The 144,179-nt window shown below is 33.3% G+C and overlaps 1 protein-coding gene and 1 long non-coding RNA gene across 2 annotated transcripts; one reads left to right on the forward strand and one right to left on the reverse strand.

Moving 5' to 3' along the window:
• The first annotated feature begins 607 nt into the window (after positions 1-607).
• Positions 608-79,227, forward strand: LOC142983593 (putative G-protein coupled receptor No18). The gene is made up of 5 exons (XM_076130555.1): positions 608-732; positions 51,155-51,605; positions 64,904-65,132; positions 73,444-73,627; positions 78,579-79,227. Exons 2-5 carry the CDS (start codon positions 51,197-51,199, stop codon positions 79,140-79,142), a joined length of 1,386 nt encoding a protein of 461 aa, XP_075986670.1. The 5' UTR covers positions 608-732; positions 51,155-51,196; the 3' UTR covers positions 79,143-79,227.
• Positions 19,120-20,328, reverse strand: LOC142983649 (uncharacterized). The gene is made up of 2 exons (XR_012960104.1): positions 20,197-20,328; positions 19,120-19,942 (listed from the first exon to the last, which is right to left on the reverse strand). It is a non-coding gene; the product is annotated as an uncharacterized LOC142983649 (long non-coding RNA).
• Positions 79,228-144,179: the final 64,952 nt, after the last annotated feature.

The raw sequence follows: 144,179 nt of genomic DNA on the forward strand, positions 1-144,179 counted from the left end.
ATATTAAATGTAATAAATATGAAGTAATAGAAAGCGTTGAAATAATTTCCTTATTATTTGCAAAACATACACATACATACATCATATAGTTGATTTTCAACCTAGTGTCACAGTATTTCAAGCCACCCGTGGCTTAACAACTGTTATCGTAATAGACAACAACTGGGACAGACTTTGCACGTGCTCTTACAGATACGATCAGTTCAAATACCACTATGCGGACATCCATCTATGGAATGTCCTCGCTAAGGTTGGCTAACCCACTAGTCGTTTACCTATCAGTGAGCGCTACTAGCTATGAGCAATTGAGCTTTACACAAGACTTATATTTACTTAAATATCAAACAACATACTCAACAAAAAAATAGCCACTAGTTTTCATTTATTACTGCACTACAATATACAAAATATAAGAATGAAACTACTAAAAGGTGAACGACAATACTCTTCGAACTTTACCCACATGAAACTTGCTGAAACGCCTCCAAATTTCAGTAGCGATTCAGCTTTACCACTGAACAGGCGTCACGCGCTAAACCGCCCCGCCGTACGCCACGAAAACTTAAGTGTTTTTGAAATAAAAATAAAATTAAAACTTTGAAATACAGTGTAAAAAAAGTGTTTTAGAAATTACAATTTTGAAAATAAGTGTTTCATTTCAGTGGTGAATTTCAGTGAATAAAAACTTTGGTGAAAAGTTAAGTGTTAAAATCAAGTTTAGTTTGTTTTGGGGTAAGTAATTTTGATTGATAGAGATTTCAGAATGGCCAATTAGTTTCATAATTTTAATTGGAGTTGTTGAACATTTGATGAGGGTTCAAATTGTTTTTGAATTTAAATTTCATTGTTGGCTTGGGAGTAGGAAATTATATTGATAGTCTGAGATTTTTGTAAAGTGATTTATTATTCTGTTTTGAGAAATTATCGTGTGAATAAAGGTTATTTTACTAAATTCGCCTTGATTTTAAAATTAACTAGATGCGAAAAATACATTAACGGGTTCCTATAGTTCAGTAAATGAACACAATTAAATTTCTTCTTCGAATGAATAATTGAAATAATTTAAATGAATAATAATATAATTTATCATTCAAAATAAAGAGAAAACTATTAATATAATATTCTTGAAAATAGTTTAGGCTTTGGAGCGCAATACGGCAAATTAAATTTTATATTAAAGTAAAATTTTTGTTCGGACATCGGAAAACCCATTGTTTTTCGCACGTTCCTGACACAATAGCCTGAATATTAAACCAAAATTAAATAATTTGAAAAAAGTGAATAACAACAAAACAAAAAATGTATACACATATTTTCATTAACATTACTAAACTCTATTTTCATCTACAAACATAATATTTTCAAAGTTCAAAGTCATTAAACGAAACATATTCTTCACACCACACCGTGACGTCATAACATACTAAAAGTGAAATGATTCCTATATTCTAGATCTGGAGATGTTCCAAATGCAAAGACCGTGACCAAGAACACAACATACTTACGTAGGGAGATTGTAAACTAAACTGCTATTTTTACTTGATGTTTATCCACAATGTTTTATTGCGTTTTAGTTTTATTTTATTAACGTACATAAATCTTGTCAATCATTGAACATCTTTATTTATAAATTTTAAAGAGCATAGCTCCGTTCGGTTTAGCGAACTGTGGATTAAGCAACCTTAAATCTGAATAAATATGAATAGTCGCGGAATAGTATTTTAGCTGTGTGCCAGCGAGGACGCGGAAATATGTCAGTCCTGGTTGTTATCAATTAAGTTAACAGTCGCCAAGTCACGACAAAGATCTTTCTGTGGCTTGAATCAGTTTGACTCATTTTTGACCACTAACCATACAATGATAGGAAGAACGCTAATATTATTAAAACTCGTATCTGCTTCAATAAGAAGAGAAGAATTTGAAGAAGTTTGGTTCCAAGATGAATGATTTCTTTCACTTATACGTCATTGTATAATGCGTCTATACATTATTCGCCATATCCATAAAATATATGAAGTTATGAAAGGCTCATGAAGAGTTTTGTTTCTTACGCTCCTTAGTGAAATGAAAAAGAGAAAACATATTGTAGTAGATTTTTTACTAAAATAGGCCTATAGTTTGTGAATAAGTGAGTATGTATCTTCAAGCCTTATACATCTTAATACTACTTTAATGTTCCATCTGCATTTGGCCCAAGAATCAGAATCAGCGTTTCCCTCATATCTAAAGGAGATCCTTGACCAATAATGGGTAATTTTAATTTTACTATTTTCTTTGTGACTGTTGTTCCATCCGTCACATCAACCATTCGTTTTTTCGTATTGGAAAAACAAATATGTTTGTGACTCCGTAATAACTAAAGTTTGAATACCTGGAAACGGCTTGAACAATTCTAACACGACTACAAATCAGTAAAAAATTACATGATAAAAAAAAATTTCGCTCACAATACAAATCACATGCTTAGGTACTTTCTTACCATATCACATTTCATACAATCCATCAATCTTTGTATAAGAGATCAATATAACCGAATAAACACCCTCTAAGCACCCAAAGCACTTATAGTTAAGCACTTTTATTGTAAAAGTACTACCGAACCCATTCACAGTTCATTCTTAGCCGTAAACGCCATTTAGTAACACTTAGCACGATTGCAATTTGCTTCTACAAGCTTGAATAGTAAGTACTATTCGTAAGTACGTGTTCTCGGAAATTTACGGTTTTGGTGTAAAAACTGTTTATGAGTATTTTATTTTCTTTCATTTTAGTAAGCAGTAGGTATTATATGACATTTAACATTAACCTGGTGGATCTTTTACATCACCTCGGAAAGCAAGTAGTTTAACATTGCGTAATTCATTCTCGCGCGTCAAAAGTATAGAATAATTCTTGTAGTAACACTTAAACATGCGTTTTAAAAAACATAGTAATAGTGAGAAATTGATATTTTGAAAGAACAGACTGCCTCCGTGGCGCAGTGGTTTAGGTCACCACGCCGCAACCATTACGTCGGGAGATCGTGGGTTCGATTCCCACACGGGAAAATTATTTGTGCGATCCACAAATAATTGTTTCGGGTCTGGTTGTGCTTTGTTTCCGTTGCTAGTATGTTTGTAAAAGTCCCCGCGACACAAGAGCAAGTCTTAGTGCGCGAGTTGTACGAAAAAAAGAAAAAAAAAAGATCTTAAGAATTTGCGATAGCTTAAGTGCTGTATCGAGTAGGTACATGATAATTGAAACTTTTTTACATAGCCTAGTTCAATGTCCCACTGCTGGGCATCAATCGACTTTTCCCGTTGACTTCCATGCCCCCCCATATCACTTGTTGTTTCTAGCCAAGATTGCATACAAATCATCCCATCATCAGGACACTTGTTTTAAAAGCTTCCTGATACGATTTATTTTCCAAACGCAATTTCAGATAGCTACTTCCATATTTTAACTCTATTACCGTAAGAATTCCTACTACTAATGTATTTTATCGCAAACATTTTTTACCCCTAAGTACAAAAGCTATATAATCGTTTAAAAGCAGACAAAATCACGGCGTGGTATTATCTGATAGCATCTAAAGGAAACCTGCATGCCTGAGAGCACTCTAAAACGGTTGGAAGAGTGCCAACGTGTACATGGTCAGCGTTAGATTAAAGCCTTATTTTAACAGATTATTCTCACTGAATATTAATGCTTGGAGGTATCTTATGTGTTGAATAAAGTCTGGATATTGGTGAGAGAAACAGGATTACTTTTATTGATGCTTTCTAAATTAAATGACTTAAATCGACGTGGATTCTTCATAGGAAATTAAGATAATAATATAACTTGGCAATAATTGGTCTTCCGGCTTACGGGTCAACTTTTGGTATCTGCCTATCCCAATTAAAAAATGAAAATAAAGTAATATTTATTTTTATGTTTCTATGGTTTAAATTTTCCGTAATCGCATATCTTTATTCAGTTAATAATTTCGATCTTGCTGGCAGAATTTCCCTAGTTAGTCTGGTTTAGGATTTATGTCATTACGTTATTCGTCAAAGACGTAAAATTACTTAGAAAATGATAGAAAAGATCCTGTGTAAGGTATACGTAAATATATACGTACTTTGAAAATATTTCGAAAACAATAGATAATAACAAAAAATTGTATTGCTACAGATATTTTAGTTTTAGAAATAAAAATATACGATGCACTTTATCACAAAGACTAGTATAGACACTTTACAAATTGTTTCTAAAAGTTTCATAGACGTATCTATTGTATAAAGCGCTATACATTACTTGCTGAACTTGGAGTTCATAGTTTATCGCTGCACTCGCGGAGTAATGGATATGAAACCTTGAACAGTGTTGCTATAAAAGCACTTGTATTTTTCAATCACCGTCAAAGTTTTAGTTTTATGTTTTGAATGGATTCTTTGCAATAATAGTTCTATTTGAGCATTGAGTTATATGTACGTAGTATAATATCACTCAGTGATCTTAAGTGATAAGTTTTTATAGATGTCGTGAAATATTATAGTTTTAATAAGACAAATGTAATTCAGATATATTTATTTTTTACTATAAAATTTATATTTTATTAAGATTGAATCTAACGCGAAATAAGGCAGACAAAAATAATGACCTTGTTATTTTCCCTCCTATGTTTAGTAAAACATTGCAGTTGCAAAGCATACTTACATATACATACATATACAGCTCCAAACGCGCTAATACATTATTAATACGGTGATTTTTAAATGTCCCTAAATTTTCTGATACTGAACTCTTAATTTCCATGCTAGATCTTATAAAAACCTGACTTTGACTGCCACATTTACTCACAAAATAATTATGCTTAAAAACAATCGACGGTCCTGTTTGACAAGATGTATGGATGTGAATGAGGCAGGGGAAGTTTGTATGGATCATACCAAATGGCGTACCTTAGTCTCTGCCTAGCCCTATGGGTAAAGGCGTAATTTTATGTAGGTATGATTGCATCTATTATTATGCCTATGCACAAAAACCCTAACATGTATTTAAAGCTATCAATAAACCCAGTAACATAATAAATTCTAAAACCGCCTCAAAATTTCGTTAAAACGCCTCTAACTAAAGCTTAAAGTATACTTAGCGTTATCAAGTGGCCTTTATCTCGCTCATAATAAACTTTGTAATAATTAACGTAGTGTTTGAAAGCGATGCTCAATAAAGCGTGGTGCAGACTTGAGCGCTCAATTTGAGCCAGTAATTAGTTAGTGATTGGTTGTTAAGTCGCTAGTGAGTTGTGGGTATTGCTAATTTAGATTTTGATAAAATGCAGTAGATAACTTACGTGTTTCTAGTAATTTATATAATTTTGAGTGACATAGTGCGATGATGCCAGATTTATCACTTTATAACTATTTTACAAAAACACTTTCCTGGATTGCTATAAAAAAATTAACATATTTTAGCACTCATGAATAAGAGCCATACATAGATTTTATCTAAATTAAAACAACCAATGGAAATGATAAGCAGTGATATAGTATGACGTTGACTTAACAATCGAAATATTGAGACTTAGATATAGTTTTGGAAATGTTTTTGTTTTTGTATTAGGTACTAATGGAATTGTTTTACCATTATGATCACCAAAAGATTGCATAAATGTTAATGTGAAGTTTAGCTTTATTTGATATTTGTTCTTTCACGTGAAAACGATTGAACAGATTAAAAAAAATCTAATACGACAGATTACATCCCTTAAAAGAAAGGCTATAATTTTCGGCGCATCAAGTCTTGGACATAATCTAATAAAAATGCAATTCTTTAAAACAGACACTTTTTGAGCGCCATATTTTGAGCGAGTCAATTGAGTCATCTCGCCGTTGTGTACACAGCTTAAAATTAATTAGCTACTTTATAATCTGTTTCTTGTTTTTTGTTGTTTAACTTCGTCTAACCGTTGTTGTGTTTGAGCTTAAACTTTAATGCGTTTAACATTTTCAAAGGGACGTTTGTTAGAATTCTAAATTAATTGTTTTAATACTGAATTACTTAATGGTTACTTAGTGGAAACAATGAGTTAAATTCTATTTGATGTCGCAAATTTTTATTAGTTTGTAAAAATAATTTCACTTAATTAAAATAACATAGGTGAATATTTAAAATGACATTATATATTGTTATGTCGGGGAAAAAGTCTTTTCGCACTATAGTATGTATGAACTTGTAATAAAATATTTTCTCTACACAAAAAGCTCGATATTTGGGTACCTCACGAGCTCACTGAAAGAAACCTAATGAATCGTGTACTCATTTGTGATTCTTGAAGCCAAACAGATTTTATTATAAGTTCATACAAACTATAATGCGAAAAGACTTTTTCCTCGACCTAATATTTGCACTAAATAAAGATAACATTGGATGATACTTTAAAGACATACATACTCGTACATAACCACACGCCTGTTTTACCAGAAGATATAGGCAGAAGTATATAAAATATATAGCCATGTTTTCCCATTTACCATTTAATCCCATGTAATAGAATTAGACCTATTGCCATATACTGATATGTTCCAAACATTGACATATTCCAATATAAATGGGAAAAACCGTGCATATGAATATAAATAGATGATACTAGATAATCATAGATAATAGGAAATTAATAACGTTTTATCTATTGATACTAACTTTGTTACGCCATAGTCTGCAATCGCTGAAAAGGCTAATTTTAGGCTTTTCCTTATTGTATGTATATTCTAATTTACGACATTATATATTTTATGAGCAATAAAACAAAAAATGGGTATTTGCCCACAGTCAAATCAGCTACTCTTTATGAAATGTCAAAAACACATTTTAGTATAGAAATACGGTGTAGTGACGTCATGTTTTCGTATTTTCATTGGTATCAGAGTGCGTAATAAAATGTTTCAGTCGGTAATGATTACAATTTCAGCATTATTTTCGAAAACAATTACATAGCCGTTTACATAGTTGACAAGTTTTATAATTTTTCGTTAATTATAATTACCAGTTACCTACCCAATTGTAATACTAGAGAACTATACTTCGCTATAAACTGAAACTTAAGCTTCCTAAAACTACCAATAGATGTCGTTACTAGTAAGTATCGAACAACACGAGTCTTTATTATTTTGAAGTATTTATGTAAATATATTTAAAACTTAAGGCTAGCAGCGCGATTCTGTACAGTCGGTACTGTCGAGTATCGAAAATTTGACACTTAGAATGTACTACCAAAATAGTTCCCACGACGCCTTTCAGAGGCACTGATCAGATTTTCATACAAAATTTCTCCTTAACAGGCCGGTGGTCGGTAGTCTATAGTAATAGAGAATCGAATAGTTTTACTGCTCCTGAATAAGTATCAGTTAGTTTTCCAGGTGAAATATTGACAGATTATTTTAATACATTTGCAGTTACCATATCCATCGGATAGGTCATCTATAAGCTGTAAAACTGAACACAAATATATCTATAGCCGATTTCGAGATTACTTTATTAGATCTAGGTTCAGTCTAAGATCTGATCTATTTTCTTAGATAGTGTTTAAATGGGATAGGAAAAGGTTGAAAGAATTCAGGATAACTGTTATTTATTTGACAATAAAATAAAACCTTATAGAGTTCTGTATCCTTATGTTATTTCCGTAAAGCTGTAGTTTTGGGGTAATTCGCATTTAATATCAAGGTTTCGTAGCCAAGGAAGTTGACAGAGAGTAATTGAAGCGCCTTTTAGAGTCCAGACGCAAAATGGGTGCAATTAATAGATAAGCAGCCTAAATATTCTTAACGATCGTTGTTTGTTTAATAATTATATAATTTTTTTTTAATAGCTATATAACCAACATTATTTATTATAGATTTTATTGAAGAGGTCATAAATCTTCATTTTTTACAGCATTTACAATAATAAATCAAGTTATTGCAAAAACTTTCAGAATTTAAAATATTTTTCTAACATTTCAACACCTTCGGGACCTCAAGTAAAAATTTAATAAAAAACTTATCACAAAAAGTGAACGTAAAAATAAAAATATATTGGCAATATAAGCCTTAAATATTCTTTTATAAGGTTCTTATTTTATGAGCCGCTACCCGAACGCGGCCTTTGACATATCACTGGCCCGCAATGACACCCATGAAAAATGTGAATCACCCTGTATAGGAAAAATATACGCTTAATATTCGCTTAGGATATTGTTTTTCTCGTTCATTCTTAAGATGGGGTCATTTTTTAAGCTTCTTAGATCGCCATAGAAAATGTCGTAGCTGTGGCTACGGTGTAGAGGTCTACGGCGTAGATGTGCTACGACATTTACTACAATAAATTATTATTTTGATAGATGTTCAAATAGGACAGTTTTATTGGTTTTTAGTATTTGTTTTTTATGTCGGGTTATGGGTTGACCTTTAGTAAGTTCAAGGTGAAACGTTGAACGGTGATTTCACAGATAACGACAGTATGTGCTTGTAAATATAATCAATTTGATTGAATGATTTCTATCGTATTCTCATTTTGTTTTGGCTTCACTTACTTTCCTGATGAATAGTAATGAGAAGTAAGGTGTTGGTTAGTTTTGTATCGACTTTTGGTATTTTTAGTTATATTTTTTTCTTGTCTTGTAATCTCTAGTTCTTTTTTATTTTAGTAACATACCTTTTATTGTTTTTGACACTATAGTACTGTTTACTTGATATTATACAATGGGATTTTGAAGACTTAGTAAATAAAAATATATATTAGGTAACGGAGTTGAGGACAATAAAGATTCCCATAAGAGATTCAAAATGGAGATTATTGCATAAAAACTCTATGCCAAAATTTGTCTACGTTTTTCTACATTACCAGAGCACTTTTTTCATTGGCTAACTAAACAGACTTTCCCATATCTTATATTTGTATGTGTTACCACTAAAGCAGTTATTTATGAGTGTTTATTTCTCAAATATTGATTGATAGTCAGTACGTGAGCGCAGACGGTGTTCGCTCAAAACACGATTAATCAGTTATGTTATATTGTAGGCTTTCACGGACTTGAGAAATGTCTTGTACTTGTTATATTGAGTTAGGGAGGCGTTCGTGGTTTGCGAAATGTATGTATGTTTAGTGTGGAGAATATTTTGACTTTAATTTTAAAGATAGTACTCATAAGGGCTGTCTTTAATACTGCATGAGACAGTAGGTACTGATAAGTACTGTCTCATGCAGTTTCAATAAGGTTTATGGAACATTTTATTGCTGTAACGTTTTCAGTAGAAGATTCTGATATTTATATCAATATAGTTATGTTTCCCCTTAGGAATCGTTTTTGGGTACTTTATATGGTATATCTCATTTTATATCAACTTACTATAATTTATGCATTAAAGGCGTATTGATTCTTGCTTTTAAAGATCTTTTGCAGATTTTCAAATTGACCAAGATTTGACGTCTTTTTCTTCTTCATGAATTTATTAAGTTTTCATCGACCCAAATAAAATATTTATTAAACAAATAAAAAGATGAAAATCCTTCAATACTTTCCAACCGAGAGTTACACGTACCAAAAAGTAGTTAAGAACAAAACTTATAAACAAACAGAATCCCAAAGATTTTCCATAAACTGTCATATTGATTTATTACAAGGACGGTCACGGGTTAAACCGAGTGATATTTGTCTAGGCCCATCTGTTTCCGGTACGCAAAATGGCCCGGTGGCCAGATGACTTCCGGGTACGCATAACATTGTACATGTATGAAGGGATATTGAAGAATTATGCAGGACTAGTTGATGGCCGCGGTGTTGCTTGTTTTATTGGCTGAATTTTATTGTGATTGATTTTTTTACTGTCATATCTTGTGTGGACAGAGTCAGAACGACGTTTTATAAGGCGTATCCTATTGTTTTTGGTTCGGGTATGTTTTTAAAAATAATAAATTATTTCTTCACTTTGTCCAATGAGACGATTTTTCTATCACTGTCAACCATTGACAACCGACTAATTTATCGCAGCCCTACTAACTGTTCCGACAGAACAAGTTTTTTGTAGTAGTTATATATTACATACCTTCCAAACGCTCCCTCAGTGCTAGGTTTATGATTTCTTAGAACCGCTTGAAACAGTCATGGTCTCAATATAAAACAACCTTAGCTTTGTACCTCTTAAGAAGTCCGTTTCTTATATACTCCTACCATATCATTATCACGTTTTGCTCTTATGAGAGCAAACAGAAACATTTTATACGACGTTAGAAATACTACTACTTATTATTGCTACTATCTTCGCTCTACACGATTCTGTATCACAAAATATATTCTCCTTTCTTATACATATAATATTCCGGTACTAAACAAAAGTGTCGCAAGTAAACTTTGTTATTAATACGTGACTCCAATCATTATTAGTTGTGGACGATATTACATACAGTTCGCAAGTAATATGTGTTGTTGATAAACAAGACGTTTTCATTGTAAGGTAACGTGTGAGGAAAGTTACTGAATGTTTTGTATGATAATCGTATAAAATTGTTTGTGCAGTGTTTTTAGTGTGAGCTTTGGCTGCAAGGTAATTTGATGGTTAAATAGATGTTCATAAAGAAAACAAAAATTATAAGATCTATTACCGTAAGTCAAAGTCAAAGTCAAATTTTCTTTATTTCATAAACTTTAACAAGTATTTGAAATCGTCAAAATATTTTTTTATCTATCACCGTTTGGAAAAAGCTGTTGCTCGTGAGAAGAAACGGCAAGAAACTCACGGCTTGCTTTTTTTAAATGTCAATATTTCCAAATAAATAACAATGTCATAATAACACCGTAACACGAGAAGAAACCATATTTTAAAAGCACTTTTTTGCGTTTGTGTTTACAATTTTGTCATCATAATATTCACTATAGGTTATTATTTCCAAATGGAGTCAAAGATGTCACAAAATTTCGCTTTTCACAAATCTTTATTTTATTTTTTAATACAGTACATCTTATGATGTCGTGCGTTATTTTAGTGCCTTTAATGAAATAATAATCTAACTAACTTAGAGAAAAAATTACAAACTAATGGGGTGTTCTACAAATTTTATGGGGAAAACACACCATAATATTATACTATTATTCAATTCACCATTTCACACATATTTCACAATACCTATGTCAACATATTCCTTCTCGAAGTACGTTAGTCCCACTTGTGATTCCAGTCAGTCGCGCGCGTCAACATGTTTCTTCAACGCACTGACAGCTGTCTATGTAATAATATTATAATCAAGTCTGTGATGTAATCATTGAGATATTTCTGGATGGAACCATTTTTTGCCACAGTTTTTGCTATTCCTAATGTTTGTTACGTATTTATAGATCTCGAAATGTAGGCAGAATGAAGTCTATTTTAGCCTGAAAGAAGCTGTAGTTATTTTTTCACAATCTTTTTGGCCTCTAATCACAAAAATAATTTACTACTTCAAATAATTATTGCACAATATTAATGTGTAAGTAAAGCAAACCACTATAAAAATAGTTTTCTGTATTTTTGTGACTCTTAGATGTTTACTAGCGTGGTTATCAGACTCTGTCCATCAATTTCACAGTTATTTTTTTATAAAAGTCTTAGAAAATTTATTGAATTCCAGGTTCTTAATGACCAATCGTCTAATTTATACCTTCCATCCATAGCTGCAAAGGCTGCAAACCACGTAAAGAAATGAACAACTTTAAAACTTACATCTAAACCATTTGACATTCGTAGAAGAGACTTATGCCTAGTAGTGTTCTAGTAGTCGTCACTAACGAGTAATCAAAAACAAAATAAAGAGGTCATTGATCCCCTATCAATCGTACATACGATACGTTTAACGTTCTAATAACACTTTAAATCAAACAAATGTTTATCTTTCCAATAGATCCACTTTACAAGATTCATACAATCATTCGTAAATAGCGTATTCAGTGGTCTCAACAGATAAAGAATCGGGAACCGTACCCGGTACTTTATGGGCCCATATACATCTTGTTTTATGTGTCAATTCGGCCATAAAGAAAGTATTCGATTACTTCCTATTGCTTTGAGAAGAATGATTATTATTGGTCATGAAATTATAGGGTTTCGGCCAAACGTTTACTGCGTTTTTGAGAATAATTGTGCGTTAGAAATGATTTTATCTTTATATTATTGCCTCACTGCTGCAAGCATAGGTCCGAGCAATAACTGAGGGTTTGATGACAGGGAATCTCTAGAATTACTTTATGTCTAACCCGGGATTCGAATCTGACACCTCTGAGTGAATGTCGCATTCATATTATTGCTTATTGGCTGTTACAAGCAATCAATTTTGATGCTCTTGGTTGAAGTTTAGTAATGCTGTTCGGGCGTTACGTTAACAGCGCGAAAAAAAAAGTATTTTGTAATTAATTTAATACTTAACCTAAAAATGTTTTACCAACATCAATTAACATAGCTTAACCATAAAGTCACGTGTACACAGTAGACGGCAATGTTAAGATAAACATTGGTATGACCTATTCGCTTCAAGTTACTAACTTACTTCAGTGGGAGTAAGTCGCGTATACTCTGCCTAACTTGAGTGGGTATTTAAATTACTTCCTTTTATTGAAGGTTAATTGTAAAAGTAGTAGATAGTGTGTAAATCTAGTGATGTTCCTCATGGGTCGTAGGTTTGATTTTCTTAAAGAAGAAGCATGTTTCGTGATCAATATATTAGGGTATTTATAGCTGTTTCAAGCCAGTTTTTTTTAATGTCTTAATGTTGTTTTTAAGTGAAGGTTATATTTGTTTTAGAGATGAGTTAAGTCTGACTAAAATAACCTCTTTGGTGCAATGGTTAAATTAGCAAATACGATTTGGCTTAGTTTCTATCTTGCTTAGCCTGCAAAAAATAAACAGTAACCAAAAATATAAAAAACTCGTACGCTACTATAATAGTAGAAAAAAGGACAACAATATGTTAAAATACTTTTATTTTATGAAATGATCGGAGAGCTTCTCGAATGGATATAACAAGTTACATTATATACCATGTTTTTTTTTTAAGGGCAATGTCCTTCTTAAAGAATAAATACAATTCCAGTCATGAAAAAAGGACTTCAAAATTCCCAACACGAATACCTAGATTTAACAGATCGTTTCACCCTTACCTGCAACAAAAAGGTTTAAACTGACGCTTTGTCCAATCTCGACTATATTTCAACCCCTACAAGTGGTCATTGACAGCTCTATCGTTCAAGAAGGAAGGCCAAAGATAATCCATTTTATTTATTTTATGGGTTAATATATTTTATTTTTCGGGTATATTTTTCTGTTTGTCAAACATGTGTCCCTTAGGTTTTTTTTATTTTTTCGGCCTTTTCATTAGCCTAGCCTTTCTTTCAAACTATGTTGGAGTCGGCTTCCGTCTCTCCGGATGCAGCTCTTCAGCAGCTCAGATCTTCACAACCTGATACTTATCATAAATTTCCTCACTACTGAGTACCACTTGTGATTTTTTCAACATACAAAATATCATAAATCCTTTTCTATATATACTCGAATGCAGTGTTTTCAACAAACATAGTTATTAAACTACGAATTAATAAAAAAACTGTATTCTCGATTCAGTGTATAAATCCTTCTCTTTATCAAAAAAACCACAACTTCATAGACATTTATGAACAGTTCTCCTAAATGCTCCGGTTATTACTACAAAGGATTACCGTGTCGGATGAGCGGCGTGATTGATAGCGCAGTCAACTGCGATGACGTGACGGGACACGTTCACCTGCTGTCACGTCACTTTTATCGTTGACAACTGTATTTTATTACGAGCGGATTATTTGTACATTTCTAATATCTATGCTAATAGTTTCTGCCTACGATTTTGTTGGCGTGAAAGGATTTCAGGGATAAAAAGTATGTGTTTTTTCAGGTTAGAATCTTTCGTCAATATCCGATGTAATGAATTATGCGATTGATCAGTATTCAATTATTAAGTAAGATCTTCTTCTTATCGTATCGTTAGAGATCAACCTAGTGTCAAAGTTGTTAAAGCCACCTGAAAGACATTTGACGTGGCTTAACGACTGTTATTTTAATTGACAACAACCGGGACCGACTTTTTACGTGCCCTCCGAAGCACAGAGACGCTCAGTTCAAATACTACTATGCGGTCACCCATCTATCGAATGATCGCGCCAAGGTTTGCTTTAACCCAGATCGATTACTGATCGGTGAACGCAACTGACTATGGGCGCCTTGTATTAAGGCCTCATATAGGCAAAGAGGTTTTTATCCTTATGTCTGGAGTGAGTGCGTCTTCAAATTATAATAATGATCCAGTAGCTATCGTACCAATGTACTGTGCACACACTTAGCCATTTTGTACTACAATCTTCGTTAGTTTTGACATATGTAAGTGGCAATCATAATAAAAAATTGCTCAAAGGGATATTACATGATTCGCCATGCTTTAAAGGAGTATCGATCCAAAAAAAATTACTTTGATCAAGTAATTTTTTCCATACTACAGTTGGGCATTTTAGCGTTGAAAGCTGTTTATTTACCCTAATCTACTGGATATTTTGGCTTCATAAATAAATTGATTGATATTCATACATTCATCATCTACGCCATCAAATGAATATAGCTACAAGTGCCAATTCGCGTGCCAAATGTGGTGATTATGTGTGTCGTTCAATGTTAAGTGCTTGCTTTTATATTCATTTCACTTGGGGTCAAGTCGTTCTGGCACAATAAGACTGTTTGTTTTGATACATTGCAGTGTAATGTAATAATGCAAATATATTGGACACGTGTGTTCCTTGGTCTTATAATTTTTGATGGTATGTTTGGTTAAAAATGCATTTAACAGCTTGTTGTCGAATAACTCCATAACTTGAACGTATTTAGTATAGTCTTTTGGATATTTTTTGTTTTTTAACGATAATCCCAGTACCTAATATTTGGATTTTTAAATCAGATTATGCATTTCCTTCCAAAGGTCACTCATTAGGTTTGAAAGACTTGTGTAGAAAGTAAAGCCTTTCATTAGTCACAAAATATAATATTAAGTATTACATAAATGTCGTGTAAGCACTTATTTCTAATTCATGCGTAGGTTAAAAATTTATTGCAAATAGCAGAACACTGTCTCTAATTCGAGTTCACAAGTAGTTTATTATTAAGATGGTTAATGTTATCATTCGATATTATATCCTTCCTCAATCGCCCACTATCTAAACAAATCACCAATAAAAAAATAACCACAACCAATACATTTATTTCTTGACAAAAAGGAAGCCATTATCTCAACGAAAAAGGGAAACATTTCAGCAATGTATCTGCCATTCTGTCACTCGTAAGCCGGGAAGCCGATTGAAAAATATAAATGTCATGGCAATCCTTATCATACTAATCTATCGTTTAATAAAAGCCGTATCGACACGGGTAGCAAAGTTCGGACCATCCCTAAGGGATTATCTAAGCCGTTTCGGGAATACGGATTAATCATTGTCCAGTTCAACTGCCAATGGAATTTGGACTTTATATGTCAAGAGATAAGGTGTGTTTTTGGTAGGTGGTTACAGAAATATTTCATAGACTGTGTTTGTTTAGGGTGTAGACTCGTGTAAGCCTTTCTGGAGAGATGTAACGTTGCTGAGGAATAAAAATGGACTTTGGATATATGACAGGATTTAGGCTTTAGGTATAATACTTGTGAATTAAATTGGAATATGAATTAATTTTTATTCGTTTTCCAGTTGAGCACATTTTTGATCACAGTGTCATCACATGCTATGTGTATAAATTGTAATTTGGTTTAAGACTGATATACATGTGGATGAATTTGAAATTAATTAAAAAATGGGAACTATAACAAAAAAGACAATAATAAAATTAAACAAACATTTTTTCTAAATATTCAAAATGTTTGTTTTTATAGTATCAATTTTAAACTAAAATAATATTAATTTAAGGACACAACAAAATATTAACCTTAGTTTTTTTCTGTCAGCTATAAGCTTTAAACGAACAAGACAACCGAAAAAATAATTTCATTTGCACATTTTATCATAAAACAAAAAATAATAAAGAAAACATTCTCAATTTTCCCAATTAAAACAATCCATGGCCTATATTATGCCGTAATATATAACATCGGATTAATGAAATAATTTAATTAAGTAATTTAATTGGTATTGTACAAGGGTCTTCGGTTTGTAGCCTCAGGCAATTTTTACCCTACGAAAACCTCTTTGTGGAACCCATAGGCAGCGCAATTATGTTTTATTTGCTTTAGGATAGAGCTAAACTAAGCTGACAGTTTGTGGCTCACTGTAAAGTTCGATGACTAGTGTAGTTATGCTTACAGCATGACTGGAGGTGATTTTCGATTTGGGCAGGAGAAATCAATGATGGTACAATTTTTGGAATACAAAAGTAAGGTCTTTGAATTCATTATTTCTTTTTTCTCATATTAGGAGAGTATGATTTTGCTTGAAAATATAATAGAAGTTTAAAATACATTCAAAATTATTATACTTTTTGTCTCTTTACCAAACTGTTTCATAAAATTAAACCATCCAATAAAACATTAGTATAGCAAACAAAATTAAGCATTGCTGAAATATATTTTGGGGCAAAAAGTGAGCAGCTAATTGTTTGCCCCGTGTATAAAACTCTTTACATTGAAACGGAACCTCATTTTGCTCAGATTTATTTTATTCACAGCCGTGTATAGGAATAATTTGCTTAGTTTCCATTAAATGTGCCATAAAATAGTAATAAATAGTCAGCTAGGGGTTTGTTATGGTATTTTATGGGACCCTAAAGGGTTGTGTATGTGAGAAATTAGTTGCGAAGCAAAATATCTCGGGTTTCGTGCAAATTACACCATATGAACTGTAGTTTTGCTTTTGTAGGCATCTCAATCATTTCGTTGGGCTATTGTTGAAGAGAATTTTATTTTTACGTAATATCTGGTTAGAAATTAGACTTGTATCTATCATCTACCATCGTGCCAAAATTAGTTAAGTTAATTAGTTAATCGTCAATGAAGCTCAATCTAACAAACAAATTCACATTTTTTAATATCTGGTTCTGACCACGAAGCCCTCGAAAGAAGTAGAGAAAGTCTTTCCCAGGTGTAAAGACTAACGCCATTTCAGGTTTTGTTCATATTGATTTAGTAGTTTACACATTTACGAATACTTACAGAACCTACATAATAATATACTATAAAATAATGTGACGTAACAATATTTTTATGACCTCAATATAAAAAAATAAATAAATGATACTTCTAATATGTTCTGTTTCTTCATTTCGTACACGTAACTAACCTCTTTTCTGTTATTCTATTCCCCTATTTCTCCGGAACCCGTGACCTTACTCTTAGACAAACAATTTAACTTATGCCACATTATTTCCTTAGCTCGGCCTAGATAAATGATTATATTTCCACCTGCTTACATCACAAGTTCATTAGTTTTGCCTGTTTTGTGGCTCGTGGAGGGTTTTACATAATAAAGTATGCTACGACCTGATTTTGATGTTTTACAATAACTATGTGATTTATATCTTATTTATGAGAACTCATAGAAACTAAATAATATGAGACGTGAAGAAGCCGGACTAATTACAACTCACAGGCAATAATTGAGTGATGGGTATGGCGCGAGAATCGAACCTGAAACCCTGTGATTAGTATTCAATATGTATTTTATGTAAAAAGTAAGATTAGGTCTAAGTTAATAGGTTGTTAACTTGAAATAGTTATCTAAGTTTTCAAATGTTTTCTTTGCATTCATTTAATGAATAATTTAAAGGACTAATTGACGCGAACATGCATTTAACCTTGTCCTGTCTTCCATAGGACTTGGATATTTTGTACAACCATGGCAGTAAAAATAATCTTTTTAATGTAGTATTTTTTACCATATTTTTAGAGAAAATCAGTGTCTAAAGCCTATAGAAACATACATATTATTCACTTCCATATTCTTATTTTATCTAGGAAAGCGTTATAGCACCGAGATATTACGATAGGAACAGAAATCGTAAAGCAAAACTTAGTTCTGAACATTCATTTTGCCTAAGAGTAGGACTTACGATGTAAATAAATTCATTCTTATGTATTACATAAAGATATTGGCCTAGTCAGTCTGTTGCTAGGTTTGAGAGAATGTCTGGATCTAACGTATAATCTGAGTATATTAGGATTTGTTGGACAAAGTAGTTTAAGGGCTGTTGACCAGTTGAAACATTATAATATGTGTGTGTTCCGTTCAAAAACGGTTGTTTCGGGTCTGGTTGTGCTTTGTTTCCGTTGTGTGTGTGTTTGTAAAAGTTCCCGCAACACAAGAGCAATTCTTAGTCCGGGAGTTAAAAACTATAACCAACGATGTAGGGAGAGGTATATGAAATATCAAGACAGGTAGGTTTGGAAGGAAAGAGGGGAGGCCCTTTCCCAGCAGTGTCCCACTGTCCATAAAGGACTTATAAAAATTAAGTTTCATAAACGAATCTATTTCTATATGTCTTGCAGGTTGCTAAACTTCGGGTTAATATTGCGAAATATTCTAATATAAATCAGAAAATCTCTTTAGCATTTTGCATAACCCGAGACTCAAACCTGAGACCTCTAGATCATTTGCATACATTACAAAACGTAGAAGCAATCATCTAGATGTAATTGTTAAAACCACAGAGAAAGACAATTAAACCAGCACGGAAAAATGGATTTGCTTCCTATTAATTTAATAAAACAGCCTATTTGATATCATAAGCCTTTGGTATAAGGTTTAAATTGCACTGGTTAAAGAAAGATCTGTTTAAGTATAGGATGGATTATTTTTTCGTTGAGGAAATATGAAACGCTTGTAATATCTATCTGCTGTTGGATATGAACGGATTTCATGAGATTTACCCAATTTTTTGTATCAAAAGAAGAATTTTACTGTTTAGGACTGTATTTACTGGTTAATTACTGAATATTTTGAACAACTGGCTCATGTCACATATTATTATTTTGAATAAGTATTAACATGGTACACACATGGGGTGACGGCGACGAACACCTTGACGCAGTAGGTATTTAGGACTTAAAACTGGAAATCGCAGTTTTCGAATGACTTACAAACATACAAAATAAGATAATATGTCTTTTAATTTATGTACAGAGCATTAAAGTCTTATTCCGCAGACGACTGCAAACCGCGAACAGCAGAAAATGATGGTACTTTAGTAATTCGAATTGTATGAAACTTATTCTGATGATAATTGCAACTTAAGTGCGACGAATCCTTTGAATTGTTGTGACGTGAAGAGCCAGGTTCCGTATGCGGTCTGAAGTTTGCAGTTAACTACAGTTTGCAGTCATCTGCGCCTAGCAGTCAACTACAAAAACATTAAAATTATTGTAAACATCAAGGATGATATTCCCGTGGACCTTTAAAAGTATCAATAATCAAATTATTCGTTTTCTGAACCCAAAATGGCGGTTCCTTCTTCACTCTATACTTTTCATAACATTCCACAACCCTATTACTTAAAGAAGAATTACGTTGTTTCTCTACTAAATAGAGCATATGTCTCAAATCATCCATTACTTTGCCCTGTCGGTTAATTCTTTTAGTTTCGTTATATAAGTACTCTGTTGCAATGAATTTTCCTTGCATGAAGTCCATTATAGCTTCCATTCTTTGTAAATGAGCTATTCTTGCATGGAAACCCCACCTTGGGGGTAAAATTGTGGTACCATTGCCCTCTTTCGGGAGTAAATACCGCTGTCTTCGTGTTTCAAAATCAATTTTGGGTTGATTTTCAACAGTTTTGTCGTGTTTTTTGTCTTGTATAATTATGACTAGTTCCTTCTTTTTGTTTAAGTTGTTTTTAAGTAAGATTGTTTTTAAATCTTCCGCGTCGTGTTTCTTTGATATTGCCACATGCTTTAGGTTTTGGAGAAAGAATATCTGCAACGCGAATGAAAGTAAATATTGAGACCCACAATAAAATAATGTATCTATAGTGTAGAAATTAACGCAGTAGCAGTTCGATTGGGAATTGAACTGGATACCTTGCGATTTGCAGCTGCATGAAATACCTTTTAGTCAAAAAATACGGTTTAATTTACATACATACACACATACATACATAACGCTTTTTATCATAGGGGTAGGCAGAGACAGATTAATATAGTATAATGAAATTGTAAAAATGAACTCACACAAAATATTTCAAACAAAAATACACTTCTCATTGTATCCAATGTTGAGTCATGTTGTAATAACTTCGATCGACTGTAAATGAAATGAAAAATTAATTGAATATTGCAAGGTTATTGATAAAGATGAAATTAATTCTGACATATTATTTATAATGCTGACTCTTGAAGTACACTGTTCAATGGAAACGAGTATTTATTTTGTTATTGTATTTTTTTTTTTATGGGCAGTGATAGCCGAGTGGTATAAGTTGACACCTCCCACCTCCGAGGCAACACACCAATGACTTTTCGAAGTTATGTGTGTATTAGAAATAATTATCACATGCTCCAACGGTGAAGGAAAACATTGCGAGGAAACCTTGCATGCCTAAAAGTTGTTTAATACATTTATTGAGGGCATGCAAAGTCCCCAACCCACACTTGGCCAGCGTGGTGGACTCAAGGCCTAACCCCTCCCTCATTACGGGAGGAGACCCGTGCCCAGCAGTGGGACAGTACTTATTGGGTTAAATGTATTATTTAATATTTTTTTTATTCATTTAGATCAAATGTTGACACTTATGATTGTTGGGAAAAGGTTTCCTTGAAACGCCTCCATCGCTCTGGACTCGTCGCCATTTTCTACTAACCATCCAGACAGGTATTCTTATCAGGGCTTTCTCCAGGTTCATTGTGGTTAGTTGAAGTGCATAAAGGTTATTGTAGAACTCCGTAGCATTTGGGGAATGTTATCAAGATAGCAGCGCGCATTTTCAGAATTTTTGTAAAATCGATTGGAAAATATCTGACGCATGGTATTACAAGTTTTCTTTTGCAATTTAATGTCTAACTAAACCGACTTTCTGCTCTTAGATCCGATAGCAAAAATAGGAATATTTTCGATCTATCGAACTGACCACCATAAGGCCGATTGCACCAAAAATAAAGCAAGATGATATCCGATCTAAATTAATTCTTCTTAAAATATGTAATCGTACATTTAACTCTAAAAATATATTCGCGTGAATAACTTATCGACACATTCGATTTAACACTTCAATCGTTCGAATAATCGTGAATATCAGCATGCCCTTTGCCCTAAGGGACCGAGTAGGAAGGGTCATGAATAATCGGGGAAATAAAAAGGGTTTTTCTAAGGAAATATTGATCGTCTTTTTGTTACAGTTCTATTGTTCGAATGTTATATTGTTTCTTTGTTTAATTTTCATGGTAATTTTGTTTTATGCGAGCCTTTTGAGTTGATGTGTCAACGTAAGCAATTATGTCGGATGATAACCGTTTTTTGTTTGGGCGTTTCGGCTTGATGTGTAATGTTTAGTGCTTTGTTTCGTATGTTAGAAGTGGGTGTTCTAAATTCATTATTGTTTCGTTTATCTTTTTACTAGGTTGAGATACGATTTATTTATTTTTTTGTAGTTATTTTTAAGTATTTTTGGCTATGCGAATATCGTAAAGGCATAATTTTTTTAAGACTTTTGTGAGCCATTAGCCATACCACATAGCCATTGCTGGGCAGGGGTCTCCTAATCTCGAACGAGGGATGGGTTAGGATTGGACGTAAGTCCATCATACACATAGGAAAAAAGGTATAATAGTTATTCTAATAATTAGGATGCAGCGAAGGTATACCTATATGTCGTTTCAAACAAGTAAACATAGTTTCGTACGATTGGAAAACCCATTCTACAAACGCCCTTAGTCTATTTATCAAGAACAATTTTTCTCAAGTAAATCTTATCATGTCGATCGCTCGCTGCTCTTTGCTACAGAGTGTAGTAAATCGCACTACAGATTTTAATATAAAAGCAAACAAAATGTGTTATATTTCACTTCGGAATACGTAAATCACTCTTCAGTATTGAAAACATTCCGTTCTTCTCGATACAATGGCAGTGTATAGGCCAAGTGATTGATATTCCTGTAGGGTGCGACATTGCAGTCGAGTCACGGAACTGATTACGAGATATCAATCGAGTTTACGTGCACAGTTGACGTTACATGATGTAAACACGTTGTTTGAAGTTTACTTGGCTGTTTTAGCACTGTATAAAAGGGAAAAAAATTGTTGGTAATAACCCATTTCAAAGAATCTATACTTATCTAATTCTATGATATTGAAAGTACGTCTGTCTGTTTTTTTATTGTCCGATAGTGACGAATTTTGGCAAGTATTATTTCGTATGTTTCCCGAAAATCACAAAAGCTTTTGTTTACGTTGTGACATGTGCTTTCAAAAACGATTGATCCATAGCAATGATTAGGTAAGTATATGAAAGAGCTTGTCATATTTCTTCCTGACACAAATTAAAACAAGACCTGTATATATTGTTGAAAGTATCAATCAGTTTAGCCTTTCAAACTATGTTGGAGTCGGTTTTACCGAATGCACCTGAATACCAGTATTTTACATGGAACAACTGCTATTATTTAATGAGTATTAAATAATTTAATTTGGTTTTCTAATTGTGCGTTTGTCATCGGCAAAATCTCCATACATTTAGCACACATTTGTACGTTGGCAGGCGCATATGTAGTTTGAAAATTGAGTTATCTAATTTAACAATAATGTCGTCTAAATTCAGAACTAGAACACGCGTTGCTCCATTGTTATGTGGTATAATGCGACTATTTTAATCCTATTTAAGTGCAGTTAAATGATATTAGTAGGTAAAAAATATTCATATCGCACTACACAGTATCAAATTCTAGTGTAAATGTCAAATACCTTCTTAGTTTCTCTCTCTCTCTTCCATGCAATGAATCACATATGGCAGTGGGGTCAGCCTTCCTGATCTTTCTCCTGCACTTTGCTCTGTCCTGGACATTGTCTTCAAAATACCTTCTTAGAATGTTACATAAAATATAATATTTTTCACGTAAGCTTTGTTCCTTTGGTGATTGCTAGATGTGTATTTTTTTAAGATATTAGAAAATGATGCTGGCCTTAATAAAAATAGCAGTTGTTAAATCATATAAAAGGTCTTCAGGCTTGAACTACTTTGACACAACGTCTTATAGAATTATGTTTTGTTTTGTTAGGGGACACCCAAATAATTATTTTATTTATCTGAAGAGGTCACCTAAACATGTGAAATAATTATATTATTTGTTTGTTACTTGAAACTGCAAGTAATTTGTATTCCTCATTTGTTTGTAAACAGGTCACGGTTTAGATTACAAAGGTGTGTCTCAGACATAATTTAACAGATGTTCTGCATTTCAAATGATATTTACGAGGGATTTGGTTTTGTAACTTGTATCATTATGCTAGTGTTCTCTGTACATTAGCCGCTTTAGCGTACTTAACTGAAAAATGACTGAAGGTTAAATAAGAAAACAAACAAAACATTACTGTTATAGTTAACATTTTATAACAAAATTTAATTGTTAACTACACCACAATAATTTTAGTCCTAATATATATGCCCGCATATTATTAATAGTTTACTATATATAAAGGTATTATTATTTGGCCCCTGCGATACAAGCCACGAGCTTAGTACAGGGGCCAGGGACTGCTTGCATTTTATAATTAAAAATTTCAAACATTGCATTGTATAATTAGAACAACTTTGAAAATAAATTAATTGAAATTGAATTATATTATTTTAAGGCGGCCATTTTAGTATTATACTGAATAACATTTAAATAATTTGTAATATAAAATATTTTAAATATGTTAAAGATAGTTGTAAGACACTTCAAGGGCTCAAATTTAGATTTGCTAGTGTTATTTCAGGAAAACATTTTTCTATTTCCGTGCTTCTAAAAATAGACAAAAAACATTATAACAAAACAAAAAACACCCTCGAGGCATGTAAAAAGAGACACGTAGAGCCAAAATTGTAGTATATTACAAAAATAGAATAAATACCTCTGTAAGAAAAGATACAAAATAAATTTTGCACGCGTCACGTTTTTCCCGCTTGAGAAATTGCGTGAAGCTCGTTCAATTTTACCGTTTACTATCTGATGCTGTTAAAAGAAAACCTTATTTATATGCCTGTTATTCAGGAAATATAGCATCTTGCTTGTTATTTTCGGAAGGAGTAAGCAGAGGAATAAAATAGTGCATTGTTGTTGAATTCTTTGGAAATGAAATGACATATAAACAAGGTTGTCGTAAATTTTCATATACAAAAGGCGCAAACAATATACATGAAATAATTTACGGAGAAATCGCAAATTATAATAATTGTAAAGTATGTACATTTATCAAGTAATAGATAGAGTAAATACTTGAAGGATTTGAATTTTCAAACACCACTTCAATTAAAAGTATACAATAGTACACATGAGCTTTTATTATGTTTTCAGGCTTTAATAATGTTACAGAAAAACTAATACTAAGATTATAGAAATAATTGGCAATATTAACACAAGATATTAAGCCGTGTGTTTGCGTTACCAGTCAGGAGAATCTGCTACACGTCCTGTTGCCATTGTAATTTTCCAAAAGCCTTATTTTTTAAAGTAATTTTATCAAAAACAGCGTATCCTTTATTATGTTTTATATTTCTTCTGCTTTTGTAAAAAAGTCCTGTAAGTAATTTTCGGACGATCCTGTAGTCAGCCTTACAGATTTGCCAAAATATGTCTGTAATAAACTTCAAACCTTCTGGGAAATGCAAACGCGATATTATGTATTAACTTTTTCTATTAAAATGAATGGCTTTGGAGCGGCAAATAATGTAGGCATAGCTGTTTAAGTAAGTAATGGTTAATGTTGTGAAATAGATTGCAAATGTTATAAGACAAACGGTATTATATATTGTTAATTTTGATTTACTTGACGATTTGGCCAAATGTGTTGGTTGTTTTTAAATTGTATTAAATATTAGAGTAGTATAGTTTTGAATCTTCCTTCTAATTTATTAACACTATTATTAACACGGAACTTTGTGAGGATGGATGCATGTTTGTATTTACTAAATTTGGTATTTAAATGATTCATAACCGGGATAGACACATGACATAGGATGCCCTGATTTTAACGCTGAAAAATCTTGTCACGCATGTGAAGTCGCAGGCACTAGCTAATAAAATACAATCCATAATTTGTAGAAGAAAGCGCATAATTAGGTATGAAACTGAACATTATCATGATTCAAATGGCAGCTAAATTTAAAGTTAAACCCGCTTAATCAGCATTCAGCAGTTGTTAAAGCAAGTTAAAAGCTTCCGCGTGACTGGAATTTGAATAACTTGGACACTAAGTTGACGCACAAAAGGCATTACGAGACAAAACTTAGCTTGAAATCAAAACTTACTGCTATTGTGTTGAATTGTACTTATCTATACTAATATTATAAAGCTGAAGAGTTTGTTTGTTTGTTTGAACGCGCTAATCTCGGGAACTACTGGTCCGATTTGAAAAATTATTTCAGTGTTAGATAGCCCATTTATCGAGGAAGGCTATAGGCTATATATCATCACGCTACGACCAATAAGAGCAGAGTACCAGTACAAAATGTTACAAAAACGGGGAAAATTATGATTCTCTTATGTGACGCAGGCGAAGTTGCGCGGGTCAGCTAGTATTAAATATAAATGCGAAGGTAATTCTGTCTGCGTGTCCTCATGCTTAATTTACGGATTCGATTTGTATGAAAAGCGGTAAAAAGGCAGTTTGAGATCAGAGGAAGGATATAGAATGGTTTTTTTTTTTCGAAAATTCTACCTGAACTAATGCGAATAGTAAGTATAGTCCACGCGGACAAAGTCGCGTGCAAGAGCGAGTGCCTTCTAAATAAAATAGGTAACAGTTGTTTCGATTAGTGGATTCAAAATATCTAATACCTATGTTTTTTCTTAACACTAGCTGACCCGCGCATCTTCGCTTGCGTCACATAAGAGAGAATGGGTGAAATTGTTCCCCGTTTTTGTAGCATTTTTTACTGGTACTCTGCTCCTATTGATCGTAGCGTAATGATATAAAGCCACTGAAAGAATTTTTCAAATCGAACCAGTAGTTCCCGAGATTAGCGCGTTCAAACAAACAAACTCTTCAGCTTTATAATATTAATAATATTATAGTATATAGTATAGATTATAAAAGAAGTTGGAAGTAATGTAGACGTCATAGAGTACCGTTTTTACTAAGGTCTGACGTATTTAATCCCGAGTTCAAATGCCTTCACCTTATGTCGTATTTTTGTACATACTGTTTCTTATAGTGAGTTAAAATATAACTTATTTCAACATTGTCATAGAATACTCGATGTTCAATTGATAGCTAGCTTAACTACGTGAAATTTTCAAACCCAAAATTGTCCTCAAATAAAAACAAAAATCAATGTATCTGCTTACCTTTATAGCCTCGGTTATATACCAATGAAAGAAAATGGTTCCCAAAGCACACATTTCCCCGTAAACGACAAGCAGAATCGAATTGAATTTCAATCGGAATAAAATTTTATAGACCGTGTGCATACCTCTTTAGCGTTTACGTGGTTAATGAACATTTTATAAAATTGCCTCTGAAAATATCATGAAAATATGCTTGTCCATGCATTCGTGATGTTTCAGCAAAAAGTTTCGCTAACTCGACGAGTTTTGCCGGAAAAAACAGCGAGGGTTAAATAAATTGTGTACACCCGTCACATATGGTTATGTGACCAGTTTTGTTAGTAACCTGAACAAGTTTATTGTGTGCGTGTTATTTTGTATTTTACTTACTTATTTGGCTGTCTTTGCAATGGATACAATCTTGCCAAATACATTTACTTTTTTAAATATATTTGTAACTAGATGACTCGCCTACCTCACGCGAACACGATTTCATCTCGAATTATACGAATTATATAAGCATAAGTACAGCTATTTTTGAAAACAATAGACTTATTTTGACATCGGGTGTTTAACTATCACTTTGCAAAATTTTATGTATAAGTACGGCTATTTTTGAAAACAAAAATAGACTTCTTTTGACCTCGGGTGTTCAACTATCACTGTGCAAAATTTCACACATCTCTGCCAGCACCTTCGGGGATAACAGGCGCGATATTATGAAGTGCTAACCAAATCAACAATAATAAAGCTACATTATCATTCGGGAGCCTTTCGAGAATATTATATGTTAAGTAACTCGAGTGGATGGCATCATATTAATTTCTGGACCACACCCTTAGGCATCATCTACCCCGTGTCTACCCCTATCAGTGATAAGAGCATAATTAATCCTTGGCTACTTTCATTCAAATTAATGGAGACAAGTGAATATTGTATATTGTTAAGTAATTACTTAGATACTATAATAAAATGCAGCTTATTGAAAAAATACTCTTCAGTAACCTGTGCTATATTTTTTGCGGCAAATTAATACATAAAAACTCTTTTTTTAAAGCGAATTCTGCCTTAACAATGAATATTTTTAACATATAGAATAATATACACACGACATATTTTCAATATTCGACCAAGAAGACAAACTATAAACATAACTCTCGCTATACGGAGAATTATTATTTTACAAACTAAATTGCTATCTGTATCTATGGAATTAGATAATTAGGGAACTAACACGATTAAAACAAAAACAAAACCTTCGACTGCTAGACATTTCAGCGCAAGTTACGTTTTCTTGGTAGTACGATTGACCGAATCAACTCATGACCATCTTCAGTGTAGTCTGCGCCGAAACGCGTAATGTAGTTACACCTTTACACAGTTAACTCAAGTGACTAAACATAAGAGAGGTCTGTCTTTTGTCTTGAAGACCCTCTGGTCACATTGTCCTCTCACACGAACAAAGCACTATTCATTAGTAATTTAATGGAGTACTTGTTGCGGGCATTATCCTTAGCATGTGGTTAGTTAAAGAGGTAATGTTCGCATGGCAACGAGAAGACCTGAGATTTATTGGTAGGATGTTATGAAACTTATTTATTGACTGCAAAAGATCTAATACATTTATAGCGATCTCCTATAGTCGATAGTTTTCAAGTTCTAGGAATATTATCGAGTAGCGAGAGTTTTCTGTTAAAAGGTGCTTGAAAAAAACTTGAAAACTTTGAAGTTCTTGCGGAAAACGCTAGGGGCGCTGATCAGATTTTCATACAAAATTTGGCATTAGCTACATGGTTAGGGATGATCGATTACAGTAGGAAATTGCTGGAATGTAGTAATTCTGTGTCTGTAAGGGAAAGGTAGGGCATTTTCTAGTGTCGATAGCTGGGTATTGAGTAACCAGTGATAAGCCTTGCATGAAGAGATAATGAGCGTTTTTGGAATTTTAAACAAAAGACTGACATAACGCCATTGTTATTGTATATACCACAAGGTGCAAAGCGAGTAGTACCGAGACACAAACAAAATTAAAACTTGTTTTTTACCATTGATAAACCTATTTAATATTCTCTATGAAAGAAACCAAGAAGTGACTCTACTTTACTCTACACATTTTCTTCAGTAAAAATTTTCACAAATTCAATTGTCAGGGTCAAATCAGTTTTGAATCCCAATTTGATTGGTCTCCCAACAATCAAATACAATTTATTTACATTTCGGCAACGTATTAAGATCCTTTTTATTGATATTTTATGCCAATCCGAATGAATCGGACTGTGATGAAGATCTTTAGAAGAAAATAATTTATTTGCATTTATAAGTAATAAATGTTCAAATGTAATTGATATGAAATACGTAATATTTATTTGAGTAAGTATTTCATTTGGGGAAATGTTCTTGATTGTTTACTTAATATGGCTTGGGACTTTATTGTGTGTGATTAATGAGGTATAAAGTACGTAAATTGGCGTTTCTTTCAAAAGTTTGTTTTGTATACTGAAGTTAGAAACGTATATAAATGAATATTTTAATACACAAAGCAATTTCGAAAACAATTTACTGTCGTCGAAACTGTCAATTACATTTCAATTTACTTAAGTATCAAATATTTACCGTACCGAACCTCGATTCTCTACTACTATCAACTATCGACAACCGGCTAGCTATGGAGAAATTTTACACGAAAATCTACTCAGCGCCTCTACCGGGCTCCGTTAGAACTATTTTGGCAGTACATCTTAATGTCAAACTCTCGATACTCGACAATACAAACTATACAGAATTGTGCTACCGTTGTACGCTTCCTGTTGTTTAAATGGGAAGTTTAGTTTTTATTTGGTTCTAGTAAAAACCGCTTTTACTAATATCATAGACAGTTTGATAAAGCTTCTTAAAAACTATCAAATTAACTATAAACATCATTAGGTATTGTTATCAAACAGCTGTCTTTCGACTATAAAACGCCTCGAAAAATTGACTACGCAGAATAAAAATATAATATTACTTTTAAATGACACTGTCCCCTTGCATGCAGCGGCAACTTGTAAGTAACACAGCACATAGCAATAATTGTAAATCATGTTTGTAAACTGTTTATTGGTGTATTTTTTGTAAGTTGTCCTTAATAAATACATAAATAAACTATAACCGAACGAACTCCCAAACATTCTTGTATACTAACTTCCAAAAAATATTATTCAATACGTCACTTTTCATTGTTCGTCGTACATTTTCTTATTTACATCAAAACAATCTTAGCGTCATTTGATTACCCCCTATACGTCAGTTAAAGCTCCAATAAAAAATTTCAACGCCGATAAATAAGGTGCTTACAAGATTTTCGCGCGAATGAAGCGAGAAATTAAAACGTTCGTGTAGCCCACGCCCTAGTTAGAGCTCTCGAGTATGTCTTGAGGTTTTCCTTATTGGACTTAGAGCTTGTACACACGGGCTACAAGTAAACGCACGGAGAAAAAAATGTGCGATTCAGAAACTGCAAAATCCCATGTCCCATGCGACGTGATTTCCTAGCGTTATTTATTATAATCAATCGAGAAGATTTTTTAATGGCACTAATTACAACGCCCCTAGCGCAAGAACTATTTTCGTTAATAATTTTTTTTGGATTTTATGATGTAAAAGGCTAGTTGATAGTACAGGGTGTAGAAAAACACGCTAATTTATCTATACTAATATTATAAAGCTGAAGAGTTTGTTTGTTTGTTTGAACGCGCTAACAGGAACTACTGGTTCGATTTGAAAAATTATTTCAGTGTTAGCTAGTCCATTTATTGAGGAAGGCTATAGGCTATATAACATCACGCTACGGACGTTAGGAGCGGAGTAGCAACGAAAACTGTTACAAAAACGGGGAAAATTTCAACCATTCTCTCTTATGTGACGCAAGCGAAGTTGCGCGGGTCAGCTATTATTCATATTAACTGATACCAGTTGTGTGCCAGTTTCGCTTGGTTTCTACCTCAAGTGTTCGTTTACAATAAATAATTCTCCGTAATTTCGTATTTGATTCGAGACACCGAAAAAAAGGTTTAATATTTATTCGGAGATTTTTAGTTGCCCGTGTATTAAGAAGTCTTAGATGGTAATAAATTGAGAAATGTGCTTTATGTGTCTCAATTGCAGAGTCTTCTACATTTTATTAAATTCCACTCACTGGTTTCTTGAAGCTGTTTTCCTTTAGTGGTAAAATAATTAATTGATCAATTTAAAGCATACAAATATAAAAAAACCGGCCAATTGCGAGTAGGACTTGCGCAATAAGAGTTCCGTTCCATTATTTAAAAAAACAGCAAAATAAGCAAGTCTTTTGTATGAAGTCCTCCTAAAATATTTATTTTATTCTGGTTTGAAGTATTTGAATCTTTTTATTCGTGTCTGTATGTTTTGCGTGATTTCAGTAATTATATCCATTCAGCTACACTTTTAATAATAAATCCTTTATAATAAATTCCACTCACGTCCCTTATTACCTCGAGAACATTCTTATGACCTAGGTACTAAGTTGAATACTAAGTGCTAACGCTGTTGGATATACATTAGATATCATTTAGAAACCTTAACCTTTGTTTTAAAAGTCGTGAAACTACATGTTGCGTAGAATTCCATTTACTTGATGTTTTGATCAATTAGCGTCAACATGAATAAATCTATACTAGTAACATAAAATACATAATATGCAATCATAACTCAGTCCGTTTCTGTCACAATTATGGCAATACAAGAGGCTGCCCGCGACTTCCTCGGGGACTCCGGGAAAAAAGTAGCCTATGTGTTATTCTGGGTTTTCAGCTACTTATATACCAAATTTCACCGTAATCGGTTTAGTAGTATTTGCGTGAAAGACTAACAAACATCCACACATTCATACATACATTCTCACAAACTTTCGCATTTATAATATTAGTAGGATTATTGAATACTGCTATATTGAGCCGTAATTTGGAAGGAAAATAACGTCGCACATACAATATGCCGCACATGAATTTCCAGCCGTTAAAGAAAACCTATGATTTTGTTATTTCTATTTTTTTATGTAATACAAATTTAAAGGCTTGATTTACCATTGAATTTCTCCCATAACTTAAAAAAATAATCCTATCGATATAATCATTTGACCGAGAGGGCGACGAAAACTTGGATCGTACAGGTTTTTGTTACAATAAATTCTTAAATCGACCTAAATTTTCAAAACTATCTACCCGTCTGTAACACTTAAGAAAATAGAACAAGTTTCTGATAAACACAGTGAAAGTAAATTTATAGCGGTGGTCTTAAATTCGTTACGAGAGATTAATTGTTCTAACAACGGGTCAAGGGCCAGCCTAAGATTAGGGATAAGCTAATTAGATAGAGATTGATTTACTTCGGAATGAATTTTTGATTAACTTTGTTTTCTTTACACATTAACAACTTTTTTAGAAACATCTTTTTTGTACAGACAATGATTCAATTGATTGTAAAGAAGCGTTTTTTTACAGTCATGACTGACTCTCGGTTTCCTCTCCAGGGGGGGGGGGGTTAGGTCTTGAGTCCACCACGCTGACCAAGTTTGTTTGACTTATCGTTCATACTTTTTGACATAGATTGGGAGCCCCAAAGGCAAAGTTGAAAATGTAAAGTACCAATAAAAAAGTGACCAGTGTCGTTTCATTTTCATATTAATAGCTAATAGCTATATACAGACTCCGACTATTGTTTATATAACAAGCAGTATCTTTAGCTGTGTAAATACGTATGAACAACTGCTCACCCATCTTTAAATAGACATTCTTTTAGTTTTATCAACCCGATTATACAAACCTTCTGCGTCACGCGACTCACGGCCCCTAATTCTCGAAAATAAGGGAATAAAGAAAAATAAAGATTATAATTTGAATACAACGCGTTCAAAAAACAGCTTAAGGCCATCTCATGGAAAAATATCGAAGCAGAAAATTGGTTTGTAATGGGTTTTATCAAAAGCTTAGGGATTTTACCACCGTTAAAATTATATTTTTATTACAGACCGCGTAGAATTATTTACGTAGACTGCTAAGCAATTTTGCTTAGAAGATTTTTTTGTCAAATAATAAATGTCTTTGCGTATTAGTGAGAGATTTCTTGCTTCGTTGATATTTTTTGGGGTCATTATTTAGGTTCTATTGATAGTCGCAGAGTGAATGTATGTAACAATTTGGTAAATAAGCACACATGAATGGTGTCAGAAGATAGAGTCTCCAGACACTTTAGCGTAACTTTAGTCACCAAAAATCTTTTTATAAAGACAAATCTCGCACTATGAATTGATCTCTTGCCGCGGAGATATTTTACTAACATACAAACAACAACGGACACAAAGTACAATCAGACCCGAAAAAAATATTAGTGGATCGTACAAATTACTGTCCCGTGAGGGATTCGAACCCACAACCTGCCGACACAATGGCGCGTAGCGGCGTGGCGACTTAAACCACTGCGCCACGGAGGCAGTCAATTAGAAACTGATTATCAACATAACATAATTATCATAGCTCTTGTGTATGCAGCTAATAGCTTACAAACATTTTTATTAAGAAGATAACTACTGCTGCTAGCTAGAAACAAAAATACCAATTAAAGGACATAAAGCACAACTACACACGATACAAGCATTTGGATCCCACGCATGGTGGCATGTGTAACCCACACAATCATAGTTAAGTCGAACCGCTCGAATGCCACATGCATGCACATGTGCACGGGCATATGTGGGTGCCATCTTTAATACCACGCAACATGTGCATAGTTAAAATGTTTTCAAAATTAAATGGGAAAAATATTGTCATAAAATTGAAAGAAGTTTGGAGCATGAATTAAAACTTTTGAATATCTGCTAAGTCAATAGCGATAGTAAGTAGCGATTGTGATTTGTGAATTGAAATGAATTTTCTATTGCATATTTAAAGTTAGATAACATTAATTTCACTTTAACGAAATGATCACTATAACATTACCCACTTATTTCTGTGCTTTCAAAGCATTCTGTTTTTTAAAAGAAGTTAGTTATACTTTTTATAGGAAAATCCATACCCATGGCAAAATTCATGGTATAGTTGATTTAGCCTTAGGATTGATTTTTCCGTCATAAATTTTTATTTTAAGAAATATTCTTGAAGACTTATCTGTCAACAACTAAAATTTGCCCCTCATTCGATAACTCAAACTTATGAGTCGAATTAAGAAAGCAATCATTAATATAAATACCCTAATTTTCATACAAAAGACATTATTTTTTTATATAAATGCTTGGTTTTTGAAAGCAATTACGTATGGTGCGAGTGAAAGAACATTATGAAGCATAATTTGATGGCGACAGGTGTCGTTAACGGCATTTCCTTCTTGCTTCTCTCTTATACGTGCCTTTAAATTGTACGATTCAAATCAGATTTATGTGGAACCATTATTGTATTCATATAATCTTGTGTTCTTGATATGACTTGGTTTATAATCAAGATCGTATTATTTACTCTTAACGGTCAAAATTTAAATAAAGAATTTTACCTTCAAATCGATTATAATAAGTCTACAAACGAAAATAATATTTTACTACTTTATTTGAGATGGGTAAGGAAACCTAATCACATAGCGCATTCCTACCTTATAAGTCTAGCTTAAACTCTAACCATCTTTTTCATAAAAATATAATAATATTAGGTAATGAAAGGCTTATAAGGTGTTTTGTTTCTTTCACTCCTTAGCGAAATGAAAAAGATAAAACATATTATAGTAGCATTTTAACTAAAATAGGTTTATAGTTTGTTTATGAATAACAGGGTAATTTTCTTAAAGGCACCAAAATACATTACTCTTATGTGAACTTTGAAGCAAGTCTAAAACATTTCTTTATTTCTAATCTATCAAACTTACCAAAATACACCCCATAAATACTTCTCACTAAAACATTCACTAACAAATTTTCCTCATAGCACTTTATTACACGAACTCACACCACCATCCTTATTTTTCTCACGTAGACCGTATCATGACCCAGTTGCTGTACCAATTTAGACCAGCTCCCTTAAGACTGTAGCTATTACGACAAAGATTCGATTAGCTGTCAATGTTGTGTCAGATTTCAATAGTTATTGGAAGATGTAAGGCTTGAATTGTAGTGGAAGGCAGGGTCAAGTTGCAAATATTTGAATTTTAAGTGAAAGGTAAGACAAGGTAAGAGCTGCTTAGTTAAGCCTGGTTTCTGAAGTACATTTAACAGTAGTTTATCCTATTCAAACTGTCATGTTTATATGGGCTTAAAGATTATTGTACAGTCGGTACCATCGAGTATCGAAATTTTGACATATAGTTTGTATTGTCAAAATAATTACTGCGACGCACGCCCGTCAGAGGCGCTGATCAGATTTTCCTACAAAATATCTGGATAACAAGCCGGTTGTCGGTAGTCGATAGTAGTAGAGAATGAGCTACAGGCCCAGGAATATTTAGAGAATAAGCATACATTTAATATACCTTTCGTAGTAGATGATCACACTGATAGGTTTAGTAAATAGGCAAGTACCTAATTTATACAAGTTTCAAAGCAAAGCTACAAAAAATGTAATCACACCAAACCATATCAAGAAAACAAACAATTCCACGTATAACAAATGACATCAACCAAATCGTCCTGAAACAGCTGAACACAAGCTCACAGTTTATCAAAGACATTTCAAACAATGCATCCTGTTATCCAACAAGACAAACATTCACATTCCCAACGCGAGAGAAACCGCACGCTGTAACTAGTTTACAAACAATTGACGAACGTGTGTAGATAGACTTTAATTACCTCAAACATTTCACAAAGGAATTTCAACTTTATACTCATACGTATAAAGTACATATTCACTTGTGGAGAGTCTTTGTAGTCTAAGAGATAGTGCACTTGATTGCTTAGCGTGTTCTTTACACACGCTACTGAATATATTTTCTGATTGCAGTAAATAAATTAGAAATACAGGTTGAAATGTGCATTTTTGGTGTAAATCTAGGGTATGTAGATTGTGTTATCTTTAGTTAAGTGGTGCACGAAAGGATTTGTATTGGCTGTACCAGTAACCCAATTTTTCTTTGTTTCTTGTTAAGTTTTTTGTATATATTTCAGCATATATTTTAACAGCTCTTATACTAAGCTCCTGTACGTCAGACTAAAATAAACTCGAATACATTTAAAGAAAACAAAGTATGGTTCTCAATGTCATAACTTAGACACATGCATATTCGAATACAGTGAGTTAATTATTGTTTTTTTGATGTGAGAATAATTATGTACCCCATCTAAAAGTGCTGTATTAGGAAGAAAAAATTAAAATCTGCGTTTGGTATGTTCCTATTCAAAAGGCAAATAAGCATTCACCATCAAACCAAATATAAGGTTTAGAAGTAAACGGAAGTTCAACAATCAATTTTATTCACTTTACTCCGCAATTAACTCTACCTACTAAGGCAAAAAGCTATAGGTGTAATACAAAAGGATTAATTGCGTACAACTGAAAAGGGAAACGTTCACACACATCCAAACTTAGTCATTTACGAAACCAGTAATTAATTAAACCTTTGTACAAATTTCTATTATTCGCATTAAACTTTGACACTAGCTCCTTACCTACACGGAAACTTGATTCATTAAACACCTCCCGTAAGTATACAGGGTGGTTTAATTTGACAACTTTATTGTCGTCTACAGGGTGTTGTTAAGAGGTTAGTTAGTAAACACTTTAGCTATATAGGGTGTTTATAACGTAACGTGTACTCATCTTGATGGTAATAGATTTTAATTTGTTTTAGGGCCTATTGGTACTGATCTATAGTCTAAGTATACTACTGCTGATTACAAAGACTATGTACTACTTTCACGTTTTATCGTTTTTCTAATGTATATTCGAAATAAAACTTGAGGGCTTGAAAAAATCCCAATCCATACTTGGCTAGCGTGGTGGGCTCAAGGCCTTTTCCCCGTTTGGGAGGAAATCCTTGCCCAGCAGTGGAACAGTAATGGATAAAAAATCTATTAAACTAAGATTGTCAACATTAAATTAAAGTTTGGTCACGTGCCTATTACGTTGCTAAAGGCTAGTTTTTAGTCCCATAGGCATAAATGGTGAAACGTGGATGATTTTCTTTCACCTTTGTCTACACCTTCTAGTTCAACTAGCGCGATGTTAGGACTGAGTCCCAGTGGTTAGATCTAACAATATACCTTAGTATAGTTTTATGTCTATTTCATACCCCACTGCCGACACCTTCAAGAACAATCAATCAATTATAAAATTTAAAAAATAGGGCTAGTAGTAAACCCTAACAAAATACCTAAATATATTTGTTTAAGGTCATTGAACTTGCTCGAAATTGAAGCGAGTGTAAGCTTCACACGATTGCAAAATACTTTCTATCGCGTTCGTCGAAATGAAATGTACCTACATATTTGAAATAGATACGGTTTTCAATATGAAACCTGTGTGAATGTCGTGCTAGTTTAAAATGCCATTTGATGTTCTAGGAACTGGTTTTCGTATTGCAAGTGGTTTTTTATTATATTGGTATTTCTTTTTGAGATATAAAAGGACTATTGTGTATGATTTTAGTTTGCAATTGTGTTTTAAAGCAGCCTTATAATATCGGCTTTCTATTGTATGTATATTTCAGCATTCATAAATTAAAACATAATTGGTAAATTAAAAATATAATTCACAAAATATAATATGACATTTACTTGCTATTATAACAATCAATTAAATCTTACTATTACTTATTACCCTAAAATCCTGCCTGGACATTTTACATTTTCCTACATGAACAAAATAACTTCATAGTTTTGGTCTTTTAAAATGACTGCTCATTCCGTAATTAATCAGCAATGAGGGATGAATCTAGTGGAAACTAGGAAACAGAAAAAAACCAATAAGAAACGGACCAATAATCTGTCTTATCTCCAAGATATCCAATACATTTCTCCAGAAACAGCCATAACTTATACCTAAACACCATAAATAAATAGAAGTCTCAAAACCCTTCCCTAATGCCAAGAAATAAATCCTTTTTATCACTTAAGTTTTACGACGGGTAATAAACAACAGGCGGGGAGAAAAATAAAAACAAATTAAACAGTCTCCGTGAGATTAAAAGTGCTAAGTGCTAGAATTATGAGGAAATGGAAATATGGACTAACAATAACTGGGATGCTTTGTTGAGAGTATCTTTAAAGTGTACTGAAATGGTTTTGTTGGGACTCAAAGCTATGTGAAATGAAAATAGCTATTCTTATGCGTTTGAAGTAGAATTGGAGATTTATTGCTACTCTTGTTTATTCTTAAATCGTTCAATTATACATAAAAACCCTGTGTGTACTTTAAACGTAAACATTTTGGTCTCAAATGTTACTTTCAGTTCGGCAATAATCATAAATTTTTACTCACTTGTTCGGCTTGTGCCGATCGGGTTCATCTACAATTTTACACACATTCGCTTTTGCCGCCCGACTAGGAGGAATAATGCCGAAACGATCATGTGTGTAGCAAGTGTAACATAATACTATGAGATAATGAGAAAATGTTTGATATAATTCTCAGCAGTCTACAATCAGTAAGGCAAACAGACGCGACAATTGCAATGAAATGTAGTTTAATATTTATACTTACATTATTTTTGAACTCATAAAACAAAGTAATCGAATAAATTTATCGTCAAAAGTAGCTATATCTTACATTATGTAATAGTGACAATTAGTAAATCTGGGTAATAAATAACTAAAAAGACGGTCTTAAAATTAATCTAAAGACTTTTCACGCCGTCAACTTCAACTCTGTCGGTCAAAATAAAAGAAGAATACCTACCAAGCAAAGGTAATCAAAATTTCCAGAATAACTACGCACAGCTCCCTCTAAACGCTGTCCCAAAAACCACGCGTGTAGGCAATAACAATATTTCCTCAATTATTTCAGCATAGAGCCTTTGGTTGCAGCTGCACATAACACTGAATTAAAACAACTGCATTGCGGCCGCATTCACTAAACAAATGTTTGTTTAACGCCTGCCTTCTGAAATATAGGGAAGTGGGTTTAGATTTTGTATGCTTCAAATTAGTTCTATAGGGTACTTATTTACAACTAACTTGAACTAATTGGGAGTATATTCTTTGATATATTTCTCGGAATTTAAAACTAGGCGGTTTCATGACATGATTTCAGTTTGTGTTGTCTTTTGATCGGCAAAAGTCTACTCCAAATACTCGTTTTTCCGAATGTATCCAAGATCTTACGTAAAGCTTTTTTTTAGCCTAAGCATACATTAGAGATCTTGTTGATGTTTCGATTATTATTATATTTCGATTGATTAATGATTTAGGCAAAACGAGAGCAAGGCCTCTTTTTGAATCTTAATGATCTAATCCGTTTTATACTAAACTAGCTGACCCGCGCAACTTTGCTTGCATCACATAAGAGAGAATGGATCAAAATTTTCCCCGTTTTTGTAACATTTTTAACCATTACTCTGCTCCTATTAGTCGTAGTGTGATGATATATAGTCTATAGCCTTCCTCGACAAATGGGCTATCTAACACTGCAAGATTTTTTCAAATCGGATCAGTAGTTCTTGAGATTACCGCGTTCAAACAAACAAACGAACAAACAATCTCTTCAGCTTTAGAATATTAGTATAGATAAAACTTAACTCGGTAATTTTCTTGCTATACGAAATAAATTATAAATATCTCAGTAGGTTTATAGAGGTTCCCGTCTCCTAGCAAGAAATTAAAAAACTACTCTTAAAAAATAGTAGTCAAACCATTTAAACCAAAAAAATGCAACGTATTCAACAAAATTCTCAACGAAAATTAACATAATACACGCTGATGACGTCACGTGCGCCGTAACGTCGACGTCACGTCAATTAACAAGCAATTACATGCGCCTACGTTGTACAAAATGTACGTAAATATTCTTAAACTTTGTGATTAATGAATGGAACGAAATGAGCCGTTTTTGTGTTGTAGCCCCACAACTTAGTAGAGGACCTTGGCATGCACGATTTATCTAGATTATATACCGCCGACCTGCCACGCCACTACGATTGCGTCGTGTGTTCGATTCCCACACGGTACAATTATTTGTGTGATCCACAAATAGTTGTTTCGGGTCTCAATGTACATTGAGTCCGTTGTTTGTTTGTCTGTAAAAGACCCCGCGTGATTAGAACAAATCTTAGTGCGGGTGTTGTTTTTTTTAATAAGAAAAAATATTGCGAATTCGAACGAAAGTTCACTAATTCCAGCTGACGTCACCTTAATTATAGTACAGGCCAATGATTAATTAATAGCTGTAGCGAACAGTCCACCGTCTGCTGTATAAGTCTTGAAGGCACTGATGTTTTAAATTCTGAATTTTGTATACCATCGTCAGCCGCCTTGAGTGTGTGGTTCTCGACTAAGTTGCCGGACTTTATTGCCGGTTATCAATCTTGTTGAGAATAGATTTGATTTGTTTTGTAGTTGCGATTAGTTTTATTTATCTTTCTACGTTATTCCGTCTGATTGATAGACAGTCATTGTTCGTAAGACGTAAAGCATCTTGAAAAATTGTTTGCTAATTTTGATTGGAGTCTGAGGTAATGAATGGAACTTTTACTATATTGTAAGATACGGTACGTAAGATAAGGTAGGTACATACCTATCTAGTAAATTTACTACAGAGACAACATATTTCTTTTTAATAATTAAACTAATTATTTGTCACCTTAATGTTAAAAATACTTTAACAATTTTATAAATCACTAGGTTTCAGACCGCGGCTTTCCCCGAAAATCATACCATTCCAAAAATCCTCTTTTAATGTTCCTCCTATACTTCTTAAGAAATATTGAAACCAAATTTCAACTTTCTATGCTCAGTAACATCGGCTGTGCGTTGTCCATAAGTCAGTAACAAAAAACTTTTACATGATATTGATTAAACTTCTAAGTAACGGTTGTATTTCCAAAAACAATCTCTGATTGATTTCTAAACTTCGACCCATTTTGTCATGGCGTTCTGAAACACATCAGAAGCTACCTAATCTCATCTATCCGTCTACTACTCACACTAATCTATTCTAGTTCAAAGTACACACGAACAAATATCTTAAGCCATCCTAATCTTAGTTAACCGCAGAGTACCTTACGTAAGTTACCAACTATCTCTAGTTAAATATAGAGACTCTCACCACAATTATCAATATCAACTAGACTAGTAGTTTCTATCGATTGCAACAACATACTCGAAAATGTAAAGGCTAGATCAAGATATATGATTTTGAAAACTTAGCTAAAGTATTCACATTATTTTTTTTAAATGGAATGAAAATATTGTTTAATATAAAAATGTGTAAATGAGATATTCATAAATAAATCTGCTAACAGAGCTTTGATACGCTGTTTCTTTTATCTTTTATTATTCTTCTTACGCTTTTATTATTTAGTAGGTACTAGCTGACCCGCGCAACTTCGCTTGCGTCACATAAGAGAGATTGGGCCATATTTTTCCCCGCTTTTCAAATTTTTCAAATCAGACCAGTAGTTCCTGAGATTAGCGCGTTCAAACAAACAAACAAACAAACTCTTCAGCTTTATAATATTAGTATAGATTTTCTAACACACATCTATACTATATACTATAATATTACAAAGCTGAATAGTTTGTTTGTTTGATTGTTTGTTTGTTTGTTTGATGCATTTGATGTGCTATATGTTTTTTTGGGAAATTGAATATTATTTTTTTACTGCATGCAGTATTTGTGTTTAGAAATCCTAGCAAGGCAATTTTTCGATTGGATCATTTTAATGTTATTTTAAACGTCTTGTAAGCATTGTAACATAAGTACAAATCAAACAAGGCCTCTTTCGCCATTTATTTTAAGATTTTTAAATGTTTTAACCTTAAAGATATATGGTTTTACAATTCAACATGAACAAAGCCTAACAAAATAACCTTGGTAGTTTGAAAGTCGTAACAACACGTGTGTTGAGACGTGTGTCAATATTGTTTAAACTCATAACATTGAACGTTCATATATCAATGTATTTGAAACTGTTTGTTTTTCTTATGTAATGCATGTAGCAACGGAGTTTTATTTATTTTTGTAACAATTTAAAGGTCAAACTGAACTTTATGTTGTAAAATTCTGATCGAAATGTAGACTATACATTTGAAAAGTATGCTATACATTCGTGAAAACAACACCTAACAAGTAATTTTCAACATAAGGCTGAATTAATAATTCCATTAACCGTGTATTAGATTTGCTTTTATTTTTTTGGTTAAACGAAACTTATTTCAAATATCATCATAACCTTTGGAATTATTTTACTACGAATCAAACTTATTTCAAACGTCATCATTGCCTTAAGAATTACTACAGCATGAATCACACTTGTATATCATTATGCTTAAATAGATTTCATATTAAGTAGTACTTTGAGAAGTCTTTCTCAAAGTATAGTAAAGTATGTGTATTATTCTTGATTTCCCAAGTTGTATTGAAGTAATGAAAGCTTGGCTGAGAGACACAGTTATGTACAGACTTTCGCTTTTACAATATTAGTAAAGAGTATTTTGTTAGAAGCCAAGCATTTTTCAAAGACGACCAGCAAGATTAATATTAAAAGAGAAAGTATAGAAAACATTACATATTTATAAAATTGATAAAAATCTATTGGGAAACACGACCCTAAAAAGAAAACCTAACCATGTGACGTAATATTTTTTTCACAAAACAATCAACCAAAACTTTCCCGCCGAACAAACAAATTAGGTCCAAACCGAAATGCCATCAGACAAGACAATAAAACATGTATTAAGGCTAGGCTAGGCTTTGATAAACGACACTAACCTAGATAAGACATAAATAAGTTTCTGATACTATGAATCATCTTTCCATACATATAGAGATATTGTCTGTCTGTATCAAATTCTTGAAAAAAAAAAGTAATATTTGTTCTGCCGTTTATAATTTTTTTAGAAAAACATTAGATGTTTGCGAGCCTTACCCCCGGTTTCTGGGGTACATTTAGAGGTAGTTTATCCATTCAATAGCGTTTTTTTATATGAGTTTAAACTCTATTGAATAGATAAACCACCGCTAAATGGACTGAGAAACCGGGGTTTAGGAATTTGTATCAAGGAGATTGAGGCTTCCGGCGACTGGGACCGCAATTAACTCGGACCGTGGTCCCAGTTGACGGATGAATTTAATCTTAATATTTTTCTTCCGGCGACTGGGACCATCCATATATGAATACTGAAATATATCGTTCAAGCCAAAAATAGTACAGTCAGACGAAAAATTGTTAAAGAAGTAATAAAATAAAAATTCGGTTTAAATTAAAAACATTTACTAGCTGACCCGCGCAACTTCGGTTGCTTCACATAAGAGAGGAGAATGGGTCATATGTTCCCCCGTTTTTATAACATTTTTTACTGGTACTCTGCTGCTGTTATTCGTAGTGTGGTGTTATATAGCCTTCCTCAATAAATAGGACAGTAAACATAAACAGTTTTTTTTTTCAATCCGCACCAGTAGATCCTGAAATTAGCGCGTTAGAACAAACAAACTCTTCGGCTTTATAATATTAGAATAGATTTATTTCATTTTATGTAAAAAACTCCTTTGATTGCAGATCTTGGTATTTAAAATGAACGTATTAGAAACAAATACACATATATCATGATAGCTTAAAAACTGTTAACAGCAAGTAAATAAATAGCCTATTAATATAACAAAATCAGCCTCGTCTAATCTAACAAAATCAATCTAGTTTACTAGATGGACTAAAAAAAACAAAATTAGTCATTATTCCTACTGTGACTATTATGACAGCTACACGCGCCTGTGATTGACAGATACTATGTACTATGTATATACAGAGGTACTATGAGGAATCGGTGGGATTTCATAACGAGTGCTCAAATTTGATGCTCCAATGACATATGCATGAAATAAATTCAAGTTGTTGAATTTACTCCATGCGCTTGCAGGTGTTTCTATTTGAACCGAATAAGTTCGTCTATAATTATTACTTTAAACATTTTTTCGTCTGACTGTACCGTATTTGGCTTGAACGATATATTTCAGTATTCATATATGGATGGTCCCAGTCGCCGGAAGAAAAATATTAATATTAAATTCATCCGTCAACTGGGACCGCGGTCCGAGCTAATTGCGGTCCCAGTCGCCGGAAGCCTCGGAGATTGAGCAATATGAAAATTAAACGAAAGATTTTTTTAACCCAAAATTCAAAAATATATTACTTAAATTATTATGATTGGAAATCGAACTCAACACTGTTTAATGGCACAGTTTAGGTCACTAGTACTGTCCTACAGACGTTGCGTTGATGTTATTATTTGTTTGTAGAAGTAAATAATTCTAAATATTGTTTAGTAACACAGAAACGCTTTTACAAAATCTTACTGAAGATTAATCTAAGCACAAGCGAAGACGTGGGTGTAAAACTAGTTTGATACGAAGCCGGAACTGTCTGTAACCATCAATCATAATATGCCATAGGTGTAGGCAGGGTATTAAACCTTTGTGAAAATTAACTGTATAGGTTATTGCACTTCATAGTCGACCTTATAATGTAGGACATATTTTTTTTGTTCATTTTAACAAATTAGCTTTAAGAGTTGATAGTGTATAAAAAAGAGAAAATGGGTTGTTTTCTTTGTTTTTCCATAGCTTACAATACTTCATATTTTTTTATCTGGCTAGGCTTATCAAAGGTATTCCTACATAATTTGACTACTACTAACTAGCCTAGATCACTAATTCGAGCTTCAGAATGCAAAGAAATAAAAAAAAATAGTTAAAACTTACTCAAATAAATGCAACGCACTCAATCCGTACTTAGCCAGCGTTGTGGACTCAAGATCTAACGCTTATTACAGGAGGACGCTCTTGCCCAGCAGTGGGATCAGGCACAGTAATGGGTTAAATATATATATTTTAATTTTAAACTACTAAAATACAATTGTAACAAAATTATTCCCAATTCGCAAAATACCTGTGACATTTTTGGTCCGACTTAATAAACACTACGAAACCCACATTTTCATTTTGTATTTGTATTTGTATTTGTATTTTTTAAAAAGACAACTCCCGCACTAATAATTGCTCTTGTGTCGCGGGGACTTTTACAAACATACAAACAACGGACACAAAGCACAACCAGACCCGAAGCAATTATTTGTGGATCGCACAAATAATTGCTCTGTGTGGGAATCGAACCCACGACCTCCCGTTGCAGTGGTATCGGCGTGGCGACCTAAACCACTGCGCCACGGAGGCAGTCATTTCATTACATATTTTCATTTTTCAAATACAGTTGCGTGCAAAAAAAGGTATAAAGCAACTCTGTTAATGATTTCTTTACTCTGTTTTTGCTCGACACTGTAACGCCCACTATTTCTTTCATTTTCTTTGTTCAGCTTCTTTTGTAATAGACAAAAAGTTTATAGTGCTGTAAATCCCTTTTATAGATCCTTTGTCGTAATTATTTTTAATTCCAGCGGTCGCTTAAAGCAATTTTATGAAGTGGTAATGAAGTGAAATTGTTTTAAGATTTTGTGTCAGTATCTTTTAATTTTAAGGTCTTCTTTCGCGTAGTTTGTTTTCATAATGTATGTGGCATTTCGGCTTAGTTAATTTACTGTTTCAATTACTTATATGACGCTAGGATTTAATCGGGGTTAAAGAATAAGTTGGGTTTTTAATAGAATATTGTGGTCGCAAGAAAAAATAAACTCTTCGTTTGACCTTTTGGCTTCACGTGATCTGCAGTCGCGCGATATTATATGTGCAATGCTACCATATATTAGATTTTTGCACTATTAAAAAATATATTTTTGATCTAACACTTCAAATCACTTTCAACAGCGCAATCGTCAGCATCTCATGATGACACCAGCAAAAAAATCCTTTTCTTACCACTTCCTAACTAAAACTAAAACTACAATGAAATCCTAAGTCCAAGTTATCGTATCCAAAAATACAAGTAAAACGAGGTTAAACATACATTTGTAAAGATATTGCTTCGTTACAAACAAGATATTTTCGTTATAGAGCACATAATTCAAGTGATGTTGGAGTTCGGTCACGCAACCGCTGAGATAATTTAACGTTGCGTTTTGACCTTTTTTCCTAAGAGTACAGGATGTGGGTCTTATTTTTATACTTATTACTTTTATTTATGTTTGTGTGTATATTTGCGTTCTATTACTAAACTTGAGCTTAGCTGAGAGAAAGAGTAATTTTTTAGACGAAATCAGTAACTAATACGTCCACGACCTACATTTTGATCAAATCTATACTAATATTATTAAGCTGGATAGTTTCTTTGTTTGTTTGTTTGAACGCGTTATTATCAGGAATTTCAAGGTCCGATTTGAAAAATTCTTTCAGTGTTAGATAGCCCATTTATCGAGGAAGGCGACGACCAATAGGAGCAGAGTACCAGTAAAAAATATTACAAAAAAGGGGAAAATTATGACCAAACTGCGGAGTTGCGCGGCTGACCCGCTAGTCCTTATATAAAAAGTATGAAAAAAATTGTTTGCCAGACTTTTTCGAATCAACTTAAAGGTCTTATGTGTGAAATACACTATCACTATGCGTATACATGCAAAGCGAAACCGCACAGGCTAGCCAGTTTCAAATAATTTTAATTGGCAAGACTACAAACACGAAAGCGAAACAACAGTACCAAGGAATTTACCATAGGAAATTGCACTACTGTTTACAAGCTAATTTATTCATGTAATTTAGAAATCAACCTGTATACTAGTAGAGGCTCAGGTATATTTTTAGTTGTTCCACTTAAGTCGTAAGTAAATTGGTGTAATTCATTTAGGTTCTTCTTTCGTGTACTTGATAGTATTATTATTATTTATTTATTATTATTAAAACAGTGTTTCTTACATGAAACTTATACTTATGGTCCACAAAACTGTTTGAACAGTTTGTCTGTGGACACGGTCGAGTCTCATTTAATTATAGCAGTACTTAAGATGTACATATATGTATATATTGTATAAGAGCTTTGATTATATATTATAAGTTTATGTATTATAATGTATTTATATTGTATGTATAAGAGTAATATTATATGGTTCAGTAGCTTGTGTTTTATACATGTATATTTGTATGTATGTTTATAGATATTTATAAACTACTAAGTAAATACTTTTTTAATTTTTTAGAAAACTTATTTTTATTTCTTTCTGTTGCGATGTCCACAGGTAAACTGTTCATTACATATGGTATGCGTTTCGATAAAGTTCTATCACCATAATAATTATTAACTCTAGGCACATTGTATCTACCACTGGTTTTGGTTCTTGTGCCGTGTGTATGCGACACGAGCGACAGGTTATGCTCTTGATTGCCATGTTGGTTGGTTAATAATAGGTACTTATGTTTTAAACTGGCCGGCAGAATATTACATATTTTAAATAATTTTTTATAGTCATTTTTACAACTGTTTTTGGTTTTATTATTTACTAATAATTTTAAGAATCTAATTTGTAGTGTTTCTATTTTATCTATGTAAGTTTTAAAAATACGTCCATAACAATCAAGAGCATAAGACACAATGGATTCGACCAGTGATTTGTACAGGTATTTTAATAAAGAAATTGGTACTCTGAAACTTAAATGATAAAATCTGCCCAGTAGTATCCTCATTTTATCACAAATATAATTAACATGACTAGACCAAGAGAAGCTTTCGTCTATCTTTACACCTAGGTACGTGATACATTTAACTTTTTCTATGGGTTTGCAATTACAATTATTTAATCTATTGTGGTAACATGAGTAACTATGAGAGATCACTGGAGTTTCTGTTCCTGCAGGTGGAAGATATGGAGAGTGAATGATGATGAGTTTGGTTTTGTCAGAGTTTAGTACGATTCCATTGTCGTGTGACCATTTCACAACTGCATTGACATCCTCCTGGACAGAGCGACAAGTCTCCGCTAGGTCAATGCCCGCGCGCAGCGTGCACAAGTCATCTGCAAACATGCGCGCTGAGCAATGACCCAGTGCTCCACGTAGACTGTTCACGTGCATGAGGTAGCACACTGGCCCACAACCGGATCCTTGAGCTACCCCACAACGGACCATTATCTCATCACTGAGTATCTCGCCCACCCTACCTTTGAGGCGCCCGTAGCCAGTTGCGCTCACCGGTCGGTAAACGATCTGTGGGTTAAGCAAACCTTGGCGCGGTCATTCTATAGATGGGTGACCGCATAGTGGTATTTGAGCTGGGCGTCTCCGTGCTTCGGAGGGCACGTAAAAAGTCGGTCCCGGTTGTTGTCTACTAAGATAACAGTCGTTAAGCCATGTCAAAGGCCTTACGGGCGGCTTGAACAACTTTGACACTAGGTTGACCACTAACCATACGATATGAATGAATGAATGAACTTGGTAGGACCTTGAACTAAGGTAGTCATGGAACCAGCTGCTCAATGGCTTGCTCACTCCACACTCATCCATTGCCTTTAGTAACGTATCGGTTTCTAAAGTATCAAACGCCCTTTTATAATCATAAAATGTTGCAATTACAAACTTTTTTTCTGCTAAGTAGGTATTTATCTCATCGGTGAACTGTGATAACAAAGTATTGGTGCTTTTATTGACTTGAAAACCATGCTGACAACTATCTATTATTTTGTTTTTGTGGAGGTAGGTTCCCAGTTGATTAATAATACATTTTTCAATAATTTTATCTACGCTCGATAATATTGCTATAGGCCTGTAGTTTGATAGTGATGTAAGGTCATCCCGTTTGTGTATTGGTCGAACTATTGCTTTTTTCAAAGGATCTGGATACCTGCCTCCAGTAACAGAGAAGTTTACCAAATTAGCAAGTACTGGGCTTAATTTATTAGTCACCATTTTGATATCCGACATACGTATGCGGTCAGCACCCGGAGATTTCTTACTGCTCATGTTTTTAATAACATTCATGACCGTTTTACTGTTGACCGGTTGCCACCTCACACATACGTCGGATTGTTTTACATAGCTACTTCTATCCAGCCATTTCTCGTGACACACGTGCTTAATAAGATCAATGTCATTAGAAAAGGCTGAAGTAAATTTATCACATACCTGTTTAATATCACCCTCTTTAACTATATTATTAATTATTATATCGTCTACAGACTTTTTATTTCTTCCTAGTAACATATTAATTTTATCCCATATCTTCCTTATATTTCCATTACAGTCTTGTATACTCTGCTTATCATATATATATTTACATTTATTTATGGCTTTTGTACATTTATTTCTATATTTTGTGTAATTTAATCGTTTTATCATAGTAGTCTGAGTTGTTCAGGCTGAAAGCTTAATGTTTTGAGTAATCTTGATCTATGTAGTATATAAGTATGTATAACAGTTGTCTAGTCTACCAGTTAGTACGTTAGTATTAGTTATTGAGTATTATATGAGGTGGCTTACCAGTTACGATAGTAGCTCGGCGTAGTTTGGAAGCAGGTGACTGCGTGTGAAATGTCCAATGATATTTTACTCTAATATTGTAGTAATATGAAAACGAGAGAAGACATGTTTATATATTGGGAGGGAGAGAAAGAGAGAGACAGGAGATTAAAGAAAACGGTTTCGAATTAAATTCCAGAAGCGTTTAAATTTTTTTTCTAATCGTTGAAAATTGACATTGGCTTAAGTCCCTTTTTAAAAAACATACTCAGTAGAAGGGCGATTAGCTCAGCTTTGTCATTTTGAACTTCAGGCAGTATAACCTGCGCCGAAACGTCAAACAAACCGTGTTAAAATTTTAAATCAAGCTAATCCCCGCATAAAATTTATTTAAGCCTTGGATATATACTGCAATCGTTATGGCATAGCTAAAGTTATCTCTAAACTTTGACGTAATGCATATGTAGTATTTACGTAACATTTAGGCAACACTTTGATCATATATATCTTGTAACGGGAGCGCAGATTAGAATTCTTCGAAGCAGTTCTAGAGGCAGTGATGTATTGATCTTGAATCTATAAGTGAGATCCACCAACTATTCCCAGTAATGTATTCCGAGTTACATCTAAGATTGGCAGGTAGATTCTGACTAGAGCGCAATTATGTAACTGTATAGCGAATGCAACGGTGCTTGTATAACTTGTCTTACCTACCTATAGTAATACTATTTCAACTGCCTCTGTGGCGCGGTCGGTAGTATATGCGGCTGCCGTGCGAGTGGTCTCGGGTTCGAATCCTGGGACGGGTCAAAAAGTCTTTTCTGAGATTTTCTGTTAAGAATTTCTTAGAGATTGCCCGGCGTTGGGAAGATGAGGTCGAAGACCTCCGTGCCTCGGAAAGCACGTAAAGCCGTCGGTCCTGCGCCGGACCTCTCACTGGTCGTGTCGGTTATCCGTCCCACCAGACTATGAGAGTGATGGAATAGAGAGTGTACCTGTGTATTGTGCACACACTTGGACACTATAAACAAAGTCCTCCACAGATGGCCAGTTTCAATGAAACTGACCGCCGTAGCCGTATATCGGCTAGGAGGACATTAATACTATTTCAAATGTAACATTCATACATAAAATCACGCGTTTCTCCCTATGGGAGAGCTCTCAGCTGAGAACGACACCTACTTGGTTACGATTTTTTTAAACTTTTCTTGCTTCATTCAAATAAATATAAAATCATCGAAATGTAGGTACGATTATTTGAGAACCACTTTTCCAATTATCAAATTGGATATGTTATTAGGTTGAGATTGTAATTGTTGGGTCAAAAAATTTGATTGACAGAATTATGTTTTAGAACATGTATTCTTGATGATGTATTAGTAATGATAAATTATTTATAACAACAATAAACTAAGTTTACACTATAATAAATATGGCTGTTTAAAAACTATTGACTACTCGACTGAAATATCTGAAAAAAGCTGTAAAAGAATAACTGATACTACTATAAAAATTGATAAAGAACTCTGCATGCAAAGTACCAGGCGAGCATAAAAAGTGAAGTGTTATTGATAAATATGATAATACAAGCAATTCTGCGAACTTTATCGCTTTTTGTTTTACTCTTCCTGATGTTTACAACACTTTCCATTTTTACGGTTTATTCACGATTTTTATACGCTATAGATAGTTGATATAATAAAGATATTTTTATGATTTTGTTTCAAACTTTGATAGTTTTGTTTGTAATAAAAATAAAAGACCTGTTTAAAGTTATTGATATGATTGACTAAATAATGCGAATTTTCGTTCTTCATTTGCTAAGAATAACTGTTATAGTCAAATATAGTCGGCAAAATTTATATTTTAGACGCCTCTTCCTGTCATTTCAATACGGATTTTCCTAAGTCGTAGCTATCGACAAGCCAAAAAAGTTCTAGCAAATTTTGCTGGATGCCGTGAACAGTTTTTCATCGATGTTGATAATCACAATGATATAAAAAAGGCCTTAAATGTAAGAATAAAATAAAAAAGTCACGTTTTATAATTATAATTTTATGACCGTTTCGGAAAACCTATTTGCTTTGAGAAGAAACGGCAAGAAACTCACGGCTTACTCACAAAAGTTATAATAACATTATTTTCTTTTGTTACAGAAAATGGCATCAAAATCATCAACGCAAAACCAACGGGCGTAGATGATCTCCCCGCCCGACCAAGACAAAGACCCAAAATGGAACATCACAACCGAAACCACGCAAATAATTATAGAAAACGCCAAAGAAGAAAAATACAATTTCTCAAACAATTTCTACAATGTGATAACGACAGATGAAGTTGATAACGAATGTGGAAACGGAACTTTGAACGCTACTATAGTTCCCAATTGTGGGGAAAAACCATACGATTGTTTTGAAATAAGTGTAGTGATAGTTTTGTGTTTGCTAATAGTGGTAACTGTTATTGGTAATACGTTGATTATTTCGGCTGTGGTGACAACGAAACGGTTGAGAACAGTTACCAACTGTTTTGTGACTAGTCTTGCTGTTGCGGATCTGCTTGTCGGGATATTTGTAATGCCACCGGCGATTGCTGTTCATATAAGTGGTGAGTTAAGTTATAATTATTTATTTAATGTTATGATGGAACGGGTTTTAAGCCGAACAAGAGCATTATTTTTTAATAACGTGCCATTTCGACCGTGTCCAAGACGTGTGTGTCTTGGACACGGTCATGTAGGGTCTTGGTCACGGGCGGACTGACGTGCCTGCTACGCTATATACTCCTGGAGAGCGAGTTGATAGTTTTTCCTTACTTAGTCATCACTATTTTAAATTATTTATAACTTCACACTCATTATCTCAGTAGGTCTAGACAGGAGTGTATTAATTTCATAAATGTTTCGCTGGTTTTCAAAGTATGAAAAAGGGGGCAAAGCAGGTCATATTCCGGCAAGGTGCCAAACAACGGAAAAGAAAATTTCATATGTTAATTAGGAAAACCTTATAGCATTATGTCATACCCTGGGATAGAACTCGAAACCTCGAGATATACACTTCCTTCCAGACAACACTGCTCAGTAGTAGTAGATATTGGCATTTAATTAGTCACTAAAGTAAAAGAAAAATGTAGTTTTTCTTCACAAACCCAAAAGATAAACCATTAAAATGTGCAAAATGACTGTTTTTTCCTTCATAAATTATGCTAAGTTTATTACAAGCGCAATAGAGATTTATTCTTGTTCTATTGTAGATTTATTTTAATTGCTATTACTCATAAAGTTCTCGAATTAATTTCGATACCTCGTTTCATTTTGTCGGAACATTAAAATATACGGTACGGAAACCAGACTTCTCTTGAAATTAAAAGTAGTTAAGTATTTCTGTGAAAACGTTAAGAAGGTCTTAAGGTTTTAAAGTATAACTAAGTAGCTTTTACACTTGACTTTACTTCAATTGAAAGTCTTCCTGATTTTATGCACATATCGATTAATTTCTTAAGACGCTTTAAGAATAAAAAAAGTTTTTTTTTTAAATACTACTCTCGCACTAAAAATTGCTCTCGAGTCGCGGGGACTGTTAAGACATACAAACAACGGACACAAAGTACAACCAGGCCCGATATAGCATAAATAATATAATTGTTCCGTGTGGGGATCGAACCCACGACCTACCGACGCGGTGGTAGCGGCGTGGCGACCTTAATCACTGCGACACGAAGGTAGACAAAAGATTTAGAGGAATTTTTTGATACATAAAAACAATATTTTAGATAAGTACAACTCTTTTTTCTTCAGTAATATTATTATGTGTTAAATCTTTGAAATAAATTATATTTATTTTACTACTAAGGCTAAAATTTAGAGCTGACGGTACATTACAGCGTAACGCCCAAGGAACGAATTACAGTAAAGGATTATCTCCTAACAAACGAGTTATCACGGCAATTCATTATGAGATATGCCGCCAGCTTTCGAGAATGTGGTGATAAAGAATATTATGAGATACTGCTGACCCGCGCAACTTCGCTTGCGTCACATAAGAGAATCATAATTTTCCCCGTTTTTGTATTTTTCACTGGTACTCTGCTCCCATTGGTCGTAGCTATATAGCTTATAGCCTTCCTCGATAAATGGGCTATCTAACACTGAAATAATTTTTCAAATCGGACCAGTAGTTCCTGAAATTAGCGCGTTCAAACAAACAAACAAACAAACAAACATGCAATCAAATAAACAAACTCTTCAGCTTTATAATATTAAGTATAGATGTGTAGAAGTGGCTGTTTGGATCCCGTGTTTGAGATGAAGATGACTTAGTTTGTTTTATGGTTTCTCTTTATGGGACTTTGATTAAGATTTAGAAATTCTAAGAACAGGTTTCAATACTTTTCATAGCGAATAGCTTATTAGGTAGGATACCAACAGTTGTAGTAACATTAGTGGTCACTACACTTACATGACACTTTAAGTGTCGGATAGTTTTTTTTTTTAATTAGCCTGTTTCTATGTCTCATTGCTGAGCAAAGGCCTCTCCCCTGAGTTTCCAGTCCCCTTGGTCGTTGGTTGCGTCTGGCCATTCATCCAGAAACGCATCCAGGTCATCCCGCCATCTCCGTTTAGGCTTTCCTCTTCGCCGCCGACTATCTTGTGGTATCCACTTCGTGACAGTCCTCGGATAGTTTACCTGACACTTATCTATAAGTCGAGTAACCAGTCGTTAAACATTAAACTTAAAAGGCACGTCGACGGTTAAAAATTAAAATTAGTATTTTAAAAGCATATTAAAATCTTTGCTCTGCCAATATGTAATGTGAGTCATGCTGAATTTATTAATATAAATATTTCCATATTGTAAGGGGAGATTGAATAAATTAATGTTTAATTTTTAGCTTTCCCGAAGAATACTTTTAAATAAATAACTTAACGGATATTACAATTTTCAGTCCTGAATTAAATCACAAATATTATACAGTCTTCGTACTAAGTTCTTGCACTAAATCATATTTTTATTAAGACTCTTCTTAAGCGCTGTTGTACCAAAATTTTAAGCGTTACTTTTTGTTAGAAAGTGGAGTTTATATTATGAATATAAGGCTTTATTAAAGCTTATTTTGTAGACAATATTTTCGTACATTTGATTGTATTTACTAACTTTATTTGAGCTGTGTTATTCCATCTCGAACCTTCATTTAGTTTCTTTTTACTGTAGCTAACTACGGTAAAGCAAGTCCCCTATGACAATAACTTACAGGCTGCATTCTAGCAGATTCTAGAATTAATTTCTTTAAAATTGCAATGAAGTAATAATTATTGATTCTTCAAAATCAATTATCTTCTTTTTCAATCTATATACAAAAATGAATTGCTGTTCGTTAGTCTCGCTAAAACTCCAGAACGGCCGGACCGATTTGGCTACTTTTGTTCTTGAATTATTTGTGGAAGTCCAGAGAAGGTGTAAAAGGTGAATAAATTAGAAAATGCGGTATTAAATAAAAACAAGAAAGCGTGAGCGGAGCTGCACGGATAAGTTGGTTCATCATATAAATTATCTTAATGTCCTACACAGTCTAAGTAAAAACAAGAAAAGGAGTAGAATAAAAGGAAGAATAATCATAAAACGTTTACTTCTATTGCTACCTTCAATTTCGATTCACAAAAATCTCATAAAATAAGTACAACAATATCTATTAAACAATTTTACCGAGGCTTTTCACGGCTTTTCAGCACCCTTTTCTCCGATAAGCGTAAAAACTCATATATATAGGGAAATATTAGTCCGCCCAGAGTTTGCGGTGGGAACGGATACATAGATGTTGAAAAAGGCTAGATACCGCAAGCTTGAAGGTAGAGCATACTTCATACTTTGACAGTAAATAATATATTATATTGCGACTGAATTGACTAGGGAAATGTATGATTTTGTAAAATGTATAGTTTAGACCAATTATTCGGTTAGTTAGCCTTTAGCTAAGTAAACGATGAAGACGATGCGACGCTGAAAGGTGAACTATAGTATCAATGTTTTACTTCACTCGTCTCGCTTGTAACATAACGTGTGACGTAACGATACGTACACAGTTTACTACGTCACGTCGCATCGTATTGCGTCGCATAGTGACGCATATTTCACAATAATGCTTACATGACGTCATCGTAAGAGAGATAAATAAAAGTACGCTTGGATTTCATACGACTTATTAAACTAGCCATATCTAGTCTACTCTGTATATCTGTGAACCAAAACGGTATCAGATTTATTCGTTTTTTTGTGAAGATTATTTGGGTACTGCAATAAACGGGTATCATGAGTCAAGGGTTCTTTCAAACCGAACCCTCTTGAAAATGAGAGAGGGTTTATACCCTTGTAGGTATTCCATGGTTTGCTGTTTGAAGATAGTGTCATGTGTGGTGAGAGGTTTAGGAAACTTTTGTGAATGTGCCTTACTGATATGTTGTATTTTGTATATTGGTACATAATTATATAAATTATACTATTAAATAATGTATGCAAAATATCATATTGTTTACAATTTTAATACTGTTACGTGGTTAGCGAATTAATTTTTGAAAATGTTGTGAATAAATTAATTGTGAGATTAGAACTGGCTTTTTCCACAAATACTTTCAAGTTTCTTTGCAAAAACGGTTAATGATTGTACTGAGTGGTTATTAAAGTATTCTTCTTATCAAAAACAACGATCACAATTTCCGATTCACTAGAACGAAAAACAAATGAATTAACCTGAAAAAATAATATATTGAACTTATACCTACTCTCCAAATAAATGCAATAGTTAATAGTAGCATAAGTATCATGGCCGGAAAATCACAATTTTTCATCCACAAAGATGATCCTTCACTCCATAAGAACATACCATAGCAGACTCCCGATAAGTAAATAGATTTTGCATGTAAGTAATCGAGTTTTCATCGAACATGGCCGCCCTACTTCAGTGTATCATACATACATACATACAAACATACATACATGCGACTGAAACGTGTTATTTACTTCACACCTGAGGATTTTTCAATCATTTACGTATTTTCAATACTTCAGTCAATTTTAACGGTTACTTACGTTTAATTTCGCGGTGACGTGATTCGAATATTTTATTTGAGGCAATTTAATGTGTTGTTACAGTTGTTGTTGAAAATATGTAGAATGTTTACAGAAATATAAATATTATTTACAGCTGAGCTGCTATTAATTTCCTCTTAAAACCTTTTCAAGTTTATAATGTTGACTTAAAACAGACATTTAAAGAAACTTATTTTATTAACACTCATATCTTGCATTGTCAAATCTACTATTTCCGCATGGTTATTCGTTACTATGCAGTACCGATGATTGTAAAATTATAACATTTTAACTGTAATTATTTAGGTATACTATAATTGGGTATTTTATATAAGTTTAGATCGATTTAATTTGTCTGTTTTTGATTTATTTGTATATTATACCTGTTACAAGAAATAAACATGAACTGTTAAGTAATAGCATAGGAATGCACACTATTACAATATTAATCTGAAAGCTACAAAATAATACGAAACTAGCCCTGCGCCAGCGATGACCGTAATTAACAACTATGACTGCAGTGTGCCATTAATTGCACGCCTTGGACACATACGATTGATAACTGGCTAGCTATTAAGAAAATTTTGTATGTAAATCTGATCAGCGCCTGTAACTCGTAACGTACGTAACTCTGTCGTAGGAACTATTTTGGTAGTACATTCTAAATGTCAAACTTTCGATACTCGACAGTACCGAACATAGGGAATCGAACTACAGGTCACCTCTGTTCAGTGCAGCCGCCCTAGCGTGGGTTTCACCTTAAGGCTATTATTTTAATTCATTTGTAGAAATATAAATGTTCAATATTCACACCCACACAGTATTACTTTGTAAACCCACACGAATACTTTAAAAAGACATTAAAAAGAAATGAATAACAATTTAATTTTGTTACAAGTTTTCTTTTAATGTTTTACTTTCATTTTCATTATTATTTTTGATAACATCTGTAAAGTTATGAAGACAAATATTCACTTGAATAACACACATTAAATATTTATTATGTTTGCATTTTTAGTACCCCTGAAGGCACTGAAAGATAAAACTAGATAATTTGACAAAAATATAACGCAGTAAAATACGACAACGGTGCCTTAAAATTTTAAGAATCTCATCTAAAATATGTATAGGTATATCCTGTAGCGCAAATACCTCTATCGACTATTAATAACCAACAACTACCGATTTTTTTGTATGAGAAAATCTGATTAGCGCCTCTAGTGGGCGCCTTGGGAACAATTTTGCAGAACATTTGAATGTCACATTCCCAATACGCCATAGTATCCACTATAGAGAATTGCACTACTGTGGACATCAAGCGTTTTGAAATCTGATTTCCGTTCTAACTAACTGTAAATACAGAACCAAATTTCCTAGCCAAATTTTTCGTAATACCTAAAAACATCTTTTCACTACCTAGCTTTTTGAAATCTAAGACCGAAAGTAACTTTATTAAAGCACTAAGTAAACCTGTCATTAACTTAAAAAAATTCTCGAATCTTTACAAATAAATTGACATGGCCAGCTTTTTAAGGTGATTGATTGCTTGAAGGCCATAATTACGCTTTTTTCAAAGTTTCTGAAGGTATTCAAATACCTATTCTTGAAGGGTTTTAAATTCTCTTATTTGAGGTATAAAAGGTTTTTTAGAGATGATTATTTTTTAGTACTAATGTAGTGCAATAGAATTATGAGGCTCTATTCAAATAATGGTCATTGTAGAAGAGATTTGAATGGATCTAGATTTGTTTTTTAAATATGCTTTAGCTGCCTTTAGTAGGTAATCTATAGTTAAAAAGTAAAATTAATATATTTTGACAGTGTGACTAAAAATAATTATAGCGCGTAGCTTAATTTTATTCAATATTTCGAGAAAAGCGGTTTTTTTTTACGTTTCAACAACAACATAAACAATCACACAAACAAATCTTTTACTACTATTCCCGGAAAAAACACGTAAATTTTTAATGCAAACGTTAATAATCAAATATATTAAAACATTTTATTTCAACTTTACATTTTAATTTTGCCTGATAAAGTTAGATTAAGGTAAACCAAGCCAAAAAGCTAAACCTACCTACTAATCACACAAAAAAGTCACATTCAGAATAAAGATATTGGTTCTTTAAAGTAAAACAAACGTAATACTGTACCTTCGAGAATAAAGAAACTTAGTTAAAGTAAAAAGTAACCTTCTTTAGATACGTGAGCTTCCTTTGTGAACAATTCAATCGTACTTTTAAGTAAGTAGTGTTTAGTTAATTTTATTTTGTAATGTAATGTTATTGGAGACTTCAAGCTTTAGCGCAGTACTGTCGAGTATCGAAATTTTGACGTTTAGAATGTACTGCCAAAATGTTTCGTACGACACCCGTCAGAGGCACTGTAGCGCTACCATGAGTTGGTAACTATAGTCTCCCGGAGACACTGTAGTTCTCGTAAAACTTGAACAGCGCCTCTAGCGGATAGTTAAGGTACCAAAATTGCTACCATGGGTCGCCATATTTTATATTAACGTGTAGTTAAATTAAACAACAGTGAATGTAGATTGGCTTTGTCGTTCATTCTTTCCCTATTTGAGCCCACTGTTGTAGTTGCGTTCTCACGTTAACTACTCTAGTTTTTAACTACGCCAACTCATGGTAGGGCTACTGATCAGTACCTCGATTCTCTACTACTATCGACTACCGACAACCGGCTAGCTATCGAAATTTTGACATTTAGAATGTACTGCCAAAATGTTTCCTACGACACCCGTCAGAGGCGCTGATCAGATTTTCATACAATATTTCTCGATGACAGTTCGGTTGTCGGTAGTCGATAGTAGTAGAGAATCGAGGCACAGATTTTCATACAACATTTCTCGATGACAGGTTGGTTGTCGGTAGTAGATAGTAGTACAGAGATTTATACTTAAAATGTACTGCCAAAATAGTTCTTACAAAGCCCGGTAGAGGCGCTTAACTGGTTTTCATGTAAATTTTCTTAATAGCTAGCCGGTTGACGATAGTCGATAGTTAGTAAGTTGGAAAACCGTGTAAAAAAAGTTGTACGCTCGATTTGAGCATCTGTTTTGACTAAAAAATAAAAACAATAAAATTTGTATAATACAATCATGAGTGCCTTTAGTTGTTGAGCAAATGTATAGCGAGCAATTTATGTACATTAGTAAAGAAGACGAAAGTTTATTAATAATTTGATCGCATTAATGTCAGTAATTCAAGTGGCAAGAAGCACGATTTTTTTTCAATTCATTTCTGTCCTACTACTAGGCAAGGGTCTCCTCCCAAACGGGGTAGGGTTAGGTCTTGAGTGACCACTCAGGCCAAGTGCAAGCTGAGGACTTTTGTTGCATATTTATTGCAATGTTGGAAAATTTAATTATATTTGTAGCTATTGGCTTCTTCAGTGTATTATTTAACTTCAGTAAGATTGTTCTTCTTATAGAATAAATCATTTAAATACTAACGGCACTCGTCGTCGAGATTATTTCAAAATGCATCGTAGTTCTTTTGTAGTGGTTTAAGACAGATTTCAAGATACATTTATACTACAGACTGAAGTTAATTTACTCGATTTTAAAGCTAAAAGGATTAAAGAAAATGATGCCGCAAGCTATCAACATGAATGTAGATAAGAGTTCAATATTCGTTGTATCGCAACCGAACGTGATTCTCAACACTTTATATTGGAAAGCACTGGAATACTGCCAAGATGTGAAGCGCAGTGTTATACAAGACTAGCTGAAAGCAATGATAACATTTTAAGGATTCTGTATTCTATCTTCTCAAGAAATACATACAGCGGTTTGTTTTGTCTCTTAAAGTGGACACAATTGTGATGTGACTATCAAGAAAGTTAATTTAATTATTCATTGTATGGATAGTCAACATTAAAGCCACTCGAAGGCCAGTCAAATGGGACCGATGTGTTACTTGTCTTCCAAAGCTTGGAGACACTCAACTCATGTCCACTATGCGACCGTCCATCTAAAGAATATCCGTGTTAAGGTTGCTTAACTCACTAATAATTTACTGACCGATCAGCGCAACTAGCTATGAGCGCTTCTGGAAATGAATCAAAAACTTAATTAAGTCAAGTAATTCTTAACGTCAAATAGTCGATACAAAATGCGTATAGAAAAACGTGCAACGGGTTTCATTAAGATTCTCATTTGCTATACGTTAGTACTTATAAGCTTTGCCCAGATTAATATTCTTTAGTTTCAATGCATAGTTCTGTTTTTTCCTAACCTGAAGCCGCGCACATTCTATCGCAATATTATATTTTATGAAACAAACAATTTTTCTAACATAATAATAAACTTTTTAAAACAAACTCAAGGCGTACACGTGTGCGTATACCAAGTCTACGAAGCTTCAGTTTTGAACTTTATATAAGTACCTACACTTTTTCCCGTAACCAAACTACCTTCAAACCATACTGTGTTATAACATATCTTTGTTACCAACTACTTGAAAGCTACTATGTTGTAAATTGTTTTCTCTCTTAGATTATAGCGACTAACACGTTACGCTAAAGCAGCAATGTATTGAATAGTGACCATCGATTCGACGTATTAGTTGTCAAGTGAGACACGTAGTACGCGTACTGTAGCTCAATTTTCCACTACTATCGAGTATCGACAACCGGCTAGCTATTATTATTTTTTGTTTTCAAATCTGATCAGCGCCTCTAGTGGAAGTCGTAGAAACTATTTCGACAGTACATTTTAAATGTCAAACTCTCGATACTCGATGATTCCGATTGTAGAGGATCGAGCCTTAGGACATTTTTCTCCGAATTCACCTTTCCTAGATTATCAAAGGCCATTACAATACCTTCGAAAACTTTGAAATACTTGCCGTCGAAAAGGTAAAAAGGTACAAAAATGATTGATTCACTTACAGCCTCCGAAAGAACTGAAGATGTCCTCTTTCACCACAAAAGTTGAACATTAACGAAATTTCGACGAAACTCGCGAATATTTTATGCGGAATAATTTTTTATGAATATGAATCAAAATAGTACTCGCAATTTAAAAAGGGGATTAAGTTATTAGAGTATTTTTATTGGATAACAATATTTCCAATACTATTATTTTAGGCAACTAAATGTTATCGAATAGTTAATAGTCTGTTAAGCTTAATGGATTGCATTTTTTTTTAATTTAGGGAGGTTTTCGGGCTTAATTTTAATATGTAGCCAACTCACATAGATATCGACCATGTTGTCAAATTAATTTTCGGTTTCAAACTATATTGTTGGAATTTTGCTGCCACTAAACTAAACATAGGCCACATATTTCATTTACATAATTAAAAAATTGTTAAACGTCTTTTAACATTGCACTTTCCTGCTCTATTTTATTGAAACCTATGGATTCTTGTCGAAATATGTCACGACTCTCGGCCTTAAAAATTGCCTCGAATTTATTTTATTCGAGAGCGCCGCTTCGATATCAATTCTATCTATATTTTGGAGTAAAAATTCTCTGCTTATCTAGAAAATATGTGTTGGTTAGAGCTACGTGATGTTGCGAAATGTTTTGTGTTTGAATAACCCGGTTTTTGGGGTGTAGTTTTTGAAGGTATTTTTTGCATTGTACACATGAGGGGAAGTATTGTATTTCTGCGTGATGTAGCTATAAACAAAGATTTTTGCTGTTCTTTGGACAGTACAGAAAATTCATATTTCAGTACATACTAACATAAAAAAAATGCGAAAATCTGTTTTTTATAAAAAAAGTATCCATTCATGGTTAAGCAGCTGAGCCGATGATTTGATAACAATTTAGAAATAGTTGAAGACTCGGCATTTAACAAAGTCAGTTAATTTAATAACTTTTGTACGTGAACGAAGCCGCATGGCTCAGCAAGTATTAAATAAAATGACATTATTAAAATTTAAAGGCAAATTTGATATTTAAAGAACCAACTCTGACACCCAGGCCGCATTATGATTACTGCTTAATCATAAATCTCCACTTACGTAGTTGTACCAAAAAACTTGTGACACAAAAAATATAAATCTACATTTTTATGCCGAAACTTACATTAGTAAACCATTTTGTTATTAACTTAAGAGAGGAAAGTACAAAAGATATCAACAGTTAGTTAGTTTATCGATATCAGTACTAAGTCTGAATAAAAAATAAATCATCATCATAAGGTCCTCCACATTGCCTATTTTGTACGCACCGACAACGCAAGTAGAACGCCTAGTAAACGGAAAGTCGCAAACGCGTAATAAACGCGCAACGACCTCGTTACGAACGCGTCGTTAGTAGAGCGCGAACCAATTTGAAGTGCAGACTAGTGTATCGGTAAAAACGCACGTATAAAGTGCGTTCCACTTGCGTTTAAAACACATTTTACATGTTTTTATATCATTTCTCTTCTTTTTAAATGGCCAAGTTTTTAAAGTGTCTACACACATATTTTTAATACATACATAGTATATCACGCATTTTCCCTATAGGGGTAGGCAGAGACCAAAGAACGCCACTTGAAACCACACATTGTATTAAATATATATATTTTTAAAACCACTTTGCCCCGGCCAATCTACCGTTTCTTGCTATGTTGATTTAAACAACATATCTATCAATGCATGTGTGTATACTGTACAGTGAACACACATGCATTGATAGATATGTTGTTTGCATGCGAGATGTAAACGCAAAAAAGATTTGTTCATAAAAAAACGCGCGTAGTCGCTGCGTTAATACGCCGTACCTATACTCTGTTAAGTCTAAGGCTTACGCAAAAAAAGTAACAGCTTTTCGATTGAATAGGTCTAGAACAAATAAGGCTTTTGTGAGTATTAGCAAAAAGCTTGGTTCATTTGAATTGTAATTGGTTTCAAGGAATATAGTTCGCTTTTTTGCCTTTAATTCTCTCTCAACTCTGAAGTAACGTTGAAACGGTTACGAGGCTTCGTTAAATGTCGCCTTGTTGTGTAATGTTATGTAATTTGAACAAAAGGCTTTAGATTTTTTGTAATTTCAACAATCGTATTTGTAGTCCTTTTGGTGACACAATTGTAAAGCGTTTTATCGAATTGTATGGATCTATAGATGATTGTAAAAATCTTTTAGCATATTATATGGGTACATACATAATCACACTTTATTTTTATAAGTATCGTTAAAACCAAATAAAGCTACTAAATTTTCTTACATTATATTTTTGGCATTGTTCACATTAATAAAGTGGGTCTATCCCGCTCGTGACATCTTACAAACATACAAACAACGGACACAAAGTACAACGAGACTCAAAACAACAATCCATAGATCGCACTAATATTTATTCCGTGTGATAATCGAACCCACGACCTCTCGACGCACCGGCGACGACTACTAACCTGTATCACTACGCCAAGTTGTCAAAAAAAAAGTTGTAAACATTTCAAGGCTCAAAATATCTGCAAATAAAGTGAATACTTATTCCTTTAGAGTCGTACTTTACTGTCAACCCGAAATAGCTGTTCAGTTTAAATTGTATTCGCCTAGTTTAAGATTATTACAAGCGGAGTAGTTCCAAAAGGCTGTTGTTTTAGCGAACACATTGCGAATACGATTGTAGACAATTTAGTAACTGTGAAACTAGTTAGAACAAAGGATTTTGGTCCTTATGGTATTTAGATTAGTTAATGTAAATAAACAGGATTAATATTACGATTATAAGGCCTATTTTCGGATGGAACTCTAGTTATTGTTTGAGGTGAAATTTGTTATTTCAAATATGTGACCACGCATTTGCGTTCCTTTTTTATTGAACTACTGATGTCACCCAGTACTTATACCTTATTAAGGCATTAAAACAAGTACTTTTTAAGATAAACTAGCTCGTTTTGGTTTTATTTCATACCTCAATCACATTGAAGGCTAAAATAACTTTTAAACTTTTTTTGTCTCCTAATTCATAATATACAGTCTATGTTTTAAGAACGTGTTTGATTATCGTAAAAGGTTTACTTAAAACTCGTTTTTCGTCAATACCAGTATGAATATGGGCTTTAAATTGGTAGCATTCTGACCTAACATGATTCCAAGATTAATATGAAAGCGCCCAAGAATTGCAGCAACGCCATTTACTGATAATAATATATTAACATATTTTTGTATAATACATTCTCTTATCCATCATATTTCCTAGTTTTGACGTCAAAACAATCACAGGCACTTTCAAATCATTAATTTAAATTAGTACTAAGTGCCTAAGTGGTGAACACAATACAATCAGAATACATGACTGAACAAAATTCCGAGTTAATGAACTATAAATAAATAACAAAATCTATGTGTAATCCAAAGGAAAAACGTTTAAAACTTGTATATTTATTTTATTCTTAATGTGCGTTGGTTTTACTTAAAATTGCTTAATCGTCCGTGACGGAATTGTGTAGTGTTTATTTTAAATGTTTTGCGTTTTAGAAAAATATAATTGTACTTCTACTTTTTAAGCTAAACGGCTTTGTATAAACTTGGTGGTAGAGTAAAGCCGTTTAAAATAAAGTACTAAATTAATAGTCATTATCTTTATTCATCGGAATCACCGATTTGTGGATTGTTAAGCATTTTAGTGTTCTTTGCGGTTATTGAGTCCCAAAATATGATAATTTGAAAAGAGACACACCATAGTTGCATCTACATCAACGTGCTTTTTAAATTTTGTTTATTACTGCATGACCTGTGGAAAAATTAAAACAATTATAGATATACCGTCTGAAAACAATATCAAACATAAATCTAAATCCCTGGCAGACTCTCAAAATCGAAACTCTATTGTCATCTCTAACATTTAATCCCTTTCTCAGGTAAATGGGAGCTGGGCTGGATCCTCTGCGACATCTGGATCAGTCTGGACATCTTACTCTGCACAGCTTCCATCCTCTCCCTCTGTGCCATCAGCGTGGACCGCTACCTGGCCGTCACCAGACCGCTGACGTACTCCAGAAGACGAAGGTCTAAGAAACTGGCGCTCACCATGATACTGTTCGTCTGGATTGCTGCTGGAGCCATCACTTGTCCACCAATGTTTGGATGGTAAGTAGAGATCGAAGTCACTTTTCTTAAATAAATCTATACTAATATTATAAAACAGAAGAGTTTGTTTGATTGAACGCGCTTATCTCAGGAACTACCCGTCCGATTAAAAAAATTCTTTCAGTGTTAGATAGCCCATTTATCGAGGAAGATAAATTAACAACCAGGGTCAGAACAAATATTCGTGTTCATTACGCAAAGATTTGTCCCGGGTGGGATTCGAATCCACCACACGCGGCGCTACGGTTATTGCGGCGAGGTGACCACTATAACCACTGCACCAAACGTGCAATTCAGTGTTTGTTTAGTTATGTGTGTGTTACAAGTATTTATTTTCGTACAAAATCAAATAATTACGGCGATACACTGAGATGAAAACAACGTAATGTCGTTTAAACCCATTCCATAACTGAAATGTTTTTTCTCTAAGCCAATTAATATAGTTCTGTGATAAAAGAAATGTGTATATTTTTTTTTAAACAATCTACCTGACGGACAAAATAAATAAAAATAGACGTCATTTTGTATTGCGTTAATCTCTCTACTTTGCTAATTGTTTTATTTGCCACATTCTAGGTCTACTCCAAAAAGACCTAGATAACTTTACTGATTACTGCCGTAACAACAAACTAACATTAAACTTATCTAAATGTAACGTCATCACTTTCACTAAAAACAAGAACTTAATAAACTATACGTACACTCTATGTCATACTTCTCTGTCAAAATTAAACTCGATTCGTGATCTCGGTATTATGTTGGACTCTAAACTTTGCCTAGACCTACACGTTTCGAAAATAGTTAATAAAGCCTATCAAATGTATGGATTTATAATGCGGTCATCAATCGATTTTAAAAGAACTACATCATACCTATGTCTATTTAAATCTTTAGTGTGTTCTCAATTAGAGTACGCAGTGCCGGTGTGGAACCCTTTCTATAATATATACATTGACATGATTGAAAAAGTCCAACATAAATTTTTACGTGCCATGCACTACAGATGCCACAAGACCTACCTACCATACGACCAGTTACTTAGCAAGTACAAGCTACTGCGTCTAAGCGATCGAAGAAAATATCTTGAAGCTGTTACCCTATATAAAATAGTTAGAAACCAATTTAAAGTTTAAACAACTAGTCCACAGCTCTCTGCTGGCGGGAGGCCTCTAGGGCGATGTACATACCCCTATAGGCCACTCGTTAGTGGTTCATAATCATAGTCTCATTTTCCTCTTCATATAATATATCATATTTGTTACATCTATCTAAGTTCGAGTTATATACATCATAGTTAAATGTAATTACCTAATTAACTTTATTTAAAACACGTATCTAAATAAATAGTACTTTTTGTATATTTTCCACAAGCCCCAGCGATTTTTTATTGTTATTTAATATTTTCCGCTAACCCGTGGACAACGTTGTGGGTTACATTATTGTTTATATCGTACTTTATAAATACTAGATGTAAGACCAACTAATGTAACTGTTTGTTGTTCCATTAAATAAATAAATAAATAAATAAATAAATAAATTAACTGTTCACCAGACCAACTGTTAATAATGTTATTATAGTCTTTAAAATATAGCTTGATTAGAATGACAGATGTCAAACTGTTTTGACTAGGGTTGTAGAACTATTGATCAAAATCGATAGCGAAAAAATCGAATCTAAAATAATTATATTCGATTCAATTATTTTTGAATTAGCTTTTTACGAATTGTCGTTGTGAATCTTATTGTTTAAGCAAATTCGTATAGGACGACCAGCCCTACTTTTATCACCGCACGGAGACCTCTCCTAGTTTAGAATTAATTAGGATCAATTAAATAAAACAATGAAAACAGTTAAATAAAATTAATTTATTCAGCTAATGGTGCAATTCTGATGATAGGGATAAGGATGATAGTAATATAGGATGCGCGGTTAATAGTGCGCATCCTAAATCAGTATCATCCTCATCGCTATCATCAGAATTGCTGGAACAATCTTGGAGATTAATTATTAATTCTTGGTCACGAATAGTATCAAAGTGTACTTCGCGATTAACGATTAATCAGATGATTTACTCTTATCTATTGTGTCTCCTCACTAAATTTTTTGCAACATGACGTAGCCTTGTAGAGAGGTTGAAAATTATTAGGTTTATTTTTAAGACTAAAGAAAATAGTACTGATTTTTAGTTTAAAGGCTGATTGTATTGAATTATTCTGATTTCTTATTGAGGATCTGTATTTAAAAAATAGTTATAATGCTAGACAAGACAGATTTTTCGTGTTTCAATTTGTAATACTCGTTAGACGTCACTACAAAGTTGTGTTCTCTGTTTTGCTTAGAACTGTCATTTTAATCAAGCTATATTTTAAAGAGTATAGTCATTAATTTGCGCGCCTACCCTGTTTTAATGTAGGTTTTTATTGTAGAAAGTTTATTTTTAAAATCACATCGTATTTCCCCGATAATACTGGTAGATCATAACTTTGTGTGTTATTATAGAAGAAATAATGTAGCTGGATTCTCTACTAATAACCACTACCGACAACCGACCTGTCATCGATAAATTTTGTATGAAAATCTGATCAGCGCCTCTGACGGGTGTCGTAGGAAATATTTTGGCAGTACATTCTAAATGTCAAGCTTTCGATACTCGACAGTACCGGCTCTACATAAATCCGAAAATATATCCGTATTTTTTTTTAATTAGCATCAATCTTTCAGCGATGGAATTTCGAAAACCTTCAGTTTCTGGTATTCTCTGGCAATCCTTCCATTAACATGTTCAATTCGTTTCACCACTTTCGTAAGATTACAGATATAAAGACGTTTGACCGGAGATCTGTAGTTACACGTTCTAGTCCTCACGTAGAGGCTATTAGACTTGTTCCCAATCGGATCTAGGTACAACTTGTCGATGATAGCTTCAACCCCCAAGGGGATGAAAGCCTTTTACGAATTAAGTTTCTGACCTTATTTAATAAGGTATCCCTTTCTTCCACATTCATGATTTCGAAATCTAGACTTTAAGAAGTATTAATTGGTTGCGAAAAAAATGATTACATAAAAGTAGTAGTTAGAATTTGAAACGTTACATAACCCAAAGATGTAGGCATAGGTGTATGAAATATGCCTTTTAACTCATTTTGATTAGAATTGTATTATTGTAACCGTAATTCACTTCTTAAGAATAGAGTGAGACTAATAGAGAGGTTAGTATTTTAAATACAAAAATGAGGAATAAAAAAAGCAACAAGTACTTGAACACCAGTAAAACTTCCACGCATTTTGCCTTAAAGCTTTTTATAACATCATAATACGGCCATATCTTTAAAGGTTCACCATATAATCTTTTTATTTCATAATCTTTATCTCACATCATTGGTACAGCTCTTGTGTTTATGACGTCATAGCAATAAAACCAATTGTTACGATTCCATAAACGTTATATCTTGGGCAAAATATTTGATATCTGGAGTCAATATTTCTGTAATAAAATCGCTAATAAGATATATTAAGTAATAGATTTCTAGATATTCCGATATAGTATTGGTGAAGTGTATTTGTACTAAAATAATAATCGTACCTTTATATTGTTTCTTTCTTTAATACAAAGCCCCTATATTATGCTACAATGATAAATAAATATATAGCCAAAAAGCGTTTTTCTAATTCTACCTTGCAGTAGTAAAGTTTTTATTTTCATGTGTTTATTTCCGTCAAGTGGAGACAGCTGTTTATTTGCCACATTTTTCTATGTGATTGTTGTTATATTTATTGTGTTAAAAAACATAGCAATAATATGGTATGCTAAATACAAACAACTTATAGATCTTACTTTACTAATATAATAAATTAGTTTAGTTACCCAAATTAACACATAGAATACTATTTATCAGAATAATATTTAACAAGAACATAGTCACGTGTAACAAAAATCAACAAACAAAACGAAACAAGCCCCCATTCTCTTTACACTCCATCTAATAACAAAAGGAATCATATATATTTATAAACATAATAATATCATCACATCCTTTATAAGGGCAGCAAAAAGGGCACTGCAGCCCTTTATCACAACCCTTTACATACCTCATATTTAGGTGAGAAAGGTAAATACAAAAGACCCTCATAAGAACACCTTAGTGCCCTCTATCCGGTTGACGAAGCAACTAATCAACCATGTAAGGGCACGGTAATGTACCCATCAATCTATAGAAAAGTGAAGATTGGGTACCCGATAAAATTTTATTTGGATGGAAAATTGTATGGGGAAATAAAATTCCTGGGTCTGTAGGGAACTTGGTTTAACATTAAAGAAAGGTTCAAGTTTTATTTTCTCTTACATGGTGTGCTATAGTTTTGTAACTCATAAAATTTTGAAATGTTATTGGAAATGAGAACAAAATTAAATGCGAATGACTTTTAAGACTGTACTTAATTAAATTTAAAAAATAAATTAAATAACTCTCAGTGCAAGAAAAGACTAAGGAAAAACAGAAACACTTTCATTATAATTACTACACGTAATTATACACATCATTGCTACACTTATGTTTTCACTGCAATCTCGCCGAAACGTCGAGAAAATCAAAATGAACTAACAATGCATGATCACGTTAATCCTAACCATAAAAAATTAACATTTTATATCGAAGCTCTATTCAATAAAGTTTCAACAAATAGTTTCAAACATTATATTTTATCACAACATTTGCAATATGTTGTGTTTCAGTATGCAGTCCAAACATATTGGTATTTTTATGGGTACCGTGGCACATACGTTTGACATGGGACTCCAATATTGGTAGCCATGTCGGCCTTGAAAAATCCCCGCCAGGCCTCACCATTTTGTTTTATTTTTGTCGCAGTCTATTTTTTGTTTATTTACTATCATTTATTTTCAGATAACAAAAATCCGTAGATTAATACCTCAACTATTATTAAAATATATAACTAGTATCTGAAAACCTAATGTTATGAATATTTCGTACTAATTTATTCGATTCGATCCGCGAGGAATAATAACGTTTTTGTTAAAATAAACTATATGTTAGTCTAGGTCTAGTCTAGGCAAATTTTCAGAACCTACCTTCCCAAACTATGAAATTTATTCTAAATATGAGTAGAATAAACTCATATAAAAAAGATAATACTAAAAAAACGTCTAAACACTGTCAAACAAATACCACTTTATTTTTTATTAATAATAAAAAAATAAGTTTTTCTTCTATACTCACTAGGCGTAATCATAACTTTTGTCCTAATTAATTATTAAAAAACTCAAGACCTTATTGGTCTTATTATACGAATAAAAAAATGTTCCACTTCAAAGGTGATTAAACCAAAAGAAAAATGTCTTACAACACAATCGTCAATCATACCCACTTATTTAATTTCTTTACTCAAATAAATAGCTGAAATTTCTCTAGTAATAAGACTAATTACAGTGTAGTTCTTTGTACCAACATAACAAAAGTAGGCTAAATATTTGCAAGAATTTCAACAACGTCACTTCCGCTGTTGATTGTAGGAACTTAGATATTAGGAATACCAACTTCAAGAACTGAAATCAGGTCACATTCGCCGTTTCAGACCGTTATGCTGACCATGGAATAATAAAATCTTTTCAGGGATATTAAACACTTTCAGATTTCGCGGAGCCTTGATAATATTCTTAGCTTGATATATAATATACATTATTAGGTGACGCCGAATGAGAAGGTGGATTTTGAAAATAAAACCTTTGTAATCTTTAATTTCGTACTTCAAATTTATTTCAATCAAAAAAAATCATTTTAACAAATTTCATTCGTAATTTAACCAAACGTACATACTTTTGCCTTTACATCATTATAAACAAATAAACTACTCTAGATTTTATTAAAGCATTTACTTTACAACTCTATGCTATCTGCCTACCCCTATGATAAAAGGTATTATTAAAGTACATCCTATTTCTCGATTCCGTATATGCATATAATGACATTCTGAAGGTTAATGATTTTTCAATTCCCGAGTTGGGTCGTGATCTTAGCAGCCAGATGTGTGTGAATGGCAATGATGACATTGACCCTCACATATTCCCAAAAAGGGTATCTTTTTCTCATAAAGAGCATTACCAAACTTAAGGAAAAGACAAATATTACGACTACCTATAGATTGACTTTTAAAATGACGTGAAAATATAGTTCTTGCAAAATACGCTAGGGGCGCTGATGGCTATTTTTAAATTTGCCGATAGCTACTCGGTTGTCGATAGTGAAAAGTTTAAGTAACACTTACTAATTTAAAAGCAGAAATATTCAGATAAATATCTATGTCTCTATAGTATAATAAAAATGGCATAATTGCAGTACTAGAATTGTTTTAAAGAGATTCTAAAACGGTTTGGTTTGCAGTTTGCGCTTGTGGTTTGAAGCCCGCCCATCTCGTGTTTAACAGATCTATTGAAATATACGCCCAGGCTGACCTTTTAAAACAAAATAAACGAATAGTTTTAGAAAGAACGTACTGGCTGAAACTGAATAGAAACGATTTAAAACATTGCTAAAACCTAACTTGAACGGTATAACTACATAAATGCGATCACGATTGTTTAGTAATATAGTATGTAAAATAACCACATAACGTGAATATGAAGCTTAGTAGCAGAATGGACACTTAAGACATAAGTACTATTGCATAGTATATATTAGGTCGGGGAAAAAGTCTTTTCGAATTAAGTATAGTATGTATGAACTTGTAACAAAATCTTTTCTCTACACAAAAAAGCTCGATATTTGGGTACCTCACGTGCTCACTGAAAGAAACCTAATGAACCGTGTACTTATTTGTGATTCTTGAAGCCAAAGACATTTTATTACAAGTTCATATTTACTTTAATGCGAAAAGACTTTATCCCCGATCTAATATAAGGTTTGCAGCTGACACAAGTATAGAAAATTGTGAATGTACGATGCTTTGCAGCTGATGGATTGATGTCTATCATCGCCTTTGTTCGTAAAAAAATTTAGGCTAAACTACCGAACCGATTTTACTGAAATATAGCATGGAGATAGTTGAAGACTCGGAATTAACCACAGGCAAAACTTTTCAATAATCAACAATGTAGCATCTGAAATAGCGTATGAAACTTTGTAGGCAAGCAGATCCGGGATAGTGAGCTAGTTACCAGAACACTTCCACACAAATTCACCAGAGAGATCCGGACAGTAATTGATATTCTTGTTAACTCGCCCACCATAACTAAATGTATAACAGCACTCGTAGATTTGCGATCTCAATATTATATTCACTTCTAATTGCTTCTTCATTCATCAAACTTCGAAGACGAATATTTATCTTGCTTGTTGTTGGACCGACTTCTCAATAGTTTCAAGTTCACTATACAGTTTTGGGTTATGAGGCTTTGTTAGTATATATAGTAAGTAAAGATATAGCTATATATCCCTTGTGCTCATACTTATCTTTTCAAACTATTCTAAATACCTATTTCCTTTTACTCCGCAGCCAAAGTTCTTTCTTTGTGTATGTAAAAGTAATGATTTTTAAGAAATAATTTCTTAAAAATCATTACTTTTCTACTACATACGATGAAGGTGGCAGGGCAGCCAGTATCACCGTCCGGGTATACAGGCTGCCAGCGTGCTATGCCGATTACAAGGATAGCTCGCTGCCAAAGTAGTGATGTGTGGTTGTACATCTTACTCTTGAAATGAGGCTTGACAGAGTTGACAGCTTTTTGTCTGCGTTTTGCGGAAGCTGGCGTTCCGTACCACCGGTACCATATGTAACAATAGTAGAGTAGCATGATTCTGTACAGTCGGTACTTTCGTGTATCGAGAGTTTCACATATAAAATTTACTGCCAAAATAGGTTTTACAACACCCGCGAGAGGCGCTGAACCGATTGTCATGCAATTTTTTTCATTAGCTAGCCTGTTGTCGGTAGTCGATAGTGGTAGAGAATCACGGTAAAAATACAAGCCTATCTATCTATCGGATGATAGTGGTCAACCTAGTGTCAAAGTTGTTCAAGCCGCCCGAAAGGCCTTTGACGTGGTTTAACGACTGTTATCTTATTGACAACAACCGGGACCGACGTTTTACGTGTCCTCCGAAGCACAGAGACGCTCAGTTCAAATACCACTATGTGGTCACCCATCTATAGAATGACCGCGCCAATGGTTGCTTAACCCGCAGATCGTTTACCGACCGATGAGCACAACTTTGCTATGAGTGCCTCAAAGTTACAAGCCTGTAAATGTGAGAGTTGAGAAGATAAATAAATACCTTTTCCTTTTGCCTCCAGGTACGAACCGGATCACAACCAAGGTGGAGTCTGTCGGTACAACCAGAACCCTGGGTACGTGGTCTTCTCAGCCATGGGGTCGTTCTTCTTACCCATGGCTGTGATGGTCTACGTGTACGCGAGGATATCCTGCGTGGTTGCCAGAAGACATCAGCAGTTAGCCAGCAGTACTAAATGTAATAAGGTTGGTATTATGGTCTTGTTTCCTTAAAAGGAGAATTTGTTCTTTTTGGGAGATTAACCAAAGAGCAATTTCCTACTAATCATCTACAACAGAGTCACAAATTTTGTTAAAAAAATCTGAAACTGATTCTGATCAGCGCATTTAGCGTGTTCCTTAGAAACTAAATTTTCTGGTGGAAAATGTTTTCAGGACCTACTTGTGCAAAAAACAACACTTAATTTTAATTTATTACATTTAATTACTTCAAGTCTTGACCTAAGAAATCATACCAAATATGGCTTTTGCTTTAATTAATCTTTAATATTAATACAGTCTGAAAAAAGGTATCGTCTTTTATGTAAAAAATCTAGGTACAAAATGTCTCTAAAGAATTAAAAATTCCAATTAGGATTAACAATTCACGGGCAAATTAATACTGAATTGAAACAAAAGATCTTCAGTCGTTGAAAATATCAATTAGCACAAAGTTATAGTACATTCAAGGGAGCTTGTAAAAAGCTCTAAAAAACTGGTCAAGTGCGAGATGGGCTCGAGCACGAAGGGTCCCCGAAGGTTTAGCACCATTATTTATAAAAACAGCAAAAAATACGTTTGTATAAGAGCCCCCTTTAAATATTTGTTTATTCTGCTTTTTTTGTATTGCCTGTTATAGCGCCAACGTTAACTGGCCTAACGATCACGGTTCATGAGATACAACCTGGTGACAGATAGACACTAAAGTCTTAGTAATAGGCCACCGTCCCGTCTTTGCCCTTTGTGTACGGAACCTTAAAAAGAAAAGAAACGTAGGTAGAACATAAATTACTAAATAAATCCACTTTTTATTGAGCTACGAAGCTTTTAGGAGAGATCGAATCGACTAAAACGGATTATTTTATGGGAACAGTCATTGAGTTAGCATTGCGTTTATTTATCTTCTCTTTCTATGTAAATTTGGTACTGTCTTGAGCATAAATACGGAATCATTTTACAGACACTTGGTTTTTAATAAATTAAAAAAAAACAACAATAATGGTCAAAAAATACTGTTATAACCTCAAAAATAATAATAAATTCAAAATATATGTGTAAATCGTATAATGTAACCTAATCCGACTATAATCAATTTAAAGATTTTTTTAATTTCCCTGACAGTAATATCTAGTAATTCTAAGATATTGTTAATGTATCCACTGTTTTTGATATTTTAATTTTTTTTTCATAATAATATACAATTAGTTGAACATACAATTGATAATATACAATTATTTATTGATTGATTGTTGACCAAAATATCGCATATTTTGTATAAATTACAGAAAAAATCAGTTCTTTCAATATTATATAATGCTCATGACTATACATGATTTGACGCTGACTTCCATCGTCTTCGCTTGTAACTTCCTGACAATATTTATTGTAATTTTCAACCGCCGGCAAGTAATATTCGTGATTATTTCTGAATTCTGCGTACGAATTACTTTTTTTGTCTCGTGACATTTCGTTCAATTGTTGAAGAGTTCCGATTGGAATACATTTCGATGAAACTGTTTTGTATAAATAACTGTACAGAACAAAGAATAAGTTAAAAGTGATAGCTTTTAAAAAATATCAAAATTTTGCTTACTGAGGTGGTTTAGCTAGTTGCGCTCAATAATTATGATTATTAATTATTATTTATGGATAACTATCAGATAATTTATCCGATCAGTAAAGGATTAGTGAGTAAAGTAACCTTAGCTTCGACATTTTATTGATGAGTGGCCGCGTAATGGTACTGAAATAAAATGTCTTTGTGTCTCGTCAAATGCCCCCAAAATCTTTGGTTGGTTTTAACAACTTGGACACTAGGCTGACCAAGAACCATACGATGAATGAATAAAGAGCTGGTAATGGTAATCTTATTTAACTAACACGTCTCAACGCTTTAAATACTACCCCTTATTTATAAACACACAATAAACCTATTTTAGTTAAACAACTACTAAAATATGTTTTCTCTCTTTCATTTCGCTAAGGAGTGAAAGAAACAAAACGCTTGATAAGCCTCTCATAAGTTCATATATTTTATGAATAAGAGGGTACTTCTTTTGCCTTTATGTTTTTTTTTACATCCGTAGCTGCCATAGCCCACTGCTGGTCAAGAGTCTCTTTCGAAACGTAGGAAGGATTAGGCCTTGAGTTAATGTTTTTCTTGTAAGTACTTTAATATGTAGGTAATACATAATTGTGTTCATAACAAAAATAGTTCTTAAAGGTCTATAAAAATGGGTTTTATAACAGTCATAAAAGTTACAACTGTATTTAAAAATAAACTATTATTACAAAAAATGTAGGTAAAAGCTATTTATTATATAGCTATTTATGCGAGGATATTTTAATCTAAATAATACACTATGCGGTCCTTTCAGAATACTAATGGACTGTAAATTAATTTCAGTTAAAGGAAGATAGTCATTAATAGTGCTGACAGTTTAATGTTTGTAGGTAAGGTTTGCTATACAATGCTTCTATTTATTATGTCAAGGCTTTTACGGCTTATGTATAACTGTCAGATAATTTATCCCATAGATAAAGTGACTGAAAGATGACAACATATATTCCACCTGATAAACTAAGCGATATTTATTAAACAGTATGTATGACTGCCTCCGTGGCGCAGTGGTTTAGGTCACCACGCCGAAACCACTGCATCAGGAGGTCGTGGGTTCGATTCCCACACGGAGCAATTATTTGTGCGATCCACAAATAATTGTTTCGGGTCTGGTTGTGCTTTGTGTCCGTTGTTTGTATGTTTGTAAAAGTCCCCGCGACACAAGAGCAATTCTTAGTGCGGGAGTTGTCTTTTTTAAGAAGAAGAAGAAGTAGCGATACTGGGTGGTCGTAAGAAACGTGAAGTGACAATTGAAATAAAATTAATTTAGAATATTTGTATAAAAAATAAGACCATACAAAATAAAAGTATCGAACACTTCATATAGAAATCATTTTTTTAGAAATAAATCCTTCTTTGTTGTAATCTATACTAATATTATAAAGCGGAATAGTTTGTTTGTTTGTTTGTTTGAGCGCGCTAATCTCAGGAACTACTGGTCCGATTTGGAAAATTATTTCAGTGTTAGATAGACCATTTATCGAGAAAGGTTATAGGCTGTATATCATCACGGTACGACCAAGAGGAGCAGAGCAGCAATAAAAAATGTTACAAAAACGGGGAAAAATTTGACCCATTCTCTTATGTGACGCAAGCGAAGTTGCGCGGGTCATTTTTAATAACGAGCCAAAAATCCTTTGATATGGTTTAGCGAACATACTGAAGACAAGCCTTACCAAATTTTAAATTAAAGATTAAGTATACTGAAATCTTATATTCGGAAGTTTGTACCAATACAATCATATGAAGTAAGCTAGTTATAATAAAAATCTATATTTAGGTCCGTAGCTACATAATTTACCCAAATGATTACTACCAAAAGGTACCGTAGTACGTAATAAACGAACTCTCTAAAGGCAAACCCAAAACGCAGACATTATTGAGACCGAACTAACATTATAGAAATCGGAAATATTTCTACCAATACTAACCCTTTTAGCCCCAAAACGATTGGGGTCTTAAGCGATTCTAAATATAGGAAGGTTTCTAAAGACGTAACGGCTAATTTCGAAGTTATTGGACCCAGGCAAGGTAAGGTAATTAGGGTACGGGTAATTTGGGGTAAAAATCCATTGAAGGGTCAAATCAATTAGGTAAGATTAAAAGGAATTTGGCTTTATCGGGTCTTTTTATGAAGTATAAGACGTAGGTATGTTGAGGTAATAATTGCGTTACGGAAGAAAGTTGGGGTATTTCAAGCAAGGAATATTATTAATAATGTTCAAAGATTTTAGCAAATACTAGCTGACCCGCGCAACTTCGCTTGCGTCACGTAAGAGAGAATGGGTCATAATTTTCCCCGTTTTTGTAACATTTTTCGTTACTACTCCGCTCCTAATGGTCGCCTATAGCCTTCCTCGATAAATGGGCTATCTAACAGTGAAAGAATTTTTCAAATCGGACCAGTAGTTCCTGAGATTAGCGAGTTCAAACAAACAAACAAACAAACTCTTCAGCTTTATAATATTAGTATAGATTTATGGGATTTTTTTACCTGCTTTTTATAAACTACATATAGATGTTTAAGAAATCGAGTGTACTTCTTTTCATAAAATTGTTACTATTTTTAAACCAAGCCAGTAACTGATTTCTTTACAATTATGTAATCAATTTCTCCGTATTAACTTCATTCTGAAAAGCTCTAGATTGCACATGATTTTATAATTGTACCTAGCTATAAATATACTAAGATTAAATCGATAAAACAGTTACTTCAAGCATACGTTCACTTGTCACGCTCTCTTCCACGTATTCAACCCTACAAACATAAAGTTGCATAAACACAACCCATAATCCCACACTGTAACATTAATTAGAATTATACCTAATGTTTTTCTACTCTACAACAAGCGTTCTCGGGTTATATAAAAATATAACGTTGTAACGACCACTAAATTTGGTTTAACACCATTTTATCAGACTCGGACAAAGGCGGTACACAGACGAGCCAAAATATATCTTTATTAAAACATTCTGGATGTAATAATTACTGTTTTAATTCAATTTGTTTGATGAAAACTGGATTTCTACGAATCTTTTCATATTTTACGGATGCTCTACTTTCTCAGTATTAAGTTAATTATTTTAAAATACAATATTTTAAAATAATGCTAAAAAATAAAGCTGATGATGATGTGTAAAATACGAGAGGTATGAACTGCTCATATGAATTTTCATTATTCATTTAATCCGACAAAATATGCTTACGTTCTGTGGTAGATACCAAAGCGAACAAAAAACCGAACACTTAATAAAGAACCAATGCATTCATAATGAAGTGACTCAGCGTGAATATTCAAAAAATCTCTTTTGTTTCAGAAAGGGAAGCTGTCCTGTATACGCACGGAGTCAGAATCGGGATCAGACAAGCTATCATTACGACAGACAGCTTCCAAACAAACGTCAAAGAACTCCACACAGCAGAGCGACTGCTCATCCCAAGATCACAAATGCCCCTGCTGTTTCAGACCAGAGAAGAAGAAAAAGCACAGAAGCAGTAAAGAAAAAGAATCCAGATTTTACAACGAAGTCACGTTCAAAGCTAATTTCAAGTATAAAAATACAACAAGACGTACACATTCCATGAAAGAACATGTTGAGAATAATAGAGTTTCTTCTTTAAGGAGAGAGACAAAAACTGCTCAAACTTTAAGCCTGGTTGTAGGAGGTTTTGTCGCTTGTTGGCTCCCCTTCTTCCTCTACTATCTTCTCACTCCTTTTATACCAAACGAATACGTGAACCCTGTACTTATGTATATATTAACTTGGTTAGGATGGTTCAACTCAGCCATAAATCCATTCATCTACGCTTTTTATTCCCCAGACTTTAGACTAGCATTCTGGAGACTCACGATCAGAAAGTGTAAGAGAAATAAACGTTAGTTATGTAAGTTACTTTTCAATACGATAAGATATCGTAGTTTAGATTACAAGCAAACGAAAATCACGCCGATGTATAGATACAGAAATTTCCCCGTAAGCTGATAATAGATTTTGTATCTTACGTGTAGGTATTAAAGTTGGGAATCGTTTGTTTTATGAATGTTGTATTTGATGCAATGTGGAATTGTAAATACACGTTTCGTGTACCATGATTTGATCCAATGAGACAGCTATTGACAGATTTTAGCCGGCGAAATTGGGAGAGCGTTATCTTTGCAGTGAGGTCATTCAACTTGTAACATTTCTCATTTGGTTGGGTTATGTCCGGAGTCATGCGGGTAATAAAGGAACGAGATAGTATGTGCACCTCTGATACGGAGTTTTATATGACTGTAAGTTAATGGGCTTTTAGCGGGAGTTTGCAATAGCGTTATTTTGCGAGCTTTCGTAAATCGTTTTATCTTTAACTGCAGGTGATATAGTATTTTGTTTTAAAGATAGCATTGAACAAAAATAAACACCGATCTGTTCTTCATGAGATTATTCTGCTGGATTTAAGAATAAAAAATGGTGACGGCTGAAATTAGTTCGTATTTGGTTTGATTGTTTCGCGGTTTTACAGTTTCACGTCTGTAACTTATAAGGAATACAAATTATTTGTGATTTTAAGTCCTCTGAGATGCAAAACCATTCCAAATAGACTAAATTGACTAAGAATACTGAATTAATTTTGACAATATAATTATATTTTACGTGAACAGTGCAATGTTGTCTACCAACAAGTATATTTCAGATAAAACCATAACAGCAAACCGTCATCAAAGCTCTTAAATAATGAGCTTAAAATTAATGAAAATCAAAATAAAATAACAACAGATAATGATGAACCGCGTGAGTCCGCGTGAAACTATAGTGACTGGTAAACCGCACGACAAATTGGAATGACACAATTTACTGGAACGATGGATTCGTTATTGATGTTTAATATTAATCGCAGTTGTTCTATTTTAAGTATAAAAAATAACGTAACATTTGCAGTGACTTGATTCCATTTTTGTATTATTCATTTTTTTATTTTTATCAACAAATTTCATCAAAATGGGTTCAGCAGTTTTATTGTAAGAGTTGATAAGATTTTACTCGCAATATGGAACAAATATTTAGGCTTTCCAAAAATTTATAGATTTAATGGGTCTTCTATATTTTGTACTAGAGGCCGCCCGCGACTTAGCCCGTATGGAAACCCTTCCCGTGTAAATCCCGATCCCTCGGGAACTCCGGGATAAAAAGTACTACCTACATTCCAAATTTCATCGTAATCGATTCAGTAGTATTTGCGTGAAAGAGTAACAAACATCCATACATACATACTCACAAACTTATGCATCCATAATATTAGTAGGATACTTGAAAATACCATACAGATAAACAAAATGATTTATAATGCATATGGAATGTCGCTTCTTTTCAAATAAATAGAAAATGAAACAATTCTCACTCTCAAAATAATGTTATGTCTTGCTACTTAAAAATATTTAAGTTGACAATTATTTTATTTCACCATTTCTAAATCCACACTAATCTGCTGAAAAGCCTTAAGTAGGTCAAGACTTAGAATGTCTCAAATAAATGGATTTACTTTAAACCCCACCCTTTTAAGTTGGAGACATCTGAGAGATAAATGACATCAATTTGCTAAAGTTGGATCAACACTTTATTTTTAAAAACTATTGGAACTGAGCTAAATACTTTATATTGGAAATTTATAGCAACAGACACTATAAAATATTAGGTCGGGAAAAAGTCTTTTCGCATTATAGTATGTATGAACTTGTAATAAAATCTCTTTGCCTTCAAGAATCACAAATGGGTACACGGTTCATTAGGTTTCTTTCAGTGAGCTTGTGAGGTACCCAAATATTGAACTTTTTTGTGTAGAGAAGATATTTATTTATTTTACAAGTTCATACATACTATAATGCGAAAAGACTTTTTTTCCGATCTAATATTAGACTTCAAAATCCTCTATTTACTATGATTTTTCATAATTTTGCCAATTAATAAAAATATAATATAATTGCTAATCGTCTGAAGTTCCAAATTTTGGAATGTGAAATTGCGTCTAGTACATTGTGATTACTTTCCCGTCTATGGGTAACCATATATTATTAGGTAATATAAGTAAAATAGCAGTGACAAGATACAAAATCTTTGACATAATACATCATAAAGTAAATTAAAACAACACAAATATTTACCTCTTCATACAAAACCCACACATCAGAATATTCCATGAAAAATTAATTCACCAAATGGACGATATACAACCACAAAACAAATTGTATTAATAAATTAACCCGTTATACTTTCACGGAACTGCCATTAATGTCGGGAAGCATTTAATTAGCTTTAAACAATACCTAGGAAGCTTTATAACAGGAAAATATAAAGAATATTTGTAGGAAAAACCGACAAAAACGGTGGAAACGTTATACTAATTATGGTGATTACTGCGGCTGAGTGTCGTTTGTATAAAGCGTTTTTATATTGAGCGTAGTTTTTGCATTATGTCGTACTAGCTTTTGACCGCGACTTCGTCCGCATGGTTTGTGACTTACGACAGATATATCATACAAATTTCCATCCCCTATTTTATCCTCTTCGGGTAGAATTGATCAAAATCCTTACTTAGCGGATGTCTACGTTATAACATCTACCTGCATGCCAAACTTCAGCCCGATCCGTCAAATGGTTTGGGCTATGCGTTGACAGATCACTATGTCAGTAAGTCAGTCACCTTTGAATTACATAATACTCAAACTTTGATGGTGAATGTTCGATTAATTTTTAATAACTTTAAACTATGCTGTGCTGCGTTTTATCAATACCTTTCTTAAATCATGATCATTGATGAGCAAGTGATACATAATTTCTGAAGTGCGTTGTACGCCTGCTGGTCACCGTTTCTGGAAGTTTGCGCTTCTATGTAGGAATGCCGAAGGATCGTATTACTTGCCAATTTCGACAATGAGTACCGGGCGTAATGTATTTAGTATGCAGTAACAGAAAATACGCCCGCTGTGTCAACATGGAATACAGTTAATTGCTGCTATTTCTATGAATATTTCTTGTACTTAGGCATTTACTTGATAAAACTCTATCAGTCATTACGATCTAAATGTCCTAAGACGTTTAACTGAAAACTAATGTCTAGAATTTAACAGGTCTTGGATAATATTGCGCAATAATTTGAAATAGGCGCGGTTATTATTAATTCATTGGTTTGAGCTTTACAAACACTCATTAATCATTATAGTGTAACCTCTTGAAGAATCTTTTGACACTAATGTGGAAGAAAGGCTGATATAATAATTTTGTTTGACTGGTTGTTCTAAGGATAAACACATCCAAACAAACAAATGGTTAAGTTAAGTTACAATTATGAGCTCAAGATACAAGAATACGGGAATTAACGCGAACACGCAATCCGTCCCGTGTTCTATTATACATTAAACATGCAACGCGAGAGTTTAAAAGTTATGATAAGATACAAGAATACCCAAAAATTTAAAATTTTTGACTATAACAGAAAAATGTTAATCCATGTGGTAATCGAACATACAAATATCTAGTAGAAAAAAGTGATGATCCTCATTGCGTCACAACCACTTTCGATGTTCATTTATTTTCTTTGTACAAAATTTCGTGTACACCACAGATTACCTTAAATTTCTTAAATCTAATTAATTCAAATCAAATACTCCCATCTTCTGGTAAAAAGGCTTCCTTCATTAGACTGTCAAATTTGAGCGCTTTGTTATTTTGCAATTACAAGCTGTTACATTATTTTTACGAAATCTTGGTTTTGTATTTTGCGTATTCTTAAGCATTTTGGCTCAGATCTTTTTTGAACTCAATTACACAAATCTAACACTCTGATTGTCATGCTTTCGTGACTAAACAACTGTACAAAATTTGGTAGAGTGGTTAATACCGAACATTTACATGCATAATGCAAGAGTGGCCTGGAGTTTCTTGCCAGCTCTTCTCATTGGCCCTACCTTCCGGGCTGGCGGTAAATTCACTCTTTGTATCATTGACTATCATAAGTGTCAGCATTTGACCTATATGAATAAATGATTTGATTTGATTTGACATTTCTTTGGATACCATAACACCGATACTATTTAATTTAAAGTTCAAGCAATGCAAGGCGGTCCTTAAGTAAAAGTTTCTTATCATCATCTTGTAAACCCAAAAAGTCTTACATTATACCAAGAACAATAATACATTCAAAATTATACAAGCACTAAAACGTCTACTTCATTTTTCCACTTCGGAATAAACTCCAACGTTTATTCATTCAAGCAAGTCATTTATATCACAGAAAAATTGCTTCAACGAAATGTAACTATAGTTTTTCGCTATAATTTGTTAAATGGCTCAGATACATTAATTTTCCCTGACAGCTAGATGATTCGTAGAATAAGAATTGTGATTTACGATTTTTTCTTTGAATCCATATTGTTATAATAGATTTAAGATTAATTCTTGTCTGTCTGTATTTAAAGCTTCTAAACCGATTGGGCTGAAATTTGTTAACGTTAAAGTTGAGTAAGTTTTGTTTATTGTGGCGCCAGTACTGTGTCCTTACACACAGCACAGCACTGGGGCCACCTTTCTCTCTCTAACTTCTTCTCTCATTACGAGAGCATAACCTTTTGTGCTCTCATAATGAGTGAAGAGTTTAGAATCTGCACGCTGCTTAAATACGGGTTGCCGACTTTCCACTTTTACTTTCAAGAGCTTCCAAGTGACCAAGGTTGATGACTTTTTCCTCTACCTTTAAAACTAGTATATTACTTCTATTGAACATCCATAATTTCGAAAAGTGGTTAGTGTATGCCTAGGCTTAGAATCCTCGATCCTTCACGTGGGAATTCAGCACTTATACCACTTGACAATCACTGCTTATTATAATTGTCAAGTAAGGACACTGGACGATGAACATTTTTTTAAAACGTCGCGGTCAAAGCCGAGGCATAAAGCTAGTCTACAATAAACGCTAGTGATGTTATTTATAACGTAAAATGTGTCTGTTCTGTGTCAAAAATAATAGCGAAATCCGCGATAATCGCTTAAGTGAATGACATTAATCAAAGCGAAGCGCTAACGCGAAATAAACTACTGTTTTTTGGTTAAAAAGTGGTTGTTTTTTTGAGTTACACTTCTCTTTATAGGTTTTTTATAGAAATAGAAAGGGTTTCGCGCTGTGGATTATTTTAAAAGTTAATTCTGATATTACTCATTAGGACGCAATAAAAATGAGTAACTTTTGAACGTTCAATAATAATCGTCTTTGCTCCAACTGTGGTGGTAAACATAATAAAAAAAATAAGCATGAAGGTCACCAATTTAAAAATGTTTTCTTTTAGATTAGGATTTAAACACAGAACATATAATAGTATTCAGATTTCTAAAATACCTGTAAAGTTAATAAAGTTTATTAAATAATCTTTCCAAAGTGCATATTTTTAATACTTGTTTGGAAATGTCAAACAAATATAGGTTTTATCAATAAGAGTTAAAGAAAATTGTCAAAATTATATTGAATAACAAACCATATTACTTTTCCAACTAAGACTCATCAAGTTATGTTTAAATGGCACATTTGTAATTACAAAAAAATATATTTTTGCTGTACACTCACGTTTCAAAGGAAATCGTCACTAATCACCAAACCATGTAACTACAGGTAACAAAATCCTATCCGCAGTATAGTACTGAAACTGAAAAACAACAAAACCGTTTGATGTGTGAAGCTGTAATCAACACGAACGAAATTCGTTAATCAATCGAAATTCCCCAGCTTTTTCATTCAATTGAACAAATTGAGGACAACAGTAAATCTATTTAGGTGATTAAATTGCCTTTTTTAGAGATTTATCGTTTGTTAAAAGATATTATACATATGTAGGCTTGAGAGTTTTATAAAACAACTCTTAAAAGTATGCAGTCTCCAACCTGCTCTTAACTCGATTCAAGATCTTTATCATTCTTGTAGAAGATATTAAAACAGTAATATTTTTAACTACAGTAGCTAATCTCTGAACAATATTTTTGTTAAAAAAAAGAACAACGTTTCTCAATTACGAGTAACTAACGACATCTCGATTTATTTCATTCGCAACTAGCGAAGTGTATTAAAACAAAATGTCTTTTCTTTTGCAAAGAAATTGGTGAAACTTTTTGTTTTTAATACCTACACTGAGGATTAAATCGAGCCTATACAATTTAATAATACGCAATGAATAGTGAACACGTATTTTACCCTAGAATACCTGACGTTTCGGCGCAGGTTTCACTCGCCGTGGTCGCAAGTTGACTCATGCTGTGTTCATGATAGTTCCCGTAAAGATAGTTTAAGAGTTATGAATATATCATTTAATAAACAATTGAAGTTTTATTATGAAATCTTTTAGTTATTTGTATTTGCGCATTCGTTATGCATGAGGCAAAAGACCAATTTGACAATATGAAATCACAAATAGCCAAGTAAATTTAAACCATTTCAAAAATTGTTTGTTTATATTGTAAACGGTAGGTCAGTCAAGGAAACGAGATTATTTCGGGTACCGGAAGGGATTGCACGCAAAATTCTCATGCATAATTTTTGTGTCTCCCATAATCCTTTGTTTTGTTGTGTTCGGTTGTAAATATTATATTTGTATTTGTATGTATATATAAAGCTAAGAAATGATTTTCAAAGATTTGATGAAAACAAAAGATTGTATTGGACAATCAGAAATGTAATTATTTTGCAGTTTACAATCCATCAATACTTTGCCATTGTAATTACGTGATTGGTCTCGAATCCTGCTTATTGTGTTTTAGCCTTGCAATTATTGTATTTAAAGATATAGGTGTCATAATACCCAACGAAATAGGTGACACACATTTGGAGCGAGCCAAAAATCAACTTAACAAAACTCCGGACTGCTTTTATGAAAAACTAAAAAAGAGAAAAGCTTCGCACTTTTACCAACTACCCACACCACGACTCAGACCAAACAGTCAAGTCACTGTTGTCATCACAATATTTAATCTCTACATAAAGGAAATCCATAATAAGTAAATCTTTTCAGGGAAATGTTTCAGCGATTAGCAAATAAAATGAACGGATTTTCAATTAGATAGCTCTGTAATCTCCATTTTGTATCGGTCCGAGATTGTATTGACTTAATTTAGAATAAATTTGATGGTATTTTGTCATTTCAATCTGTTGAAGGTGAATTTAATTTTAATTTAGATCAAATTATTTATATTACACATAACATCTAAATAGTACTTATTAATTTAATTCAGCACTGTCCATAGCATAACTTCACTGTAATTGGTCTTCTTATGTTTCTACTTACTACGTCATTGATTCATAAAAAAGGAATAGCCAGCTTAACAGTCTATGAATAAGTGTGAGATAACTTCTCTACTAGATAAAGTCACAATGCGTGTGAAAACAACTGTCAATGTTATATGTGACAAGTTATCTGATGGGTATTTAGAATTGTTGATAATGTAGCTCACTTCTCTACTACTATCGACTACCGACAACCGACCTGTCATCGAGAAATTTTGTATGAAAATCTGATCAGCGCCTCTGACGGGCGTCGTAGGAAATGTTTTGGCAGTACATTCTAAATGTCAAAATTTCGATAGCTAGCCGGTTGTCGGTAGTTGATAGTGGTAGAGAATCGAGATACTGGGTATATGCATTATATATTAATTGGACAGCTATATTATCACTTTATAAAGAATGGTTTTGTGATATAAATGACACTTTTGCGTTACTGGACTAAGAATTATTCATAAAAGCAAGATTTGTACTAAGAAAAAGTAAATTTTAACTCAGTGCCACAAAAATATTGTTATATATTTTAAATTATTAGACGTAGCATTCAATTTCCCATAGTAAACCCAAAACCACGGAAATTTTCTAGTCATAATATAATATTAATACTCTAAAATATTTTGTATTAGAAATAAAAATTATGTATACGTAAGTAGTCAGATAGGACTACGAATTTTGTGATAAAAACAATCTTAAAAATAAATGATTAAAATTATAAACATTGTTTTTTTTCTACAAAAGACAACTCCCACACTAAGAATAGCTCTTGTGTCGCAGAAACTTTAACAAACATACAAACAACGGACACAAAGCACAACAAGACCCGAATTTTTTTTTGTGGGTCGCACAAATAATTGTTCCTTGTGCGAATTGAACCCACGACTTCCTGACGCAATCCTAGCAGCATGGTGACCTTAACCACTGCGCCACGGAGGCTGTCAATTAAATTGTTTCCATTTAAATCCGTAAAATACATGAGAGGCTTGCATTTTCTTTCGCAATGGTATTTATTTAGCGTCTTAAGTATTTACATTTTCAAATAAGCTTATTTTGAATAATTAAACGAAGTATTTTGCGAATAATTGTGATAATTGATGGCAAGAATTTGTTGAATTTGATGATTTATTTTCGTTGTGTTGTTTTATTTTGATTAACTTTGAGTTATTCATCTTTTGACTTAATACTTAAGGGACACTTAATGTTAAGTAACACTTAAGTAAACTTATACTTTGACATGTATTGTGGTAATTAAAATAATTTTCATTGAGTGTCAATTGGCTTTTCGGTAAATTTTCTGAATCTGTTCAGTTTCGATTCCCTAGAAAATATATTTTTCCCTTTGAGCTAAGAGAAAAGTTTACCTTGTCGTAAAAAGTCTTCAAAAATACTAAATAATTGGTTTAGTTTTTTCTTTTCGTGCCACATTTCGGTCTTTTACTATAACTAGGATAACCAAGTAATTTTACAAGAAGAAGAAATTTGACAAATTCAAATAATTGCAAAAGTTTCGCTTACGTATTTTTTATGTTATTTTCCATTACATTACATAAAAGGCAGTAATTTTCTTACAAAGTACACACAAACCTTTTATCAAAACAAAATTATTTCAACAAGAAATAATTTCACAATCTATTTGGTACAAAATCAAAGGGAAGTTACATTTGTATTGGGGAAGCCAATCAGTAATGGAATTTAAATTGACGATGACCCAACGGGAAAATTGTATGGAAAATGTTACTTAATAAGAAAAAAAACCCTTTGGTTATTTTTGCTTCGTTTTGAAGGTTATGTAATATGATAAGAGGATTGTGTAACACGTTCTTTACAACATCTCGCCTGTATAATTCTGAGGAGTAGGTAGGGATAGTAGGAAATACAAAATATTTTTGTTTGTACTTTATGTTCTAGGAATCCTGGACAACCGAGCTGACTGTTATATACTTGGTATAATATATAAGAACACACTTGAACAATATAAACAAAGTCCTGCATTGTTGGCCTGTTTCAATGAAACTGACTGCCGTAGCCGCATCGGCAAGGACGTTATTATAATAAGAAGCCAAGGGCTACTTTTAAGAATATTTAAATAGATATTTGAAAACTTAGTAATATATTGTCGGAGTCAGGAATCGCACCCGAGACTTCGTAATCAAATCACAAAACCATTACTAATTTACGGAAGGAAACGTTGTGTAATTGAAAAAACAATGGTTATGATGTAATCTTTGGTATTTTTGGCTTCTTAAGGTTCCGTAAGAAAGTAAGAGTAAAAGTGTGTGTGTCTCTATTTTTACTCTGTTGTTGAATTATCAAAAAATATTGAAACCCAATTTTCCTCAATTTTGTCCATGAAGGAATTCCGGGAGCTTTTGTGTTACCATGCAACATCTAAAACGGTTCAACATCTCTACTGGGCTAGTAAAAAGGCAACAGACAAACAAACACAGGTAAGTATATCTATATTTTCATATATTTAATGCTATATTTAAATTAACTTGTTCCGGTTCTAACATACATTTTTGAGTTTAACAAAGACTCATGAAAAATAAAAATCATCAAATATTTATGTCCAATCCATAACTTTTCGAAAATTTATTTATACACTTTTATTCTCTAATAGTGCTTCTTCAACTTATAATTTAGAACATGTCTAGTAGATACCTTTTAGAAATTTTAATCACAACATTTTCAAAAATTATAACCTTAGTGAGCTAACTAACGAACTTTTGTACTTAGTAACCATTACACCACCCATCTAAAACTGCTTAACATTTTATAAGAATTACTGTTTTGTCTACCTTCTTCAAGGGTTGAAAGACTTCTTAAAAAGGCTTCAACCACATAAAAAGAAAGTCACCTGCTGTTACAGTCAGTTCGCGATAAACTCAAAATCTACGAACTGATTTTTTAAACGGTTTTTACCAATAGATATAAGGATTTACGAGGTGGGTTGCAGTGTATAATTTTTTAAATTTAAGGTTTTTGTCAACAACAAACTCAGTGACTGTAAAATTACTATAAAGTTAGAAAATATCAGTAATTGTATTATTTCTTTAGAGAACGGTGCTTTTAGAAAAATATGATAGCAAATAATAAATTCTGTCTACACATAGGTCACGAAAGCTTGTCATTCGACGGATTAATAAGAAAAAAGTACCCAATAGACGAAAAATACCCGCCATATTAGCCCTAAAAACGGTGCCTACTTATTACCAAAGTCCTTTTTAACAAGCCTTTTATAAAAGAAAGATTTCACGGCCATTTACGCTCACCATCGGCGAATCTTTATAAAACTGAAAAAATGTATAAGACGAGTTTCACCTTGAGGCTAAATGACGGGCCCATTGTCCTACTGTTGTTTAAAATAAGGCTTTTTTCATGCTCACGTTCTTTGTAAAATGAATTGAGCTGAAAATTTGATGTCATTTTCAGACGAGGTTCCTATTTTATAAATTATGTGATGAATTTTGTCTTGAATCTTTATAAAAAAAACAGCAGAAATAAGAATTCAATAGTAACTGGTGACTGAGGTTTGAAAATCAATCATCAACTATTTAAGATTCACACAAATATGTGTTTCATATGGGAATTGAATTCACAACCGTCGCAGTGGCAGTGACATTGCAACCATTTTAACTGCAATGAAGTTATCGCCACTTTCATGAAATCATATTGTTATCTTTCCAATAATATTAATGTAATAATCTTCTCAAAATCTAAGTATCATGTCATATTGGAAAAATAATGGAACTTTGTCACGAAGTTTAGACTTAAAAGTATCTATCTAAATAAACAAATGTTACTGTACCATACTTCAATCTTAACATGCTACAACTACAAAACATAAATATCCTTAGGGATTTGTAAACTAAACACTCAGTATTTCAATATTTGGACAAAGTAAATCATTCTCGGTATTTGTATTCATATTTTAGTAAACAAAACCAAACATTTTATCATAATTTGTCAATCCTAAATATTACTAGACTCCGTGGGGAAATACAATTCTTTTGTATTTATTCATCTCTCGTCAAACAAAATGCTTTGATTTCGAATCTGTGTATTTGAAATAGCAGTAATTTTAATATTAAAATAAACAGTATCTCTGTAGCTCGATTCTCTACCATTATCGACTACCGACAAACGGCTAGCTATCGAAAAACTTTGTATTATAATGGGGTTAGCGCCTATGGCGGGCGTCATAGAAGCTGTTTTGGCAGTACATTTTAAATGTCAAACTCTCGATACTCGTTGGTTCCAATTGTAGAGGTGTAAAGTTGTATATACTTTTAGGGCTAGTTTTAAATTCAGTATCAAATTACTTCAATCTACCAACGCGAGCGGGGCGATGTCTTACTCCCAACGACTATCGACATTTTTTTATAAAAAACTGATAAATAGTGCAATTTTCTACAGTCAGTACTGTTGATTTATCTTCCCTCATTCATCACTTTCTTTCCATATTGGAACCCTAGATTCAAAATCATTTAATTACATAATTATTATCACAGAATTTTAAACAAATAATTGGCAGTTATGTTTTACTGAAAATTAAACAAAATTCTTACCAATCGTATTATACTTAGTGTTTAAAATTATCATATAAGTTAGTCTAAAATATACAGCCTTAGTGTTAAACCGTTATTTTAGGTTTGTAACCGTAACAGCTGTCTCGTGGCTTAATGTGCTCCGCCTAGGAAGGGTAACCACAATGTATCGTATAATTGTACACAAACATTCTAGCTCTGTTCACCCTCTGACCTAGTTAAACCGAATCTTTCCTAAATTAGACGCCTGCTTAGGGATGCAAATGATACATAGATATAGGAATATCGATGCTTTGACAGAACGAAATCGATGTTAACTACAAAAAAAAAACGAAATGTCGATAATTTTATAAACGTTGATTTTATAAATGTTTTTACACAGATGTTTTTGAAAATGACGATATGCTTAAAGTTATAGAAGCTGTGTTGAAAATATGATACGGCAAACAGTTTTTGAGTATTAAATGAACAGAGCTATGTGTATAGAAAATGTAGATTTTTGGATACATGGTTGTTTATTCATGTTTTTTACACCTTTATTTCTGACACGATACAATATCGATGTTTTTCTTTTCATTTTGATGTTTCCATCCCTATTGATAGTCAAATCGTTACCAACCAACTCAATGTCATGAATTCGTTCAAAGTTAAGATAGATTCCCAAACGCTTAATTCGATTTTGATATCTCGCTTTAACAAATTAATTCGAAGATTATGGAAATAGTTAAAATTGCAAAATCATTGTTTCAAGAATCTAGAAATTGGAAAATTTCCAAGCTTTGAATCGAAAGTATGAATTGCGAACTCGAAATTATTCATCCATATTTTCTATTAAGTGTTAGAATTAGTAGTTGAATTTCGAAATTCATTGTGACTTTTATGCAAAAGAAGCATCATTAAAATATATCTCAGTTAAATTTTAATTTACTATAACTTGTGTTACTCCATCATCAACTTTCATCTACTTTTTAACGTCATAAAAAGGAATTTTGAAAAAGAAAAACCCTTCATTTGATTGCAGGCCTTCAAATATTTCTATGCTTTATTTTATCCAAATCAGTTTAGTAATTCAGCTGCATATGTTTAACAGATAGGTAGACAGATTGTAATTCGTATTTATATCATTAAGAAAGAACACGCTCTGCAAAAAACTATCGACTCTACGTTTCTGAAAAACAAAATAGCTAGTCGTCGGAAACCTTTATTTGTTTCAAATGTAACTAATCCAAGATAATAAAGGTTTGGGAGCAACGATCAACGCGAGCGAGGGTCAAATCGCAGTACTCCGTGACCATTGTCAACGAAATCCTATTGTTATAAAAATGATAAGGTGGGTCTAGGTTTGAGAAGCCGAGCGCAAACAGAACACGGCTTGGGTACGAATTTCTTTTAGAAACAGGCTTGTTCGATGCTTGTAACACCAGTATAAGCTCTGACAATGAAGCACGGGCCGAGCACAATTTTTTTATTAAAGCGCGTTCGTTTAAAGCTTGTAAGTCAGTCCAAGCACTTGAGAACCTTTGCATCCACGATTTGCCTAGATAATAATGAATAATTTTGTGTATTTCGTAAAATAAAATAGCTGTATCAAACAGGTCACCATAAGCTACAAAAGCCGTGTGGTTACCGATGTTGTATAAAACGACTTTTTTATATCCGTCCCATTGCTTGCATATAAGGCTCTCTAATAATTCGTTAAACTCTACATGACTTTATGCTTGTCTTGTGCTCGGCTTGTATACGACTTTGCGTTCGGCTTGTATTCGGCTTGCGCTCGGCTTCTCTAGCGTAGACCAGCCCTTAAACGGGATCTTTATAAGCAGTGTTTGTGACTCTCCTGTTATTGCGTTCTCGTTGTTTATTTTTGTTTTATTTGATTTTATTGGGACCCTGATGGTTGGACCCTGTTTTGCATTCATTGGCTGGCGTTTGTTTTTTTTCTTTATTGTTTTCGTGGGATGGTTGCTTGATTAGGTAGTAGAAGAGCGTTTGATTTCGATCGTTTGTTTCCAATTAGACAATTAGTTTTCGGCTTGTTTTAGGAATGTGTAGTTTTGACAATCAGGGTAATAATTAAAAGGAATTTGTGGTTTTGACAATCATGTTAATAATTAATAACAATGAAATATTTTTTTGTAAATTTTTTGCGTAATGAATGGCATTATAACCGTTTGGTTTAGACTTTACGATAAAGAAACGCATTAACGTGAAACTAGAATATGTATATGAGCTATGTTACTTCATTCTTCACAAAGTTTAATATAAACCTGTGTCTCAAGGATTTTATAACTACACAAATGTAACTTACAGTCACAAAAATAGCATCTAATTCTCAAACCACCCACAAACAGCCTATTCTTACCCCGTCACATGGCCAAAACACTTCCCAAAAATCACGTGTACCAAAAGTTTTCCACTAGAAAATATTCCGTAAGACACGACCTCGCTTCTATCTGCTTCTGACAAGTATAGGAAATAGGAACAAAGATAAACAAAGGAGTATATTGTCGTTGTCAAACTTCAAAAGGAACGGCCGAGATTGTTGGTTGACAGCACTGCATGAAAATTAAAATGTTTTGGAGTGTTAAAAGAAGGCAGACGGTTTTTCCGGGCAGGTTATTAATATTTTACTTTAATACTGTTTTTTTAGAGGAATAGTAGTCTTTAGTGTTCTTTTATCTGCTAGTCACAAACTATTTAACAAAGAACTATATTGTTAGTACGTTTTCGTTAATATTACTTTTATATTAGGATTGTATGATACTTTTATTTTTTATATAAATATACTGTGCGAACGTTAATGGAAACGCCGAGAGGGGATACCCTAAAATACATACACAGATCATATCGGCGATGTTTTCAAAAAGATCAGGTGCCTAGTAGTTGGAACCGGTGCTCCTGTGAGGCAAGATGTATTTTTATATAAATAGCTAAAGCTTACAGTGAGTTGACCATTACAGCAAGTCTGGTGCCTTAAGCTGATCATTAAAACAGTATAATTATTCTGCAGCTTAATTATTAATGACCTAACGCCTATTGATACACTTCTATCCGCCCAATAATTCAGGGAAAACACTACAGGATACGCTACAGCAATGATTGATTTACAAACTCATAAAACCAAAATTTCTACAGAACAATATCCATAAACACACACAGTTTAAACATCAGAAATATACAATTCAAATATAATCCAATCATAATCGTAATATCTCAGTCACATCGGCAGCACTGTCATGGCGGATGTAAAGAACGACAGTCGTAAATAGAATACGTTTCTAGATCCACTTTGTTCCTTCAATGAGTGACGCTGCGATATTGCTTGTATCATGCGAATATTGCAAGACTAGTTGTGTGGGCAGTACACGTGGAACAGTTCATTCTTGTTGGCTATTTTTACGAAATATTTCCATTTGCATTTTTGTTAAATTAATGTTTAGTGTTAAAGTAAATAAAGATGCATGTATTACAGTGTTTTAACGTTTTGATTACTTTAGACTAATCACAATAAAGTATTTTTGGTTTAGCTTGGTGGCAAAACGAGATTTATGCCAAATTCCGCCAAAAACACAGCACTTAATAAAATACATCAAAAAATATTTTAGACTGTTAAGCAACCATGTTGAAATAAAGTCTAAAAGTCCCTTGATATCCACATTGTCATAATAATATCATTATAAAATAAGGGTTTTAATGATATAACAATGTGGAAAAAAGTAAATGTTACGTTACGAAAATGTTAACTTGTAAAAAATATAATACAAGACGTACAATTATTTTTAAAAGTGTACATTTTCGTAATTTAAAATGTACTTTTTCAACAACTTAACGGCTTTTTGACAGAGCCAAAAAAAGCATTGCCAGCAAACACCCACTACACGCAAAAACTAAAATATTTCGCATGTAACCAAAGTGGCTTTCAACATCAATAATGTTTTACTTATGAAAGAGAGCGGCTCATAAAATCAAAATAAATTGCCTCAAGAACATGACTGTGGAAATAAGATAAAATGTAATACATCGGCGTTCGGGCTTCACGTAATTCGGCTTTTTTGTCATAGCTTTAAGGCGGGTCTACATTAAAGAAACTGAGCACGAACACAAGCCGAGCATTCGTGTAGTGTGCCCTCACAAGCATACTAAAGATATGAGGTGTTCGTAGCCAGTTGCACTCATCGGTATAACGAATACATTTTATAGTTTGGGTACCACAGCTACTATTTATTTATATTTAAAGCGTTCACCAGTCAGTACACGTTCACTAGGTTAAGCAACCTTAGTGCGGGCATTCTATAGATGGGTGACCGCATAGTGGTATTTGAGTTAAGCGTCTCCGTGCTTCGGACGTTACGTAAAACTTCGGTCATAACTATGAGCAATTGATACTACAGTCGTTTAGCTATATCAAAGATGTTAGGTGTCTTAAACAACTTTAACACACGGTTAACCACTTACTTGTTAGACTCGCACAAGTACGCTTTTTTAATTGAATCTTTTAGTCCGTGTTTCCCTCACGTTCGGCTCGTAATCAGCACTTCGAGTATAGACTTACCTTAAAACATTGATGTTAGGGCTTCACGTAATTCGGGTTTTTTGTCAAAGCCTTAGTCTAACAGGCGTATCGATCAGTTTCGAGACGACATTGATCGCGAATCTAATATTACTACGGAACATTCTGTGGGACAAAGATAGAGACGTGGGGTGTTAAGTTATAAAAGGATGTGGTTTTGAAGTGTGGTTTTGTAGAGGGTTAGACGAAAGTATGAAGTAGTTATAGAATAAGTTAAAGATTAATAATGTAATTAAATATGAGAAGCAGCTGTAGATAAATTAAATGTACATATCTCCAGCGTTATTGATGAAAATATATATGTGAAGAGTGCAGTAATTGTGATCAGTGTTATCTGTTTTATCGATAGGATTATAAATTTTATTTTATTGTAGTTTTTATTTTGTTTCATCTTTTTGTTCGCATTAGAACTTATACTGTTACGACCTGAACACGTTACACTTATTTAACTAGGTTTACATTTTTACAAGTTTGTATACTGAAGCTCTTGACAAGACTAGAAACTTCACTATAGAGCCATCCCAGAGTTCATAGTAAAGCCATGATATACCAATATTTGTAAAAAAAATCGTATCCAAATAAAAAGAACTTTACTTCGCTAGCACTTATGTCTTACGCCAAAGTCCAAACTCATGTTGAAAAAGGTATCGTGCCGTGTCGCCTGGCATGGAAACAAAACGTTCCCTCGAGACATCTTGTACACCAGATGTCTTCGGACCGGACCCATGTGGACAAGGGGCTGAAACAGCTACAATTTTAGGAGCCCTGGTCAACGGGAGGCCTTCAAATGGACAGTACGGACTAGCAAAACAAGGTCTATGTTTTAGGTAGATATTTTGTTTATTTAAAGGGCGCCGACATATTTGCTTCACATTTTAAATCTTTTCTCCTACTTTTTAGGGCTTCTTGACGTAGTGGTTAACATCGCTACCACGACACTATTACAGAGTCCGGAGGTTATGGTTTCATTATCCTTATAACATAAATACACACACAACTACTGCGATTCAGAAATTATTGTTTCAGGTCCGGTAGTACTTAACATCCGTTGTTTGTAAAAGTCACAAGATTACAAGTTTAGAATATTTTAAAGAAGATGCAATGCAATATAAAATAATTCAGCGTTCAATTAACTAAACATATTAAAAGAGTGTTTAAATAAAGTTACCAAAATTATAAAAACATTAAAGGGCTATCAGGAACCAAAATATTGCTACGATAGTAATATGTCCGCATTGATACGATAATAATTGTTCGTTCACTCACGCTTACATTAACTTAATTGTAAATACAAACATCAATTTAGTACATAAGGTGTGTACATATCTCAATTAATAACCAATGTGCAAGTCATGCATATATCGATGATTCAACACCAACTTCACGGCTCAGTGGTTCTTTGATTAACTTGGTAAAAGGTAAACATCTTCAAATATGGATGGTAAGCAATATTTGAGGTATGTGCTTTCGTAGTCTGGAGTTTATGGCGGATATGAAATATTCGGAAATATAATTGCTAATTAATTTCTAATCAGGGTGAAGGTAAAGACTTCTTTCTTTTCTTAAGTGTCAGTGGTACATACATATAATTTTATTTTTTTAAAAATTACATAATATGTTCTTAGCTGTCGGGACAAGATTTGCATGAGACCCATGGGACCCAAATTCCACCAAAACTGTAAAATAAAATTGCTCTACACCAGACGCAAACGGGCCAGTCTGTAAAAAATATGGATTCTGCAAGTAATTAATAAAATTATAAAAAAACTGTTTTAAGGAAAAGCTTTACTTCTGAGTTTTGAAGAATCCACTAAGCCTTAATAAACAGTATTAAACAAGTCTTCACAGGTTATTAAGTTATTACAATAACAAAGAAACACCATGTTTGTATAATTTGATAGAATAATTAAGACGCCTGTGCCCTCTAGCGGATTGTTTAGATAACACTACATTTTACAGATTGCTTGCGAGCAAACAAAAATGATTTGTTCGGGGAAATTTTATTCGTTAGAAAAATAGTATAACACACATTGTTATTTGGTAAACTGAAAATAAATAGTTATATCTAATGGTTACTTTTTTGATTACGCAAAGAGCAAAAAACACATATTTTCAAGAAAATACTTTATTAGATTTAATCTTTAAAAATAAATTAAATGTTTTGTCATTAAGGAAGGAAGCGCAAACAAAAAATGGAATTTTATGAAATTAGGATTGCATTAAACTAACTTTATATGAAACTTTTTTAAGTTATTTCTGGTTTATTGCTATAAGGTTTTTGTAGTCGGTTTTTTAAACATGCATATTGAAAAATATTATAAGCCGTAAGAAAAATATTGATCTATAACCAACAAAAGTAATCTTTATCTCTAAAAATTTCTTCAAGAATTATTTTTAAAAACATCAAGCCATCAAAAATAATTCAGGAGCCACCTAATTATAATAAACCAACAATAAGAAAGATCTAAAGGTCCTTTGGCCCTTCGAATAGCCCACTGCGTCAATGAGACCCACGCAACGAAACTTTGAGGAATGGAGCATACTCAAATTAGCCAAAAGATGGAAGTCTACAACGTAATTGAATGTAAACAAACGCCTACGGAATTGTAGAAATATTGTAAATATTCAAGGAAAACAATATATTTATTTGTACTTATCATGACTTTTGTGTGGGTTTGTAAAGAATAGTATGATTTGTTTAATCGAAGAATACAATAAATAGCATATTTTGTTTTTTGTTGGCTACAGTTTCATCTATCTGTATTAATAAATACCGTCAAAAACATTCTCTACAAACTCCAAGTCTCGCAGCTCAGTCTCTCTGCTGTAAAAAATTGTGAGATCTATATAATACCAAGTCGATCTATTTGTTTTAAACGTATTTTTTTTTAAAGTTGTTTTAAACGTAAAACCCTTATTAAAAAAAATACGCTTAGCACTTAAAAACGGTCCTGAAAACACGCTGGAGGCAGTATGTTGATGCAGTATGTTATAAAATTATCTATGCTATATTCATGAATAGTTTTTATGATTAAAAATTTCAGGTATTATCCATTAAAATTCAATTGAATAGCAGTGCCTGATGTCAAACAATGTTTGTTTATTTTTTTCTTTAGTGCTTTGTATAAATATTATTTATCTCCAGGAATATTTTTCATTGACAATTAGCTACTTCAAGTACTTGCAACGTCACCTAATATCTCGCCAATTCTACAAAATGGTCGTCATTCATATCCGTCTCCAGTTACTAATTGTTACACGCACGACCCTCCACCAATACAATCTAAACACCACTTTACTCCCCTAATAATAAAGTTCAAATTAGTCTAAAAGGTGTAGACGGCTATAAACTATCAATTTGTGGGTAAAATAGATTGTGTGCTCATGTGCGTAGAGAACTGTTTGTGAAGGACAAACAAGGCAAGGATATCTTACGCAATTATATTAGGATAGGGTGCTGATGGCAAGGAAAAGTCATGATGAATTTTCCTCATTCGTGGTCATGGACAATTCCCAACAAAGGGTATGATCCGAGACTAATAAATAACCTACCCTATATACGTTTTCCTCAATTGACGTTTAGTCTCTATTGCTGATTGTTGGCAGCTCCTCGCATGATCAATTATTGTATCAACCACATGGTAAAACTTTTGGCGATTGAAAAGAGTATGTGTGAATTTCTTGCTAGCTCTTCTCTTAAGGCTCTACCCCCTTTCCGAACTACGTATAACGACTATCGTAGGTGTCATTCTATATTTGACCTAAATTAATAAATTTGATTTTGATTTTGACCTCTCGACTAGGCTATCTATTTCATCTTAGTATAACTATAATATTTTAGATTCGTTTTAATTTAAAGAAGATTGATTGTTTTCAAAGATCAGTTATGTTCTGCTCTTTACTAATGTATGAGTATGAGATGTATAACCATGTGAATATAGCGTTCTTGCATAAAAGAAAAATCTCTCTGCTAGTTTTGACCTTAGATAACCTTTGACCTTTGACCTTACACAATAAAAAATTAAATGCGATGCTGTGGGTTCGGAACAACTCACAATGAATTTATTTACACGCATCTCTTCCATAAAGCAGAGACCAAAAGGCCATTTGCTTATATACTAAAATAAAAACTTCTGCAAAGTACTAAAACCGAACAAAACTGTCTCCGTGGCGCAGTGGTTTAGATCGCCACGCTGCTACCATTACGTTGGGAGGTCGTAGATTCTATTCCCACACAGAACACTTATTTGTGCGATTCACAAATAGTTGTTTCATGTCTGGTTGTACTTTGCGTCCGTTGTTTGTATGTTTGTTAAACTCCCCGCGACACAAGAGCTATTCTTAGTGAGGGAGTTGTCTTTAAAAAAAAGAAACGATCTTTGTTCGGTTTACTAATATGACATACAAAATAATTACGCGTCGTGTTAATTAAAGTAACTTCATTAGATCATGACTGGGCCCTTCGTTCTCGCTCTAACAAATAGAAACATTATAGCCGGCGGGCCTAATCTGACACTATGATCAATGGTCAACAGACGTCTACGTAATTTCTTTTGTACTGTTGTATTCGGCTTACAATTTTTTGTATTATACTGGACTTGAATTGATGAAGTTGGTCCTTATAATTGCCTGAATAACTTTGGAATTAAAACCATTATAACAATCAGGTGCTCATACCATATTCGTTTTGAAGGAAATACATTTTTCCGTAATTAAAGAGGTTTTAGGCTTTGAAACATTTATTAAGCTCAAAACAAAATCATAGCCATTTTGAAAACTCATTTAGCTTAATATTTCAATGTCAAAAAGGTATTTAACATGACAATTTTAAGGGTATTGCCTATTTTCAAGTTTTTGATTACAATAAGTTTTTTTTAAACTAAGACTTTTCATGCAGGCATGTGAGGAAGACGACGCCAAAGAAGAGTGTAAGGAAGGCTGACCACATCACCGTATGGGACAAATTTTGATAGCCAGAAAGAGAGAGGGAGAGAGAGAGAGAGAGAGAAAGAGATAAACTAAGACTTTCACTGAGCTAATATTTCGGACTTCGTGTGCGTTGCAAAATACATTTCCATTCCACCCACTCAACCAAATAAGTCGGAAACAAGGAAAAATGTTGAAATGCCTACGAGAAAAAACGCTAAGCCAGTACTTTATACTTATTCGTATTTCATTCAGAAATCAACTGACACTCGATTTTCCTTGATCCAATTATTTGTCTAATCAGTAATCGTCAATGTCTGGTTTGTTTCAGCCGACGGCTATCCTAATATTATAAAGCTGAAGAGTTTGTTTGTTTGATTCTTTGTTTGTTTGAACGCGCTAACCTCAGGAACTACTGATCCGATTTGCAAAATTCTTTCAGTGTTAGATAGTCCATTCATTGAGGAAGGCTATAGGTTATATTTCATCACGCTACGACCAATAGGAGCGGAGTAGCAACGAAAAGTGTTACATAAACGGGGAAAATTTTGACCCATTCTCTCTTATGAGACGCAAGCGAAGTTGCGCGGGTCAGCTAGTCGATTATGTAACGAGGTCAAATTGTCTTCGTTTTTCTGATTCCGCAGGCTTTATTCAAGAAAATCTCAAAGTGTATCCTTTTATTGCAACAAAATTCTTCAGACAAACCTGTAGCATTATTTTCTTCAGTTGGTAATGTTGAGTGCTGAAAGTTTGACATTTAAAATGTACTGCCAAAATAGTCTCTACGACTCCCGTTAGAAACACTGATCATAATAATATATAAACATAAACTAGTAGGTGCGGTGAGATATAAAAAGGGAAAGTTGTTTAGGTAATCAATCAGCTCATTAATATTAATATATAAATGCATAGACATAGTTTAAGTTTATTTCTGGGTAAGAATTCTAATTTTTATCAGTAAACTTAGTAAAGGTTGTCTTAAAAAAATCTATACCATTATTCTTCCACCTAATACAATATACTTGCACAAGTCTTAATTTGGGCCAAAATACTTGTCTATAACTGGAAAAAGTAATAAGTTTTCTCCATTTTCCTTATTCCTTCGTATATTTTTAGCCAATCTATTTTTATTTTTAGCCTGGACTATATTGCTTAGTTCCCAAAATGGCTGACTTGATTAATTGATGTAAGTACTCGTGCGTCCAGCCGTATTATTAGCTGTTTGCATTTGCATTTGATTAGTGGCAAATTAATTTACTTAGTGGCTTAGTTAAGTAATAATATAATGCTTAGTTTCCTGTGATATGGCTTTTTGTGGATATCTTTGTGAATTACCGTATTTTTCTTTGAGTGGTGTAGCCACCCACGTTAGGGTATAAATTAATAATAAATTATAATAATACATGCGACGGTCACTCTGTTGGGGTCCTTATGTTATCTAAGGAATAAAATATATTATAAGACTACATAAGTATATTTTATATTACAGACAAAAAACCTATTTTTATGAAAAATTTCCGTCAAAACCGGATAAATAGATATACATTCGCATTTACTCTATCATTAATTTATATAAACAATGACTGAAAGCCTAAACCGCTATCAGAAACCGTAAAAAAGCTATTTTTTAGGATTATTTAAATGTTGAATCCTCGATAGTCGATAGAAAACCCCACTTACCAAGAAATGACTAATTGGCTAAGAAACTAATATTAAACTTTCAGGTAACAAAACTGGTCAAGCTGATTGATAAAATAATAATTCTTACATAATCCCCGACTTAGCACAATACTAATTAGTCAGAAAAAAACGTTTTTTGAACAAACTCCATTATAGCGAGCAAAGCTGAATTAGCCAGACTGAAAAAAACTTAAAAAACTACTAAAAAAAAAGAAAATTAACCCTCTACCTAGATAAAAGTGATCTTATGCGTGTAATTAGTGAAAAAACCCCTTTCTTAAAAATTTTACTTTGTAAGAAAATGTTTGTAAGTACTTGACAGACCGTGTTTTGAAGATTATCTAGGCACGACTTAATCTTAGAAGAGCTATAAAACTTTGTTGTGTTAAATGCAAACTACTCGTATCTTAGAAAAGTATTGGCAGTAAGTTTAATACTGTTGAGGTTCCTGAGTTATATTTAGCGGTAGTTTATCTATTTAATAGCGTTTAAACTCATATAAAAAACGCTATTGAACAGATAAACTTTCGCTAGATGTACTCAGAAACCGTAATTTAATTAATGAATAAGGAAAGTTAGTGAATTTGTTTTGTTAGTACTATATTTCAATGGCTATACAAATTTTCGCTTTTTGAATCTTCCGTGCTCATAATCTGCCCAACATTAGATGGGTATAATCTACAAAAGTTGGCTAAGAGAAAAAATTGGAATATTAAAAAGCATGAAGTGTAATATGACACATAATAATATTATGTACAACTTCTGCCTACGTCTTCGAAGAAAACCAGCATTATGAAATATGTGATATTTTCCTTAAAAGCGTCATAAGTATCAAAAAGTTAAGTACACCCGATGAAGGTAATATATGGATGTAATGAGCCGAAGAAAGGCGATATGTGACGTCATACATCGCAGAAATATGGCGGCTGATAAATCATCGTTATACTCAAAAGATGGCAGGTTTGAATGCCTTGAAATAACGTCATGAGAGCTGAAAAAATGGTATATTTAAGATTCGTATAAATATTTTTTTAAAAGACAACTCCCGCACTAAGAATTGCTCGTGTCGCGGGCACTTTAACAACATACAAACAACGAACACAAAGCACAACCAGACCCGAAACAATTGTTTGTGGATCGCACCAATAATTGTTACGTACGAACCCACGACCTCCTGACGCAATGGTAGATAGCGGCGTGGAGACCTTAACCACTGCGACACGGAGGCAGTCAATCACATCTTTTTCCCAGTGAGCAAAGAAAAGAAAGCGTCACATGGCACGATCCTGACAAACTTATCTTGCTTTATTCACATCAATCATCGTCAGGTAAACAAATAAGATACCGTAACCTTTAGGGTCTCCGCACACATATGGGATCGGAAAGGGATCGTAACCGTAACGCCTTTCGCCTCGCTGTCAACCAGGCGTCAACCTACCGTATGCACGTAACGAAAGCGTATCAGCAGCGCCTGTACGTCAACTCGGCTACGGCTAGGCGACACCGCGCTTACGCCTCGCCGCCCCCTGGCTGACCTGGTTGGCACCAGATCAGTTTGAATTCAAACGTTAAGTGTAGCGCACTGTTATGTCTTGGTTTACAATACGTGAGTTGGCTATCATAGCCATAGCACTTGGCGGCGTCTTTAGCAGGCAAGTCGCGGGAGGGGAAAGGGGAAAGGGTGGACGAAGAGATGTGAGCTCGGGTACGGAGAGACGTAAGCGCGGGGACGGAGAAACGTAAGCGCGGGGACGATGAGCCGTAAGCGCGGGAATTCAAGTTCGGAGCCTGTTCCGAGGCGAGGCGATTACGTTATTATTCCGATTAGTGTGCGTTGCAGTAGGGAGTTTAATACAAACCATTCTGAACGGCTCGAGGCGATACGGTGACGATCCCTTTCCGATCCCATATATGTGCTGAGAGCCTGAGACCCTTAATTTTCAATCGCGTATAAGACCCGATGCATTATAATATTATGTGTACAAGTTGCGAGAGTTTAAACTTTTTAACTTAATATTGATTTGAACTCATTTCGATCGTGTCACCATTAAATTTCAATCTCTCTTAAATTAAAAAGAAATGACTCGTTTCGATCTCAATACGATTTCATTTCGATCCCCTAATTTCTTACACCAGAGTTACGTAAAAAACGAACCTTCACTATCTTTTAATAGAACAGCTATTAATCCAAAATATATTCAATAAAAAATAATGGTAAAGGTTTTATTTTAGTTTTGCAAACCTTTATCAATTGTGTTGGTTTCATATGAAAAATAATCGAAACTAGTTTAAATTCCCACTGTCAATGTTACCCAAATGATTCAAAGTTACCCAAATTGACCTTAATGTAAGTATTTAATAACAATAAAGTTGTACAGTAACTCTTAAGTTCTCGATTTAACAAAACTCAGCATAAAAGTTCAAACCTGGCTATCATCCAAGTTCCATCCACATACTTAGATAGCTCACTAACTGGATTTTAAGTTGCAAAGCTAGAACAACTGCCAGAAACTGGCTCGGCGGGCTAAAGTTCTATGATATCCCGCATTTGACATTACCAAGTGTTCAGAAGGTAAATCTTTCTCTTTGTGTTAGTTTTGTTGGTTGATATGTGGTTTGAGTAAAAGCGGATTATATTAAAAGCAACATCTTATTTCCCCAATAATAATAATCTTAAAGATTGAAGACTGATCGCCATATTCATAAAAATATATGAAGTTATGAAAGGCTTATAAGAGTTTTGTTTTTTTCACTCCTTAGCGAAATGAAAAAGAGAAAACATATTGTAGCAGTGTTTTAACTAACATAGGTTTATAGTGTGTTTGTGAATAAGAGCATGAGTGAATAAGCTAAGTCAATAGGTGCCTTTACACACGCTCTTTCGCGCGTGAAACAACAATCGCGCGTGAAAGAGCATGCGTGTATAGGGTGAGCAAGGGGAATGGAAAGAGCGCGCGCCGCGCTCATCTTGCAAGCCCTCGAAGAAAATCCCTCTCGAAGAGCGCGCTGCTTTCCCGCGCGTAATCCTGTACGCTCCTAAGAACGTGCAATAGAGCGTGTGTGTAAAGGCGGCCATTAGCATTTATAACAGAATAAAACATATTTTCTACTTTAGTGTTTGGCACTCGTCTAACATGAAATTGTCTAATAATTTAAATAAAATTAAAATATATTAAATAACAAACTCAAGCTGCCTAAAATAGTCTTTCTTCTTAAAATAGAATCAAATACCTAAACGAATGCTAGAAAATAAACGCTGTCCTAGTCTTCAATTCCGAAATTAGAATTGGCTGCTGGTAGTGCCGAAAATAGAAAATTAGGCCTCTAGGTCAGTAGTGACACATACTGGCAGATTCAAGCAAAGTACCTATATAATAAAATAATATGTACCGAGCGGCCCGCTCCGGCTTCGGTCGGTTTAAAAACTTATTTTACAAAAAACTTTCCTATAATCCATTAAAAAAAACCGCATCAAAATCCGTTCTACTATACGATTATACACCGTATAAAAGTTTAAAGTCCAAATTCACTACTATTGGTAACAGTTACTGTTGTTTTCTTACATTTGCTATCACTTTATCTAGTAGATAGATTTCTACTCTCTGAAAATGGGCCAAAAACCATAATGTTTCAATAGGTTAGTTAACTAACAGTCAAATCAGCGGCTCTTTATGAAATATCAAAAACACATTTTAGTATAGAAATGTAATGTACTGACGACACAGTTTTGTTTCTTTGTTGTAATCAAATGTTTGCCTAATAAAATGTTTCAGTCTGTAATAATTACAAATTCAACTTCATTTACGAAAAAAATTACATACCTTTACAAGTACAAGTTTAATAATTTTAGTTTACCCAGTGATTTATTTATTTATCAGTGATTTAAATAATTTCTAATCCGCTACCACTGACTCCACAGTCCAAAGTGTACCAGGTACCAAAAAGTTAGTAAAAACAAAAAGTTTCACCTCGAACATTGAGTAATGGGGTGTGAAACAGGTAACGGACCTTCGAAATCAAATTAGCTATCTAATTTCAAATTGTTTATTAAGCACTCTCACAACTTTGTTCTTTGAGTACATTGACTTTGTAAACTGTTTACGGCAATTTATTTGCTGGAAAACTGGCAAATGTTTTGTGATAACAAGTATTCAACATACACATTTAAAAGGTAGGATGTATTACAATATGTCGGGTTTAAATATTATCTTCTTTTTTAGCCTTTAGTTAAAAATAAGAATGTGTTATACGATTAGTGGTATAAGAAGTACTTTACCATTTCAGTAGAGAAAGGATAAATGTATGATAAAAAATGTACTGCTGATGATTTCCTGTAAAAACGAAAAGGAGAAAATTCTCTCACAGTCCTGCTTAGTATATCTTTGTATAACTTTTAGTTCTTTATTAGAAGTAAAGGTAAATATATCAATTTAAAAAACTTGTGATGTCTTTAAAATTGATGCCGGACAATTTAATATGCTGCATCTTTTTTGTTTTCTATATGCATCAATTCTTTAGTTTTTCATTACTTTTTATTTCTTACATTTAAAAAGTGGTAAATATACTTAAGTTATAGTGCACAACTAGTGTATTGATGTGAAAAAGAAAAACATATAAGAGGCACTCGAAACGATCGTAAATTGGATGGCAGTGGAGCGGCAAAGTTAAACAGGGGTTAGTTTAACGAGTTCACACTTATGTATTATGTAGTTGTATATTATTATGTGCTATAGTTACAATGCTACTATTGTGAATGAATTTATATATAGCCCTTAGAATTTATTTGTTAGTTTATCTGCTTGTAGGTTAGTTCTTTAACATTTCGTTATAAAAAACCTATGAGATTAAAGTCAAGTTTGATTACTTCTGGTTGAATATCAGTTAGCATTTTGACAGATGTTTTATTTACTGTTACTTTATTTGGCAGATAGTAGATTTAGTTATCTGGTACGTATTTTGTAACTGTGAAATTGGCCTTAAAATAGCCATCAGCATAAACCCAAGAAAAACAATTTACGAATCTTTGTGGAATAGAAATAAACATGAATAATATTTGAAGCAAATTACGGATTTCTATGTCGTGCTATTATTGTCAATATAAAGAGCTCGTGGTAAAGTTAACCACCGCGGCACGGATCGATCTCTTAAGTTAAGCTATGCCTGCCGAGGTTTATCTGTAGACGGGTGAACATCTTATACATATTGAGTTTCTCCGTGTTTCTAGGACAAGTCCAAAATCAACCTCATCGGTGACCTTAAAACGCCATATGAAACAAATATTTACTAAATAAATAGCGTTTGAGTGAGCTTTCAGAATACTAGCACATACAAGGTTACTCTTCCTAAGTGCCGTTCGGTAAACAAGCACTTTAGTCTAGGTTTAGGTCACAAAAATATTAGCTTCGTACGCTAGAAATAACCCTTTCTTGGTCTTCCTAGAAACTGCGTGCTTATTGCCCAACTATTTATATATATATTGTTTTGTTTGAAATAGAAATCGTCACTGCCATGCAGATATCTGGGATTTGTTTCTAGGAAAAGCTAAAATTGGTTGATGAGATTTTCTTCAAAAAACTGATTGCCATTTTTCTGAGCAGTCCATAGCCTTACTAGATTATAAGTGCAATGGAATGGCGGCTTTAACTGTTAGTTTGAAATTAACTACCAAGTGTGTAAGATGATGTCCAGACCGCCTCCGTGGGGCAGTGGTTAAGTTCACCACGCCGCTACCATTGCGTCGGGAAGTCGTTGGTTCGATTCCCACACGGAATAATTATTTGTGCGATCCATAAATATTTGTTCCGGGTCTGGTTGTAAGTTGTGTCCGTTATTTGTAAGTTGTCCCCGCGACATGAGAGCAATTTTTAGCGCGGGAGTAGTCTTTAAAAAAAAAGACATACTATGATGACCGGAAACAGAATAGAAGAGAAAACAATTTGCGTGACCTTACAACACATTACCCTTCTTTGTCTCGGACAGTCGGGCACTTTTAGTTCGTTTTACACAAGCAATTGCTTAATCGTTTAATTTAATACGAATGCGTGATTAAAATATAAAACTATTTAACTACGTGATGCTCTCTTATAAAAACGTATCACGTGTCACGTTCTGACAGACGTAGGAGTTGAAAAGGATTTAATTTTATCTTAATGTCGAGGTCGTTCAAGGTCAATTCAGGTCTTTGTAACTAATTAACTGTGCTTTTGCAGAAAAGCTACTTAAATAGATCACTCTGAAAAAAAATGATATTAAAATAATAAACCAGTTTTGACTTTAACAGATTAATATTAGAAATCCGAAAAATTGTTTTGAGCTTGAGTTCAATAACGATTTTTGCTTTAAAGAAACGCATCAGTCAATTATGCTGCTGAAATGTAACTAGCGAAAATGGAAAAAAAAAATACTCCAATTAGGAATCAAATCCGGATCGTCATGACCATTAATCGCCGCGAAACTGCCGAAGTAGTTAACTCAGTCAAATAACCTCCAATATTTAAAGCACAAACAACAAATAAACTTCCTTTCATATTAACTTATAGTCCAAAACTTTTCCTTTATCTACAGGCTTCACCGAATATATTATTAAGAAATACAAGCCAATACTGCTCGGTAAAATATATGGAGGTTTCCCATAAACTCAGGTAACACGATGCTAAAAGGGCCTCTTGTGCTACACAATCTCGGTACTTTAGGGTCCCAACAAAAGAACTCAGAGGGTCAAAACCCTTAAGGCGACCCTTAAGTGTTTGATCGATTAAATGCTACAAGAAAATATAACGAGGTTTTGTAAAAATTTTGTATTGATTTTTTGTTTGATGATTCATTCATTTAACGAATATTATGAAATGAATTAAAGGTCAAAATGAAAGGTCACATATTTGACCTTGACCTTTAAGGTCAAATGTGTGCATTTAGTAGGTAAATTTTGTTTAGAAAGGAAAAACTAACGTTTATTAGAAAGCACTGTTAACTGAAAACTAGCCTAAATGGAAATGGGTAGTCTTTTTTTCTATATTTTCCATGAATTGTCCCTTCAGGTCCGGTTGGACCACTACATACGAATATGAATGTCCTAATCAATTATTTGGTCAATAGATAGATAAAATCAGTCATTCAGCCTGCGACCACGTATTCTGTATTCTTGTATTATTTATTATATATTTTTTTTATTTATTCTACATTATAATAAAAATGTAACGCGACAATTCAAAAGTTATCATTTATTTGGAGCCATAATTTTAACCTGCAATCTTCGCACTGTTATCAATTTAATCACTATTATAGTCTTTGTGATAAAAAAAATTAGTTACTAATTTTTCATAGTGACCGAAACTTCTACAGACCGCACCTAGGTATAAAAACTAGGGAAAACTACTTAAGTAAGATCCGAGAATAGATGATAATCTTCAACGTCTTCAGGCCACGTTTTAGTATGTAAGTTGTTACGTAAAGCGTTCTTGGCACGTTGTATCTACATATTATTGACTTTGAGAACCTTTACGTGATTGTATAGGTCATTGACCTCGGTAAGTATATGGTAGGGGAAAATTATAGAGCTCAAAGTTTTTTTTTAAGAGAGCGCAATATAGCGGTTATGATGGTACCATATTAAGCAAGATGGGAAATTATAGTGTTTAAAGTCATTTTTAAGAGTAATACAGTGAGTTAAAGCTGCTTAAAAGTTACACGAAAGAAAATTAATTACCACTCGTAGCTATATCTTGTGATTTTAAAAATGAGTGCAAAATACGGTTTGTTCTTTGCGATTGACGCGTAGCAGAAAACGTAAAAAACATAACTATTTGACAAAGCTCTACATTCTTAGAGCAGATTTTATATAAAAGGGACAAGTTATGTATCGTCACATCATCGTCCTTGGTTGGCCTTTTTCGCTTGTAGTCTCTGCAACAAGGAGTGAACTTGATCCTTAAATATACCTTTGTATACAATACCTATACACCCAGTGCATCTTTCAAAAAGATCTTAAGATTGAGATGTGATTTTAGCCATCAATTTTCTTGCCAAGTTGTTAAAGATCAAAAGCAGGCACTCGACGCACTCTCCCTCACTACCCTCTCAAACATGAAACAAAAACTCAACTAATCACTTTGCCGACCTAAAATCTTTTTCAGGCTAAAAATCCGTTGTTATCACGTTTCTTGCATAATAATACTTTTTACAAGGTCACGTAGTAGCCCGATTGGTTTGTTCGTCTTACGACCGATTATAAAACTGTTTTTTTTTTAAAGACAACTCCCGCACTAAGAATTGCTCTTGTGTCGAGGGGACTTTTACAGACATACAAACAACGGACACAAAGTACAACCAGACCCGAAACGATTATTTTTGGATCGCACAAATAATTGCTCAAACTCACACTCAAATTAATCAAACCCACGACCTCCCGACGCAATGGTTTTCGGCGTGGTGACCTAAACCACTACGCCACGGCGGCAGTCAAAGGAGGAGATGCGGAAAGAAGGAGGATTAAACAGACTTAGGATGAGTTTCGCGACTTCTGAAAAAGTACCGATTAGCTTAGCAGGTAGTTATGTCAGTAGTTTTTATGCAACTTCGTGTATTTGATAGAAAGGTTAGACAATTACATTATTTGTGAAGCCGGTTCTTATAAAGTTAGATAGCTAAAATGAGCTGAGGAATAGGAATAAAAGTTAATTAGAAAACACATATTTTGAGTCTTAATTAAGTACCTATCACATAAATCAGAACAGGTGGAAATTCTCGTAAAAGTATAAAAGTTAGCAAAAAAGAAAAGAAAAATGATAATATTTTACAAGATAAATTCAATGGCCGAAAATATCTATGTATATTTAAAGGCATTATTATAAAACCATAGAAAAAGAAAACCATCTTCATTCATTACAGCCAACGGTGAAGTAAGATATCAATTTATCACTAGATTACATTTAAACCCAAGCTTAGTCTAAGCAAATAGAACGTCTATTTTCGAAATCGGGACCTAGATTAGTGCTCTCAAAATAAAACCTAATCCAGTCATCTATCGAATGCTAAAAGACTGTCTCAGTGGCGCGGCCAGTCCTACTGCTGATCATTAGATCTCAGGTTCGATTACTAGACCGGTTTAAAATTGTCAAAGTTTAATACAATCTTTCATCCTTCATTTTATCAAAATCATTTCTTAGCGGACGCCTACGTCATAACATTTACCTGCATGCCAAATTTCAGCACAATTCGTCCAGTGGTTTGGGCTGTGCGTTGATATATCAGTATGTCAGTCAGTCACCTTTGAGTTTTATATACATAAAATTTATAGATAATTTCAATGGTACCCCGGAATTTAGTAACGCGCACGGAAAATGAAAATAGTCTCGCTCCCTATTGTTAGCGAAACGTCGATTTATTTCATACACAGCCTAAGCCTTCGGGTACAACAAGCGTGATATTATTTTTGTATGTCATCTATCCGGTTCAGATTTCTATTTTTGTGAAAGCTTTTTACACTAAACAAACGAATGCACTTTACTATGAAAAATGAATAAAACGTTTGTAGCCCGCGGGCTAAAAACTATACAGTTTATCAAACTAACTTCCACTTCAATACATTTTTCAGTTTATTGAATTTATTTTTAAGACCCTTACCAAAGTGTTCGTTTGGTTTTCGTTCACGCCTTGTCACATCGGTGTTTTAATTTTTACCTTTTTGATGTATTGAACATATAAATATGTGCCAACCTTTTTTAACGACTAAAATGAACGAACTCATTGAAACCCAAAAGCAAACAATGGAAATTCCCTTTATAAGTAATAGGCCTGAAACTTCGATAAAATGCTTAAGCTGCAGCTATTGTTGACTGGCAAGTGTGAAGCATTTGGTTAGAGAGTAGTGGAAGTATTTGAGTAAATATTAATCTACCGAATCCATACTAATATTATAAATGCGAAAGTAACTCTGTCTGTCTGTCTATCTGTCTGTCTGTCTGCTACTCAATCACGCCTAAACTACTGAACCAATTTGCATGAAATTTGGTATGGAGGTATTTTGATACCCGATAAAGGACATAGGCTACTTTTTACCCCGGGAAAATGACGCATTTCCCGGGAAAATTCAGAAAATTCAACGAAGTCGCGAAAAATCAATATTATAATGACATTGACTTAACAAAATTTCGTTGTCATGGCAACTGTTTTAATAGCGGATATGCCTTAGCGCGACTTCGTTATATTAAGAGATATAAATCATTTTTAGAATATTTTTCGTGAAAAAAAAGCATATTTTGTTGTTAAGGAATAATTAAGCTTTGTATAAGTAAAAAAAAAATCGTGAAATAATTCAGTAGTTTGAGAGAAAACCCCACAAACGTATCATACAAAGTTTTTATTAACTTAAATGCAACATTCTGTTCCTCATGATTGCTTAACAGAAAAACTATTGAAAAACTTTGTTGAAATTTGGTAGACAGATCCTACTAATATTATAAATGCAAATATTTTATATCATCACGCTACCACCAATAGGAGCAGAGTAACAGTAAAAAGTGTTACAAAAACGTGGAAAATTCTGACCCATTCTCTCTTATGTGACGCAAGCGAAGTTGCGCAGGTCAGCTAGTCTATAATAATAAATATTTATAAAAGCTATAGTTACTTAAAACTGACATTAATTATGCTTCGATAACACCAGTCGGATCTTATGTCTGGCTTTTTTAATTTTCATCCCGTATTCATCCCCTTAGGGGTAGACTTGATCAATATCCTATCTTAGCGGGTGCCTGTGTCATAACATCATCCAAATTTCAGCCCGATCCGTCCAGTGGTTTGGGTTATGCGTTGACAGATCACTATGTCAGTCAGTACCTTTTGAGTTATATCTGTTTAAATAAATAAAATTTAAATTATTTCACTGCTCTTATTTTCTTTCTCCTACTCTCAACTTTATCCTTTTTTATCGTGTATATATCTAGTTTTTTGTTAGTAAAATAATTATAGTATTCCAGTAGTAGTGGTCTCTGAAACTGAACTGTCCAGACGTATTGAAATGAATTGAGTCGCGTTTAATTTTAGTTCGAGCATCCTCAGCACGTTCATTGTGGCTCTTAAATATTTTGCACATTTTCTCATGCATAACCTGAATATTTCAGTTTTAGTAAACTGTTGATAAAAATATTAATTTAGTAGTTGAAATTGTTAAGTTTATTACAGATTTTTGTTTCGTTATTTGTTTAAAACGTTTTTTTGGTAAATTAGCTTTTCTATAATATATTATGTTGTTTATTAGAGTTAGGAATATCCTACTCATATTATAAAAGCGAAAGTTTGTGAGCATGTATGGATGTTTGTTACTCTTTCACGCAAATACTACTGAACCGATTACGATGAAATTTGGTATGTAGGTAGCTGAAGATCTAGAATATCACATAAGCTATTTACCCGTGAAGGGTTTCCACGCGGACGAAGTCGCGGGCGGCCTCTAGTACAATATACATTTTGAAGGAGGGCAGCCAAAATAAAGTATAAAAAAAATTACATCTATTTATAAGGCAAACTTAATTGAATGCTCTTTAAATATAGATACAACAGAACCTGACCTTGTATTTAACTTAAATGACTATATACTTTAAGTGAGTTCACTAGTATATGTGTAATTTAAATACATAACCGTTTAAACAGTAAAATAATATCATCATAAGTCGTATGTACCGTGGCACCAATTTTATGCACTAAAATCTCAACTGCAAACAAACTAACAAAATTACATAACAAATAAAAACTAGATTGGGAAAAAGTCGAAGTCAGTACTGAGAATTCACGTTAACTTAGTTGAAAAGTTACTTAAAACTTTCAACGTCAACTTTCAAACAACTCCCAGGTTAATGAAGAAGAAAATCCGACCCAAATGTCAACGTTTCTGTTTGATAATGCTTCTTAATACTTTAAGCTGCTCATAGACTTTCTTGAACATTTTGCAGTTGGTATGATATCTATAAAACGCATTGTAAAAAAAATTAGGTTAGGGCCTTCGTAGAAAAGCATAACATTTAAACTCTCGCGTTGCATGTTTAATGTATAATAGAATACGGGAATTAACTCGAACACGCATTTTACCTTAAAATGCCTAACGTTTCGGCGCAGGATGCACTCGTTTTGAGGTAAAATGCGTGTTCTTAGTAGATAAGGCTAGGCCTTGTGTGCGAAATGCATAATAGTTGAAAGAAACTCTATAAAAAGACCAATTATAGTCCGAAATATTTACTTAATATTTTGTTTCAAAACCTAAATACCTACATATATTTTGACCTAAGGGGCTAATTTCAAACAACATTTTGATATATTTTTTCTAAATTTTACGCTCCAAAAACTTTTTTAATCTTTTCTAATTACATTTAACATGCTACCAGAAAAGATAACTATCAACTATGCTTAATGTTTGTCTTAGCATGTATAAAATAGAAGATATAGATATCTTTTATTTTATATAAGCAAGCTAAGCATCTGATATTTAATCATTCTTGGACGTGGCGATATTTCACGCAGCATGAATAAATCACTTTTTGAAAACTTTTATCAAAATACTGAAAGTTTACAAACTTTACATCCAATAATATAAAATGCAATTTCCAAACTATCTTACATTCAAGATTACTTCTAAATCGGCTTTAGATCTTCGCAAATTGATTTTAAATTCTGACTCCGAAGTCCTTAAACGCATAAATTACTAAAGTTTGCGCATTAAGAATATTGTTAGTGAACTAGAACAATAAAATTAAATCCGGACCATTATTTATTGAGAATAGAAGCAGTGATAACTGAGTGGTTTAAGTATTTGGCTCCCAAGCGAGTGATAAAGGGTTCAAATCATATAGAGTTTAAACAATGTCGCTGACCCGACGACATGTTTCGTTAGACTATAAGTTGTTAGTTAATATAAAACAGTCTGCAAGTCGAGATGATAATATGATGATTAAAATAATGGGCCGCAGACATCTAGCGATAGTCCAGGAGTAAACGCAATTCGGCGGCTTTGGAGTGTAAAATTCCTTAAAATTCATTAATAACTTTTCGTAGTTGTGTGTATTAGAAATAATTGTCACTTGTTTAACAGTGAAGGCAAATCTCGAAGACACCATGAAGAAATACAAATTAGCTTGGTAATCTTTAGCTATCGATAAATGGTAGGCTAGCTATCGAGAAATTTCGTAAGAAAATCTGATCAGCGCCTCTAGCGGACGTCATAGCAACTATTTTGGCAGAACATTTTAAATGTCAAACTTTCGATATTCTACTAGTAACGACTGTAGAGAATCGTGTTACCGTGCTCAGCAGTGAAACAACAATGGTATAAACTTATTATTTATTGAATTGTCTCCTCTATTTATCAATGAGTTTAATCTGGAAAACGATTAGTGTATTGGTTAATGGCGAAATTGTTGTTTGGGTGTTTGAGGGTCAATGAACTTTGAATAGAGGGTACGGATCCCTATCTAACGGGTATCAAAGTTACGGAATAGTTAGCAAATAGTGAAATTACATGTCGATTAATTAAATCGTTTTATGAATACTTTTAGTGTCGTACGGATTTTTGGTTGAATTGAGCCTTTTTCCCCGATTATTTTTGAAAGATTGCTACGATCTTGGTCAGAGTAAGGATTTGAAACTTAACTTTGCTTATTCTGAGAGGATAGAATGTTTGATTGAGATTAATTGATTCAGAAAGATTGATTATAAATATATATTTTTTATGGTATTCGTGTCTTTGAAGCGTAAGATCCTATAATCTTCTAAGCGGATGGCTATTTACTAATAGTAGACTTGACAGTTCTTAAGATATACAATAAAAGTCAACCTTGACTCAAGATAACAAAGCTAACGCTAAACCATATTTATTGCTGTCAAACGGCTAACACATTTTGAAGCTTGATTGAAAACGAATCATACAAAGAAATCCAGATAAAAAAAAACAAATACGTTTCGATGGCAACTAGATATATAACAAGTTACTGTACCTAATATAAAGTTCAGTGGTATAAAGGTTGCATAGATAGATAGATAATATGTGGTGAACCGCGGTCAAACCTTCGGCCACCACAGTTTACATATTGAACGGAATTCCTTTATCCCTTCGGTTAGGGATTTGTCAGCTGATGTGGGATAAAAAGTTTGGGGTTAGTGTCATCGTATTACAGTAAGAGACGGTTTAAATCTCAAAAAATTGTAGAAAATATATTATAGAATTAATATGATTGTTTTTAGGTGTAATTTGGTTTATTTGACGTTAAATTGTGAGCACGTAATTATAAAAGTGTCATATTTTCAACGCTTCTGAATATGGTTTTGTATTACTGTCTTTCTAACGTTATACGTAACATTAAACCTTTTTCACGCCAAACCTCGTGATTAGCAGTCCAATACACTGGCAGCGCAATTCTCAACAGTCGGTAGGGTCGAGTATCAAGAGTGTGACATTTAAATGTACTGCCAAAATCTAAAACAGAGCTCGCTAGTAGCGCTGATTAGTTTATTACAAAATTCCTCGATAGTTAGCCAGTTGTCGGTACTGGAAAGTATTAGAGAATCGAGCTACGGCAATCTTGTTCTAAATATGTTTGTCATATGTAATTCAATTATTTAAAGAAAATGCAATATTATATAGAGTTTCGGTACAAATCTAAGGTTCAAAGAGGAGCAAAGACTTTCAATATCGGAATCTGTCGGAGGGCTCTCAAAACATCGAGCCACGTTGTAAGCGTGTTTTGTACATAAATGTGCTAGAACATCACAATATCACAATGAACGTTGAACCAGACACTTTTTAGTGTTCCGGAATTATATTGATAAAAGTTTGGTTATCGTTTTGGTGGCTAAGTTTGGATAAAGAGTTTTCTTTTGAGAATACATGGATATTTACTTGCGTAGTCCTACTTCTAGTTCTATTCAACGTAAAAATGGGTAATAATGTGAAAATAGGGAGTGAGTACCTTAATTTTACAACTGCACTGCTAGCTGTAGTCGCTGTACTATTTTGTATAGGTTTTTATCTGTAAAATAGACATCAGCGGTTGAAAAGTTTGTGTAAAAGTGATGATCTATCCGACCGATTTCGGCCATAGTGACGACTTCGACTCCTAATTAAATCGGCGCTGATGCTTATATTGGCATTTATAACATTAATGTGAATTTAAAGATTGAATATTTCGTTTTGTATGATTCTGTTGGTCTTATTTAAAAATAGTAAATTTATGCGAGTATCTTATATAAGAAAATATCACTTTTCTTTTTATCTCATGAACTTTTCAATAGATAAAGTTGATTGTATTACAGCTAGTGCGCTTACATAATACCTAGACTTTAGGTCATTGCATCAACCTGCAGCATCAAAATGCATTCTCTTTGAACATTTTACGAGCAGCTTTCAAGGTGCATTATTTTTCACTTACGAAAATCATGTTACGTGAAAAGCACTCCGAAAATATTCTTTCATATTTTAAAATAGTACATTTTTGTAAACCTCAATTAATTTTGTGAAATATTATTTTTTTGAGTGCTTGATTTAGGGGTGAAGTTAAGTAGCCGTAGGCTTTTCATATTATTTAAAGTATTAAATTCACTATTAAAGTGGCCTGTGGGATAAAATACGGGTAAAATTTACTGCAGCTAAGATGTTTTAATTTTTTAAATATGTTGCGTATGATTTAAAGCATTAGTCCTGAGAAAAACTATATATTTTGGCAATATTTTATCGGTTTTCTGTTCAAAGGTTAGTTTAAACTTGAGCACCTTTGAAATTTGTGTGACACTGTTACTATGAAACATTAACAATCATAGAATACAACTTGGCTTATAAATACCTACTTAATTGTTAATAGTCAATTGATATCTATTAAAAAGTTAGTTAATAGTTAATTGTTGTCTATTAAAAAGTTATCATTTTCTTACTTCCGATTCACAAATGTTCACTATAGTTATTCAAAATCTCAGTTATCTAATATTTAATTGACAAACTCCACCATTTTATTTTTATTTTCATTCCCCAATAACCTATTTCTCTGAAACCATAATTGTTGATCAAATAATATGCTCGACACTACATTGTTGAGTTTTTATTACATCCAGTTGCCAAGCGTTTGTAGCCACGTGAGTTTGAAATGTATCGAGAAGCCGTGTAATAATAAATATTCGAAGTTAGGCCGCTTTTAGATTGGAGTAATATTGTGAAATGATTTTTTTTTCTTAGACTGCTGTCCCAATGTTTCGCAAAGGCCTCAACCATTTTAGAGAGTATATTAATGATATAAATAATATAAAAAATATGAAAATCACGCTTTCATACCTGAATTATGAAACAAATTATGATATAGGGAGACACTGTATACTTATCAAGAAGGTTAATCTTCTTCGAGTGGACATAAGTAAACTAAATCTTTACTTGTATCAAGACTTTGGGTACTTACTAATATCATGTAAAAAGTAGTTTATATATTATTTTTAGCTAACGGATTGGCTCTCTGAAAAACACATACAGGCGACTACAATTATTGCAAAACTTGATAGAAGTTGAACTTAAAGCCAATTGCGTTCACCACAGGTGCTAAGTTCTCCTCCCGTAATGAGGTAGGGTTTAGGCCTTGAGTCCACCACGCTGGCCAAGTGCGGGTTGGGGACTTTGCATGCCCTCAATAAATGTATTAAACAAATTTTAGGCATGCAAGGTTTCCTCACGATGTTTTTCCTTCACCGTTGGAGCACGTGACAATTATTTCTAATACACACATAACTTCGAAAAGTCATTGGTGGTCTTGGGTTTAAACCTGGGACCACTTGCGTAGGAGGTGTCAACTTACAAAAACTGAACTAACTAACTTACAAAAACTGACAAAAACCATATGAAAAAAATATACGCGGAGATAAATTCTTTATTAACTTGTTTCGTTTCTCCAATCTGAATGCAGCATAACATATCTCAAGGGAGAAATTGGATTCGGTTGGCGTTTTTTGTCGGCTAAAAATAGCATGTAATTGGTTACTGAGTGAGCTGATTTATTGTAAGGTATTTTTGTAAAAACCCATAATAATATTATTACGGTATGCAAATTACGTTTGCTGATGATATTATTATGTTAGTATTTAGGTGGTCGGGATTTCTCTGGGGGAAAGGTGGAGTGTTTGAGTCAAAGTGTAAGAAATAGGGATGTTTTGAAATCTAGAATTGACTATTCTAGATTTCTTATATCTTATTCGAAAGTCTTTGAAAAATAAATTTGAAATTTTCGCGTTGTATTTTTGTTTTATAATAGAATTTGGGAATTAACGCATTCACGCATTTAACCTTGGATTCCCTGACGTTCCGGCACAGATTATTGGATGTAGCAGGCTGTCTGCAAATGACGTCATGTTTGATGAAACTTTGTGAGGTAATCTTACATACCTGAGTGCTCTTTGAGCAGCAGCAGCTCTTCAAGGAATTTAAAGTACCTACAACTCACAATGGGCTAGCGTAGTCCACTTTAAGTATAACCTCTCTCTCATTTTGGAAAGTGTCACTATGATGAGTATTGACTGTATTGAGTTAGTCATAACTCATGTTATTTGTTAAATTTTTGTATAAACATTTAATCCTTTGGTTACTATCAAATAAAATACAATTTTTCAACACAAGAATCTCAAGAATAAAGCAACAATTTATGTTCAACAAAGATTGGATGAGCTTGGAATTTCAAAATGAAGTCGAGATGAAAATTTATATGAATTTACTAGAAACTAAAAATGTGAGAGTTCTTATGAAAATGTATCAAATATTTACAAGTTTTCTTACTTAGAGGTGATTTTTCACGTATTTTATGTGTGGAACGTGAATATAGTGTTGCTTTTATAAAATGGAGGTAGTTTAAAAGTAGGTGAATATGTAAAGATCGGGTCGGATTACATTTTTTCTTGTAAGTGGTAAGATTTTGAAATCCTTTTTATTGCATCTTTGAATAGTGTAATATTTATACTACTTTTTTATACTTGTTTGTTTTGTAAGTAATAAATAGCTTCGGTTGTTGTGCCATAAATCTAGCGCCACAATTTAGAAGGTTTAATGGATTCTATAGTCAAAGAAAACTTAGATTTTAAACGTTTTCTGTTATTGAATACTACATGGGAGTCATCTTAATAATATTAGGTAGGTACTAGCTGACCGGCGCAGCGCTGTTCGCTGTTTTTTTTGCATTTTTTCCATGCCTTACTAACTTTACCGTGTCTTATAGACAATTTCACAAATATGATAAGTTGGATTGGTTGATCTATTCCGGAGTTTTGCGCTTAGCAACACTCAAGAACATATTTGGGCGATTCATTTTTATGTATAAAAAGATTATTAAAAGCCGTAATTTTATCGTTTCTGTTTTTTCTATGATAAATATGATTTTCGCATACATTTACAATAGTACCTAATGGCTCAACTATAGAACGGAAGCTTATTAAATAAAACTAAATAAAATCAAAATATTAACGTGTATTTATTTTTATCTACTATACAACATCATATTATTTTGTATTTACAACATTCAAGTATATAAATAAGCCTACTTATATCCGCTTCCGTGTTTGTTTTTCGAGTAAAGCTCAGAGAAAAACAAATAAAACGTTCACTATACAGCTTATTCCAACTTTAGGGAGTTCTAATTTGACAGCTTGTTTGCCTGTCCCGTTCTTTACATTGTTGTTGAAAAGAGACATGTTTTCACATGTTTAGAAGCTGTGGTTTCTTCATAGACTGGACCCCTTGACCATGTATTTTGGCTAAAACTGAATCAGTTTACAATATTGTTAGATAAGCAGAATAAAGCACTACCATTTAAACTCATTATTTTTCTTACTTTTACAAACATACAAACAACGAACACGAAGTACAACCAGACCCGAAACAATTATTTGTGGATCGCACAAATAATTTAATTGTCCCGTGTGGGAATCGAACCCACCATCTCCCGGCGCAACGGTAGAGGCGTGGTGACTTAAACCACTGCGCCACGGAGGCAGTCATAATCAATCAAATCAATCTAAATTTGTACTCGTTTAATAATTGACGTTCCATAGCTAGGTTACGTCGCCTACGCCTTTTACATAGACCTGGAAACGCGCCTTACCATATCTACTACACTTATAATATAAATGCAAAAATCTGTATTTACGTTTATCTGTTACATTTGAAGGTACTGATTGCGACTGTACACGACAATTTAGATTAAATTAGCTTAGCATGATTTTATGTCCCACAGTTAACCGAACCACCTTTCAAGTCTCTGAATAATATAACACATAACTGAACGACATATTTAAAAAAAAATACACACATAAGCGATGCCGCAGTAAAAAGCTAGTTACTGAATTCCACTTAATATACCACCACGTCCGTTTCCTCATCTGAAAACCAAAAAGAGATATCAATACGACTATGCAAATACATACAAAAAGTAAAATTAAATAAACATTTTTATGCCAAATACGTACAGCCGTTTTGAGCTGCGATTCTTCATTTTTAATTTCGCTTGAGCAATCGCTCCGAGTTGTGTAAAATTTATATTCATTTGTACTGAATTACGATTATTGTGCTTCTCGCTCCTGTTCCGCTGTGGCGTATTAAACGAATTTGCCTTTGTCTATTGTTTTGTAGCGATAGTAGAAAATTAAAGGGGAGAATTTAAATGGCATGTGTGGTTTGAAAGTGATCGTTTTTCTACTATAATTTATTCATGTGTGAACTTTGAAACAATGCTTCCAGTGCAAGTATAGTTTCACAGTTCACCAAGTCCGTAATAATTATGGTTTTAGCAATATACTAAAGGTGAATAGTAAGATCACATGTTATATCTTTACCTTCCTAATGTTTTTTAAAAACTGAAGCAGAAGTGTATCTGTCGAAATATATTTACAACGATATTAGTAAGGTCTTTTCCATGTAACAGGGGCCGAGCCTGGCAAGTAGTGGATAAGTATTTCGAGCTACTATTGACGATATTATTAACCAAGTAATTCTTTGCTCGACTCGGAACTTTGTAATGTACACCTGAACACTCTGATCACACAGAGGCAGTAATTAGCCGCAAAAATATTGTCAAAAACGGTTTCAAATGCATTTTTCTTGCCAACTCTACTCCACCAAATGTTGCCAGTGTTTATCCGGGATAATATTGTGATTCGGAAATGCTCAAATTGGGTCATATCAAGTCGGATGTCATTGTTCATGTGAACTGATTACTGCTGATCACTATTTCACTGTACTGTCTATACAAGAGATTTCGTGAGGCAATATTTCAATATTGATTGGCATTTTGCAGGTGAATTTAGGCTACGATGAATCGCTAATTTTAAATAGTTAAGGTGATTGTTTCTTTATTGATCCAAGTATTGTTGTTTGACACTAAAAAAATGTCTAAATGTTAGATCAGCTTCAAAAATGGACCTTGAGGGTTTTATCTTTATGTTAGGAATGGTTCAAAAATGGCTCAAATAAAAAGTCACACAATAAAATGACTTAGAACATAAAAAGTTTTAAAATCAACTGGTATATTTCTACGGATAAAAGCGCTAGGACAAATGAAAAAAGAAATGCTTGTTGGAGTCATCAAATTAGTTAGCTCCAATCTATATTGGAGCCATTACTAAAAAATTTTTTTTATTACTAAAAAAAATAAGAGTTTACGCTTTCTGTTATATAACACTCGTACTTTGTATATTTGCAAGTCTAATCTTAGTCAATCTCACGACAATAGACTCTGAATCATGGAACTTAAAAATTATCATAAAACATACATCTACTTTCAAATCTAAAATATCTTCTGTATTAAGCCATTCATATATATGTATAAAAGTTATTGAACCGCAAAACAAGATAAATAAACCGAAGAACTCCTGAAATTTTATCCGGATTGACGTCAAAATATAAAAAAAATCACACTTCATTTGATATTAAAATGTTCATTTGAATGTAGTTCAGAATTTCGATGAAAAAATAAGGTAACGAATAAAAAAACTATATGATTTATGATTCTTTCGGTGACAGTTTAGTCCAACGCTTTTCAAGTCTTTTATTATTAAAAATGGTATTAACTCGAGAGGTAGTGTCGTTTTATAAAAACTTTGATTTACCTTTTTAGGTTAACTAGCAGATTTTCAGGGTCTTTTGTATAAACTTTTGCTCTAATGCCAAGCCTATATACTTAGGTAGCTCAACTGTTCTTCAATAATTGAGTTTCTTTAAAAACGGCGGCCAGTGTTGTATTTTTCTGTCACTGAAAGTTATAAATTTTACCCCATAATGTCCCACTTCTGGGAAAGGCTCTCTTTCCATAATGAGGGAGGTTCACCACGCTGGCCAATTGCGGATTGGGGGGATTAAATCATGTTATTGATGGAACATCAAATAAGTTCTACACCAAATCGGAACCGGCCTTCAGATGTTGCTGCTATGATTGTTTAGTTATCAAAACAATCGTAGGCCTCTCCCTATCTAAAGGTAAGTAATTGAAACCTGCTGCAAGCCAGTAAAGCAAACGATCGCTATGACATGCAATCTTCGTAAAGGCTACTCCATAGATTGATGTCAGAAGTGGTATTTGCAAATAGCCTGCAATTCTTAAAAATCAAAAAGGAATTATTAAAAGGCTAGGCCTACAAATTAGTAGAAAGCCTTATATGCAAGGTTCGAGGCAGGCTAAACTCAGCCTGAAAAAGCTGAAAGCCAGAATTTTGATCATCAGTGACACCCAAGGTTTATGCAATTGACGGTGGCCTATTTGTTACAGTTACTTTATTTTCCATGCCAAGGCTCTCTACTAGGTAAGTTGTCGGGCAATAGTTCAAATGTAGTAACACGGTTACGGTTAAATCTCAATTTGAAGGTAATCTCAATACAATATCTTCATCAACCAATTTAAAAGAAAACTTCCGTATCTGAAACAACTACTTTTAAAGTTTTAGTACAGCGCTGATATCTGATAAAATTTAATTTTCCACCGATTCATTTCCACAATTCAAAACTCGGCGACGTCGATCATCCTTTAAACATTGCACAAAGTTTCCAAACTTTATCAACAACTGTAACAATATTTTCGCCAATTCCAAAAAGTTGTTAAACTGAAATTATTACCGAAGCTACTCAACACTGGAATTGTTTCCAGACATTGGATTCATTTATTTTAACTTTCCATTTTTTCCAAGAAAAAAATTCAGAGCCCTGATATAAATTCGACCTTAAAGGCATCATTGTTCTATGCTAGAGTGAGATGGAGCTATATAATTTGTATATTGCTATCTCTTTCAAGAATAATGGCTATAATATTTGACAGAATGGCTTATTATTCCATCAATAATGTTTTTCTTCTGGTTTCCGGGTAGCTCTGCGGTCTCTTGGGGGTCGTAAGTGACTGAGAGATTAACGGGAGAGCAGATGGTACCTGCAGGAACTAATAACACCATGGTGATTATACTGATGTATGGTCATGTTTTTATATGTTTTTATGATGTATGGGACAAGTTAAGTCATTAAGGTATTTTAAATTATGTGATATTTTGTAGAAGAAAGGTCATGATAGATTGGAACGGTGTAATGATGGCGCAGTGGTTTAGGTCACCACGCTGCTATAATTGCGTCGGGAGGTCGTGGGTTCGATTCCCAGACGGGACAATTATTTGTGCGATCCACAAATAATTCGGGTCTGGTTGTACTTTGTGTCCGTTGTTTGTATGTTTGTTAAAGTCCCCGCGACACAAGAGCAATTTTTAGTGCCAGAGTTGTATTTTAAAGATAAATAAATAAAAAAATATTACTGTTTTTTACGGGGAATCAATGTAATTGGTGCGTAATAAAATATGTGTATTCGATTCGTATAAAAGATTCCGAATAAAAGTAATAAAGTCATATTTATTTAAATGTTACGTAAAAATTACTAGAATTTACAGACATTATTAATACATTTGTGCGTATTGTACATAACAAACAGCAAACTTTTTATTTTGTGATCATGGATTTTAATTTCTACATTCATTCAGTACTGTAATGCTTATCAATCACAAATATTAAAATCGGTCCTAAAGACTTATAATTTTGTCGATAAAAATATTGAATTAGACATTCCGTTAAAAAGAAAACAATATTATATATCGGGCCCACAAAAACACCGCTCAAATCTCCAATCACATTTTACAACAAAAATAACGAAAGGAAATCATTAAAAAGTTCTACATTTTCAGCAGTAAAGGACGAAAACTGGTCAACTAGAACATACGTAATAGACACGCTGTCTCCTTCTTTGTATAGCTCCGTCTCTTTCTAGCGTAGAAGGTCTTTTATTGGCCGAATACTTTTTTATGAGGGAGTCTATTAAAAGTGTAACAAAAGCGGCCACAGAATTAATTTATGGAGTTTGAATATACTTTTTAGTGGGCATTAAGTATTATTGGTCTTTAGAAAAGAAACTTTGAAATTTTGGACGATTGAAGGTAAAAGGTAGGAATAATATAATGGCTTGTAGAAGGTACTTGCTAGTATTTTTTGAGTATAAAGTATGAGGCTTTTTTATGAGTGCGGCGAATTTTTTTTCAAACTTATTTTTTGTTAATTGATATGATGTGATACACGATATAATTAAGAGACTAGTTAATTCACAAAAAAAGGTTGGTATTCTGTCATACGTTTTTTTTACTACCACTATGCAATGCACTGAATTCATTCATGTCTCAAGATCAACTAATTAGGGTAATTATTAATTTGATGTACGATTAATCGAAAAAAAATGTCTTTTAATACATACGTACATAGAATTACGTTTTTTTCCCATTGGGGAGACCAACGCCATTTCGTACAATCCTTAGATATTAAACATATTATTTGGATCCTTTTTCACTAATATTATTTATTTAAAAGCCACTTTTTTATCGTGTATAAAAACGCATGTCGCATTGCCAACATTCACACTAATAATTAAAGTAAACTTAAATAGTAGTTGAACAGCATTTCATTAAATAACCAGCACCTTTTCTTTTCAAAGTCGGTTAGCAAAAGCAAAGTCGGTAATGAAAACGCCTGAATGTTCCCGCTAAGTCGGCAGAAGCTTTTTCTCCGCATAATGGATCAAATCAAGGAACACACGGCGCGCTTCTAATTCGGACTGACGACATTTGGTGCCTTTGAATAGTCTTATCTTTTATTGATAGTGAATAGGATTGTTATTGTGGTTTGTTGTAGTTGATTGTAGTGTTTTGATAGAATTATCCTGAGAAATACTTGATGGTTTGTTAATGCCTTATTTTATTATGTTTTGTCGGACTATCCGACAGTTTTTAATCCAGTAAATGCATTAATGTGTCTTGAAAATATAAATGCAAGAAGTTTAACTGCTATTAGAAATTTTCAGTTTCCATCTAAGATGGAATGGAAACTGACTCGTATATATGCAAAAAAGCACTTACTTAATGAAAGAAAAGAATATTATTTAAATGCTTTTTTATGCAAGTGGCTCCAATCAAGTCGCTTTTTTTGTAAATAGTAGCCTACTAGAAAATACCTAGTCTTGCGACATTAAATAAAAAACAAACTCACTTCCATTGGTATTCAGCCAATATATTAGTTAGTAATAAAGCAATGCATGATACATAACACAAAATTTACATTACACAAAATGAACCAACCACCCGGAACCAAAACACAATCTATTCCATAAAATCAGATATCAGCTTGTGGTTGCACCGTGATTGTCGGAACAACCTAATCAAGTATTGGCTATTCCAATCGAGCTCCCTTTAAGCGATCGCCTTGAAACGGTCACAGTCAGGCTAGTCAGATACATATCGTGTTAGGAAACAAAGGTGATTTGGACAATCAAAAGCCTTTAGAGTCATGTAGGCTTAGTGAAGAGATTGCTTTTAGTTTTGATTGTAGGACTAATGAGGAGGTAAATCGAATGATAATAATGACATTTCAGAGGTTTTTTCAATGGATTTTTACATTACAAATCAATTTTATTAAGCCCAAATGGTTCCAAAAGAAAGTTTTTTAGAATTTTTGGCCAGATTTTATGTTTCGTATCAATTTTATTTAGTTTAACTCAAATACATAAAAACGATGAAGATATAGAAAGAGAGCGTAGGGCGTTGTCTGTCAGAGCAAATATGATAGCCCGCAGGTTTGCTCGCTGCACGGTGGAAGTAAAAGTTACTCTTTTTAGAGCATACTGTACCTCATTCTATACCAGCAGCCTGTGGGTTGATTACACGCAAAGACAGTACAGCGCCCTTCGTGTACAATATAATAATGCTTTCAGGATGTTGGTGGGGTTGCCACGATTTTGCAGCGCCTCGGGTATGTTTGCAGACGCGCGCGTCAACTGCTTCTACACCACAATGCGCAAACGTTACTCGTCTCTGCTAAGCAGAGTACGGATTAGCCCTAACAGCATCCTGAAAGCATTTGCGCAGCGTTTCGACGGTTGTTACTTGAATCATTGCTGTATGATTCATATGCTTCCAAACAGATGATCTCAATATGCTTTGTTTATTTTAATTATTTCTCTAATTTTGTTCTTCTGTAATATATATATATTTTTTTTTCTTTTTATATGTGTATGATCGTTTGGTCGAAATAAATGATTATTATTATTATTATTATTATAAAAAGTAAATAGGAAATAAAAGTACCCAACTCTATTTAACTACTTTTTGTAGTACCCTAAATTGAAAAGGGATTAGACCTTATTTTCATATGGCGACAATAACATTAATTTATTCTTCGAAAGAAAAAAAGAAACTTTAATTGTGCTTAATTCCATTGATTGCGTAAAAAAATCTATAAGCAATTCTAAAAGTCAAAAAAGATACGTTCATTCAAACCTAAAATCACGCCTTTTTTCCATAGTGACAGGCAGAGACAAAGAACTTGCTACAATACCTACAAACTTCCCTTGATTCATTCTCATCCATACATCTTGTCATAAAGAACCTACAGAAAGATTCTGAAGAAAATCTTCACTTAGTTACTAAGTTAGCGTTTTCCATAAATTATATTACATTTGTATTTCATTGAATCATTCAAAATCATTCTGCATAATAATTTACTTGTACAGAACCATGTTATTATTAATCTAACTAATGACAATATCATGTTTCGTAATACACAAATGCGTTGTTCATCATAATTTATCATAATTATTGCGCTTGTTCTATTTGCTTGTATGTATGTATGTATGCTGTACATGGTTTATTTGTGATTTGACTGTGCATTTGGCTTTAATGGATAATGTTAATTTTAGTGATTTTGTGTAATGTATTGTTGCAAACGTTGTATACGCAATATATTTGTGATTTAAGTTGTATTTTAATTAATCGTGCTGTAAGTTTACATTTGATACTATTGCATTTGTAAAACTCTGGTGCAATCATATTTATATGCAAGTTATATCCCAGAAGATTTTATCCATGTTTTTGAGCATATATGTCTCCCTACCATAAGAGTCAAACAAGCAAGCGTAAGATATTTTTTAACTTCTATTAGCCAACATTTACTGCTTCAGACAAAAGAAGGAAAAGAGACTAAAATAAGCTGGTGTTTAAAAAAACGTAGCAACGCGACTGAAAAGCGTGTCATTCAAAGGATTAAGACAGGGTAAAGAGGAATCACCCCCACTCTTCTTCTTATCGTATGGTTAGTGGTCAACCTAGTGTCAAAGTTGTTCAAACCGCCCGAAGGCCTCTGACGTGGCTTAACGACTGTTATCTTATTGACAACAACCGGGACCGACTTTTTACGTGCCCTCCGAAGCACGGAGACGCCCTGTTCAAATACCGCTATGCGGTCACTCATCTATGGAATGACCGCGCCAAGGTTTGCTTAACCCACAGATCGTTTACCGACCGGTGAGCGCAACTGGCTACGGGCGCCTCGAAATCACCCCCACTATCATACAGGGAAAATAACCAAAGACAATAAAAATCGATGTCAAAACACACGTAGCGCAGTGGTTAAGGTGGTCGCCACGCCACTACCATAGCGTCGGGAGGTTGTAGGTTAGATTTTCACACGGTACAAATATTTGTGCAATCTGCCACTAATTCTTTCGGGCCTGGTTCTAATCTGTGTATGTTGTTTGTATGTTCTAAAAGTCCCCGCGATACAAGAGCAGTTCTTAGTGTGGGAGTTGTCTTAAAAAAGAAAAAAGAAATGAAAGTGGCCCCCACTTACATACGAGACAATCAATAAAAGAAAAATTAAAACAGAAAAGTAAATGTCAAAAAGCATATATAAAAAAAAGTATTTTAAACACTCCCAAAACAAGACAAGCCCTACAAAAACAATGAAATAAGGCAGAGATCTCAACATTTCGTCGGTTAATAAAACTGGCGGTGAACGTTATCACTCATACTGAGCGTATTACCATAAGGGTGAAACTGACGGACTATTACTTAGTGCTGTTTCTCTTTGAACTTTGGTAAATAAGTTACCTATATCTAACAATTACACTAAGTTACAAATGTCATTTAATTCTTCATAGTCTAACATACGGTGGAAGAGTAACCTTCACTTATTTGGGTAATAGATGGAAAGTATTTTGTATAAAAAAAAATGTATCGCTGATTTAAAATCTGTTCTTTGTAAGTATCCCCTACTATCAGATCACAAAAAGAATGGAATGCAAGACGTGAGGGAACGATATTTTTGTATCAAAGTAAAAAAAATCGCTGTCTCAAAATCTGGTCTTTCTAGGTAAAAACCAAAACCTGAAGGATCGTTATCTTATTACTATCAACTATTGAAAACCGTCTTCAACTATCGTTTTTTAGTATTTATTGGTCAGTACCCCTAGTGTGTCTTGCAGGAACTATTATTTTAAAGAAAATTGTTAACGTCACTTTTAATACTCTTTATAACCACGTGTAGGAAATTGCGTTTCAGTACATGTGTACGTAATATACTATTTACGCTCTTATGTATAATGAAATTTCCAACGATGCGGCCATACCGTGCTTAAAATAACGACACGTTATCACGACAATACATTTGACTTTAATCAACTCGGCTGGTATTCTTAAAACGTGACGTGACACAAATATATGTGTCGTACATCAATATGTTATTATTTATAAGAAAATTGATGTGTCACCAGCATTCGGCGGAGTTAGGCAACATCGGAGACACCGCATGTGAATTAGGAAAGTTTGGAACATGTTTCAGGGCTGCTAGTGACTTAGAATAAGACGAGAGAAGCTGTCTTTTAGGTCATAGAGCTCCTTCAGCCACGCACCCAGCGATTGATTTATGGGGCAATGTTTTGGTGCTCTCACCACATAGCTTACTTTCGTTGATGATGGCATATGTAGTTCGGGTATGTATATTTTCATCCTGGATTTTGGTATGGTAAATAGGGCAAGGACTACATTTTTTGATGCAAAAAATATATCTAAGACTCCCACTCGGGACAAATATTTGTGTGATGAGCACGAGTATTATTAGTTCTGAGCTTGTTTGTAAATGTATCTTTATAAGTATGTATTTGGAAGTATATAAGTATGTTTATCAGTTATTTGGTTACCATAGTACAAGCTCTGCTTAGTTTGGAATTAAATGACCGTGTATGCGTTGTCCAATGATATTTATGATATTTATTTATGATTACGCGTGAGAAAAAAATAAAGGCATATCTGTCAGTATGTTTAGACATTGCTAGATGTTGTAGACAACCCTGGTATTATCGCTCATCTACATATCTTGCGTAGATTTTATGTTTAACATAAATACGAGTGTAAAGTTTTGTCGACGACTGTACTCTAACTCTTACGAATATCTAAGTAGTTGTATACGAATGGCATTTGATTACATCAAAATATTTTTTATGACGTCACTCCACGGAAAGTATAATGAGTATGTGATTCTTGCAGTGGTTTTGCAGTTTTGCAGTATTTTATCAAATTTAAGCTTATTAAGGTGAAGATAATGGTTGCTATTGAGAATATGTCAACGGAGAAATCTTGCTGTTTGTTTTTATCTGTCCTGGTAATTGCATCTGATGCCTTGTGACCACTAGTCGCACCAAACAGTGGCAGTCTTTGACTACAGAGCTAGTTTTGAAAAACAACACCAAGTTGGCAAAAACTCAATGCAAATAAAATAAAGAAGACAGCCTTATAATATGAAAATGTACGATCTCTTTTACTCATTTAAAAAAAATGATTAGAAGAATTACTTTATAAGTTAACACCCTATAGACCAAACAAGCTAAGGTCTCATAACTACCTAAAAAATATTGATAATAATGCTACTGAAATACATACCTGAAATAAAAACCTGCAATTTCATTGAGGAACTTCCAATCTTAGTGTACATAACTTAAAAGACTGTACCTAAGTAAAGGTACTTGGCCTAAATACAGCTGAAATATTTTTCATCGCGAAAGCCTGAACATTTTCTCATAGAGAGCGAAACTTTGATAAATGAATGAATAGTACTGAATGAGTTTCATATTTTAATGTGATTCTACTTGAAATATTTGATAGTTGTAACAAAATGTTTGTTATTTTGAGTTTATACATACAATTTAAAACGTACATTTCTGACACAACACTTTAGGGGTGGGTCTGATGTAATAATCTCTTTAATAGCAGATGACCCATGCCTAGCATATAAATGCAGTAGGACCTGTCAGAACTTAAGGAGGTATTCACAAATAAAGCAGCTTTAGTCTAGCTAAGAAGTCGATTGTAGATCCTGGTGATTCTGTTAGTAAAATCGTTAGTGGGAGACTAACACAAAATTTATTGTGAGTAGGTATTATACGAGATTTTTTCAATTCGATAACGAAAAATTTATTGCGAAAATTTACACACACTTTTCACCAAACAATAAAAACCTTACATTTTTCAATGACGAATATAACAAGCAGTGTTTTCTAATAAACATGATATGACGGAAATCCCTCACGGACACGCCGGCGTCCCTTTTCAACGTCACGCACAGACATCAAATCTATTATAATCTGAGTGTAAGTACCGGCACGTTGCGAGCACGGAAGTGCGGCGCCAAGTTTAACTTTCAAGTGTTTCACAATTGATGAATGGCAGTAAGACTTTATTTTATGGTGTAAGATTTAACTTGATTTGTGTGACAAAGTAAGTATTATTATTGTCTATTTATAAGCATTATTTCCTCACCTTTAATTATTTAAATCTGTTTTTTTAGTTTTTATGGTTATAGCGGCTAAAGAAACAGATCATTAATGAGAATTATAACAGTCTAACGAAAAAGGTCCATGAAATATCCTTATGACAGACAGACAGCGAAGTCTTGGTAATGGGGTATCTTTTTTACCCTTTAGGTATGGAACTCTAAAACACTAAGTTCTCTTGTTAGTAAGTGCATTATTTGGTTTGATTATCAATGGAAATAAAATACATAGACTACATAAAAGAGAACTAATTTTAAACATGAAATAAATTGATTATAGAACCAGTACATGTCAACAACCGCAACTAGCAACTACCTATTACAAGCAAACGCCCTATTTATATTCAAAAATTTAATAAAATAGCAACACTTTTATCAAACTAAATGAAAAACTCTCCCAATAGATTGGACTGCTTAATTTAATTTGTTGAAATAAATTGCATGTTATAAATCTCGGAATAAAATGAAGCGATTAATTTCGAAAACCTTTGAAATGAATCAAACTGACAGCTTAACACTATTATATAAAAGTTAATTGTACTTGGCTGTATTTTTCACAAAATTTTAAAAAATGTGCGTGGAATTTTAAAAACGATATAGATATTTTATTATAATTTTGAAATAGGAGTGTGTTGGATGGAACAAGGATATATTTTAAATATTATTGTGTACTTGTTTTTGTTGTTTATTGTATGTAAAGCTAAGAGTTACTCAATGCCAAATATTAATAGGAAAAGCACTGAATACCGCGTAATAACAGGTGTATAACATATTTTACATGTGTAATTTATTTTCTGTCTCATTTATTTTACTAACTTAGATGAAATACTAGTTTGTAGTAAATATACTAGCTAGTAATATTTTACTATAACATTAATTCAGAATTTGATTAGAATAGTATTATTTAATTTCATCACTTTGTCTTTCATTTCAGTTACTTTTTAATAATATTGCTTCAATACAAAATATTATATGACAGGTTATATTGTTATTAAAACGATTAACAAAATTGTCTTGCCATACAAATATTTGCGACAAAATCGATCAATCTTTTTTTTTCGTCGTAAACCATTTGTCCTCCATTTTATTACTAAAATACAACAGATAAAAAGAATTGCCAGGTTTTCTAGATTTGAGTAACAATAGTAGTTTCTATTTTCAGAGATTGCAAGCGCCGGGGTTAAATCCTTTGTGGGCTGTTTGTGAAAATTGAAACGTAAATTGCAATTCACAAACAGTTTTGGATGTGATGATGTCTAAATTGTTGTGTGAAAGTTAGTTATGAGTAGTAATAGTCAATATTATTTCATATTTTCAATTTGGTATTGTCTTGTTTTGTATTTGGCATAGTAGTTGACGTTGTCGCCTGGCGATGATAACCCCCGTTGGAGGTTTTGTTTTCGAATCCGAACCAGGTTATTTTTTTATTGTTCTGAGCCTGGATTCAATTGTATGTTTATGTATGTATTTATATGTAACATACTATAATAATAAGTACGTTTACCAGTTGTCGTGTACGGTATAAAAATAAGTACGCTTATAACTTCTTGCCGCTTACCTTATTACAAACCCTGTTTAGTTTGAAATTAAATGCCCTTATGTCTTCATTTGTTCAAAAATTAAACTTAAAGATATTTATTTATAGAAACCACAGAAAATCAGACCTACACAATTTACAAAAAATGATACTGGTGTAAGCAGAGGATGATAGAAACCCCACCATCAGACAAATAACAACAATTCGGATTTTAAAACCAATTTTTAAATCAAAAGTTCTACAAACTAAGTTTATTTCACAAGCCACAGACTAAACATATAATAAACAAGTGAACAAATATAACAATGTAACATTAACCACTTTCAAAGTAATTACGATGATAATAAAGTTTAACAAAGTTATTTATCAGTGAGTTGTCCAACTGAATCATGTACGCGAGTGAAGTTTACATTCGTACGAGTTTGATTGATGGCTGAATATAATAATATTACGATATTAAGTGAAGTTTTTACTTGATGTATTTTACTTCTAATAAATAGGTATTTTGTGTTTGGCAAAGTTTACCAAGTGTATCTCATTTTAAATAACAGAAATACTACTTTATTTCTATAATTACAAAATTATTAATAATATAATTTAACTATTTCAATGCAAAACTTAATGAAGATAGATTCAGCTGGTTAGATTTTAACATAAAACCGAGTTTTTATAACTTATGCTTGCCCCATATGAACTCCCCCGATGGAAAATGTCGTGAAAAATGCTTCAGTTGTTATGCGGTGTGTGCAGCGTAACAAACTAACAGACTATGCGAACGAATATTTTTTTAGAGTATCAGCTGTGTTTATCCCCATTTTGTGAATAAAATTTCTGGTATCAACAGTTCTCTTAACAATAAGTTATTTTAATATTACTTCATGTAATTAGCGGGCTTAAACAATCTCTCCATCTAATAACATTAGTAGATTAATATATCGGGATCTTGCAGCTCAATACTCCTATCTACACCCCACAAGACGGTAACTGAACATTTCTCACTGGATTACCTTAAAACTGAGTAAAACTAACTAAGCGACTAAAAGTAAAACTTCTACCGCAGGTGTTAGAGGCTAGTAAAGTAGGCTTTACATTGTAAATGAGAGAGTTTATGGGCACGGATTAGACGCTTCTGGGATGAAGGTTGTGGCTGAAAAAGGGTAGAATTAAAATGTTTAGTAGATTGAAGAGAAAGCCATGTTTATAGAAAAGTATGAATATCTTATATTATACTTCGTTCAGAAATATCTATACGTATGTGGCGTACATGTTGCCAAATTGAACTAGTTATTGAGTAGCTATTAATAAAATAATAAATAAATTAATGTCAATTAGAGACAATTTTTTTTTTAGTTGTGTTTATTCATTTGGCCTGTCAAATACTTGATACAAAACGTTAATTATAGTGCCAAATGTAGCATATTATGTGATACAAGCGTAAGTTTTAAAACATTGAACATATACAAATTGTAGTTTTTGTCTGCCACGTATAGTGTTTCTTGATATAATGATATAAATGATATAAAGATAAAAAAGCGCAAACCCATTCACTACTTAAAAGCATATTTTCAACCTTTTATTAAACTTACCAGAAAAGTATTGTATATTTTGGAACGGTCATTAAAATTCAACTTCTTTTGACAAAAAACACATATTTTTGCTACAACACTACATAATACCAAAAAACGCACTATTATACCTAGGAAATGAAGTAAAACCTTTTGATTCACTTTCATCAGTTCCACACAAAACAGCCCACAGACTGTCAGTTAAAAACAAAAATAAACGGAACGTCTCTTTCAATCGCAGTGCCTGTTGCATGCCTTTGATATTCTTTGTGTAAATGTCAACTGCACTCACTAAGAGATAACTGTTGAAAACTACCGAAAAGCTTGGTAGTACGTTGAATGAAAGTGTATTTGTGTGTTACTTTTCATGAAAGTAACGCTGCAGTAATAAGTATTTCAGTACTATAGTTTGTTAGTCTCGCTTAAACTCGAGAACGACTGGACCTATTCAACTCAATTTTGTTTTAGAATATTGGTAGAAATGTAAGTTATGGATTGAATGGTTTATCTATACTTACTAATATTATAAAGCTGAAGAGTTTGTTTGTTTGTTTGTTTGTTTGAACGCGCTAATCTCAGGAACTACTGGGCCGATTTGAAAAATTCTTTCAGTGTTAGATAGTCCATTTAGGGAGGAAGGTTATAGGCTATATATCATCACGCTACGACCAACAGGAGCAGAGTAGCAATCTTTTTTTTTACAAAAACGGGGAAAATGTTGACCAATTCTATCTTATGTGACGCAAGCGAAGTTGCGCGGGTCAGTTAGCTAACTTGCAAGCGAGTATCTCCTATTTGTAAAAAAAAATAAAATGAATTAAGATGATCTCTTATAGTCACGACATAATAGTAATATAATTCCTGAAAGTCAATTCAAATTAGACCCCGGTAATATGGTTTTAATATTATACTATATCTGCTATATTATTTCTCTCTGGTCGTGTCAGTTATCCGTATCACCGGGCTATAAAAGTGAGGGAATAGGGAGTGTACCTGTGTATTTTGCACACACTTGGACACTACAAACAAAGTTCCGTATCATTGGCTGGTTTGAATGAAATTGGCTATTGTGGCCCCGTGGCGACTAGGCAGACATTATTATTATAAACTGTTAGTTGCACAAACAGTATTTCAGCTCTCGATATCGCAATAGCAACATACAGAAACCCTTTCTTCTCCTATCCTAAGCCTCCCTTCAGCTATCAAAGATTACCCGATACTGAAATAATACAATCTTGTGTACTCATAGCTTTTCATACGATTATCTGTTAAGCTGAACGTTGTCTCGAACAATGATCTCTTGTTGAGACAGGTCATTGAACCTGTACGTGATTTTGTTGTTGTTTCAAATTGCATAATGATTTTTAAATCTGGCGAGATTATTCATATTCAGTATTATTTCTTTATGTCTTTACTTGTTATATACAATGATAGTGACTGGTATAATAACCCACCTTTTACGGAAGTAATAAAGGGATGAAATTTAAGTTAACATGGCAATGACTGATCGAAATAATATTATCCCTAGATTTAATGGTGAACAAAAACACCAATGAGATTAGGTGTGCCTGAAAGATCATTTATTAGTTCTTGGAATGTAAAGTATCCAACCCGTAATTGGCTAGCACAGTGTCCAAAAGCTTCTTTATCCAGGTTACCTTTGGCGAACGTTGAAACAGCAATGCCATAAGTAAATTAACATTGGTAAATTTAAATTCAATTAACGTTTTTTACATATATTATACCTATCTTCTTGAATCTCAAAAGTATCTATTTTCTTTTTAGTTAATAATACCCGGTAGCTGTATTTTACTACAGTCATGTACTGAATTTTTCATGATAATCTTTTCACTCAAACACCATCTCAAAACTTGAAACTCAAAAGGATTATTGTGGCTACATCTCACAGAATAAAGTTTATAATTCAACCATTTAACATTTCTAAGTTTTGAGCTCAAACACTACCAACTTTTGATACCAGCTAGATACGCTTAATACAAGTTCTGACCTCTTACTTAAACTTTTGATAGAGTGCTTTATCTAGTGTTCATGGATAAAAGTAATTAATAGACACCTTTTCCATAGTATGATATAATATAAGATACCATTTTACAACTCACACACGGTAATTTAGCATTTCGGTAACCAAACAACTGATAAACATATTTAAATATTTCTTAATACATACTTACATATATACATAAATTGTCAACCAGGCTCAGAACAGATACCTACTCATCACACAAATAATTGTCACAACAAATAATAATATCACGTGTTTAAGGCACAGGCCGTAGAAAACATATACTTGAACAGCAAAACGCAAAAAAAAAAATTCTAGCATTCCACCGGTGGCATTGCCGAGTGGACTTCACTAACTTTAGGGGAGAATTTCCAAAAATCCCTTTTTAGTGCGCCTATACACTTCCTAAGTAATCTCCATACCAAGTTTCTACTTTCTACGCTCAGTCGTTTCGGCTGTGCGTTGTCCATCAGTCAGTCACTCAGTAACAGAAGAGTTTTATATATTTGATTTAGTTGACCCGAGCGACTTTGCTCTCATTTCATTAGCTTAGAGCGAGAGTTGTAAAAAGTAGTTTGTAATTGACCGGGTCCCACTATTTAATTTGATCCAAAAGAGTTTAAAGGTTTAGCTGAGAAAGCGTGGCACGCAAACAAACTTCCGAAACCATACTAAGTTTATAGTACACCTTCCAGTCTGTTTGCTACTCTTTTGTGGCTAACATTCAGATGCTTAAATATCTGTAATTATTGATCACGGGCTTTATTACATAATATTTTCTTAATCAGAAATAGGCCTGTGAAATAATAAAATAGTATAAGCACGCGAGCGAAGCTAGTGAGTTTATAATATTACATTAAATAACAATAGTATAGATAATTATGATAAAATCAAAAAAAACATTTGTTGTACGGAAGCTGTACAAACATAAATATTAATTTTATTCTGTTTTTGTATTTATCGTCAAAAAGAATTTATAATCTGTGAAAGTTTCAACTGTCTATCACGGTTTCTGAGATAAAACCTAGCGACAGATGGACAGCAGTCTTATTTAAAGGCTTTTATGTTTACCCTTTGGGTTCAGATCCCTCAAAATGTATTTATTTTTATTTCAAAAAGACAACTCCCGCACTAAGAATTGCTCTTGTGTCGCGGGGACTTTTACAAACATACCTACAACCAACGGCCAAAGTACAACCAGACCCGAAACAATTATTTGTGGATCGCACAATTAAATTGATCCGTGTGGAAAACGAAAATAAAATGGTATTACACTTTTTCTAAGTAAACAACGGTGTCTACTTGTTTTTTTATATAGTCGTACTGAAAGCTTATAATTGGGCACCGGAACATGCCATTCTGTCGTTACCATTTCTTTCTAAGTAGATTTACTTGTACTCTCAATAATTGACTGGACTAATAACTTACGAAGTAATTAAGACATTGTGAAACACTAACAATTTGTTAACAGAAAAAAACATACTTTTTCATAGAATCTAACTGCTGCTGTGGTCTGGGTGGTGTGTATATACTGATAGCAAGGTCTCGAGTTCGAGCTTCGAATCCTGGTCGGGCAAAGTGCTACTGGTCTTTTATTGCTGTGGCGCGATCGGTAATGCATTCAACTGCTGATTACATGGTCTCAGGTTCAATTCCTGGGTCGGGACAAGTGCTAGATGTCTTTTTTAATTTACATACCATGTTTACAAAAATAACCCGAAGTTTGGTGTCGTGACCGGAATTTGATAATAGATTCGCCCCTTAACATACTTAGATCACAATTATAGTATATAGTAAAGTATACCTGCAATCAGAATAAAATACTACTAAAGTATTTCTAGTTAAAACTTTAAAAAAATACATAGACTTATATAGACAATAGACATGTAGCGAATATCACTACGTAATACATAGCCTGTTACATGTACATGTAAGTTCGCGTAGCACGTAGTGTACGTGAAACTAAAGTACGCCATATTCACGTAGTCGCTGCTACAGAATCGCCTCGTCACGTAGCAATATGTTACTTAACAGACTGTCGCGTAGCGCCTGCCGTAGTTCCGTAGCACATTTGTAGCACATTCGTAGCGCTACGGTGTGTAAGTACGATGCATTATGTTGCAATGAGAGCGTCCTTAATTTAGATAGTCGAAATGCTTTTACTATGAAAGTATAGTTTATGTGATTACCCCCGCTGTTATGAGAAGGGTCGTGAGTTTGAATATCACAAGGATAATGTATGCGATTTGTTGGTTGTTATCTACAATTTTGTTATACTTTCTACAAAGATGCGTCTTAGATCTGTCATATTTTCTCAGCTGAACCCTTTTCGCTGAAAATTAACAGAGTGATAGTTCAAGACTCAGGATCAATATACTCAGTTGCTCAAAAAATCAACTCTTTTATCACTACTTTCTTTTTTAAATTACACCGAAGAGAAGTCGCGCGGGTTACCTTATAGTAGCGTATCAAGGTAACAAAGCATGGCAACGTCAACAAAAGTATTAAAAAACATTTACTCACAGCATTTCCTTGTTCAAAAACCTAACAATTAAACCATTCTCGTTACACATTAAAGCCTTAATCAACTTTAAAATCAGTACTGAATTAAAAAAACTCGTAAACTGATTCCTAGCGGGTCTTAGAAACTTGGTGTACACTGACTAACTTTAAGTGGGGGCGCTTTAAAACTGCATTTTGTTATCCAAGTGTACTCTCGGCTTTAACTTTTATGGATTTAAAATTTAAATGGGCACAACTTGGGACGGTTTTGAAATAGTAATTTATTTGGGTCGGAGCGAGAAATGGGTGAACCTTTTTATATTTAAAGGTGAAGATAAAGGATTCATTTTTTTAGTATAGCCAGCCTTTGCGTGAAGTCAACTTATTGATAAATACTCAAATCTAGAGGTACAAGTCGATAGGCTGACGGTCTGAACGGCTGCCTACACGATAGTAGCATTGAACCTAAATAAGGTCTCACCGCTCCGAGTTATACGCTTTAAATTCTAAAATTTTAGAATTTTTTGCATTAGAACGGACGAACTTTTTGATTACAATTTTAGTCAGTTCGTCCATTCGTAAATTGAAATCAAAGTAATAGAATTATTATAAAGTATCTACTATAAATAAAGTATTTTAGAGCATAATTAAAGAATACGCAAATGAGTAAAATACTAACAAAACCTCTTTTATACTCGTTAATTTTAAATTTTCTTAAGTACGTACAAATTCTGTACAAAGAATAAAAATAACATCCAACAGCATTTATCGTACTACATAAGAACTAGACATTATATCAATAATTTATGTGTTTGCATTTCTTAAGTCATTGATATGATCCCTATACCCCTCTTCAGATGTCAGTATCATCTCGCAAAGAACCCTTTTCTAAGGCAACAACATTGCAAGAAGAATATTTTACTATTAACATAACAATAACCACAAAAAACTTTGCGAGAAGCAAAAAAACATGTTCTTTGAAAAGCATAGTTAACTATGGTATGTCCGTGGCTTTGCTTGCATACAAGGGAAACAAAATAAGAAAGCTCTCGGTAATAATTTGTTTATTAACTACTTATTATTTAATGAAGAAATAACGTAAATTGTAACTTTTTTTAAAGATTACTCCCACACTAAGAAATGCTCTTGTATCACGGGGACTTTTAAAAACAACGGACACAAAGTACAAACAGATCCAGAACCACTATCCGTGGGTTACAGAATTATTTGTTTCACGTGGGAATCGAACCCATGACTGGACTTATTGGTAATGGCTTGACGAGCACGTTACCCACTGCGCCACATAGACTGTTGAAAGTTGCAAAATGGATTCTTATAATCGAATTGACAAAATAATTTCTGAAATAAACACGATACAGGTTTATAAAATTTCTATTCCAGAATTAGACTATTTGTATTTGCGATAACCGTACAAACAAAACAGAATGGATTATCTCTTTCATAATTTTAGTTTTCTAAATCGGTCCAGTATTTTCCGAGATTTAAACGTACAAACAAACCATATCTTCGGTTAAATATTAGTAGAGATTAGTGTATGTTTGCCGGCGTTCTTGCACAAACATTTTAGATAAATCGCTAAACTTAGTTGTGTTCGTTTCTGGCTGCACTATTCAAATTTCACGACCTTTGCCTTTATTTGTGCAAGTTTTCTGTAGAGCGACCATGTTAGAAGGTGATATTGAGACTTTTAACCAACAATAAAAATGGAGACGTTTATTTAAATTAATTTTACGTTAAAAAACGGCACATTTACAGTGTTTGTAGGGTAGTATAATTGCTAAAATTATGTTATAGTCCTGAATTGTGAACATGTTTGATTGTGAAAGTCTCTGAAAAACAGATTTAATTCTTATGTAGAGCAGTTTTATTGGGTGTTTTAATTCCGAAATATCGGCTGGTTAAAATTATATTATCATTTTTATATGCAGACGAACCAATATATCGAAACATGTAGCATAAAGTATACCAATATAATAGACGAATAAAATTAATCACAATAATAAATTTATCAAAGCAACACGGAAAGTACACATTTATATATAGGTACGTAATTTAATGTGCAGTTTGACTATACAAAGCTTACTTCCATACCGTTTGTGAACTCAAATATTCAATTTTACAGAACGTATTCACCAACAAAAATAACAGTGGCAATAGCAATTGCAACCGAAGTTTTGAAATAATTTTTATGCGGCACACATGTGTTGGACGTATTCATAATACTTTGCAATTTTACAAAGACACTTGCATTTGCAGTAGGAAAGTTGCTTCATAATGTGTTTTTGGAAGAGTGCTGGGTGCTACATTAATTTTGGTAGTTGTTTACATCTTTATATATATAATTCTTCTGTAAGTGTGTATGTCACTGAACTTCTCTTAAACGACTGGACCGATTTTGATGAAATTTTTGTGTGTGTTCAAGGGGATCTGAGAATGGTTTAGATTATTAAAAAATGTTTAAAATTTTCAAACTAAAGACGTGTAGATAGGATAACGTCTGTCGGGTCCGCTAGTTTTATATAAAGATTTGTACTCGTACATACAGATCAGTAATGTTTTGTGATATGAGGTTCATGACAAAGATTTCGAAATTTTGATAAAAAATATTGTTATTATTGACAGTTTTGCACAAGGAATGTGTACACGTTAGTCTCGGCCAATACGTAATTCCGTCTTTTTCTTTTTGATCGTTTCATTCAAAATAACAAAAACAGATTTTACTTCTATTCCAAAGCTCTTAAACATTAACTGAAATTCTTATGTCATTTTCATGTTTATTGTTTAATCCCGTTTCTATAGCGTCTCCAAATCTTATCAAAATCGGTCTAGCGTTGGCAGATAAGCTTTAAATTTTAATAATAGTATGATTGCGTCAGGATATAATAATACCAACCTGCTAACCAAACAGTCATCGCATATTCAAAAAATAATCCAAAAATTAAATCACTTTTTATCTCTACTCTTTCATGGTCTCCCTACACTTTCCCCCAAATAGCCTGACCCATTTAAGTGTATAACTGACGTCACGGTTACAGATAGCACTTGTATTTGGACCGACTTCATTGATGTTTGCACTGAATCTCGCTCAATGGACCACGCTCCGTTGACTCACAGTGTACGTTTATGACTTTTTCCGGTACTTTTACTTACTTTTGGAGTTGTTTTGAGGTTTAAGGGTTTCTTGGTTAAATAAAAGGCTTTGTGATAGATGCAGGGCTAACCCTAACAACTTATCTATCGGGAAAAACTTGGATCATACTTACTTGCAAAGCAGATGGTCGACGTAAATTAGCAGAAAAAGCTAAAAAAATAAAAATCTGTGAACTCTCGTGGTCTCCCTACACTTTCCCCCAAATAGCCTGACCCATTTAAGTGTATAACTGACGTCACGGTTACAGATAGCACTTGTATTTGGACCGACTTCATTGATGCTTGCACTGAATCTCGCTCAATGGACCACGCTCCGTTGACTCATATTGTACGTTTATGACTTGTTCCGGTACTATTACTTACTTTTGGAGTTGTATTTGAGGTTTTTAGGCTTTTTTTGGTTAGGTAAAAGGTTTTGTGATAGATCCAGGGCTAACCCTAGTAACTTATCTATGGATGAATCGGGCAAAAACTTGGATCATACTTACTTGCAAGACAGACTGTCGACGTAAATTAGCAGAAAAATCTAAAAAAATTAAAATCTGTGAACCTTCGTGGTCGTCCTACACTTTCCCCCAAATAGCCTGACCCATTTAAGTGTATAACTGACGTCACGGTTACAGATAGCACTTGTATTTGGACCGACTTCATTGATGCTTGCACTGAATCTCGCTCAATGGACCACGCTCCGTTGACTCACAGTGTACGTTTATGACTAGCTCCGGTACTAATACTTACTTACTTTTAGAAGTTGTATTTGAAGTTTTAGGTTTTTTTGGTTTAAGTTTTAGATTTTGTAATAGATTTAGTTATGATGAAGTGTGAGTGTTTTATTTTCTGCTATGCCAAATGATTTACTTTCTTTTGTGCTACTCTTACTACCTTTCGATTGGAAAATAGTGTAGTGATGTCTACTTATACGCGCGTAAACTTCAG

The sequence above is a fragment of the Anticarsia gemmatalis genome, chromosome 24 (genome assembly GCF_050436995.1).
Source record: "Anticarsia gemmatalis isolate Benzon Research Colony breed Stoneville strain chromosome 24, ilAntGemm2 primary, whole genome shotgun sequence".
Classification (NCBI taxonomy): Eukaryota; Metazoa; Arthropoda; class Insecta; order Lepidoptera; family Erebidae; genus Anticarsia; species Anticarsia gemmatalis.

Bases quoted from the DNA above. Each gene is read 5' to 3' on its own strand.
- LOC142983593 (XM_076130555.1), top strand. From the start codon at position 51,197: ATGATCTCCCCGCCCGACCAAGACAAAGACCCAAAATGGAACATCACA. The intron at 65,133-73,443 runs GTAAGTAGAGAT...TTTTGCCTCCAG, and splicing joins TGTCCACCAATGTTTGGATG to GTACGAACCGGATCACAACC. The intron at 73,628-78,578 runs GTTGGTATTATG...CTTTTGTTTCAG, and splicing joins GCAGTACTAAATGTAATAAG to AAAGGGAAGCTGTCCTGTAT.